Raw genomic sequence first — 127,448 nt, forward strand, 5'->3', positions numbered from 1 at the left:
AACGAATACATATTAAAACATTTGTGAGATCAGTATAGCCCCCCACATTAAATCATTGCTAAAATATGCACGTTAACGAAGGGTTAAAATGGAACAAGTCCTTTTTTATTAGTCTGATCATTCATCCAGAAATAAATCTTCATCGTTTTCATACTTTTATTATTGTTTTTAAGAATTGTGTCTCTGACATTGCATGAGTTGGCATATGACAACATGACCTTTCCGGTGAGTCATAAGAAGGTATTTTCACGCTTTAATGAGCGTTTGCATATGATCTGTAGTATATGACTGGGGTTTCTATTCCTGTGCCAAAGCTGATAATACACTACATGCATCAGTGAACTAATAATGTCAAGCTTTATTATATATCATTATATCATTTACTTGCCAGGCATTCTTGATGTTTTTAACTCAGAACGTGTTTACCTCATGTTTATACAAAGAAAGTGTTAAAATAATGAACAATCTAAATTGGACTGCTTTTCCATGAAGCAACTGTGAAAATCTGCTGATGTATTGAATGTACGGATGTAAAATGGGTTTCATGTTAATTGGGTTCTGTTCTTAGAACAGAAAGTTTCAAAGGAAGGATTTTGTGTAAGATACATGCAGTTATTGAGTCTAAATAATAACGATTGTTCCATGTTGTCCTTTTATGTATAGTGACTGGATTCTGTAATGTTTCCCACAAAACAAATCCGATGTTTTCTCTGCAGCATTATAAATCAGATTCAATGTCTCTTTTAAGTGATGGAGTGATTCTCAGACTGAGCGATATTAGTCAATGACTTTTTTTATATGTCTTCTGTTCATCTGTTAGACACTTCATCGACTGTTTGACATTTCAACAATTGCCTGAGTAAAATACAAATGTCACGGCTGTAATTCACATAGCTTGTGTGGTTGGGAGGGACTATCCAATCCCTGTTGTGGATGTTGACTTTGATGAGGATGTGTTTAGAGTTTGTGTTGTGTGACTAACGGTTCTGACACAAGAGAAAATAAACACATGTCAAGGTTAAACCTGTGCATACACACACACACACACACGGAGTGGAAAGCTGTTTACTGGTGATAATGACAATCTTTCTGCTGATCCATTTATCACAAAATTGCCAGAATGTAAAAATAAAGTGGTTTGTGCCTTGTGTGAGTGTAAACTGTTGGGAAAGAAATGGGATGTATTACTGCACGAAAGCTTTAGACTGGTGTTCAGAAGGAATCACTGTAGCTTTATGGAGAATTCAGACACTCAAGACCATTGTTTAGTTTTACATTTGATTTCTTGGTTCCGTTTCTGTTGTATTTTTAGCTTTTAGGCATTTAGCTGATGCTTTTATCTAAAGTGACATAAAAGATAGGTTTCCTGTGTCTCAGTGGTTAGATCATGACGCTAGCAACACCAAGGTCATGGGTTTGATTCCAGGGGATTACACATACTCAGATACAAATGTGTAGTATAATGCAATGTAAGTCGCTTTGGATAAAAGCATCTGCCAAATGCATAAATGTAAATGTAAGAAATAGGCGATATATCGTATTGAAGCAGTAATGCAAGAAGTGTCTATACCAAGTTACAAGTTTCAGTTCATGATGCTGAAACTATAGAAACGTTGTGATATTGTTGTTCCGTTTTGGTCTAAACGCCCCTAACCTAACCCAAAACTTTATTACCAGATACTGTACATTCATAAAAAACAGAAATGTTCATAAATATTTAAAGGAATTGTTTTAAACCTGTGTGTATTTGACAAAGTGCATAAGGTGAAGATTTCATTAAAAATATTTCAGGTGTGTCAAAAAAATCATCTCGTGTGATGTATGAGGCTATTAAAATGATCAATTACAAATGCACCACATGACTGTTTGAAGTGCTGATGAAATGTTTGTGTTTCCTTCAGATTCAAGAGTTTTGCTTTGGTCTCAAGATTCCTTTTGTGTGGCCCTCAATCCCAGAAAACCCTTGAGATCTCCAGGGCTTTAATCTCTGGAGGAAAGAGACTCGAGGTAATTTCAATCCCATCAGCCGTTACACGCACACACGCACGCACGCACGCACACACACACACACTTCCTAATATCCCATTTTTGAGTTTTTCTTTAAGTTCCTATGATTTTTGGTTATCTTTGATTGCCAGTTCTAGCTTTTACAATTTTTGATTTTGCTCACAGTTTGGGTCTGTCTGTACTTTATTAAACCGTGTTGGAAAAGGTTTTCCCATATTTCTCCATTTTGAATTGCCAATTCTTCATGTTCAGTATTTTTCAGATTGCCAGTTTTCCCAGAATTGGTTTGTATTGACTCTCAAATACTTTCAGCTGTTTTTGGGTGTATTGTGTGCTGTTAACCTGCAGAGCTTCAGATGGCTGTTATGATTCAGACAGGATTCTCTTGCCGCCCTTCAGAGAGATGGAGGCGTCAGCACCGCAGATTTATCACTCACTTATATCTGCATTTGCTTAGGTGAGGCGGCTGACAGGGGAGGAGGCCATTACTGAGAAGAAATCAGAGAAAGAAAGGATGTACGAGTTTGTTACAGGTGAGGGATATAGTCCAGCAGGACAGAAGAGACACAGATGAGATGAGTTGAGACGAGGGTCTGGTGTTCTGCAGTGTATTGTAAATGAAGAAGACAACCACTGCCCGGTTGAGTAAGAGTTTTCCTGAGGGGAAAAATTGAGTGTTGCAACAAACGTCTTCCCCGTCACCCTTACATTAGTGTCTTCCTTAGCATTCCAAGATAGTTTCTGTTAAAACACGGCAATAGAGAACCGGTGGCCATAGTGACGCTATAGAAGACTTCCTTGACTTCTCTAAAAATGACGTCTTTACGTTCTCAACTTCAATGAACATGATGTCATTCATTCTGTTCGGTTAAACTAGTGGTTCCCAAACCGTAGGGACGCCAGGTGACGGAGGGGATACTTGAACAAAGAGCTGAAATGTACTGTTTACTTAATTACAACGCACCTGATATGTATTTCTCACAACCTAAATATAAAGACGTGCGCCATCTATTGTACACTCAGCAAAATAGTAGCCATAAAAGGTCAAATTCATGACATCCATGTAAATCGACTGCATGCGGCTTGAAACGAAGCAACAAAAACTGCTTGTAAATTAAAATGGAGAAGTGGCTGCAAAGATTTAGGCCTAAAGCCACAGAAAAGAAAATTGACTCCCAGCATACTAATGCTGTGTCTGATAAAAGATAATATTTTAAGAAGTTAAATGTCTTTAAAATGCAGATTTAAAACAACTGAGACCACAATCATGACTGTAAGAGAGGGGTCACGCAGAATTATGTCAAATCCCTGGCGGAGAACGCCATTGTAAAAAGTTTTGGAACCACTGGGTTAAAGAAGCTTTATTTTTAATTCCCTTCATTTTTTAAGGTAAAAAAGAAGTCTGGTGACTTCAGTGTCAGTCAGTGGGGCGAAGCAGGAGAGTTCAATGTCTGAAGGGAGGGTAGTGTGTACCGAGGCCCGAGGTGCTGAGAATTGTTTGCTGATGGATGATATTTTTGTCCTCCGCGGTCAAAGATTAGATTAGATTAGATTCAACTTTATTGTCATTACACATATACAAGTACAGTGTAACGAAATGTAGTTTAGGTCTAACCAGAAGTGCAGTTAGCAAGTGCAGGATATACAGTTAGAATAAATACAGAATACAATACTGAGAATATAATACAGTGGGCATGGACTATAAAAATATTTTGCAGTAGGAATGTTCTATGAAAATATGACAGAAGGTATATACTATGAACAGTATATACAGATGACTATATACTATGGACATTAATGTACAGGTGGATATGAACAGATAATAATTTAGACTAAAATAGTGCAAGTGACTTAGGTATGCATAAATTATTGACAGTGGCTATTAAAGTTGCAGTGCAATAGGTGAGTTAATGCAGTTGTTGAAGTTGATGCAGTTATTAAAGTTACGGTGCAGTATATGAGTTAATGCAGTTATTAAAGTTACGGTGCAGTATATGAGTTAATGCAGTTATTAAAGTTACGGTGCAGTATATGAGTTAATGCAGTTATTAAAGTTACGGTGCAGTATATGAGTTAATGCAGTTAATAAGGTTACAGTGCAGTATATGAGTTAATGCAGTTATTAAAGTTACGGTGCAGTATATGAGTTAATGCAGTTATTAAAGTTACGGTGCAGTATATGAGTTAATGCAGTTATTAAAGTTACGGTGCAGTATATGAGTTAATGCAGTTATTAAAGTTACGGTGCAGTATATGAGTTAATGCAGTTAATAAGGTTACAGTGCAGTATATGAGTTAATGCAGTTATTAAAGTTACGGTGCAGTATATGAGTTAATGCAGTTATTAAAGTTACGGTGCAGTATATGAGTTAATGCAGTTATTAAAGTTACGGTGCAGTATATGAGTTAATGCAGTTATTAAAGTTACGGTGCAGTATATATATGAGTTAATGCAGTTATTAAAGTTACGGTGCAGTATATGAGTTAATGCAGTTATTAAAGTTACGGTGCAGTATATGAGTTAATGCAGTTATTAAAGTTACAGTGCAGTATATGAGTTAATGCAGTTATTAAAGTTACGGTGCAGTATATGAGTTAATGCAGTTATTAAAGTTACGGTGCAGTATATGAGTTAATGCAGTTAATAAGGTTACAGTGCAGTAGATGAGTTAATGCAGTTATTAAAGTTACGGTGCAGTATATGAGTTAATGCAGTTATTAAAGTTACGGTGCAGTATATGAGTTAATGCAGTTATTAAAGTTACGGTGCAGTATATGAGTTAATGCAGTTATTAAAGTTACGGTGCAGTATATGAGTTAATGCAGTTATTAAAGTTACGGTGCAGTATATGAGTTAATGCAGTTATTAAAGTTACGGTGCAGTATATGAGTTAATGCAGTTATTAAAGTTACGGTGCAGTATATGAGTTAATGCAGTTATTAAAGTTACGGTGCAGTATATGAGTTAATGCAGTTATTAAAGTTACGGTGCAGTATATGAGTTAATGCAGTTAATAAGGTTACAGTGCAGTATATGAGTTAATGCAGTTATTAAAGTTACGGTGCAGTAGATGAGTTAATGCAGTTATTAAAGTTACGGTGCAGTATATGAGTTAATGCAGTTAATAAGGTTACAGTGCAGTATATGAGTTAATGCAGTTATTAAAGTTACGGTGCAGTATATGAGTTAATGCAGTTAATAAGGTTACAGTGCAGTATATGAGTTAATGCAGTTATTAAAGTTACGGTGCAGTATATGAGTTAATGCAATTATTAAAGTTACAGTGCAGTATATGAGTTAATGCAGTTATTAAAGTTACAGTGCAGTAGATGAGTTAGTGCAGTTATTAAAGTTACGGTGCAGTATATGAGTTAATGCAGTTATTAAAGTTACGGTGCAGTAGATGAGTTAATGCAGTTAATAAGGTTACAGTGCAGTAGATGAGTTAATGCAGTTATTAAAGTTACGGTGCAGTATATGAGTTAATGCAGTTATTAAAGTTACGGTGCAGTATATGAGTTAATGCAGTTATTAAAGTTACGGTGCAGTATATGAGTTAATGCAGTTAATAAGGTTACGGTGCAGTATATGAGTTAATGCAGTTATTAAAGTTACGGTGCAGTATATGAGTTAATGCAGTTAATAAGGTTACAGTGCAGTATATGAGTTAATGCAGTTATTAAAGTTACGGTGCAGTATATGAGTTAATGCAGTTATTAAAGTTACGGTGCAGTATATGAGTTAATGCAGTTATTAAAGTTACGGTGCAGTATATGAGTTAATGCAGTTAATAAGGTTACAGTGCAGTATATGAGTTAATGCAGTTATTAAAGTTACGGTGCAGTATATGAGTTAATGCAGTTATTAAAGTTACGGTGCAGTATATGAGTTAATGCAGTTATTAAAGTTACGGTGCAGTATATGAGTTAATGCAGTTATTAAAGTTACGGTGCAGTATATGAGTTAATGCAGTTATTAAAGTTACGGTGCAGTATATGAGTTAATGCAGTTATTAAAGTTACGGTGCAGTATATGAGTAAATGCAGTTATTGAAGTTACAGTGCAGTAGATGAGTTAATGCAGTTATTAAAGTTACGGTGCAGTATATGAGTTAATGCAGTTATTAAAGTTACGGTGCAGTAGATGAGTTAATGCAGTTATTAAAGTTACGGTGCAGTATATGAGTTAATGCAGTTAATTAAAGTTACGGTGCAGTATATGAGTTAATGCAGTTATTAAAGTTACAGTGCAGTATATGAGTTAATGCAGTTATTAAAGTTAAAGTGCAGTAGATGAGTTAAAGCAGTTATTAAAGTTACAGTGCAGTAGATGAGTTAAAGCAGTTATTAAAGTTACAGTGCAGTATATGAGTTAATGCAGTTATTAAAGTTACAGTGCAGTATATGAGTTAATGCAGTTATTAAAGTTACAGTGCAGTATATGAGTTAATGCAGTTATTAAAGTTACGGTGCAGTATATGAGTTAATGCAGTTATTAAAGTTACGGTGCAGTATATGAGTTAATGCAGTTATTAAAGTTACGGTGCAGTATATGAGTTAATGCAGTTATTAAAGTTACGGTGCAGTATATGAGTTAATGCAGTTATTAAAGTTACAGTGCAGTATATGAGTTAATGCAGTTATTAAAGTTACAGTGCAGTATATGAGTTAATGCAGTTATTAAAGTTACAGTGCAGTAGATGAGTTAATGCAGTTATTAAAGTTACAGTGCAGTAGATGAGTTAATGCAGTTATTAAAGTTACAGTGCAGTATATGAGTTAATGCAGTTATTAAAGTTACAGTGCAGTATATGAGTTAATGCAGTTATTAAAGTTACAGTGCAGTATATGAGTTAATGCAGTTATTAAAGTTACGGTGCAGTATATGAGTTAATGCAGTTATTAAAGTTACGGTGCAGTATATGAGTTAATGCAGTTATTAAAGTTACGGTGCAGTATATGAGTTAATGCAGTTATTAAAGTTACGGTGCAGTATATGAGTTAATGCAGTTATTAAAGTTACGGTGCAGTATATGAGTTAATGCAGTTAATAAGGTTACAGTGCAGTATATGAGTTAATGCAGTTATTAAAGTTACGGTGCAGTAGATGAGTTAATGCAGTTATTAAAGTTACGGTGCAGTATATGAGTTAATGCAGTTATTAAAGTTACGGTGCAGTAGATGAGTTAATGCAGTTATTAAAGTTACGGTGCAGTATATGAGTTAATGCAGTTAATAAGGTTACAGTGCAGTATATGAGTTAATGCAGTTATTAAAGTTACAGTGCAGTAGATGAGTTAATGCAGTTATTAAAGTTACGGTGCAGTATATGAGTTAATGCAGTTATTAAAGTTACGGTGCAGTATATGAGTTAATGCAGTTAATAAGGTTACAGTGCAGTATATGAGTTAATGCAGTTATTAAAGTTACGGTGCAGTATATGAGTTAATGCAATTATTAAAGTTACAGTGCAGTATATGAGTTAATGCAGTTATTAAAGTTACGGTGCAGTATATGAGTTAATGCAGTTAATAAGGTTACAGTGCAGTATATGAGTTAATGCAGTTATTAAAGTTACGGTGCAGTATATGAGTTAATGCAGTTATTAAAGTTACGGTGCAGTATATGAGTTAATGCAGTTATTAAAGTTACGGTGCAGTATATGAGTTAATGCAGTTAATAAGGTTACAGTGCAGTAGATGAGTTAATGCAGTTATTAAAGTTACGGTGCAGTATATGAGTTAATGCAGTTATTAAAGTTACGGTGCAGTAGATGAGTTAATGCAGTTATTAAAGTTACGGTGCAGTATATGAGTTAATGCAGTTAATAAGGTTACAGTGCAGTATATGAGTTAATGCAGTTATTAAAGTTACAGTGCAGTAGATGAGTTAATGCAGTTATTAAAGTTACGGTGCAGTATATGAGTTAATGCAGTTATTAAAGTTACGGTGCAGTATATGAGTTAATGCAGTTAATAAGGTTACAGTGCAGTATATGAGTTAATGCAGTTATTAAAGTTACGGTGCAGTATATGAGTTAATGCAATTATTAAAGTTACAGTGCAGTATATGAGTTAATGCAGTTATTAAAGTTACAGTGCAGTATATGAGTTAATGCAGTTATTAAAGTTAAGGTGCAGTATATGAGTTAATGCAGTTATTAAAGTTAAGGTGCAGTATATGAGTTAATGCAGTTATTAAAGTTACGGTGCAGTATATGAGTTAATGCAGTTATTAAAGTTACGGTGCAGTATATGAGTTAATGCAGTTATTAAAGTTACGGTGCAGTATATGAGTTAATGCAGTTATTAAAGTTACGGTGCAGTATATGAGTTAATGCAGTTATTAAAGTTACGGTGCAGTAGATGAGTTAATACAGTTATTAAAGTTACGGTGCAGTATATGAGTTAATGCAGTTATTAAAGTTACGGTGCAGTATATGAGTTAATGCAGTTATTAAAGTTACGGTGCAGTATATGAGTTAATGCAGTTATTAAAGTTACGGTGCAGTAGATGAGTTAATGCAGTTATTAAAGTTACGGTGCAGTATATGAGTTAATGCAGTTATTAAAGTTACGGTGCAGTATATGAGTTAATGCAGTTATTAAAGTTACGGTGCAGTATATGAGTTAATGCAGTTATTAAAGTTACGGTGCAGTATATGAGTTAATGCAGTTATTAAAGTTACAGTGCAGTAGATGAGTTAATGCAGTTATTAAAGTTACGGTGCAGTATATGAGTTAATGCAGTTATTAAAGTTACGGTGCAGTATATGAGTTAATGCAGTTATTAAAGTTACGGTGCAGTATATGAGTTAATGCAGTTATTAAAGTTACGGTGCAGTATATGAGTTAATGCAGTTATTAAAGTTACGGTGCAGTATATGAGTTAATGCAGTTAATAAGGTTACAGTGCAGTAGATGAGTTAATGCAGTTATTAAAGTTACGGTGCAGTATATGAGTTAATGCAGTTATTAAAGTTACGGTGCAGTATATGAGTTAATGCAGTTATTAAAGTTACAGTGCAGTAGATGAGTTAATGCAGTTATTAAAGTTACGGTGCAGTATATGAGTTAATGCAGTTATTAAAGTTACGGTGCAGTATATGAGTTAATGCAGTTAATAAGGTTACAGTGCAGTAGATGAGTTAATGCAGTTATTAAAGTTACGGTGCAGTATATGAGTTAATGCAGTTATTAAAGTTACAGTGCAGTAGATGAGTTAATGCAGTTATTAAAGTTACGGTGCAGTATATGAGTTAATGCAGTTATTAAAGTTACGGTGCAGTATATGAGTTAATGCAGTTATTAAAGTTACGGTGCAGTATATGAGTTAATGCAGTTATTAAAGTTACGGTGCAGTATATGAGTTAATGCAGTTATTAAAGTTACGGTGCAGTATATGAGTTAATGCAGTTATTAAAGTTACGGTGCAGTATATGAGTTAATGCAGTTATTAAAGTTACAGTGCAGTAGATGAGTTAATGCAGTTATTAAAGTTACGGTGCAGTATATGAGTTAATGCAGTTATTAAAGTTACGGTGCAGTATATGAGTTAATGCAGTTAATAAGGTTACAGTGCAGTAGATGAGTTAATGCAGTTATTGAAGTTACAGTGCAGTAGATGAGTTAATGCAGTTATTAAAGTTACGGTGCAGTATATGAGTTAATGCAGTTATTAAAGTTACGGTGCAGTATATGAGTTAATGCAGTTATTAAAGTTACGGTGCAGTATATAAGTTAATGCAGTTAATAAGGTTACAGTGCAGTAGATGAGTTAATGCAGTTATTGAAGTTACAGTGCAGTAGATGACTAGATGCAGTTAATAGAATTACAGTGCAGTAGATGAGTAGATGCAGTTAATAGAGTTACAGTGCAGTTGGTTAGTTAATGCAGTTATTGAAGTTACAGTGCAGTAGATGACTAGATGCAGTTAATAGAATTACAGTGCAGTAGATAGGTTAATGCAGTTATGGAAGTGGTCCATTAGTGCAAATGAGCATTCAGTTAAATATTCCTGGTGTGCAAGTGAGCAGTATAGAGTGCAAAGATGAAGTGGGTGGGAGAGGAGAGGAGCAAAGAAGAGAGTTAAATGTCTTGAAAAGCTGCCGAGTGTGTTAGGTGCATTGCTCATATTGGAGGGAAGAGAGGATGTCACTTAAGCAGAGAGAGAGCAAAGGTTCCGTCTGAACTGAAACTGTTGGTGGTGTAGTGCATGTATGAAGGAGCATGTTGAAAGTGATGAAGAAGGGGTGAGAAATGTGAAGAGCTGTGACTTTAATGTTATCTATTGTGTAGATGAGGTCAAGCTGGTCAGAAGCAAAGGGTTTCTCCAGGTGGATGTTGAAGTCCCCAAAGACTACAAGAGGGCCGCCATCCTCCGGGAAAGATGAGAGCAGCACATCTAACTCTTCAGTGAAGTTGTAAAGGGGACCTGGGGGGCGGGATGAGTGGGAGAAGTGATATTAACAGCGTGGTATTCAAATGAATAGTTGTTGTATAGAGAAGATAGTGGGACATATTTCCAATTACTGTTGATAAGCAAACCTGTGCCTCCTCTTCAGTGTTGAGTGAGAGAAGGAGATGTTAGTGGAGAGAGCAGCAGGTGTGAGTCCTCAGGACGGATCCATGTCTCAGTAAGACCTAGAATGTGAATGTCAGACTGGCTAGCAAAAGCAGGGATGAAGTCCGTCTTGTTCACAGCTGACTTTCCAAACCCATATAAAGGTCATTGTTCTGATGAACCCAAAAGAAGAAGAAAAAACTTTCTTTTTTTCTTTCATTGTTTCTTTAATGATTGCTTCAACAGAGCTTTAACATTCTGTGCTTTAAATAACCTGAACAGATCCTCAGAGACTGAAGTCTTTATAGCTTTCTGACACGTTGTGTTCTCACTGTTTTTGCAGAAACAGAAGGTTGTGTTCTGTTGTGTGAAATCCGTGGAGCTTTATTCTGATCTCCTGCTGTTTGTCTGAATGACAACACGAATAGCTGACAAGTTCGAGTTCAACTCCAGTGATCTGTGACTTGAAGTGCGTGTATGTATGCATGTGTGTGTGTGTGTGTGTGTGTGTGTGTGTGTGTGTGCGAGCATGTGTATGCGTGCGTGTGTGTATGCGTGTTTGCGTATGCATGTGTATGTGTGAATGTCCAAAGCACTGGACATGTGACGAACATCTGAAATAATGTCATGCTAAAGTGTACAGGAGAGAAATGTATTCCTTGTCTCTTTTTATGAGAAGAAGAATAAAAAGGTGCTTTTTACTGTGAATTGTAATCGTTTGTTTCAGACGGCAGTACAGATACTTTCCTCAAAATACTGTAACTGTAAACACAATAATAACAGACACAGTAGAAAGACAAGTGGGTATATTTGCTGGAACAGTTCTAGTGCAGCAGTGCACAAAGCATGATGGGAAATGTGCTCATTTTCCACCACAATCTCCTGATTGTGTAAATCTCATGATGTGTGCTGTATGTCACTGCAGTACTGAGACATGAATTATTCAAGAGAGAGATTGAATTCATCTCTGGCATGTTCAGCATTCGTGATGCTCTGACGGGACATTACTGCAGCTCAACTACAGTACATTACGTTATTAAATTGGCAAACTTTAATGTCAGTCTGTGCTTAACATTTGCATTAATGTAGCAGCTCATGTGAACTTCAGTCCCACTTCATCTCTGTTGTGTTTTAAACTCTCATTCTTGAGTTTTCATCATTTGAGCTGGATGTCAGATATCGCTTGCTTAAAGAAGAAGTGTAAAGAAAAATCTCCTAGATAAGTGCAGAATGTTCCAGGAACTCTTTCTTCAGCGTTTTCCAGCGTGTATGATGCAGACGTCATTTTGCCTCCTTGAAAAAAGTTTCACTCCTGGAAAGTTTATTGTTTATTTGCCCGCTCATGAAGATGTGTGTTTTGTTTTTGTGCTGAAGTGTGGAAGATTGAGTGTCATATCTACTGTACTGTTCGCTGAAAACTTTGAACACATATGTAGGCTAATACTGTTATTGCAGCAGCTGAAATCTGCCCTTTCACGTGATGTCAGAATGTCAGGGCTGGGCAAAAACATGGATGAATCATTTTATTAAATGTGGTAGATTCGTTATAGATTCTCAAAAGCCTTTTTTCTTTCATATTTCTGCAAGCATTGATCATTCATTAACATGAGTTTCATTGCTTCTACTATCTACTAGATTTCACTTTTCCTTTTACAACAGGTGGATGTTACAACAGGGAGCCTTTGTTTCATGTATTGCTTAATCAACATGGCTGTGTTGTTCACATTATAGGCAGCAGTTCACATGATTGCAGTCGCTCTTTACAGCTAATTTTGTGACGTTTTGTTAAATGTTGATCAATGTATGTGACTGTTCTGTTTCAATATACCCAAATGGGTTTGAAGTTTAATATATAGATTTGTGGCTCTTCATTTCATTTTTTATTCACCATTGTCATCTGGTGTTTACTGATCGTTTTTTAGCAATATCTAGGATTTATAATAAATCTATAATAATTGACTCGAATCGGGAATGTAATCGAATGTAATCGTAACATCAGAATCGATCACAGCCCTAGTCAGGAGATGCTAAAGCTTTATCATGTCACTTTATTATCAGCACAATGTTTTGATCTCAGAGCTGCAGTCTGGAATTCGTAGGTTTCAGATTTTAAACAGTAATATTTTATTGGTTGGGGTTTCATTGCGAGAGCTGTTTTCATCGTGTTATCCAGAGGATTATAGAGCTGCCCCGTCTGCATTTTCAAGCACACATCTGTGATGTCACTGCAGTAATGGAGGTGATAGAATGGGATGGGGGTTAGGAAAGGATCGCTTTCTAAACTCATTCTACTTGAAATGCACGCTTGCACACTGAAAGCTGAAGGCAGAATCTCCAACCGTGTGAATGTGTTTGATTCTTCTGCTGCTGTCTCATCGTACAGAAGATATTAACATCTCACTGGGAAGATGGTTCATGGAAAGAGTTTGTGTTGTGTGCTTTAAATAATACACATGGTCATAAAAGACAGTTCAGCTGATTTCACCTCTGTTATGTGTCTCTTTCCAACGAAAAAGAGAAAATCACAGTGTCCATCACATATTTCATGTACATTTATGCATTTTTATCCAATGCGACTTTCATTGCATTATAGCCTACAATACATTTGTTTCTAAATATGTGCAATCCTTGGGGTGTGTGTGTTTCATAGGCAGATAACAGTCCACCCCATTACATCATGAAATATCACTGTGACCCTCATCCAAGACCACCCCACATCTGCCAAAAACATGACATGAAAAGGCTTTGACATGATTTTGTGTAGCTACAGAAGTTCCAGACACCTAGGCTTTTATTCAAAATAGGTCAATTTAAAATAATAGAGAAACAGAATTAAAAAACAAGAATTTGTTTAAAAGTGATCATTTGAGCAAATCATATACTTGTTTTAATAGGCTTACCACAACCTTTAAACACACCCGAGTCAAAGCCATGCAGTTTAGTATGAACTAGCGAAACTCTGGTAATGTTTATGTTTCGACAAACTGACATTAACACGTCAATTATATATTTTCGGCGTTTTGTAGTTTGGATTACTGGATATGATCGGTCGTTTCCTCCGGTTTGTTGTTTTTAATGTTGACACGCGTCAAGAATGCTCAAAACGAAACGTTCATGTATATAACATGAACCGTTAAGAAACTGAACTTGAGCTTGACTTCTGTCAATAGGCTTGTTTGAGATGCACATTACCTCACCTGAAAAGAAGACGAGAGTAGACGCCTTAAAACAAGGCGGACGTAACTCGGACACATTTCTAACCGGCATGCATCTTGGGCTGATCACCTGTGATCGATTCTCGAACAAGCCTAATAGCAACACTCGCCTTCTTTCATTTGATTGGCCAACTCAATCAGATTGACACTTGACACAAGAGTGCTGTTAAACAGCTGAGGTAGATCCGATCTGAGATCAGTTATCTAGCTTTTCTACAACATTGACAGCACTAAATACCTATTAGGCAATTTCTTTTCACATCAAAACTAACGAGGTCTGGACCTCGAGGACCTCGATGGTGGGTACGGCCATGTCTGTATGTGGTTTGAAAATGATTTGAAAGTGAAGCTGTGATGAATGTCAATAGACAGCAGATGTTTGTCAGATGTATTCTGGGTAATGCTGATGATGAATGAGCCGGCGAGAGGATGAGTAGGGTTCAGGTGAGAGATCCGGAGGAGCTTCAGAAGCTCACGCTGTGACGCCGGCCGCTGGTACCATCTGTTCTCTTGATATATGTGCAGTGTTAAATCAGGCAGACCCCAGCGGCTCGGACCCATCCATCACCGCACCGGCCTCCAGAGAGCAGATGGGAATTCACAAAGAATTGATTTTGATTTGAAAACACAGAGAATGTGAGACAGATTGATTTGTGTTGACATCAGACAGTTTGATAAAAGCTTGATTTACTTTATCATCTGCTGGCTGTTTGTAATCCATCTGAAACTGCTGAATGATGTTTGACACATGGGAGAGATGATTTAATCTCTTTACTGTATATGTAAAGCTCTTCTTAGAACATAGAACCATAACTTTACCTTTAATCATCTTTATCTCATACTGTATGCGTTGTGTTCATTTCATGTCAGTGTCATAAACCAACAGCAGCTGTTATTCATTTTACTTTCAGAAATAAAACATCGTAATAAAACATGAATATTGCTGGTTGGTTAAAAATGAATATGAACAATTTTTTTGTATTTTCATATTTGTTCATTTTGTTGTCACAGTCAAATAAACATTAATGATTGTCATGCTGCATAAACAACTGTATGTCACGAACACTCTGTTCTCTGTGAAGCTGAAAGTGGTTCTGTTCAGTGTGGAGATGAGAAATCTCCTGTGATTTCTGCTTTTCATTTCTTGTTTAATGTGATAAATTGAAGCGCTTTGTTCTTCCTCGAGTCTCGCTGAAAGCTTAATGGATTTTAACGCTTCTTAAAGTGAATCTCAGTCTCTGTCATGTCCTCTGTGTCTTGTGTCAGACGCTTGAACTTTCTGTCTTCATACTGAAAAATTCACACCTTCAGTGTCTGATCAGTCAGAGTTTGGTTGTGTATCAGCAGGTGTTTTCTAAGATAATGTTGATGTTCTGTACTCTCTCTCTGTAGAGCTTTTTCTGTCGTGTGTTGTTTTTGTCTATTGTCTGTTTCTTACTGAGAAGTGAAAAGAGTAGTGTTGGTTGTTTGATCTTGTTTGGAACCAAACTCTTCATTTGACCCATTTTAGGAGAGGAACTATTAGCTGTTCTGAGGAACAGCTTGGCTGAAGGTCTTTTGCCATTGAGCTGTAGAAGAGCGGTCCTTACACTTCTGCCTGAGAAGGGCAATTTGAGCAACATTAAAAACTGGAGACCTGTGTCTTTGTTATGTTGAGATTAGAAAATAAGATTTTTATATTATAAATTGATAAGGGTTAGGGGCAGTTGATTTATTAGATTTAATTAATTAATTTTGTCACATTTAAAATGTTGTCATAAAATGCTGTATTTTACGAACACAATAACTGGCAAATCTTGTCTTGCTCATAACAATTTGGTTACAGCACCACCTAGTGGTCAAACTTTATAAGCAATGAAGATCATTTCGTTTGTTTCAACTGCCTCGCCCAGTGTTTTTAAACTTAATTTTCAAATTGTGATCATCTGACATGTCCAAAATATTTCCTCGGTCTATCAATGTGGGCGTCGCCAATTTGAAATTTTACCGTAAAATGCTGTATTTTATAAACACAGCGGAAAATTTCTACGAAGCTTGATATGGTTCATCATAGGGGGTCAGCTGTGGCCTAATGGTTAGAGCGTTGGGCTTGTGATCAGAAGGTTCTAATCTCAGTGCCAGCAGGTCATGACTGAAATGCCCTTGAGCAAGACACCTTACCCCTGATTGATCTGCAGTAATGTGTCACTGTATAAAACTACTTGTAAGTCGCTTTGGATAAAAGCGTCTGCCAAATGAATAAATGTAAATGTAAATCAAGGTCATGTTCTCACAGGCCCTGTGAAGTTATAGACCGGATAGACCAGGGGGCCTACTGGTCATCTGACATGTACAAAAAATTTCCCTTTGGGCCGTTATTGGGCTTGACCCCGTAATTGCTGCTGCTTATAAATAATCGTATTAATTTTTTTAAATAAATTAAGAAATGGTTGAAGATATCAATACCTTTATACATGAATATGGATTTCTGCCACATGACATCCATTGTATGATCGTCTTGTTAAACGCCAGCACATGAGGTGTTAGAGGAGAACTTTCAGAGAAAGTATTCTGATCAAACAAACACACAGCTACAGACGTAAACTTGATGTTTTAATTAAAGTATCACATAGAAAAAATTCTTTAGCCCATTTCAGAAAGACCTTGATCGATTATAAAGATCCACAGATCATCCTGAACTTCAGGAATTTGTAATGCCAAACAGAATGTGTGTGTACGTGCATGCATGTGTGTGTGTGTGTGTGCAGTAGATATCAGACAAGTGTGTAGTACATTTAGCCACCCAATCACAGAAGTGAGTGTTTTGTCACGTATGTTCGCAGGACATGACCTCGGGTATTGCCGTTTGCTCGTGTGGTGTCGTCCGTTGAAGGTTCTGAACAGATCGTCCACACGGAACCGAGATCTTCTGCAGTTCAGCTCCGAACGACGGCGGAGCATTGCGAAGATGTTTCCTGTACTGCGCGAAGCTGCACGTCTTCAGAATTATGGCCAGTACGTTTTTACCCATCAATATCCCGGACACCCGGCTGTCTTTATAAAGAATCATATTCCCTCCGCGAATGAAGAGAGTCACGACATTGATAGTGATCAGACTGAGGATGGGGTAAAGCATCATCTTATGAGGACTGATGTTGATGCCCTGCATGCTGATCTCACTGAGAGAAACACACGGCAACACTAGCAAAAGAATATAACAGTAGAAAAACATCAATCCCTCCGCCCAGAGGGGAAGACCTTTCTTCTGTGGCTCCCACAGGTTGGCCTGAACGTCTAGAACGTCCAACAGATCCACCACCACCCAGAACAAACGGTTTCGGATCTCCTCCTTCTTCTTGAAAGCCTTCACGTAGTCCATGCGGTCGATGGCCACCAACGTGACGAAGAGCGCAGGAACGCAGATGGAGAGCAGGACGGTCAGGGCTTTCCGCGCTAAAGCGTCCAGACTCTTGCGGTCCGCCTTGTAGTTCTGGTAAATGAAATAGACCTTAATCTCCAAGACGAAAACGTAGAGGAACCAGAGGATCATGGCGTAGCCTCTCTTGGCGCTCCTGACCTCGGCTCCCACCCACACGGTCACGTAACGTAGCACGATGAAGAAACACAGGTCACCCACCGTCACCATGATGCACACACCGATCTTACGCGGCCCGTGGTTCTGCTCCACCAAATAGGTGTCCATCAGCGCCATGCTGCTCATGATGATGATGGCCGACAGACACGCGTGCGGCTTGCTGGTGGGAGGGGGAGGCACCATTCTGCCCCGGCGGGTCCTGATGGGTGCTTTCGGGGAGCTCAGACCGTTCTCCCCCCCGGCTCTGATCCCATAGTTTGGGTCCAGCGTTCACCGACTGCACTCAGATCATATCCCAATCTGCTCAGGCGTTAAACAGAGGTGCATTCACATGCGACCCCCAACAAATGAATGCTCACCGTGTGTGGAAGCTCTGAAGTTCTCCATGAGCTGAAGCTGAAATCCGTGTGAAGAGTGACGCTTTTCAGTCAAACATCTTTAAAAAACAGTCATAAGAAGCCAGAATGCATCAGTTGTAATTCCAGAAATCTAGTGTATTAACTCACTCTGTGCTCCAGCAGAAAAGTTCTTTCAGGTAAAAATCTCCTGACTGAAAAGACTGTCCGGTTAATCGTTTCACACGTGTCTGTCGCTGCTGTGTTTGTGGGTGTTTGTCATTGCTGCGTGTGTGTGAATGCAGACGCTTTCTGGTTGAGTCGGTGTCTGCAGTCAGCGATGGATTAAAGCGTCTCTCCTCTTCTGTCTGCTGCCATGTGTGAGCAAGCGAGGAATCATCTCTCTCTCTCTCTCTCTCTCTCTCTCTCTCTCTCTCTCTCTGTCTCTCTGTCTCTCTCTCTCTGTCTCTCTCTCTCTGTCTGTCTCTCTCTGTCTGTCTCCCTCTCTCTGTCTCCCTCCCTCTCTCTCTCTCTCTCTCTCTCTCTCTCTCTGTCTCTGTCTCTCTCTCTCTCTCTGTCTCCCTCCCTCCCTCTCTCTGTCTCTCTCTCTCTCTCTCTCTCTCTCTCTGTCTCTGTCTCTCTCTCTCTCTCTGTCTCCCTCCCTCTCTCTGTCTCTCTCTCTCTCTCTCTCTCTCTCTCTCTCTGTCTCTGTCTCTGTCTCTGTCTCTGTCTCTGTCTCTGTCTCTGTCTCTGTCTCTGTCTCTGTCTCTGTCTCTGTCTCTCTCTCTCTCTCTCTCTCTCTCTCTCTCTCTCTCTCTCTCTGTCTCTCTCTCTCTCTCTCTCTCTCTCTCTCTCGATTCTCTCCCCTTCCCCCCTCATGTGTGTGTGTGTGTGATCAGTGCAGCTGGCTGTGGCGGTGGTTACCGCAGAAAACAGGGAACGATTGATTTCAGCAGGTGATGCATATAAAGATGAATTTAGTCATTTTATAAATCTTTGCAAAGCATTTTATAAACATCCGTTGATTTGATGTCAGGCTTTTGATATATTCCATCCCTTATCCAAACACAAAATCCTGATTTATAAACTGTTTGTCTTCATATGGACCTAAAATACTTCCCCAAAAAGTCAAAATCTACAATTACTATCTTTGTGGGGAGATTAGGTCCTCACACATTTATGAATACCAGTACACACACACAAACGTCTTGTGTTTTTACAAGATCTTTTCTGTAAGCTGATCTTAAGTTTAAGGTCATTGGACTGGTTTTGTGACGCAGATCTGGCAACCCTGTCAACACTTTTAGCTACACATTTATTTTGTTGAAATGATTTTGGAGATTACATCACGTTAATTTCATACATTTGTTTAGTGTAAAACTGTATTTGTTTTTGACGTACAGATCAATGAGATTTATGACATCAGTTTGTGTGAGAGGGAGGCATATTTAGATTTATTTTAAACACATGTATTGTTGGTTAAAAGCCGTGTTTTTGAATATCATAGGGTCTTTGGATGCTGTCTTACAGTTGAGTGGTTTCATTCTATCTAATTATTCATTGACATTCTCTGATCGGCCATTCATTTACAGGACTTAATCTATAATATAACAAAAATAAAACCATCTGTTAAACTGCGAAATATTCAGCCGCCACTGGTGTGTCTAGCGTCTGTGAGTCTGGATGTGATTTGCGTGTGTCTGGCGGTGAGAGAGAAGGAATAAATGGCATCCGTTTGGTGAAGTGGCCTCAGAGTCAGATGGACACGTAAAGATGGCAAATTTACATCAGCAAAGGCAATTTGTACATTGAGCATAAGAGCAGAAATAGGCTCATAAATCACATGAGCTGCGGCCCTGAGTGCCATCGATTAGATCAACACAAAATGAATGAGGACATTAAAACCCCCCCATCCCTAAACATTCACATCACATGAGATATATGAGGGCCGAACCAACACACATTGAATGTTCAGATTGTGTCCGGTCACAGATGGTTCTCTGATAAAGAAAACGTGTGTGTGTGTGTGTTTTTAAGGTGATTCATATTCACTTGTGTTGGTGATGTATCTGCTGTTTACACACTTGCTGTGTTGTCTTTTCTTTTCTTTTGATTTATTAAGCAGAAGGTGGTGAGATTTCATCATTAGCAGCAACTGTAGCTTAGAGTCACGTGAACGTCATTAAACAGAGATTAATCACACACTAACAGACAAACACACACACATACAGGCATGCACACGTGCACACACACTCACACAAACGTGTTAACACACATACACACACACACAGACCACACAGACACACACGTGCATACGCACACACACACATGCATGCACACACACACACACACACTCACACACGCGCACACACTCACACACGCACTGACACACGCGCACACACACACACACACACATTGACCACACACAGATGCACACACTCTCACACAGACACACACATTGAACACACACACACAAACACATTGACCGCACGTGCACACACACACATTTTAAAGTCATTGATTTGTTCATCACAGACTTTACCTGAGACCTAAAATCTCTTTGACAATGTGATTTGGGGTTTGAGAAGTTTGAGTAACTTCTGATCTCGAGCTTCTCTCGTGAACAGACATCTTCCATCTCATTCATCTACTCTATTGTAAGTTCAGAAACATTCTTGATCATTCTTGACCTGTATGTTATATATTTGAATCCATAAAATGAAATGCTATTCAAAAACATTCAAGTGATGCGTCTCTCACTTTCTGACGGTCATGAGGTCTCGTCTCACTATAATAAAGATGAGGTCGACATCAACTCACCTGCCTGGAAATGTCCAGTAATCCTGAAGACTTTGATCAGGTGTGTTTGCTCTCTGATCTAGTGTTCATTTACAGAAGAAGAGGAATGAAGCCGTCTAGTTCACGGTATAAAACTAATGAAAATGCTTTTGTGTGTTTGGTCAGTTTAAATGACATACACTGCTGGACATGATCTCACAGTTCATCTTTATATCAACAGCAGAGTAATTTGTTAAATTTATTGTGTTTGTGTTTAATCCATCCACCCTTGAATCGCAAAATGGGGTCAGAGAAGGTCGACATCATCACACTTACCCACAATCCCCCGTGTCTCAGCTTCTTTATTCCAGCCTTGTTTTTAGCAGTGGGATGTCAGGAGTGATGTAAAATCAATTCCTGTTCACACCGGAGCGATCGATCGCCACTTTCCAATTCATTTATACTCATTACTGCAAGAAAACCAGACAGCAAGACATTCCGTACACGGCAAACACGCAGCCTTCTCACGTCCACCTCCAACACACGCACACACTCTCTGGTGTAGTAGTCCTGTATGAATAATCCATATGAGATTAAATCAATATGTGTTTGAGACTCACTTCGGTACTGTCTCGGAAAGCTGCTGTGAAACAAAACAAAACTGTGAAAATGACTAGAAAGACAATAACTAATTTGACTTGACATGACATGAAAAAAGATTCAATAAGCTCTGACTTTCTGCATTAATACATGATTTATTTAAATTTGTTTCAGCAGAATAATGATAATGTCATTCATCATCATTGAGTTTAGCGGGTTTGTTTGTAGTCGTATGTATGAAATTTAATCACACATGAGAGTCGCTTAGTTTTATTTTATTACTTGCAAATATCTGAGAAAACTGGAATAGAAATAAACTATCATTAGATTTGATATCGTGTCGCTTCAGTAAAAGAGATATCTGTCTGTAAACATCACTAATGTTCACGTCAGTGTACCGTGCATTAACAGTATTCCTCACGGATCTCTTTCTGTGTTTTCACATGACCCAGATTCACATCCCTGTGAGACTTAAACAAGAAAATAACATCCACAGTGATTTTCACCTCTGAACAAGTCACGCCTTTCAGTTTCGTATAGAAACATCCTTCCACGGGTTTTATGATAATAAAAATAAACTTAATTTTTTCCCTTCCTTGAACCGCCACCTTAACGTGGTGGAGGGGTTTGAGTACCCGAGTGACCCTAGGAGCTATGTTGTCTGGGGCTATATGCCCCTGGTAGGGTCTCCCAAGGCAAACAGGTCCTAGGCGACGGGTCAGACTAAGAGTGGTTCAAAAAAACCCTTAGGATTTTTTTATTTAAACAGGGGTAGTAACCAGCGGTAGAAAATGGATGGATTGAGTGGAAGTAACCCAGCGCCGGCAAGCAGTCCTGCAGCCACGTCGGCGCTGGTCGCAGACTCGCTTGTCTGGCTGGCGGTTCAAAGCAACGGAGGCGAGGGATCTGGGGATGGGAGACCACCTCAGTCGAGTGCGGCATATGTGTGTTTCTGTGTGTGTGTGATAGTTTGTAATCAGCAGGTGTCAGTAGAATGGGGGAGGGACGCAAGAGCATCTCACCGTACTGCTCTACCAAGGATTGATTTCCAGCAGCAGCCTTGGCCAAGGCTGATACAGGGGAGCCGAAAAAAGAAGATTGCTATTGTTTAGTCTTGGGGGCGAGTAACCTCATTCCAGTTCTATGACTACTCTCTTTGTCCATTTTGGTCTCCAACAACATAAATTTTTCTTTGACAGGCAGCTTTGGGTGGCTTTGGACAGCTGTTTCCATTTTCTGAATTCTTCGATAACCCCAGGGCAAAGCCTAATCCAATCAGCAGAAGACCTGTTATCATTGTTCCGAATAGGTAGATATCTTCAATGTCCTCCACGGAAAGAGCTTCCAGACACACGATCCGCCATCTCTCCCACGCGTCCATTGTGTAGCCAGCTGCGAACGTTCCGTCAGGGCAGTCAGGTTCCCCCGAACCAAAGCTTCTCGTTGAGAAGATTGTGTCAATTGCGTTGACAGACCAGTTGATCAGATCCATAATTTTCTGTTGAAGAGCAGTGCAGAGAGAGTCTCCGGCAGCTTCCTCATCTACAGGTTCCTGAATAAACGGACATGCCAATTTAATGTCTGTGTGAAGAAATTGTGCGCGATTAAGGAAAACGAATGAAAAATCAAACGGCGAAGGCAAGTTCAACACTGCTCGCGCTTCTAAAAGGGTTAGGTTAGAACCGACCAGGTTAGGTTCACAGAGTAGGTTACTATGGTTACTCACTCTCAGTATAAGATACCTTGATTTCTGAAACAAGCTTGACTTACCCTGCGGTCGCGGGTTTGACATACCTCGCGTTCTGAACAGAGTATCCCCTTTTCTGGGGTGAACTTACTCTGAGTTTGCACTTACCCTGCTTTCTGAAATGAGCTCCTGCTCTGTTCAATTATTTTAAGTGCTTTTAAAGATGAAGCACAAAAAAACCCATCTTGAAGTAAACAGGTGTCACACTGCCAGCTGCAGTGCCCGAATTCTCTACCAGGGGCACTTCACAAATCACAGACCAGGTCAAAAACTACATTTCCCACAATTCCTTGTGTGGACTTATTAGTTTCATTTCGATCACCTGTGGCCTGTTATTCTGGGTGAGATTTACATTTACATTTACATTTATTCATTTGGCAGACGCTTTTATCCAAAGCGACTTACAAGTAGTTTTTTTACAGTGACACATTACTGCAGCGCAATCAGGGGTAAGGTGCCTTGCTCAAGGGCACAAATTGAAATAGCGCATTGAAAATACGGCCATGAAGACACGTCAATTTCACAGAAACTCCCATGTATCGCAAAAAAGTTCTCGCGCTCGCATGAGGTGTTTTTTCAAAGAATACAATAAAGGCAGATCTCACAAAATTGCAATGGAAACACTTTTTGTCTTATTAACAAGTCACGTGGCATATAAAAAAGTCACATGACCCTTCGCTTTTGGCAGAACGTTTGGAAAGGAATTCACATGAAGTAAGATCTTATGTGACGGACCGAATGCAGGAAGATGAGTGAGTGCAGTGTGGAGATGATGTGATGTTATAAGTGATGTTTTCTTAATGTTAATTAAAACAATATCGCAGAATGACTGCATTTCCATTAAATTATGTTATGCGATTATAGTGATTATCCCGCACCTTCATCGGAGTTAACAGCTGCTGATTTTGCATCGTTCTTCGTAAAGAAAACTACTGCCATCAGCAGCCAGTTCTCTACGCCACCACCTGTCGAACCCGCCAACATCCCTGACACGTGTGTGCTCCCCACCTTTTCTCCTCTGTCTGAAGCTGATGTCTCCAAGGTCATTGGCTCCAACCACTCTACCATCTGCCCGCTGGATCCCATCCCCACCCATCTCCTCCAGGCCATCTCTCCAACGGTTGTGCCTGCTCTGACCCACATCATCAACTCTTAGCTCACCACTGGGACATTTCCCACAGCGTTCAAAGAGGCCCGCATCACACCGCTTCTAAAGTAACCCACCCTGGACCCTACACTGATAGAAAACTACAGGCCTGTCTCCCTTCTTCCCTTCATCGCCAAAGCCCTGGAGCGAGTTGTGTTCAACCAGCTCTCCTCCTTTCTCAAGCAAAACAACCTCCTGGACAGCAATCAGTCTGGGTTCAAGAACGGTCATTCCACAGAGACCGCACTGCACTCAGTCATCGAAGCCCTGAGACTGGCAAAAGCATCATCCATGTCTTCTGTGCTCATCCTGCTGGATCTGTCTGCTGCCTTTGACACTGTCAATCATCACATCCTCCTGGCTTCTCTCAGTGCTATGGGTGTCTCTGGAATGGCGTTGCAATGGTTTGAGTCCTACCTCTTGGGTAGGTCATTCAGAGTATCCTGGAGAGATGAGGTCTCCGCGTCCCAACAGCTCAACACGGGGGTGCCACAGGGCTCAGTGCTTGGATCGCTACTCTTCTCAATTTACATGACATCTCTCGGCTCGGTCATTCAGAAGCATGGCTTCTCCTATCACTGCTATGCCGACGACACACAACTCTACTTGTCATTTCAATCGGACGATCCGACGGTCGCTGCTCGCATTGCGGCATGCCTGAGTGACATCTCGCTTTGGATGAAGGATCATCACCTGCAGCTAAACCTTGCAAAAACGGAACTGCTTGTGATCCCAGCCAACCCAAAGATTCACCACAACCTTGCCATTCAACTAGGCTCATCAACCATTACACCGTCCAGCACAGCCAGAAACCTGGGAGTGGTAATCGATGATCAGCTTAACTTCACAAGTCATGTTGCCAGCACCGCCCGGTCCTGTAGATTCATCCTCTACAACATTAGGAAAATTAGACCTTTCCTATCGGAGCACTCTACGCAAGTCCTAGTCCAGGCTCTTGTCCTGTCCAAACTGGATTATTGCAATGCGCTTCTAGCTGGACTTCCTGCTTGCACAATCAAACCTCTCCAGATGATCCAGAATGCGGCGGCAAGAGTGGTCTTCAATGAACCGAAGAGAGCGCATGTAACTCCGCTCTTCATCAGGTTACACTGGCTCCCTGTTGCCGCCCGCATAAAGTTCAAAGCTATGCTCCTGGCCTACAAGACCAACACCGGATCTGCACCATCGTATCTCCACTCGCTAATGCAGATCTATGTTCCTGCCAGATCACTGCGCTCTGCAAAGGAACAACGACTAGTGGTACCATCCCAAAAAGGAAAAAAGTCACTCTCCCGTACCTTCTCTGGATCTGTTCCACATTGGTGGAACGATCTACCAGCTGCTACAAGATCAGCAGACTCGGTTGCCATCTTCAAAAAACGCCTAAAAACGCATCTCTTCCGTCAACACGTCGCTGATTGATTTTTCCTAATTCTCTTTCCTAAAAAAAAAAAAAAACACTTACTAACCTCACTATTCTTAGCTTTTTATACTGTGCTAGGCTTTAATGGACTAGTTTGATGCACTTATGTATTTTGTGGCCTATGTTGTTATAATTGCTTCCAATGTTTCCTCATCTGTAAGTCGCTTTGGATAAAAGCGTCTGCTAAATGTAAATGTAAATAGTGCATTTTTATTTATTCCGCAATAGGTAATTCTGGCCGTACTTTGTACGTTTTCTGGCAGGTTGCAAACAAACTTTAGTGTAATCCAAACCGTTGTCTGATATCGATCACAAAATAATTCAAAATTAGACCTAAACAGGTTCAGCAAAAAATCCCAACTAATAATCTCTCCCTGTTATTCATTAACATTTACTCAGTAGCTTTGAATCAAAGTCAGTGAGTGCAGCTGTGACACGTCAGAGGAGAACTGGTCCTCCCGGCTGAGTCTGGTTTCACTAGAGGTTTTTATTTTTTGGGTTCCTCGCCACAGATCCGTGTTGGATGGCTCACCGTGAGATTGCTGACATTAGATATTATATACTAGAATGATCCGGCTTTTTCTATAAACACCATGCACTGTGCTGTGTTTGACATTCTCTTTTTTTCTTATTTTCTCCTGATAAACTGCTTCGGAACAATGTACATTGTTAAAGGTGCTATATAAATAAAATTTAATTGAATAGTTTACAGTGCCCCCACCTACTTTGATGAAAGAGTGAAGACAAATGTCTTTATTTCCTTATATGCAGTATTTTCATATTACCTTACGGCTTCTAATAAATCTCCACACTGCAATCACTCGTGTTCCTCGTGAGAACATTTGTTATACATGAAAATTTCTGAAAAATGTACGTGTTTCCAACATAGATATTGTCAAATGCATTTTACAATATCTATTTAATTGTTAAATATTAATCACCAAGTAACACCAGTAATCGCTGAAGACAGCGCTATATATTATATTATATATATATATATATATTATATGTTATATGGGTACTTGTGTGTGTGTGTGTGTGTGTGTGTGTGTGTGTGTGTGTCTGTATCTCATCTTGTTCATATTAGGTTATTTTGTGTATGTTCAGCATATGTACAGCTGTTTTAATGCAATACAAACAGTAAGAAGTGCTACAAAATAACATTGACTTGACATGGCGTGTAGGTTTGATGAATTTTTTTTTTCAATGCAGAATAATGACACATCTGTTATTCATCTTCTGCAAGTGCTCTGTGGTTCATACAAAACAGTTCTTCTATTTCTGCCTGATAGAAATCATATGAAAACACAGCCAGAGAACTTAAACATGACAGGGACTAGAAGAAGAATATCTGCTGCAATGACAAACTCACATCTACATTAACAGAAACATGCTGTAAACATGAAGAAATGTCTCCTCACAGAATTCCCTCTCTCAGCAAGGAGATTTTGATGTCTGTTTTGTACATTCTGTTCTTTAGGATTGAAGTGTGTGTAGTGTAGGTGTGCTGCTGGAGGAATGAGAGCGGGATGTGATTCTGCTGAATCTGCTGTTTCTCGTGTCATTGACCCTGAAGGTGAATAAATCTTCTGCTGTATTAACACTAAAGAATGTCCTGACATCTACAATTATTAATGAACGCAGAAGGTTGCTTTAACTAGAAAGAGTTTCATTAGATTTTCATTACATTTCATGTCATTGAAGTGATGAGATAGAAGAAAATTATTTGATGAAATGAAACTGAAAAGCAGCTTAAGCAAATGACTTCATCATTCCCACAGAGGTTACAGAGAAACAAAAACCTCACAGCCGAGATCAGACAATAATTTAGAACGAACTCACAATGTTTTATTAACACAGTCGGAGAGGAGCACCTGCAGATAACTAACCCGACTGGTTTCCCATTAGCAATCTCACCAATCATCTTTTAGCTCGGGAGAAAACCCCAACAAATAGACAAGACACCTCTCCCTCATTCTCTCACAGCATCCCTCCTCCAGCACGACTCCTCACCATCAGCCACATTTACCGCATTATAACGGCTGAGAGCAACCTGAGTCCGGGCACACACTAGACCCGGGACCCTCTCCCCAGACAAGGGGTGGGCGCTCAAAGTTCTGAGGAACCATCGAGCTCTGAGCCCTCTCCCCGGGACAGCATGCCAAATACGCACAATATCTGTCCCCTATCTGTAGTTATTATACAACCGACAGCAGGGGTCTGTTGTGGCCTGGGGGTTAGAGCGTTGGGCTTGTGATCAGAAGGTTCAAATCTCAGTGCCAGCAGGTCATGACTGAAGGGCCCTTGAGCAAGGCACCTTACCCCTGATTGCTCTGCAGTAATGTGTCACTGTACTTGTAAGTCGCTTTGGATAAAAGCGTCTGCCAAATGAATAAATGTAAATGTAAATGTATATGCGAGGTGAACTGGTGAGTTCATTCATATTGTTGGAAACAGACCGATTATTAGACAGTGAGCTTCATTAGAAATCTGATATTAAGCCCTCTAATTGACCTCTGAACATCATGCATCTCATGTCTCTGTTCTGAACATTTGTTCACATTTTGACTACAAATCAATGTGTAAAGAAAATGAATAGGACCAGTGCTGGGTCAATACGGGACAGAACACTGCTGTGTTAAAATGACCCAATGCTGGTAAACCATTTGTGGAACACAAACAGCAATTTTACACAGACACAAGATCTGGTCTGATAAAACAGGCTATAAACTATAAACAATTAAATTTAAGTTTTGCTGACAAATTTGTAAAGATTGTAATGTAATACTGCCATCTGCTGTATAGAAATACAAACAGTGTTGAGTCAATAGTGCTCTAAACCCAATCATGTGAACCAGAATAAACGTGAAGGTCATTGGCAGCTTTCCATTAAACTCCTGGTATTGGTGATAGGAGTGAGCAGGTAGTTGACGCGTAAACAGTTATAGAGTCTATATAAGATGCAAATCATCTCTTTACTGGGCTTCAATGAATGAAGAGTTTTGTAACTAAGATAATTCAGTTTTTGAACATTAAAAAAAATCATGTTCTTTTATTGTGTGTTCAAATTAATATCAATGAACTACATTTGGTTTGTTTGATTTAAGCCATAATAACTCAAAAAAACAGTTAACTAACACAATAAAAACATGATCACAAAATAATAAACATATTTTTTTTTACCATTTTAAAATAGAATTGTCTCTTTTTGGACCCAAACTCTTCAAGAAAACTGTGCTTCCATTAGCTTCCTGTGGTGTCGATATGTTTGGTTCACACTCACAGAAAATCCATACCTGGACACAGCCGACGGTCCAACTTGGTCCAATAGTCCTAACAGCCTTTTTAACATCATGAAACAACTGTGTGCTTCCTATAGACACCTGTTATCTCATTCTCCCATCACCCTAATATACCGTCATTACCCTGGGAATTTACCATAGTGCCATCCAATGGACAAATATATCATTACAGCAAAAATGCCTCCAATGCCTCACTTTACTCTTGAAACATTTACACGAGTTTCAGGGATTCTAAAGAACAGACTTTCAATCTTCTAAATCTATTTCCATTCAATCAACTTCTGATGTACATCAGCACAGGTCATAACATACACACAACCGACTGACAAGAGTAGAAACATAAATGAATGAATACAACACTTTCCTTTTTAGCTGAAATCACACACTTAAATGGTAAAGATATGACTTTAACATCAATAAATGATTGATCAAATTATTGCTTTATTTTTCCGAAAATCTTCGTCTATCTTTGGATAAAAGTTTCAGCTGAATGATAAGAAAATCCTAAAATATAAGATTATATATATATTTTTTATTCTAAACCGTGAATTTCAATTGTGAAAGGTCAAAATATGCAAACAGTGTCGTTTAATACAGTTGGTTCGTCTCACACATAAACACAACAACTGAAACATCCTCGCAGTAAAGATTTGAATAATAAAACATTTCGGTTTGATTTTATGTGAAGAAACAAACATCTACAAGTATTTTTCAAATGGCTACTGTGTCCACTTTATCCCTTCTCATGACTGATACAGGTCGTTTCCACAGTTAAAGAAATGTAACATGTTTGACATATAGCATGTTTAGTCATTAAGCAGATGCTTTTATCCACAGCGTCTTACAAAGAGTTCAGGGATCAATAAGCTATATATCATACAAAGAGCAATAGTACAATAGGTGCTAATGCAAAGATACTAGTTTCAACAGACGCTAGAACACTACCTGTTGAGAGAAGAGGGTTAGTGTAAGTTTTTTTTTCATTTGTCTGTTAAGTATTCACAGAAGAGATGTGTTTTAAGTCGTTTTTTGAAGGTTGTGAGAGATGTGGTTGACCGGACCGCATTGGGAAGAATGTTCCACCAGGAAGGAGTTGTGTAGGAGAATGAATAATGGCAGTAGTCCAACCTTGAGATGACCAGGGCCTGGACAAGGAGTTGTGCCGCATGCTCAGTGAGGTAGGGTCTAACCTTTCTAATGTTGAATAAGGCATATCGGCATGATCACGTTGTCTTTGCAATGTAATCATTGAAGGACAGCTGTTCATCAAATACGACTCCAAGGTTCCTGGCTGATTCGGAGGGAGTGATAGTGGAGTAACAGAGAAACAGAGACACAGCAACAATGATTTCTTTTAAAGGCCGCTGAGCCATTTCAAATTCAACGAGTCCAAACATGAAAGAACAATGAAAAGACTAAACGTTCCCCTTCAGTAACTGTGCGTTCACACCGTTCCAAGATAATTGTGCCTTTCTAGAAGGAATCCATGCCGCTTTAAAAAACACAAGCACACTGTGAGCACAATCCGGTGGATTAATCCCGCAGTAGCCTGAGCACACCTGTGAGCCCAATCCGGCGGATTAATCCTGCAGCAGCCACAGCACACCTGTGAGCCCAATCCGGCGGATTAATCCCGCAGTAGCCTGAGCACACCTTTGAGCCCAATCCGGCGGATTAATCCCGCAGTAGCCACAGCACACCTGTGAGCCCAATCCGGCGGATTAATCCCGCAGTAGCCTGAGCACACCTTTGAGCCCAATCCGGCGGATTAATCCCGCAGTAGCCTCAGCACACCTGTGAGCCCAATCCGGCGGATTAATCCTGCAGTAGCCACAGCACACCTGTGAGCCCAATCCGGCGGATTAATCCCGCAGTAGCCTGAGCACACCTTTGAGCCCAATCCGGCGGATTAATCCCGCAGTAGCCACAGCACACCTGTGAGCCCAATCCGGCGGATTAATCCCGCAGTAGCCTGAGCACACCTTTGAGCCCAATCCGGCAGATTAATCCCGCAGTAGCCTCAGCACACCTGTGAGGCCAATCCGGCGGATTAATCCCGCAGTAGCCTGAGCACACCTTTGAGCCCAATCCGGCGGATTAATCCCGCAGTAGCCACAGCACACCTGTGAGCCCAATCCGGCGGATTAATACCGCAGTAGCCTGAGCACACCTGTGAGCCCAATCCGGCGGATTAATCCTGCAGTAGCCACAGCACACCTGTGAGCCCAATCCGGCGGATTAATCCTGCAGTAGCCACAGCACACCTGTGAGCCCAATCCGGTGGATTAATACCGCAGTAGCCTGAGCACACCTGTGAGCCCAATCCGGCGGATTAATCCTGCAGTAGCCACAGCACACCTGTGAGCCCAATCCGGTGGATTAATACCGCAGTAGCCTGAGCACACCTGTGAGCCCAATCCGGCGGATTAATCCTGCAGTAGCCACAGCACACCTTTGAGCCCAATCCGGCGGATTAATCCCGCAGTAGCCTCAGCACACCTGTGAGGCCAATCCGGCGGATTAATCCCGCAGTAGCCTGAGCACACCTTTGAGCCCAATCCGGCGGATTAATCCCGCAGTAGCCACAGCACACCTGTGAGCCCAATCCGGCGGATTAATCCTGCAGTAGCCACAGCACACCTGTGAGCCCAATCCGGTGGATTAATACCGCAGTAGCCTGAGCACACCTGTGAGCCCAATCCGGCGGATTAATCCTGCAGTAGCCTGAGCACACCTTTGAGCCCAATCCGGCGGATTAATCCCGCAGTAGCCTCAGCACACCTGTGAGGCCAATCCGGCGGATTAATCCAGCAGTAGCCTGAGCACACCTTTGAGCCCAATCCGGCGGATTAATCCCGCAGTAGCCACAGCACACCTGTGAGCCCAATCCGGCGGATTAATCCTGCAGTAGCCACAGCACACCTGTGAGCCCAATCCGGTGGATTAATACCGCAGTAGCCTGAGCACACCTGTGAGCCCAATCCGGCGGATTAATCGCGCAGTAGCCACAGCACACCTGTGAGCCCAATCCGGTGGATTAATACCGCAGTAGCCTGAGCACACCTGTGAGCCCAATCCGGCGGATTAATCCTGCAGTAGCCACAGCACACCTGTGAGCCCAATCCGGTGGATTAATACCGCAGTAGCCTGAGCACACCTGTGAGCCCAATCCGGCGGATTAATCCTGCAGTAGCCACAGCACACCTGTGAGCCCAATCCGGCGGATTAATCGCGCAGTAGCCACAGCACACCTGTGAGCCCAATCCGGCGGATTAATCGCGCAGTAGCCACAGCACACCTGTGAGCCCAATCCGGCGGATTAATCCTGCAGTAGCCACAGCACACCTGTGAGCCCAATCCGGTGGATTAATACCGCAGTAGCCTGAGCACACCTGTGAGCCCAATCCGGCGGATTAATCCTGCAGTAGCCACAGCACACCTGTGAGCCCAATCCGGTGGATTAATACCGCAGTAGCCTGAGCACACCTGTGAGCCCAATCCGGCGGATTAATCCTGCAGTAGCCACAGCACACCTGTGAGCCCAATCCGGCGGATTAATACCGCAGCAGCCTGAGCACACTGTGAGCCCAATCCGGTGGATTAATCCCGCAGTAGCCTCAGCACACTGTGAGGCCAATCCGGCGGATTAATCCCGCAGTAGCCTGAGCACACCTTTGAGCCCAATCCGGCGGATTAATCGCGCAGTAGCCACAGCACACCTGTGAGCCCAATCCGGCGGGTTAATCGCCCAGTAGCCACAGCACACCTGTGAGCCCAATCCGGCGGATTAATCGCGCAGTAGCCACAGCACACCTGTAGGTGGAGTCCAAAGAACACGGCAGAGAAGCAGCTAGGCATCATCATCCTGACAATATTCTATTAAAATATAATGAATTCATGTCTTATTCTGTATGATAAATAAAAACATATTTAGGCGTCATGGCCTTGCTTGTTATTGGCAAAGCATGCTGTGAGATTGACAGTTTTAAATGGTTACGGTAATGAGAATTAAGGTCATTTTTATGTTTAACATTGTGTTAAACTGTCAGTAAAAGCTTAGAAATTAATGCCTTTAAATATGTCATATCTTGTTTTAAATTAATATAAAGGGAATTTGTTGATACAAGCGTTATTAAGAAAATCACGTTTGACATTTTAAAACCAAGATTTTGTGCAAATCACTCATGCTGTTCATAATTCTGCTTCTACACCTAGTTTTGTGTCCTGTGCTCATTGTAAATTGCTTTGGATAAAAGTGTCTGCTAAATGAACGCATGCATACCTGCTGTCAGACTATAGCCGCATTAAAAGTTTCAAACAATCCATTTCAGATCTGAATTAAATACAGTCATGTGTACTTTGTGAGGTGACTTAGTGCTCATACTGTAGATAATATAAACCCAAATGTCTTTCCTCGTTTCAACAGGTTTGAGTGATGGTCAGTTGTTCTTGAAGACTGTGGGACAGTAACGCAGCTGTAAGATCAGTTCTTTAGCCTCTGGTCTGTCTTTAGAGTTGTCATTCAGCATTTTGTGTATGAGCTTGTGCTGTTGTATCACCCGTGAGAAGAGAGACATCACGTTAGATCATGTGACACAATGTCATCAGTCTTGACTCTTAAAAACTGAAATAAATATACTTACATCAGACGCAAATTTCTCAGAGAACTGAGGTGGAAATATCCTTATTTTTAGATCTCCCCAAATCTTAAAGTCATAAAAATATTTCTTTATTAGAGAATATAGTAATTATAAGAAAATGCTCAATAGGATAAAGAAAACGCCATGAACCAAACCTTGACCCTTTCATTGCTGGTTCTAAGTTTCCAGAGGAGTTCAAAGTAGATGATACCCAGAGCAAAAATATCCACTTTTTGATCATATATCTGAGTGTGCTGAACATTGAGAAGAGCAGAAACAGCAGAAACATCAGAAACACACGTGTTAAACTGACACGACACGTGATGAATCTACACACCTGTTCTGGACTCATGTAAGAATGGGTTCCTGTACTTCTACTTCTCTGTTGTTGCTCGTCATCATTATCAACCACCGTCACCAGACCGAAATCTCCCACCTTCACCCCCCCCTCACTGCCAAACATTATATTAGCAGGCTAAAGCAAAGAGAAGCGCATGAGTCCACATACTGTATGTGTAAGAATCATAGGAGTGTTTTGGATGTTAGGGTGGAGGTGTTTCACCTTCATGTCTCTGTGGATCAGATCTTTAGAATGAATGTACTCTACAGCCTGTAGGATCTGATGAAAGATGTGTGTGGCGTCTTTTCTTCTCTCTGTTTCTGTGTCTCTGTCATCAGAGTTTCTCTCATTGATCCACGCTTGAAGAGTTTTTCCCTCGCACAACTCCATCTGAATGTACAGGAACTTTGTTTCCGGACTGCTGCCAGAGCTAAACGACAACAACACATCAGGTCATAACTCACTTAATTTGCTCAAGTACAGTATACTATCTGTGAACCTTTTCTTTATGGAGTAAGTACATTTATCAACGTACTAGTAGTATACTTGTAAACCGAAGCACTATTTCAGCACATGTACATCTGGCAGATGTTGTTTGCTCAGCTGTCATATAGACCTCTAGAAGACGTCTGTAAGATGTATATGATTTAGAATCGATGTACACCAGCTCTTTAGGAGACATCTTACAGATGTACCTGTGCTATCTGGGATACTACTTGAGAATAAAATTGGCCCACTTTTTAGTTCCTCCAAGTACAGTTAAGTCTTTCAAACTTTCAGCACACTAGTTTAAAACTTACTTGTAAGCACATGTTTTAGTTGATGAAAGTACACTTTGAAGTAAGTACACTCTCTCAGTAAATTACTAGTTTTTTTATAATGCAAGTATAGTTGAAAGTTTTCTTTTCTTTGGGTGAACTTAACACCCTTAAGTCATATATTAATGGTAAACTTTAAGTACATTTCATTGTTCCTAGTTATACTTAAAATGTTCCGTTCCCTAAAGAGCATTTCAGGTAGATTTAAAGCCTTTCTTTCAGTATGAATCAAGTATACGTGTGTGTGACATTTAAAAGCAGTATAATAGCACACTTGTGTTTGTATGCTGTGTTGTATATGTTGTTGGGTGTTGTAAGTCTGGATAAATGAGGTTTGGTGGTGTTTTACTCTGAAGTGCTGTTGCTCTCGGAACATTCAAGGCGGTACGTCGTCTCCTCCTCCCAACATGTGTTGTAATGGACGATATTGGGATGATTCAGTTTTGATAAAGCAGAAACTTCGCGCCGAGATTTTCTGCGGAGAATGTTGTAGTGTTGCAATATGATAACATAGCGTTTACATTATAAATCCATTAGATGTATGAACAGAATAGCTGCAGATGAGTTTACATACACAAACACACAAACTACGAGATTCAGTACAGTGTGTTTTATGATTCAGTAGCCATGTGTTACATCAGTTCTCAGTTGTGTGAATGCGTTTCAGATGTCTGCCTCATGTCAGTTGTCATTTATTCTCATGGACTTACTTTGTAACCTTTACAATCTTCACAGCAAAGTATTGATTCTCCAGCTTCCTTCTTGCCTTAAAAACACGTCCAAAACCACCTTTGCCAATTGGACTTATTGAATCGAATTCTTCTAAAAACCTACAAAGAGTGGGATGCATTAGCTTCAACACATTTCCTTTCAAAGATGCTTAAACACTGATCTGGTGAGTATTTACCGTGATTTTACAGCTTGAGTTACAGTGTGATTTGATGATGGTTTTGTTTGGTTGGTTGTGTTCATGTTAGAACCATCCTGGAGAAAGGAAAACTATTTTTTAAGTTTCGAGATAGAACTGGCTTTAAAAAGTTTACTTAAAATTAAATTTCCAACAAATGATGATTTTCTTGCACATTTTATTTGCTAGCTTGATTTGACTGTTGCTGGTAATGATGTTTTGATACCCCTTTAGTCTTGGACGAGATGCTTGGCGAATTATGAAAATTGGCAGCTAATCTGAAAGGAAAATCAAACATGTTACTTTATGACATTCAATATTGATTTAAAATGTGCCGAAGAAATAAGAGACCTTATTTTCGGCTTGACATCCATTGGGCTCATAGCCTGGAACACATGTGAATGTTAAATGATGTTTATGTTGAATATAACTGAAGTAATTTGATCAAATAGATCATTGTGTGTCATCTTTTATCAACTGAAAAGACACATACTGGACTGATGGACTTTGGAGAACTGACAGGATCTCTGAACAAAACAGAGCCACTTGGGCTGGAGACTGAAGTACACATCTGTGATTCTGCAGATTTACTACTGAAGACAAACAGAGTCAAAACAGAGCAAAAGTGTCATTTACATTTAGTCTTCAACATAAGTGTCATTCATTCTTTAAATGCTTTCACTTTATGAACTCACTGTATTTGCATGGCTAATGAAGACGTGTCCTCTTCAGGGCTCTGTCAAATATAACCATATGTTTAATGTGGATGAACATACGTAACTGATCTCTACAAACATCACAGAAGATGTCATGCCTGTGTGTTCCCGTCTGAACGCTGAAGTTCTGTCCATGCCTTCTGAGCCGCGTGCTGTTTGGCTTCTCTTGAACTCTTTCCGTATCCCTCAGAAAACTCTCTCTTGTCAATAACAACCTTAAACACAAACCTGAAGAAGCAAACATCAGATTGTCTTTCTGTCTTTGTTGACTTGTTTCAAGTGTTGTCATTGTGATGTTGTGTTAAAGACTCACTCTGGGGTGTGAGCGGCTCCTCTCTTGTCAATTAATTTATAATCTATGACACGTTTATGTTTCTGGCAGTATTCATTGAGGTATGCTTTGTAGTTTATGTTGTCAGGCGTGGGGCTTCGAGAATCTTCAGCCAAACTCATATGATCCGTGTTTGCACTTAAGACAATAAGACTCTCACATGAATGACTCAAGCGGTGTGTGTCACCAACACAAAAACAAGCTGCTCATATGATGATTATTACTGTCAATCATGTCCGTCATTACCTGAGAGCGGACATCTCTGATCCAGGTGTATTACTGTAGTTCTTATCATGACCCTTCAACACAAAAACACATAACAGATCAAACACATCTATCTTCTCATCAGAGCTTTCAGAAGTGAATATCGTCTGTGTGTACCTCAGTGTTTGTGTTTAAATCCTCATAAACATATTTAGCTGCGGCCTCTTTACCTTAAGTGTGTGTTGTGTGTGTGTGTCTCTTACAGGTGTGTTGATGTGTGTGTCTCTTACAGGTGTGTTGTGTGTTGATGTGTGTGTCTCTTACAGATGTGTTGTGTGTGTGTGTGTCTCTTACAGGTGTGTTGTGTGTTGATGTGTGTGTCTCTTACAGGTGTGTTGTGTGTGTGTTTCTCTTACAGATGTGTTGTGTGTGTCTCTTACAGGTGTGTTGTTGTGTGTTGATGTGTGTCTCTTACAGGTGTGTTGTGTGTTGATGTGTGTGTCTCTTACAGATGTGTTGTGTGTGTGTGTGTCTCTTACAGGTGTGTTGTGTGTGTGTTTCTCTTACAGATGTGTTGTGTGTGTCTCTTACAGGTGTGTTGTTGTGTGTTGATGTGTGTCTCTTACAGGTGTGTTGTGTGTTGATGTGTGTGTCTCTTACAGATGTGTTGTGTGTGTGTGTGTCTCTTACAGGTGTGTTGTGTGTGTGTTTCTCTTACAGATGTGTTGTGTGTGTCTCTTACAGGTGTGTTGTGTGTGTGTTGATGTGTGTGTCTCTTACAGGTGTGTTGTGTGTTGATGTGTGTGTCTCTTACAGATGTGTTGTGTGTGTGTGTTTCTCTTACAGATGTGTTGTGTGTGTGTGTCTCTTACATGTGTGTTGTGTGTGTCTCTTACAGGTGTTGTGTGTTGATGTGTGTGTCTCTTACAGCTGTGTTGTCTGTGTGTGTGTCTCTTACAGGTGTGTTGTGTGTTGATGTGTGTGTGTCTCTTACAGGTGTGTTGTGTGTGTCTCTTACAGATGTGTTGTGTGTTGATGTGTGTGTCTCTTACAGGGGTGTCGTGGGTTGATGTGTGTGTGTGTGTGTGTGTGTGTGTCTCTTACAGGTGTGTTGTGTGTGTGTGGATGTGGTCTTGTTTTTATATCCCGGTGGGAACCTATACCTGAAGGCACACAAACTCAAGGGGACAAATGTCAACGTGGGGACCAAAACTGAGGTCCTCATGGGCAAAAAAGCATATAAATCAGGCGTATTAAATTAAAGTTCAAAGAGGTCCAGTCTGTATATAGATGATAATTTTTTTTAAATGATCCCAGTTATATATATATATATATATACACACACTCACCTAAAGGATTATTTGGAACACCATACTAATACTGTGTTTGACCCCCTTTCTCCTTCAGAACTGCCTTAATTCTACGTGGCATTGATTTAACAAGGTGCTGAAAGCATTCTGCAGAAATGTTGGCCCATATTGATAGGATGGCATCTTGCAGTTGATGGAGATTTGTGGGATGCACATCCAGGGCACGAAGCTCATGTTCCACCACATCCCAAAGATGCTCTATTGGGTTGAGATCTGGTGACTGTGGGGGCCATTTTACTACAGTGAACTCATGTCGTGTTCAAGAAAGCAATTTGAAAATGATTGGAGCTTTGTCACATGGTGCATTATCCTGTTGGAAGTAGCCATCAGAGGATGGGTACATGGTGGTCATAAAGGGATGGACATGGTCAGAAACAATGCTCTCAGTTAGGCCGTGGCTTTTAAACGATGCCCAATTGGCACTAAGGGGCCTAAAGTGTGCCAAGAAAACATCCCCCACACCATTACAACACCACCACCAGCCTGCACAGTGGTAACAAGGCATGATGGATCCATGTTCTCATTCTGTTTACGCCAAATCCTGACTCTACCATCTGAATGTCTGAAGAAATCGAGACTCATCAGACCAGGCAACATTTTTCCAGTCTTCAACTGTCCAATTTTGGTGAGCTTGTGCAAATTGTAGCCTCTTTTTCCTATTTGTAGTGGAGATGAGGGGTACCCGGTGGAGTCTTCTGCTGTTGTAGCCCATCCGCCTCAAGGTTGTGCGTGTTGTGGCTTCACAAATGCTTTGCTGCATACCTCTGATGTAACGAGTGGATATTTCAGTCAAAGTTGATCTTCTATCAGCTTGAATCAGTCGGCCCATTCTCCTCTGACCTCTAGCATCAACAAGGCATTTTCTCCCACAGGACTGCCGCATACTGGATGTTTTTCCATTTTCACACCATTCTTTGTAAACCATAGAAATGGTTGTGCGTGTAAATCCCAGTAAATGAGCAGATTGTGAAATACTCAGACCGGGCCGTCTGGCACCAACAACCATGCCACGCTTAAAACTGCTTGAATCACCTTTCTTTCCCATTCTGACATTCAGTTTGGAGTTCAGGAGATTGTCTTGACCAGGAACACACCCCTAAATCTATTGAAGCAACTGCAATGTGATTGGTTGATTAGATAATTGCATTAATGAGAAATTGAACAGGTGTTCCTAATCATCCTTTAGGTGAGTGTATGATAAGATATCATCTTTTATCAGGCCATTTATATATATTTTTATATCCACGGTATGTTTGATTGTAGGCTGTGTGGCTTTAGGGGAAAGCTGTCTTAATAGAAGTCTGATAATTCATATTTGTAAATAAAACAACCACTGACAAACATACAAACAACAAATGTAACAATTAAAATGCTCTAATCATTAACAGAAAACAAATGTACTTACTAAATGAGCCTTTCCCTGCCATTCCTACCAGAACTACTTCTATCTTAAAATATTAGAATTAGAACATTGTTCATTATAAAATGTGACGCTTGTGAAAACCCAGCACAAGTCTTTTTACTGTTTTCTACATAAAACTATCCTACAGAATATTCTGTGAAAATATAACAATATATTCAATATTGACTGAATAATGCAATTTAAAGATTGAAATCTTAGTGAAATTAATAATTGAAATGAATCTTTGATGCTTGTTATCTAGTAATTAATTATATTATGAGATGTTAGCCTGATTTTTCACAAGGTCACAAATGTCTACATGCTGACCAATAATGCTAATGCTAAATGTAGATAATACGTTATTGTGGCGAGGAAGGCGGGACGAGTGCCGTGGCCGGTGACGTGAGTGATAGTTGGAATCAGCTGTGCACGCACCGGTCCCGCATCTATCACGGAGGAGATCGGGAGCTTAAGAGGACGAGCGGCAGGACTGTTGACGAGTGAGGACCGGGCCCGGACATGTGTTAAGTTTGTGTTTATGTTCTTTGGCCGGCAGTCTACCGTGAGATGGCTACCGGTCTTTTACTTCCGTGTTTATTGTTTGTTTCATTTGATTAAAGTTTGTACAACGTTTGCCAGTTCCCGCCTCCTTCCTTCCCTTTTATGGATCATTACAGTCATGGTTCATAAAATATCACAAATCTGGTCGAAAGGTTGGAGATATATAGCAAACAGTAAACAGACTGACCAATACAAATACTTTAAAATTGCTGCATTTTGTTTACTGTTGTGTCTCCATTTACCTCCTCTGAGTTGTCAAAATAAGCAAGTGTTTGCTACTCTTCATGTCTTTGGCGAGAAAGAAGCAGTGCGCGCGGAGCGGAAAGAGTTCACAGGAAGCACGCTTGACGGCGCTAGATATAAGAGGATATAGCTGCAAAGGATCAATAGAAGGTATGGACATGTCGTCACTTTACTACGTGAGCATGCCAGAGCGTGCCCCTGTGAGGGGCAAAACACTTCGCAAAATGACAATATCAGGAAACGCAATTCCACGCAACATTTCCGGATTCCTTTGAAAGTTATCGGAAGTCGTAAGGATCGCCGTCGAGTCCATCTGCTTGTATTTTCAGCAAATAATTGCGTGTTTTAATCCCGGTTTCTTTGTTTCGCTGAATGTTTTACCACTCAGGGGAGCGTGTCCTGACGCTCAAGGGGGCGTGTCCATGTGGGAAAGTGATGTCAATGCATACCCTCAATCACATAAATGTTTATGAGAGCGCGTGTGATGTTATTCTTCATTGTGCAGACAGGCTGCTCAATTCAAACAACCGATCACAGTCAAATGTTTAAAATGGTCTCGCGGTCCGGGTGGAATGAAGCAAAGGTCTGGATCCGGCCTACGGTCTACCAATTGAGGATGAATGTTATAAATCGTACAGAAGAATATTTTTTGAAAATCTACGAAGGCAAAATGTTTTCTAGAATCTTTAGGTTCAGGGGATAAATATAAAGTTTGTATAGCAGAAAAATCATTATGCCTATGGACGGTCCCCACAGAGATAAAAAACCAAATGTGTGTGTGTGTGTGTGTGTGCGTGATCAAATAGATCATTGTGTGTCATCTTTTATCAACTGAAAAGACACATACTGGACTGATGGACTTTGGAGAACTGACAGGATCTCTGAACAAAACAGAGCCACTTGGGCTGGAGACTGAAGTACACATCTGTGATTCTGCAGATTTACTACTGAAGACAAACAGAGTCAAAACAGAGCAAAAGTGTCATTTACATTTAGTCTTCAACATAAGTGTCATTCATTCTTTAAATGCTTTCACTTTATGAACTCACTGTATTTGCATGGCTAATGAAGACGTGTCCTCTTCAGGGCTCTGTCAAATATAACCATATGTTTAATGTGGATGAACATACGTAACTGATCTCTACAAACATCACAGAAGATGTCATGCCTGTGTGTTCCCGTCTGAACGCTGAAGTTCTGTCCATGCCTTCTGAGCCGCGTGCTGTTTGGCTTCTCTTGAACTCTTTCCGTATCCCTCAGAAAACTCTCTCTTGTCAATAACAACCTTAAACACAAACCTGAAGAAGCAAACATCAGATTGTCGTTCTGTCTTTGTTGACTTGTTTCAAGTGCTGTCACTGTGATGTTGTGTTAAAGACTCACTCTGGGGTGTGAGCGGCTCCTCTCTTGTCAATTAATTTATAATCTATGACACGTTTATGTTTCTGGCAGTATTCATTGAGGTATGCTTTGTAGTTTATGTTGTCAGGCGTGGGGCTTCGAGAATCTTCAGCCAAACTCATATGATCCGTGTTTGCACTTAAGACAATAAGACTCTCACATGAATGACTCAAGCGGTGTGTGTCACCAACACAAAAACAAGCTGCTCATATGATGATTATTACTGTCAATCATGTCCGTCATTACCTGAGAGCGGACATCTCTGATCCAGGTGTATTACTGTAGTTCTTATCATGACCCTTCAACACAAAAACACATAACAGATCAAACACATCTATCTTCTCATCAGAGCTTTCAGAAGTGAATATCGTCTGTGTGTACCTCAGTGTTTGTGTCATAAACATATTTAGCTGCGGCCTCTTTACCTTAAATGTGTGTGTGTGTGTGTGTCTCTTACAGGTGTGTTGTGTGTTGATGTGTGTGTGTCTCTTACAGGTGTGTTGTTGTGTGTGTGTGTCTCTTACAGGTGTGTTGTGTGTTGATGTGTGTGTCTCTTACAGATGTGTTGTGTGTGTCTCTTACAGGTGTGTTGTGTGTGTCTCTTACAGATGTGTTGTGTGTTGGTGTGTGTGTCTCTTACAGGTGTGTTGTGTGTTGATGTGTGTGTGTCTCTTACAGGTGTGTTGTGTGTGTCTCTTACAGATGTGTTGTGTGTTGATGTGTGTGTGTCTCTTACAGGTGTGTTGTGTGTTGATGTGTGTGTGTCTCTTACAGATGTGTTGTGTGTTGATGTGTGTGTGTCTCTTACAGGTGTGTTGTGTGTGTCTCTTACAGGCGTGTTGTGTGTTGATGTGTGTGTGTCTCTTACAGGTGTGTTGTGTGTGTCTCTTACAGGCGTGTCGTGTGTTGATGTGTGTGTGTCTCTTACAGGTGTGTTGTGTGTGTGTCTTAAAGATGTGTCGTGTGTTGATGTGTGTGTGTCTCTTACAGGCGTGTCGTGTGTTGATGTGTGTGTGTCTCTTACAGGTGTGTTGTGTGTTGATGTGTGTGTGTCTCTTACAGGTGTGTTGTGTGTGTCTCTTACAGATGTGTTGTGTGTTGATGTGTGTGTGTCTCTTACAGGTGTGTTGTGTGTTGATGTGTGTGTGTCTCTTACAGATGTGTTGTGTGTTGATGTGTGTGTGTCTCTTACAGGCGTGTTGTGTGTTGATGTGTGTGTGTCTCTTACAGGTGTGTTGTGTGTGTCTCTTACAGGCGTGTCGTGTGTTGATGTGTGTGTGTCTCTTACAGGTGTGTTGTGTGTGTGTCTTAAAGATGTGTCGTGTGTTGATGTGTGTGTGTCTCTTACAGGCGTGTCGTGTGTTGATGTGATGGCAGTAAAGGCGTTTCTGGCCGCGTTGTGTTTCGCTTCTCTCTTATTTTTTCCTGTGGCTTCAGTATAGCGCGTGCCGTTCACAACTGTTGTACAAGTAAACCTAAACGAGTATTCATTCAATACATGGATTCATTACATTCTCGAGTCATGCAATAGTCTGAAGTACTTTCACCTAATAAATATCTTATCAACCGTGTTTGTGAGTGAGTGAGTGATTACATACGTTTTATCGTGACTCGGACCCTCCGTCGATCCTTCTTCGTATTGCACCTTGACTCCTGTCTTCTGTTGGTATTCATTCAGTTTGGAAACGTAACCCAATTTAAGAATCTCCATTACTCTCAAAAACCTTCTGCTGTAAGTTAAAAACTCTTAAATAAATGAATCATTTATGAATAAATGATAACTTTTATAATCAATGGTAGTTTAATATTAACGGCAAAAACAGATGTCAGCTCACGTTCACAACAGTCACGCTTTCATTTTCTTCACGTTAAGTTTCGATTTCCGCGTCCTGACGTCATCACTGAAAGACTAAACACCGAAACGACCAATCGGATTGGAAACATGTTGGTTTGTTTATTTCAAATACTATTTTGAAGGGTTTTGTTATGAACCCAAAAACTGTTATTCCTGGATTTTTTGAAGGTGATCAAAATGCTTGTTTTATAATCAACCTAATTCTTTCTCTGTGTAAATTTTATATACATAAATGTAAATTTTCTAATAAGAAAAAAACTATTTTTATAGTTTTTCTACTAGAGATAAAACTTTATTTAAAAACAATTGTTTTCTTCCAATATGAAAGCACAAAGGTTTGTAAAATTTGCACTGCTTATGCTTTTCAACCGATTTAATTTGTAATTTTTTTTATTTGTATTATTTGTGTAACTCCCTCTCCTGTATTTGTTCTTGATCTGTTTTATTATTATTCTTATTTTTTCATTAATCTAAGTGTTTCTTTGTTAAGTTTCTGTTGTAACATTGTTTTGTTATAGCAAAATGTTCAATAAAGCATTTAAAAAAACGACCAATCGGATTCTGCGCACGCTGACGCCAAACTTTTCTTATAATAAAACGTATTCATAAAATCTCCCCCACAGAATCTTTCCTTATGAAACTTTAAAACGATATTACAAATTTAGTATGAATTGCTTATAAACTGTCGTTCAGTTATGCCCATTTGTGCGATTTTGTTTTGGAAAACAAAATTGTTTTGGAGAATCAGAGAGTTTATCATACTAGCCATTGTATTTATATAATTAATTGGGTACTTTTGTTAGCAAAATTTCATGTAAACAGATGTACATTTTCTGGAAGAAACCCGTTTCATATCATTTAAAAAATAAATAGAACATATTGAAAGCAATTCGACTTACTTTGAAACAAAAGGCTCTGAAAATGTGTGATTTCTTTAATATCCTATATTGTAAACTCCCCCTAATGTTTGTTTATGTTTAGATCGTATTACTAGTGTCAATGAAACTTTCTCATAATGCACTGGGTTAACGTTAACTTATCAGACAGTATAACCTATTTAATAAACAGTCATTCATTTCTAAGCATTTGGAGCTGAGTGAGCATTACGTCGATCCAATCGTTGAATGACAGCTTCACAAACACTTAATTACATCTCAAAATATCTTTACTTATTTCAATACAACACTTGACATTTAAATAAAACATGGATATTAAACAGAGGGTTTAAAAGTAAAGTCCAGATGGATCTTGGTTAGTCATCGTGATCAGCAGCCGTGTCACCCGGACAGTTTGACTTCAGGTCATCTTCATCTGTTGAAGAACAACACTTTGCTTTAAGTTGTCAAGTATGACTAAAATCTATATGATTATAAAACTGTAAAGGTTTGCTTTTATTAGCTCTGTGTGTGTGTGTCTCATACTACCTATTATATTAAATAGACATAATGCATCCAAATGTAGATATAAACTACATATTTTGGATAGTATTAAATATTTATTCATGAAATCAATCTTATTTTTTCATTTGGGACTGAACAGAAATAAGAGAAACAGCCATTTAGTTCAAATGAATGTTATAAAAAAAAGACAGTAAAAACAACATCAGTCAGAGTTTACTATCACACATTATATGATGTACAGTTACCTGCATGAGAAGACATATGGAGTTTATGTGTATTCTCTTAACATTACCCTTACTGACCATTGTATGCTGTCCCACACCATATACAGTAAGAATGAACTCCTCGCAAATATGACGTCAGAAACTGCAGCTTGTCATAAGACTGTAAATGAAGATAACAGTGTGAAAATCTGATATTTTATTAAAGATACATCGTGTTACGGTGAAACTCACAGTTAATTCGTCCTCGTCCTCACTGTCGTCGGATGTGTCTTCCTCCTCAAGCTCTGCCTCTTCGTCTTTCAGGACTTCGGGCCAGTACCAGCTGTCCCTGGGAACAGATACACCCTAAAATCAAGAAAATCACAAACAGAAAAGTCACAGATCCGCTTGTAAATATTTAATTTGATATAAAATGTTATGGGGGCATATCGCATTCAGTATTTATGATGGAATAGAAGAGGGAAATTAATATCTGTTTTTTGATGTTTATTTCATGACCTTCTGAGCATCGAGCTGTTCACAGGCCCGTTGACTCTTGTTTAGGTCTATCAGCGTTTGACGTTCCTCTCTTTCTGTTCTTTTTCGCACTCTGTGTTATAAACAAACTGACATTCAAACCCATTCAAGACACAAAAAAAATTCAAGTTTGATGTGACATCACACCTGAAATCCTCCAAAGATCTCTTCTCCACCTGCTGTTTCATTTGCACCTTCTTTCTGTAGTTCTGCAGTTCCTCTTCAGCTTTCCTTTTCTTCAGTTCTTCCATTCCAATCCCACCTCTGTCTAGAAACCGTGTGTGTGTGTGTGTGTGTGTGTGTGTAAAACCTTAAAAGCGTCTTAATTAAGATGATAATGCAGATAAAAAAGACCAACCTGTTTTAATGTTCAGAGGAACCGGCTCTACTCGTCCAGCACCTACAGCATGAAAACAGAACAGGTATTTATCATTTAAATTAAATAAGAAATGTCACAATACCGTTATCACCACTTGTCCTTATTGAGGGAAACATCAAGACAAACACAAATGTTTCGTTATTTTGTGGCAAGAACAATTTACAGACGTCACAGAGGAGACACAAGGGTATTAAAGGTTTATGTATTTAGTGGTCAGTTTATACTTTAAATGATGAATCTTAAAGGATGCCTGAATAATACCAAAACTTTCTATGGAACAAAAAGTTTTAATTTATGACACAGAAGGCAAATTTTAAATAAAGTGGTTTGTCATGAAACACAAAGGAGGACTTCAGGAGCGAAGAGTCGAGCATCACTGGCCTTCTTTGCCGAGTCCTTGTCCTGCTTTATAACCCATCTTCTGCAGTAATGCAAATCCTTTATTGTGAGTGCTGATGGAGTTCTGCAGCGCTGCTTCTCGACTCTCCTGCTCCTGCTCCCTGAAGCTCTTCTGACGGTTCTTTATATTCTTCTCTTTTTGCAGTGATTCTTTCCTCATGGCTTCTTTCGCACGTTTCACCATCGGAACACCAGGTCGAACATCTGGACTGTTCGTGTATATAAGCATTAAAACATATAAAAACTATGAGACGTTTATAAATGGTTTTATAGATCCAGTGCCAAACTTAATCAAATGCCCGACATATAGAAAGATGTGAATATGTTGATTTGTATACGTGCGGACATTGATTGGCCTCACAGACGGTCAGATACAGTCGCGTCGTGACATAATCAACGATATCTTATATCTATAGAGAATAATACGGCAGTTGTAGATTTAGCTTTTAAATGCATCATTCATCTCAAACTAAAAGAGCAACATCATGTCATTTAAAAATGTCCAGCGAGACGAGTGTCAAACAAAACGATATCAAATGTTTTATTTGAAAATATAACGACTGTGTCACAACTCACATTTGGTTGAGAAACGCATCAGACATGTAGTCATCTTCGCCATCAGCCATTTGAGTAACGTTATGACCTAAAATGAAGAATTAAGAAAATAAATTCTACTTCTAATGTTTGTAACGTCTGAGATTGTTCCGTTCAGTAAATATATCCGGCTGGAACACGGAGCTTCAGTAAATGTGTCCGGCTGGAACACGGAGCTTCAGTAAATGTGTCCGGCTGGAACGCGGAGCTTCAGTAAATGTGTCCGGCTGGGACGCGGAGCTTCAGTAAATGTGTCCGGCTGGAACACGGAGCTTCAGTAAATGTGTCCGGCCTGAGCGTTGGGTGTTTTGGGGTAAGGGCGTAGCCTACTTTTTATTTTACCATGTATATTTGTGCAGAAATTTGTTAAATATTGAAAATTGTTTCTATGTATTGGTCATTTAAAGGCTAGTTGTATCTTGAATTGGGTAAAACTGCTTGAGTGCAGTTATGATGTCACAATTCTTACAAAAGTTCACATTGTTCATCAGGCCTCATGTATGAATGACCTGTTCACAGCTTGTTTACAACACGACGTAATACCAAATAGACACTATATCATTGTTTGAATAAATATAACTTTATTTCTAATCTATCACAAATTATTTATTTGCGTTGAAATATTCTATTCTATTTAATAAAAGTCTTTGTAAACTTTCACAACACTTTTATAATATATTATAAAACCTACTTTATCGCTCATTACCCAAAGCAGCATAATTCATCTTATTCAAACCTTCCTCATCAAATGCAGCAGAAAATAGTTTTCTTTCTTATTTGAATTTAAACAGAATAAAATGTAATTATTACAGCTGATTACACATTACACGTGTACACACAGGATTTGTTAAATCTGCAATACATGTTGCTTAAAGGTTCTGTGTGTAGTTTCAGAGGCCACTATTGGCGATGTAGGAAATTGCAACCTACAGCTCTGCCCCCTCCCCTTAGAGAAGCTACGGTTGCCGTCACAGGACAAAAGGGTTCCGTAAATTATAGCGGCCATTATCGGTGGTGTTGATAATTGCTATGTACGTCTCACAGGCGAACAATAGACCGAAGCTACGGACACAGGACAGAGATGTCGTTGTCTGAGACAGCAGAGAGTAACCGTTGCAAGTTAAGTGACGAGGTTTATTTACAAAAAAAAAACTTTATTCATAATTTACTCTAATCGTTATAGTGAATATTATTGTTACTTGTTTAGCATTGTGTCAGTAATTTATTCGCTTATTTTGCATGCCATTTTCTGGCACGGTAACTTGGTTCGTAACTTACTGCCTATTGAAACCGCGTGCTAATGCTAAAGGCGTGTAATCTAACCGCGAAAGTCTTAGCAGACGTTTTTCTCATCATCACAGAGTCAATCAGTGGACTTAACGCAGGTAGTAAGAGGGAGAGGTAGGGGTGTTGGAGAGTCAGGCAGGGTGAGGAGAGGCAGAGGCGCTAACTTCACCCGGGAGGACCGCACAAGAGAGGATGTGGAAAGAGTGGAAGCCCTCCAACAGGATGTTTATTCAGGTTTTCTGCCATTTTTTGTCTCGACTTCGTCTTGCTGCATCGTATTTTCTCTTTTTTGACGACACAGATTGACACTCTGTCGTCTCTTGTGCAGAGTATGTGTGGTCCGCCATAAGCGCAAATTTTACTTCTTACTGCAACAAAGAACCATTTATATTTCTAATAAAAACACGACAAGTAAATTTTGTTGTTGTTCTTCCTCTTCTTCTGCTAATCCTTCTATGCAGTGGCTTTGCAAGCTTCCTCCAAAAAACAGCCGAAGAAGAAGACCATAGTCGGGTGCATCCTTCGTTTTACGTAACACGCTCAGTTTGTCCGTGTAGTGTTACTATAGAAACATGGTTGTGCAATTTTATAAATTGCATGTAAGGGTGTGCCTGCGGTGTATATACATAAAATGGCTCATTGTAAGGTAATATAAACATTTCGGTTCATTTTGTAAGGTATTTCTTCACCACTCACAACATAGTTTTGTATTATATATTACATTTAGGCAAATGAATCCTTAAAAATTCTACACACTGTACCTTTAATGAATTGTATATATTGTATTCGCAGATTCATAACCACAGTCTGCAAAGAGATACAAATAAACAAGTCAGCTGACACAATAACTGGTATGGCCATTTAAAAATATATATTAATCTATATAGTCTCTCTATACATCTGACACATGCTTTATTATAACCTATAGAGGAGCAGTACGTGTAATTCATGTGGAAAACATTGCAAATATGTTTAGTCGTTTAAGAATTAATTGTGTAATAGACATGTCAGATAAAACAGATGATCATCATTCTCAATAGGTCTCATTACATGTGCACGTGTAAATACTGCTGTTATTCCAAGAAATGCCAGGAGGAAGCATTTACATTCAGCTGCTCCCATCTGAAATACATCTATATTATTCAATCCAGGATTAGTCATCTGTCAGTGTGTTGGGTATTGGTGTTTGAATTGCTTATAAACTTCACAGCCCTCTGCAGGCGTCTACAATTGCTCACTTTCTGACTGAAAAGCAGAGAACATGACCGGACCGCTGTCACAGGTAGGAAAAGCAGATTTTATATCCAGACCCTGATGGCTCAGAGATGTGTAACGGCTTCCGCTCGGCGGTGTTTTCCTCATGGGCGGATGGACCTGCTGATGCCACTGAGCTATAGAAAAGAAAAACATTCAGCTTCTCCATTTAGTGTTTGTGGTGAAATCACGCCCGAAGAAACAAATGCCTCACCGTAGATGTCTAGTCTTGCTGTGCATGATGTAATGCCGGCTTCGTTTTTGGCAGACACGGTGTACCAGCCAGCGTCCTCTTTTCTGGTCGGTTGAATCAGAAGACAAATATATCCTGTGGTGTCCTGGTGCATGCTGGGATATCAGAGAGAAACAGATGGAGACGGTTGATTCTTAAGGTCAGATTCAGTCTCTCCTCTCTTCTTGGATTAGGTTCAGACGGTTATGACCTCACCTCAGTCTCTCTTTCGAGTGAGAGATGGTGTCGTTATCTTTTTTCCAATAAATGATCGGCTGTGGCATTCCCATCACTCGGCACTCCAAACGCAGCGGCGCTCCCTCTGCCACGCCCGTGTTCTGCAGCTTCTCCACAAACTTCGGCGCTTGTTTCATCTCTTTCTCTGTATGAGAGGAGAAACAGGTTTGAGTGTTTGAGGAGGTACGTCTGTCATGATGACGATGTCAGTCGGAAGCGGATCTCACCCACGACTCTCAGCTCCAGACAGAAAGAACTCTGGCCCGCTTTATTTGCGGCGATGCAGGTGTACGTCCCGTCATCGGCTTGAGTCAGAGGATCAATAAGCAGAGAATGAACGCCGTTCTCTCTCACCAGCATCCGATGGCTGATGTCAGGATATATGGGCTTTCCATTGAGAAGCCACATGATCTCCGGATGAGGTAATCCACTCACCTGAGCAGCAGAAGAAAAGACTGAAACATTATGTGTTCGTGTCTTCATGCCGTATTTGTCAGACTCATTCATACCTTGCAGTCTAATCGACAGACACGGCCTTCGTGAGCGAACATGTCTCCAGGTGCCTGTTGAAAGTGAGGCCGGAAGAATCGCTCCTGCACCGGCTCTCCTTCCACCTCCTGGACACGCGCTCGAACTCTACGTGACATAAATGAAAGACGAGAGGTCTTCAGTTGCACAACACGCAGCAGCACGCTTTGAAAGGATTATCACATAAAACTTATTGCATGTAAGTAACATAAAGATTCTGTTCTTATTTTATAGAACAGCGTGTGACCAGAATCCAGTAAGATTTCAAGACCGGAGATAATAAAAGTCTTCTGCGTAAATGTGTGATCATTGTGAGGTCACCTCTGAGAGTGAACCACGGGCCGGTTTGACACGGGACCCGTCTGAACAATCAAGTGTCCGGAACAGCTTATCCTACCCTGATCATTTAAAGAGAGACACACATTAGTCATACGCCATCAAGGTTTGGCTGGACAATGACAGAAGAGTTCAGTAAAGTCAGTGACCTGTGGATTCGCTGCCATGACGGTATAATTTCCATCATCATCACTGCTAGCGCCTTCTATGTGTAAAGAACACGTCCCATCACCTTCTCTGATCTTCTGATAGTGTTCGTTCTTCTTCAAAATCTGCCTTCCATCCTTAAACCAGTAGACCTGTGAGAAAACGCCAAATAAAAGTGTTGAATTTGAGAAGTGAGCTGATCCTGTTTCTGCGCTTGTGATGTGATGAAATGTGCGTTCACCTTTGGTACTGGAATGCCAACAACTTTACAGGTAAATGTGACGGGAGCTCCCTCCACAGCCCGGAAGTGTTTGAGTTTCTTGTCAAAGATGGGTGCGATACATCTTCCAGAAGGAATTTCATCGTGTTGAACGTCGTCGTCTGATTCCTCCACTGGCGTTCTCTCCAATCGAAACTCAATCTCACTCAAAAGTCTCTGCTCAAAGTTTGACATCTTGTATTCCTATGAAAAAAACCCACATCATTTATACTTTCATTCTGTAAATAAAAACAGCTCTTCATGTCCTGCACGGTCTGTTGACTCGCTACTGTAACTTCATTTTAAAGCATTATAAAGAAATACACAACAAAAGTCCAAACAAATCACTGGAATGAATAAAAAGCGCTGGCTTACACGAGCACACAACGGTGATCACTGTGTCGACATATTGATATGTCTCTGTGCATGAGTGTGCACGTGATGTGAGATCGAACCAATGATGGTTGTGTTTTTCACATTGGAGTCACAGGAACACACACATGCAGAAAAGCTTCAGAGAATGAAACTGTGTCCTGTAACTTCATCTGAGTTCTGAATGAATGCAGTCACATCTATTTATACAACACAACCCTGCTTCACTGACTCACATCTCATTAAACACTATTCCTTCATTTTAAGATATCTGAGGTCCTGTGGACAAAATGGTGGAAAAATGCGTGTTGTTTCAAGCCATGGTTTGGTAACATTATGACAAAACCACTATCAACCCAAACAAAACCAACATTTTGTAGTATCTCATTTATCTTGTCATGTCTATTAAGTAGTTACAGTACTACAATGACACCGTATTAGATTAATACAGAGATGGTTTTACACGAGGACACTAATGGAAGTCAATGATGTTAAAAATGTAAACACAATAATGTACTCATTATCGTCCATGCAACTTAATGAATGACAAAGATTTGATTAATATTAGCTCATCAGCATGTCAACAGTGTTCTGTTGTTGTCTTCTGAAACTAAGGTTGAATTAAAAGTGATCCTGGTACCTCATGATAGTTAATGACAGTCGCAGAGGGAACGTTTGATCCGAGCGGCCAGCTCACCTTCTATGGAGGAGAAGGACGAGGATGTAAACACAAACATCAGTCACACATCATGACAAATGTGTGTGTTACTCTGACAACAACACAGTTCCGTGTTAATGTGATGTTTGACATCTGTTAGAACATAAAGAAGATGAATAATGGATATTTACAGAGCAGGAAAGTTAATTCTAACTATAACTCTATCAGTACAACATTTAACACAACCAGAGGTATATTAACATGAAACAGGACATGATTGTGTAGAGCGAGACCACATTACCATTGAACCTAAAGTGATTTCTATATGACGTATGGTTAAAGGCCAGGAGTCCAATAGAAGACATTTATATTTTGTATATACACAAAATATTTGAAACTTTGCACATGTTCAAACATAAAGGGACAGTTCTCCCAAATTTTTTTTATAAATGCCTTTGTTCTAATTAACGCAGAGAAAGATATTTGGAGGAATGCTTGCAACCAAACAGATCTTGGACCCCATTGACTCCCATAGTAGGAAAAATACTTTATCTTGTTTTTTGTTCTGTCCATTTCTGTTAAACACAAAGGAAAATATTTTCTGGGGGCACTTTTGACAATGGGGTCCAAGGTCTGTTTGGTTAAGCATTCTTCCAAAGATGTTTCTCTGTGTTCATCATAACATTTATTTGGAACTTGAGAGTAAATGTTATTTTTGGGAGAACTATCCCTTCAAAACATAATGAGTTTGACAGCAATATGCTAATAAGCCTTTAAAATCGGTCTTATTCTAAAAACCCTAGAAAAAATTGTGTTTGTGCTTAAACAAAAATGAGAATAAAACCGTAATCCTTAACCAGCATCTTCAGCACTTCCAACTCGGCCTCTCTTCTTATAATTAAACTGATAGATGTTTTATGAATGTGTTGGACACACACGCCGACACAGTGATGACCCCCGACTCATTTAAACAATAAAAACTGAATTATGTGTTGTTATAACATCTGTTCAAAATGTACCTGCTGTCCAAAACGTTGTGATTCATTTTTAAACCATAGCTTTTTCTCAATATCTTTCAGCAGTGTTTCCCTGCTGTCTCGAATGTCGTCCTCTGACATGGGCCGGAGACCTCTCTGATTCTTCTTCAGTACACCTTGAGGTCTATACGTGGACCAAAAACAGAACACACAGGGTCATTGGAGGACACCGAAAGAATGTTTTATACAAGTTCATTCCTATAGAATATCTACTCACCCAGGAGGAGCTCTCTTAGGCAGACCCATGGCATTGGTGGGAGGAGATGTTGGTAGCGAGGGTAGGACAGAACTGAGGAAGGCCACAGGATTTTGGATGGGACTGGGGCTGGAGCTGCTTGAGGAGGGTGAAGAAGCTTGTGGCGGTGACTGAGGTCTAAATGCAAAGACTGAGTTCACCAGGGCAGGAGGAACTAGAGGTGGTGAGGAAACATATGCCGGTGGGCTGCTGGGACATTCCAGGATCCTTGTTGGCAACTTTCTCTGGGATGGGGCAAACTGCTTGACGGTTGGCGTCAGCTCCCGTGTTGACTTTGGGAAGATCTGCGCAGCTAATTCATGAAGCATCGGAACCGGGGACTCTGTTGGAGAAGGACTCCTGAGGGAAGACAGGGTCTGGGCAGTAATGAATTCCTTTGGTCTGGTGTAGCTGAAGCTCTGGGTGGAGATGGGAATCATGGCAGGAAGAGGAGGCTGGGTGGTGGAGTTCAGCAATGGAACAGAGACTGGTGCAGGTCCAGGATTACTCAACACTTGAGGGGACGTGACCTTACTCATCTGTGCAACACTTTGAGACTTTGTATTTTGTATTAACGTGCCGGGGCGTGTAACCGGGGTGGTGTTCACCTTAGTTACAATGTTGTTTACCGCTGCTGCCTCAGGTGTTATCGGTGGATGTGTTTTAGCAACGGTCATGACTGTTTCCCTGACGGGAACAGAGTTCATCTGTGGCATAGAGGTCATGTTTATGTGAGATACGTGAGTGGGGGGGCTCACAGGGGACATATTGACCATGGTATTTGGTTGGGTGGTTAAAGCTGTGATAAACTGATTTGATTGAGGCAGAGGGAGGATGGGAGCTGCTGCTGTTAAAGGGCTGAATGGCATCTGGGCAACCGGAGTCACTGATGACATGAGCTGAGGGGCCGGCGGTGGCATCACTGTCGTTTGGGTTATGAGACTAAAGGGAACCACACTCTGTGGAAAACTATTTAACAAAGCAGAAGAGATGAGGTTTGGTTGAGGTGCTTGGGGGGTTTTGAATAAAGTGCGGTCTAATGGACTAAGAAGGGGCAAAGACACAGAAGTGGGTAAAGATGTACTCAACTGGGGTACAGGTGCAGGAGGCGGCGCTAAAGGCTGTTGAACTGGAGCAGAGTTCATGACACAAGGAGTTCTGAGCTGTGAAGACACTGAATTTGAAGAAGACTTAACCGGCATGACAAACGGTTCCTCAAAGCTTGTTCTGTCAGAATGTGGAGACTCTGGACTTGGAGGGATTTTGTCCTGCTGCTGTTCCAGAAGCACCTGGTTGTGAAGAATCTGAAGTTGCACCGGGTCTCTAGTATAAGGCACAAACAAAGATGTTACATATCATATTTTGTTTTACTCATACAATACAGTAAAGTGAGGGTACTCACAACTTTGGTTTAGCCAACACTGGCGGTGGTGCTTTGTTGGATTTCTCTTCGTCCTCTTCATCTTCTGGAAGTTTAAAGGTCACCCGGAGACCCACTCGAGAACTGGAGCGTGACTCATTGTGATTGACTAACACCCCTTCAGATCTAGTTTTTAGGCAGGAGGGTGGACTTTCTTCTTTTCTTCCATTGGGGGTCACGTCTGTGGAAGACTTAAAACAAGAGTCACCTGAATAAAAGTGTGATGAGAAAGAGTTGAGAGGTTTGTGTTTTGAGTCAGAGTTCATTGGCTCAAATTGAGGAACGCTGAGCGGGTCTAAATGAGGTAAACTCGATCTGAAGGTATCCGAGTGGAGCTGTCCAATACTGAGCGGGCTTAGGTTGGGCAGGCTATTGGTGAGGTCATGCCGAAGTGCGCCGGAGTTTAGCGAGTCTGGTGTACACGTTGCATCGTTCTGCGTGTCTGTTGAGCCTGAGTTACAATGGTTAAGAGAAACCACACCCGAGTGAAGTTTGTTGTTTAGCAGAGGAACGTCTGCTTCACACTTCAAAGATGATGTAGCTGGAACCTTCTGATGACATGATTCCATCATTAGGCTTGTTGCTTTGGAGCTCTTATTATTGCATCCTAATGATACACGCAAAAGAAAATTCATCCAACATGATCTACAGAAGATGATGTACTGTATTTTAATCCCACCCATAAACTGAAAATACCTTTCACCCTCAGCGCTGCGATACTAGAGACTGTGCCGTATTTATTACTGGCTGTGCAAGTAAATGTTCCAGAATCCTCCGGAAAGACCTCTGCGATGACCAGCGTGCATATCTCCTCTAGAGGAGATGGTGCTGGTTAGAGTCATGAAATGTTTCACATAAAAAAACACAGCAGTATTGAACTAAACCTACCAGTTTCAGCCATGGACCTGGGTTCTGGAAGGAAAAAGGGGACGCAGCAGGTTTATGGATTGTCTTAAAAGCAATTTTAGTACATAGAATTCATATTCATGCATGAATTGGTGGAGGCTGAAACACTCTCTGTTGTTACAGTGAGACTTTCAACAATGTAAAAGTGAGACATACTCTTCTGAAGGATTCTGAAGTCCGGAGAATCATCGATCAGGGTTCCCTCTCTGTACCAGTGCACTTTAGGGGAGGGAACACCGTTCACTCGGCACTCCAGCACCACCAGCTGACCCTCTTGTGCCAGAACGTCATCCTGAAGATTCTGCATCACACGACAAGCATGTATTATAGCCTTCAGGTATAAATACAATGGAACAACACAAGACTTATTCTGCATAACTGGCTGTTTGTCAGGGCATGTGTTCAGTCACTGGTTATGTGTGAGTTTGGCTGGATGTTCTGACTGAGCCCACATCTGATCCATGACATTCTGCCTACTGGATATATTGAGCCCTTTCCTCTTTCGGTGTGAATCTATGCAGATATTTTGCAGGTGTGCTTTTTCTACCTTTGTAAAAACAGGAGCTGCCATCATGGGTCTTACGTCGAAGCTTTGAAGAAAACCACTGCTGCCATTTAGGTTCTGAAGAGAAACACACACAAACTGTGAAAGAGCATGTACTGTATGTGACGAGAATGCAGGATTTAACTGACCTCGGTGTTGCTCTGTTGAGATGTTGACAGTATGTCTGATGTATCTGGAGGTGATGCTGGAGATTCAGTTGAAGTGGGCTCTATCACTGTCTGTGGCACTTCTAATGTGTCTTGCTCAGCTATTTGAGGGCTGATAAGCTCACAAGTCAGATGTTCCGTATCTTCCGGGTCAAAGGTCATCTGGGTGTGAGATGCTGAACCTGCTGGCTGTTCAAGGCTGGAGATTGTCACAGTTGGTGTCGAGTCTTGATCAGACGTGTCGGCTGTTACTGAGATTACATCGGTCTGGGGCAGAGGAGACCTTTCATGAAGCCTAAAACATCAATGTGGGTGATATGATGAGATGATGCACCAATGACAGAACATTGAGAGAGAAGCTAACGCTAATAACAGCTTTTATAAAACACATTGATTAGAGTTTTTCAAATGACAATTTAAGTGTTTGCACTCACTGGGCTTGAAGATGTTGTTCTCCTTCAGAATCTGATGATGATGCCCCTTAAAAAAATAGAAACAAACTATTGTTAGATGTTTTTTTCCCTCACGGTTAGTTGCTCTCATTCTTTTAGAGATGTTTGTCCTCACCCTCAATGTAGATTTCTGCCGAAGTCGAGTCTGTCCCGCAGATGTTGGAGGCGAAGCAGGAATATCTTCCCGTGTCTTCTTCAAAAGCTTCAGCGATGATCAGAGAGTGTCGATCTCCAATACTGATGATCTGAATATCAGGACTGTTTTCCAGCTCTTTACCCTCACAAAACCACCTGAAATACACCAGAAAGCCACAACCAGAACTTAAACAGAGATCGACAAGAGCAGATGGAAAACTTCACTTAACCCGCAAACATTTCATGACAAAAAGTGGACACAACTTCTGTTTAAATATCAGAAAATCATCACACAACAAATGTGAATAAATGTGATGCTTAGATTCATGAGAGTATTAAAAACTACTGCCACATCAATATCTCACTGTATTCAACATGACAGAAACAATTTACATTTACATCTCTTTATAAATCAATTGATCACCAAACATCATTACCAAAACATACACAGTTCTCCAGAATGAAGAAACAATAGAAATGTTCAATGCCCAACAGAAAAAAAGTACTGTTATGCTAAAATATCAATGTCTGATCGCAAGACAAATGATTCACACTAAAAACACAAATCATCCAAATATGACAACAATGGCATTTATCAGAGAATACATCCACACAACTTTACATGTCATCTCTCACCTTCTGTGATAGTATGAGATCAGGCTTGAAGAATAAAATATATCTTGTCTTTAAAGCAACAGATCCATCCGTATGCTATGACATGAGTGTTCATTCATTTCTAATGAGTAAGACTCAACTTTAGAAGTCTGAGCCGTGTGTGTGTGTGAGAGAGACATCCAGCACCTGTTTCTTCATTTAACTCACACAAACTCAAAGAAGCCATTCATTCATACACAACAACACGCATTTACCATCTTCACACCACAATAACCGTATCAATTTTAAGCATGATATCTGTAGTAAAACTGTAGTATATGTACAACATTTACACGTACTCATTTAATGAATAGATAATAAATGATAGAGTCGATCTGACAAATGAAATTCAATAGAGCAACAACATTCAGCGTCTCACGACGACATCATATAACATGAAAAAATATATTTCAGAATTTCCTGCCAATCAGTTAGGCCGAACGATGACATGTGACCTAAAGGTCTGATCTTCTGCTGAAGAACATCACCATAGATCTTCAGGTTTATTTGTCACTGTCATCAAAGCCTAAGAGTCTTCAAAGACAAACAGAAATACATTTCTCACACATTTTCCCTTCAAAATGGTTGTGTTTTTCATATTATCAGATAAGATCCCAGTTTCTCTGTGTGTGTGTGTGTGTGTGTGTGTTGATGGAGAAATGATTCAATGATTATGACATCACAGTCAGCTGACGGCACACAACACAAGGCTGAACGCAGCTGTCACGACAGGTCAAACCCTTGCTGAAAAAAGCCTCTGTTTCCTTGACCTGTCAGTGTGGGAAGTTTGCTTTGACTTGTGTTACGCTGCTTCCATTTCAATCCACATCACATTTCATACACAACTGGAACTGTGGTTACAGAAACTGTTCTTATGGCTTCATGATTCACCCTTCAGTTTTATGTGCTTTATGTTGGACTCAATCTGTCTGTTAACTCTTCCAGCACATATTACAGAAGAACGGCGCTCTTCAAAAGAAACGTCATTTGACAATAGTTTTAATTTCCCAATAAATGATTCAGTCAAAGATTCTTAAAGAAACGTTTCATTCTTTCTTGTTAATAATCTAAATCTAAAGATCTTTATCATTAGAAAGATGGTAAAGGTTCTAGATTCAAGAAAGAATATTTTACAAACCTACGACTTTACAAAGGTTAGTCAAAGTCTACAGAGAATCAGCAGAACATATTCTTCTGTCCTCCAGATGAATTCAGACACACTTGAGTTCTATATGATCCACATAATATCAGGTGGTGTTTACTCGTGGACTCACTGAAGAAGACTTGAGATGTTCATTTAAATACTTGCATTCTCACAGCATCACATTTCTAATGTGGTAAAATTAGAATGGCTGAGGTCAGACTCCATGCTCAACTTTCATCTTTGTGCTGAAAACATGATGAACTAGATTTTAATTTGCTGTCAAACACGAATGCGAGTGGTGTTTTCTTACTGGCTCCGGGGGCCCACATCTCTATAAAAACTTCATTCTACATTTATCTCGGGTTCCCTTTCAATGTCAAATCTGTGAATATTTCAGAAGTCTCTCTCTCTCTCTCTCTCTCTCTCTCTCTCTATATATATATATATAAATATAAAACACATGATTCAACTCATCAGCTTGTTAGTGTGTTAACTGGAGAAACTAAATAACATTCAGAAACTGGAGACTGAGAAACACTGGCTTTTTTCAGAATTCAGAAAATGAGAATTCTGTCATCATATATTCACTCCCATGTCATGTCAAACCTGTGTGAGTCTCTTTCTTCTTCAGAACACAACAAAAGATATTTCGAAGAATGTTGATCATCAAAAACTGAACACTGACTGAACTCCATCATATGAAAACAAAACCAGACATTTCTCAACATATCTTCTGTTGTGTTCCACCGAAGAACGACTCACACATGAGGCGGGTGAAATAAATGATGAGAGGTATCTGACCTGTCAACAGTGAATGTGTGAGTATTGTGTCAGATGTGTGAAGTGGGATTGTAATGAAGAAGATGTGAAACTGACCTCACTTCAGGTGCGGGCAGTCCTCTCACTAGACAGTCCAGCTGGACTTTACTGCCCTCTGGAACCTCTCTACTTTTGAGTTTCTGAATAAACTGTGGAGGTTCACACACGGTAGGTTCCTCTGTTCTCTCCGGCTCCATCAAAGCTGGCTTCTCACTTTCACACGGAGACTCCTGTGGCTCCACCTCCATCATACAAGCTTCCTCCACGACTCCATCCATCGGTTTGTCAAACTCCATCGGTTGTTCGTCGTGACAGAGAACTGCTCTTTCTCTCTCTTCAGCATGAGGGTACGAGAATGAAGAGACGTCGAGCTGGGCTTTGTTCTGTTGTCGACTGCGATGGCCTTTACAAGAGCGAGGCCGAATTCGTTTGGAACTGTTGGCTTTGAAGAGAGAAGAAAGCTCCTCTATGAAATCAGCCGCCTTGTTGAGGAACTCTTTCTTAGATTGAGGCTCTAAACCATACGGAGCGTTTCTCGAGGGTCTTTTGAAGTCTGGAGGAGGTTCCCTGGACGTTCTGACGTTCCTCACCGCGTCGTCTCGGACGGATGGCTGGGCCGGGGTCTCGATGGCCAGTTTGTCAGAAGGAATGCTGGATTGACGTCCGTCAGATTTGTGCTGGCGTTCGTGCGGCTCATGGCTGATGGCTTTGCAGGCCAAATCGACGCTCTTATCCAACTCCTCCTGACTCAAGAAAGCAGACAGATCCGGGAACGGAGCATCCAGTCTTCCAGCAGAATTGTGGGTTTTCTCTTTCAGAGATCCATACACCAGACGTCGAGGGGAATCTAAGCAGCTGGATTCAGCGTGTCGATGATGATCTCTGGCTTCAGACAGGTAAGTCTCTCTCAGGAGCTGCGATAGAGATGTGGGCTGATCCACCGTCTGATCCTGCATGACTCTAGACAAATAATAAACAACATTACTGTGAAATACATACAGTTACATAACAGTGTGAAGTTTAGCACCTTGCACAGAATGTACATGTATAATGTCTTGTTTTATTACACGGCTCGTTGGAATGCTTGATTCTGAATGGCAAAGACTTGCATATACGGGTTCAGAATGACTCGAGGGCGAGTAAGTGAGGACCGATCCTTTAAGGGTTTGCATAAAACAACTCTTTTCTGTTCTCTAAAGCCACACAGATTCAGATCTGAGAAAAGAAGTCAGAATGTGCTCCAGAGCTCATCACAGCATCGATCAAAATCAAATACATTTGACCTCTATAGAAGAATAAAGATAAACTCCTGTTGACATCAGTTTCACGTAACTTCAACATGACTTTAATAAACATACAGAAATCACATCTTCTTTAATATTCAGACATGTCAAAACACGTTTGTTATAGAGCCGCTTAAAACATGTGAATAAAGGGATAGTTCACCCAAAAATGAAAGTTTTGTCATTGTTTACTCACCTTCAGATTGTTCCAAACCTATTAAACTTGCAAACCTTGACTCCCAATTAAAATAAATCAGCATTTTATTTCTATCTGTGAAGGTTTGATGAGGGCGTCCCTGATGTTACTGAATCTAGAAACATAATCTGCCTGCAGATGCTTCTGACACTCAAACAACACAGACTGGGATTCTCTCTCTCTCTCTCTCTCTCTCTCTCTCTCTCTCTCAGCTGCTGCGTTCATTAATCTCCAGAACCCCCCCCCCCCACCCCAGCAGAGATAATAATAGTAAGAGCTCACTTGACATGATACAAACATATCGTTATATATCATAACTTCTGCAAGTTCAGAACCAAAGACTCCTTTATGGGAGTAATTTCCAGAAATACATGTGTGCACAGAATAAAGAAACTGTGATGACATTCCAGTCGAAAATAGAAACAGACACACAAGTGATGATGTTAAAGTGAAGCCATAAAATATTAAAGTCACGCTCACAGATCACAAGATGATTTACCTTCAGTGTGACGTCCACAATCTACTGCGCAGAACTTCACCGTCCAGTTTACAGACGTCAGAATCTGTCCTGTGCCGAGTTAACCTTGAGTTCCTGCCGGCCGAGGTGTCAGCAGCACAAGAAATAACATTTGCTGGCAGCTCATTTGGAGGGAGGCGTGTGTGTGAGAAAACTGTCAGAGGAACGGCTGATAGAACACCAGCACTCGTGCATTATGGGAGATTTCATAGTTTGTTTTTAAAATAACTCAGGTAAGCAACACAAGACAGAATTTTTGAAAAAAACTCAGTTTATTAAACTCCACGTTTAAAGGTTAATTCAAACTCATCCACGTTTGGGTTGGATCAATGTAAATCAGCATTAACATATGAACATGATTTCAGTGTTATATTAAGAACTGAAGATTTACAGTCTGAAAGTGAATCTACACGGTTAGATTTTCAAGATTTAATCCACATCAGTTATTAGCAGCGCTTTATATTACACATCATCACACCAGATCATGTGATGAATTATTTTTTATGGAAAAAACAAGCCAATAGTTACATGATTCATTTACATGCACATATCAAAATAAACTTAAAGATCTGAATGAAATAAAGAAAGGCAAAACCCAAAGGCACGTCATTCTTATGGTGTGTGTGCGTGCGTGTGTGTTAAAACAGCTTAAAACTACACTCGCCATAAAATTTCTAGAATTTCTTAATGATCAATGTCAAAAATAGCTTCATCATCATATTCATCATCATGTACTAATAAAAGATGGAGTGAAGATCTCCTTTCTGTGTGTAAAATGAATCCAGTAAAAGCAGAAAAGAGCTCCAGGTGTGTATGATGTGCTTTGTAAATACTGAGAGGTCCCACTGATCATCACAGCAGCAGTTTTCTAATGCTTTTGGCAATTCTCACAATAATAGATTTCTAGAACTGAAACTATGTGAAGTGTTTTTACAGACTGATGGTCTTTCAGAAGGTTTGATACTTGTGTCACGACTCCTCGCTCGCTCTCTTCCGTGACTGATCGCCTCTGGAAACAGACAACAGATTCAGGAGTGGTCATGTTTGAATTATTGGGTCTGTTTTTTAAACTGGTTTACAGCGGACAGCGTTACCTGCAGAAACCGTTCTGCGACAGCTCCAGCTGAAGCTTTTTGTCTTGAGCAGCATAAAACGGGAGCTGAGATTCAAGAGCGGGAGGATGAATCTGAGGAATGAATCTTGAGAACAGAGCCGGGGCGAGAGGAACCCAATCTGTGGACAAAAACACAGATTCATAGAGAACATTGCAAAACAAATGAAGCAGAATCACTAGAACCCTTCAGAAAATCTCACCCGGCCGGAGGCTGTAGAGACCTTTCACCACACTCGCCATTGTTGATGGTTTGACTTGAAATGGCATGGAATGAGCGTTTTGAAGAAGAGCTGATGAAACATAAAAAAACACTTCACTCAATATATGTGTAAAACAGATTTGCTCTGTGGTGATGAAAGGATTTGTACTGACGTAGTAACGTGTGGACGTGTTTCTCTGCCACATGATCTGAAAAGAGCTTCATGAGATCATCCCTCAGGTCTCTGTTCAGCTTGGTCTCGATGTAGAACTTGTTCTTCAACAAAACACCACAACAACTTTACTACACAACTCATTGAGAGGAATCTGAAGTTTGAAAAAACATTTTTACCATATAGATGAAAACTGGAACGATGCAGTGCAGGGCGGCGATGTACTGAGTCAGAGCAACGTTGAAGTTCTCAATGAAACACTCCGCCGGACTGGCCTTCAAGAAACATCCCAGAATATAACGTGAATGCATATGACATAATAGTGGCGGATTGTTGCGTGATCATTTGTTGAATGCGCTGACCTGCAGCATTGACGAGACTCTTTCCAGATGACACCTGATTTTCCACATCAAGTCATTGTACAGCAGTTCAGAATGCTGCTGACACACACACTTATACACGTGACTGAAAAAACAATGACAGACGTCTGACTTACTTATAACACTCACACACACACACACACACACAGACGTGCAGCAACACAGACCACACGTATACACACATGGCACGCACCTATATATCTGTTCATATGAGATGGAGATGTGCTCCAGTGGACTCTGAGTGAGCAGCTGATCCACGGCTGACTCCAGTTTGGGCCAGTACACCGTCCTGTACTCTTCTGCGCTCATCCCATTCATGACTGACACACAGATTCAACAACATCACAGTTCAATCCACTGAAGGTTTGACATGTCACGTCTGTCATCTACTAAGAGCTCATCTCTCCGTCGGTCGGTTGCTATAGAGCTTGTCAATCGACATCACGCCGTGTTGAATGCTCTGCCATGTTGGGAGGCTGGCTGCTATTGCCATCAAAGGAGAGTTTTGTTTGTTTGATTAATCATACATCTGTGGTTGGTCAGTCTTGCTGTATTAAAAACTACAATACCATTACGTGGAGTCGTTCTGGAAAAGGCACTTCAAATTTCTCCATATATCAAAACAATAATAACAGCGGAGTATGAGCCTCCCAAAATGGCGGAACTGCAACATAAAACACAAGGCTTGACGTCAGCTTCACATTATTTATACGTCACTGAATTTAAACTTATCTTTGTATACTGTACTAGGCTTTAATGGACTAGTTTTGATGCACTTATGTGTTTTGTTGCCTATGTTGTTATAATTGCTTCCAATGTTTCCTCATCTGTAAGTGGCTTTGGATAAAAGCGTCTGATAAATGACTAAATGTAAATGTAAACTGAATTTCATGACACGATGATGATGATGATGATGCAAGACCGTCATCATCTTTAACGTGTACTACAGTAACTGAAGCACGTGCAGCAGCGCGTCAATCATCTATGTCAATCATCTGAGCGATCACGTGACTGTAGTGTCTGATTGCAGCTGAACTCACGGAATCTGGAAGCTGAGCTGAGCAGCAGTGCGTCTGATTCACAAGCGTCACTGCTGCTGGAGTCCGAGTCCGAGTCCACACACACCTGCGCGCGCGCGCACACACACACACACACACACACACACACACACACACACACACACACACACACACACACACACACACCTGTGAGTCGACATACACGCATCATATACAGATATACACACATCCACAGAGATGAACAAACACACACCTGCGCAGGTGAGCACACGGCGCGAGAGTTATGGTTGTGATCATCGAGCGACTCGAAATCTTCTTCCTCCATTTCATCCATTTGACTGGAGTAGCGGAAGAAGTTTACCGTCACATCACATCTGCGGCTCGTGTTTCTCTTCAGTTTGTTTTGTTGTCACTCCGCAGTGAGACGGGACGCCGACTTCCGTAAAATGGCCGACGGGTTTCCAGTTTGAGCTTCCGTATCAAAATAAAAGTCCAACGGAACGTCCGAACACCGTGTTTAATATCACTTGCTTTAAAAAAATACTCAATTTATTACTTTTTGAAATATCCATTAAAATATCGTGAAACCTTTAAAACTAATTTCTGGTGATTTTCCATTTCAATTAGTTCCGACCAGGGGCCGTATTGTATCTTCAATATAGGACACAAGACCGTTATTAGTCTATACAGCACTTCATGTTTTATCCTACACTGCCCCCTGCTGGTTATATTCGTATTGCACTTCCTCTTTGTGATCAAAAGTAATGTGATTGGAGTCAATTTTAAAATGGTTTGTTCAAAAGAAAAAAACGGATTGAGAATTTGATTAGATCACAAAATCCAATCTAGGTTTTGATCCAGATCAAATTTGTCAGTTTGTGTTGGTCAAAGCTTTTCAGTGAGATCAGGAACCTTTGATCTGTTAAACAGGATTATACAGATCCAAGCAGAAGGGTGGATTTCAGGGAACAGAAAATGTAATAAAAACTTAAATGTACACAAACATACAACATTTATATCATGTAATATACACACACGCAGACATATTTATTTTTCTCTTGATAAATTTGCTTTTTAAAATTAAAATTAGGCTTCTTCCTATTAAACCGTTCAGTAGCTGACAGTAAAGAAAAACAGATTTTGGCAGCATAAAATAATCCCATTTTAAATATTTTTAATATTGAGCGCAAAGTCTCTTGGGTGAACACAATGCAATATATATACACACACTCACCTAAAGGATTATTTGGAACACCATACTAATACTGTGTTTGACCCCCTTTCTCCTTCAGAACTGCCTTAATTCTACGTGGCATTGATTTAACAAGGTGCTGAAAGCATTCTTTAGAAATGTTGGCCCATATTGATAGGATGGCATCTTGCAGTTGATGGAGATTTGTGGGATGCACATCCAGGGCACGAAGCTCATGTTCCACCACATCCCAAAGATGCTCTATTGGGTTGAGATCTGGTGACTGTGGGGGCCATTTTACTACAGTGAACTCATGTCGTGTTCAAGAAAGCAATTTGAAAATGATTGGAGCTTTGTCACATGGTGCATTATCCTGTTGGAAGTAGCCATCAGAGGATGGGTACATGGTGGTCATAAAGGGATGGACATGGTCAGAAACAATGCTCTCAGTTAGGCCGTGGCTTTTAAACGATGCCCAATTGGCACTAAGGGGCCTAAAGTGTGCCAAGAAAACATCCCCCACACCATTACAACACCACCACCAGCCTGCACAGTGGTAACAAGGCATGATGGATCCATGTTCTCATTCTGTTTACGCCAAATCCTGACTCTACCATCTGAATGTCTGAAGAAATCGAGACTCATCAGACCAGGCAACATTTTTCCAGTCTTCAACTGTCCAATTTTGGTGAGCTCGTGCAAATTGTAGCCTCTTTTTCCTATTTGTAGTGGAGATGAGGGGTACCCGGTGGAGTCTTCTGCTGTTGTAGCCCATCCGCCTCAAGGTTGTGCGTGTTGTGGCTTCACAAATGCTTTGCTGCATACCTCTGATGTAACGAGTGGATATTTCAGTCAAAGTTGATCTTCTATCAGCTTGAATCAGTCGGCCCATTCTCCTCTGACCTCTAGCATCAACAAGGCATTTTCTCCCACAGGACTGCCGCATACTGGATGTAAACCCTAGAAATGGTGTGTGTGTGTGTGTGTGTGTGTGTGCGTGGGTGACGCAATCCAGTTTTGCTTTGAAAAAAGGGGAAAAAGGAAGATGGATTATTTGACCCTAGATAGCAAAATATGGGATTCACACATCATTCTTATCCAGATTAAACTTTCTGAACAACCGGCCCCAGAAGATTCTTTCTTATTTCTTTGAGTAGTTCTCTCCATCAGATTCTGTCTGGTCTAAAACATGTGGTATTAATGGTACTGAACCTATACAAGTCTGATAAAAATGCTCTTTTAAAAGAAACCAGTCTGACGAATTTAAAGGCGTTTTCTTCTGGACCCTTCACATGTGGAACATGAAATCACATCTTGAGTTGTTGACAAGGTAATTAATCCAACTAAACTGAATAGGATGCCGGACCTCAATGATAATTTATATAAATTGATCATTGTGAGATTCTTTTTTTTAAGTATATACACACAATAGTGTTCCTATACAAAACCACTTGCTTTATGTAAAGAAACCAGTATGTATGTGTGTGATAACAGCTCCGAAATGTGTGGTCACACTTGATGTCCCGCCTGCATGTAGGCAAACACCGAACGTGTGAGGTGAAAATGACATTTTTCAAACATTTTCAAGGAAATTTTGAGGAAATGAAGTCAAACTGCATTATGTTGTGTTGATAATTCAAGTTGACAGTGTCATAAAGATTTAATGCCCAATCAGTGACAACAGAAAAATGCATTCCGTAGAAACCATCAAAGAGACAAAAGACACTAAGTGCTTGACAAAAAGAACAAGAGTCAAAATGCATGTCAGTCTCTGTCTTGCAAAAACAGATAACAAATGGCAACCATAAGTCCATGACTATATTACAAGGTATAAAACAGTTTGAATAGACTGAACGTAGCTGCCAACTGTTGAGAAAATGCCAGAGTTTGATGAAGATGGTGGACAGAAGCAATGACCGGCTCTGACAAAATACAAAAAAAACCAGATATGGAAAAAGCAATCTTTGGTCTGAAAATCATTCCCTTTTTATCCCAAGCGTCCACTGGCACACTGGAATGAAACATTTTGTACATCTAAAGATACAAACAGACTGGTGATAATAAAAGAAAACTGTATAAGGCAAACAAAATGAAAGGCAACATGCATTAGAAAACATAACAGGTCTGACAGGGATCAGAGCAGAAGTCCATCAGCGGTTATCGTGTTTCTGTTGTGCTGTTGTGTAGGTTTGTGTTTGTCGTGCTGTCTGTCTGAAGGCTTTTGTGTTCATTTTCTTGTACTGTCTCTTCGCTCTCGATCGGCGGTGTGATGTCCTCTTCCACGTCACTGTCTTCATTCTCACTGTCACTGCCACACGAACTGGACGTCTCATCTTCTGAACTGGAGTAAACTTCAGCACCGTGGAAAATGTAGCGGTTCGGCGTTTGAAACAAATACTGAGAGGCTGAAAACAACAACAACATTTATGAGAAGACGGAAGTAACAGATGGTGTGAACCCAGAGAAAGTAATGAAGGCTTTACCTCCGAGGCGTTTGCTGATGGGACTCTGACAGATTCGTCTCCTCCAGCGGCGTCTGGACATCTCAACCCGCTGTTGTTCCTCAGGTTCTTCTTCTTCTTCTTCAGGTCTGTCAGCACGAGGGCTTGTCGTCTTCGCAGACTGTGTATTCAAGCCTGAGTCCGTCACCTCAAACTGGAGGCTCCGAGGGCCGCTGGGTTCGGTCGTCTCCGGCGAAGGACTCGTTCTTTCGGATGTCTCCTCATTTGTTTCAGGAGACGGAGCAGTTGGACAGTCAGCGGTGACCTCAGAAGAGTCGGCAGCATCGGTCTCTTGCGTGGACGTGCTCTCGGCAGACAGCGGCTCCACTGGTATGGGTGACGGGGCGGGGGGTTTCTCTCGGATCTCGCTGAGACGGCAGGAGTTGAAGCACAGCTGCTCAAAGTCTCCACCCAGCCGATTACAGAGCTCGTTTACGATGACATCACAGTCTCCCAGCAGCTCCACATCAAAGTTCAGGTGTGGCAGCGGCTCGCGGTTTATCAACACCTGAGGCACTTCATGAGGGATTGAGCCTTTACAGAGACAGAACAACCAAAAGCTCTCATTTCAAACCTAAAATCACTCACAAGAAAAAAAAGCACCACAGCCGAGGTGTTCGGGACATGATGGTTCATGTAAAAACTGTGTATAACTTCATTGGTGTGCAGGGACATTTAAAACAGGGTGACTGCACTCCTTCTTTAAACAGAAGACAGAACATACTCGGTATGAGAGCAACCGGACGAACTTTCAGCGAGGAGCCGATCACGATGAGAAGGTCCACCTCATCTTTATCCTGCTTCATGGCTCTGTGGAAGAATTCCGGAAGGTTCTCGCCAAAGAAGACGATGTCTGGTTTCATGATGGCGTAAGGGATGTCTGACGGACACCTTGGACAGTGAGGAACCACCTGCAACCAGCAAAACACACAGTTTCCATAAGCAGCCCAGGCTTTAGCAGGCAAATCATTTGACGTTCACATTCTCCATCATACCTGCTTGAATATATCTTCTCTTACTGCCTCACAGTCCACTTTATGTTTACACACCAGACAAGACGCTGTGGCAAAAGACCCTGAAGACAAACAGAACTATGCCATTACACTTTTGTCTGGGAAATAAAACCGATCCATCACACATGATCTCAAATCCAACAGCAACACCTTGTTGACATTCAATGTAAATGTGATGGTGTGGTTTATATACCGTGACACTGAATAATCTTCTGGATTCCAGCGACTTGCTCAAGTGTATCAATATTCTGCGTGTAGTTTCTCAGTAACCTTCCCTTCTTATCCAGCATTGAGATGAACCTGTGACACGGAGACGGCTGAAACTGTCCTGGGTAAATTTCCTGAGAAACAGGAGGTGGAAAAAACTTTCATTGACATTAACTGGCAGTTATTGTTTCTCGTCTGGAAGTGCAGAAGTGTTTATCAAACCTTAGCAAATTTAAAAAACGGCCTCGGGTCTCTTCTGAAATAATCAATGTCGAACATCGCTTGCGGATCGGGAAGGTCTGGAAAATCCACAGCCAGTCGAGCGTAAATGCCATCTCGTGATCGAAAGTCAGGAATTCCACAGGAAACAGAAACCTGCGGAGAAACAAAGAAACATCTCCATTCACTGTCTGCAACACCATTATTATAGTTAAATCAAACTATTTAAACGCTTCTGTTGATTGAAATCAAATAAAAAAACTGAAAAAAGCGCAGAAAAATGATTAACTAAAAATAAACACCAAATTAAAATTGAAACAAAAAATGACCCATACTGTATATATAGCAGTATAAAAAAAAAAAAAAGAGTAAATAAATGGTAACAAAACATAAGTGCAAAAATGCACAAATCAATACTAGACAAATATCAACGTGAAATGTGAAAGAACGGCTCTGGTCTGTGTTAAGGACGAGCGTGTTGAACACTCACCCCAGCACCGGTCAGCACGAGGATCTTCTTGCTTTCGTTCAGGAGCCGGACGACGTCTTCTAAGGTGTTGATGTCTTTGCGTTTCTTTCTTTTGGGTGGTTCAGAGATGTTGATAATGATCTGCCACAGTGTCATGTCATCCAGATCTGGTGGAAGGGCGGTCTCGGGCAGCAGATCTTTCAGAATGGCCCTCGGATCGGATCCTCTCATGATGTGCTGCTGAATAAACCGATAGGAACCTAAACAAAGAACATCATAAAAATCTGTGAGCAACATAAACCAAACACACAAAGCGTCTGTCTAAACGTCTGTCTTCACTGTCACAATTGAACAAAATGTTTCTCCGTTCAGTTTATCAAGATGAGCTTCATCAAACTAATGTCTGAATCTCTTTGAAAGATTTAATGCTTGAATCCAGTCATTGGTTTTTCTTTAAAAGGAATGTTGTGGACTGGCACAGGATTCAGCCGACAGATTGAGTTCGGTCAAGTCTCACCGATCTGCGGTTGAGGGGTCCAGTCACTGGAGCTGGCGCGAGATGAGCACTCATCATCATCATCATCATCATCACCATGACGATCAGGTGATGTAAAGCCATTTGGATGGACGCCTTCATGAGACAACTCTGTGTGAAAAATAACACAAAATCTTACATTCATGTCACATCTGCTCCAGTAATACATTATTAGAACAACAGCCATCATTGAAAAGTGAGATATATTCCCTCCAAAACCACCATCAGCATTTATCCTGTCAAATGCTTTTTTACGATTAAACGGATTTAAGACTGCAGTACTGTAATGACATCATCACCACATTATAATACATGTATGCATTTTGCATACGCTAAAAATAAACTTGCATTATTATACACTGTTTCTGAGTATGTGTAATCCGGTGGGATCGAACCCTTGACCTCAGCGTCATTTACATGGAGTCATTTAGCAGACGCTTTTATCCAAAGAGACTAACAGAGAGTACAGGGAGCAATAAGCGATATGTCATGTCATAGCAAAAGCTAATCCACAGATACTCGCGTCATGATGTAACCACTGAGACACAGGACAGCCCAATACCGTGATCATATAGTGCATACATACTACACTCATGATACTACCACAGTCTGAAGAGCGCGTCTCGCTCACTATAATGTGTCTTTATGAAGAATGAAAACACGGTCAGTCTGACAGCTCGGTTAAGAGAGTAACTTAAGTCATCAGTTTACCGGAGAGCTCGAGCTCGGCTTCGGCGGTTCTCCCGGGTTCAGTGTGCTTTATTGAGGCCTGATCGCTCTCATCGATGCCCGCCGGCTCTGAGCTCGCCGACTCGGTTCCGTTGTGCTCCGGATCACCGGACGGGTTCATCCCTCTCGGTTTCTTCACCACCGGCTCGTCCGGATCAGCAGAGCGACCGGTATCGGCGGGTCCGTCCCGTTTATTTTCGCAGTCCGCCATCTTCGGCTGGGAGTGAGTAGGGGAGGAGCTTCCAGTGGGCACCTAACATGACGTCACTGCAACTGCGTGCGCCGTACGGCCATTTAAACCGAGCACGTGATAAACAGCGACACGGTAACACCGTTCTGGAAACCATTCGGATGTTAAGATCTGATAGAAAGACAACACTTCGAGATAGACTTAAATTATAAATAATACAATTATAGAAGCGTAACAGACGCAAATGATACACCACAGACATACAAGAAAGTATCATAACACTGAAAAATGACTTTACGGCAACGGGAGTGTATACACGAGACTTTACGGTAACGGGAGTGAATACACGAGACTTTACGGTACGGGAGTGTATACACGAGACTTTACGGTATGGAAGTGTATACACGAGACTTTACGGTAACGGGAGTGAATACACGAGACTTTACGGTAACGGGAGTGAATACACGAGACTTTACGGTAACGGGAGTGAATACACGAGACTTTACGGTAACGGAAGTGAATACACGAGACTTTACGGTAACGGGAGTGAATACACGAGACTTTACGGTAACGGGAGTGTAACGTTACTTGAGTGTCGGAGATTGACGCGCATATGGAGTCGATATTAAACTGCAGATCGGAGGATTCGGAGGATTATTATGGGCTGCTCGGGTGTGATGAACTCTCCACGGTAAACGCACAACTAACAAGATCGTTTATTTTTGTAGGCCTACGTATTGCTTTAAACGTCGCCCTAAAATACAATGGTTCTTAAATGTGAGAGTGGTGCCTGTGACGTGTGTAAATGATGTGATGAGTGCACAGCTGTCAGAGAATGAGTTTGATGATCAGGAGAAAGGCCTGTTGAATGTGTCACACAGCGGAAGCGAATAACAACACAACATCCTGTCACTCCTCTCTCTCTCTCTGTCTCTCTCTCTCTGTCTCTGTCTCTCTCTCTGTCACTAACTGTCTCTCTCTCTCTCTGTCTGTCTGTCTTTCACTAACTGTCTCTCTCTCATAGACGGAGCAGATTGTTAATGAGTTTAAAGTGCGAGCCCTGTCTTGTCACCCTGACAAACACCCAGAAAACCCCAGTGCAGGTATTTCCATAACATTCATTATTTCATAATAAAAACAGCATTTCTCTGTATCAGGTGTTTTTGTTTGTTTGCAGTTGAGGAGTTTCAGAAGTTACAGGAAGCTAAAGAAGTTCTGACAGATGAAAAGAAACGAAAGAATTATGATCTCTGGCTCAGAAGTCAAATTAAAATCCCATTCAGCCAGTGGCAAGCGCTCAGTGACTCTGTTAGAATGGTGAGTGAAATGATTCTTGAATAAATGAGGATTTATAATCCCAGTAAGAATGACAGTTGTGTGTCTGGCGGTTCAGTCGATGCACTGGGCTGTTCGGAGCAAGAAGGAGCCGATGCTGGAAGCTCCCAAAGACCCAGAACATCAACACACTCCATCAGAGAAACAAGAAGAGAAAACTTCTGGTCAACTGCCATCAAGTAAGATCAAAAGAATCATAAACACACACAATGAGTGAATGTTGTTGTGATTTACTGTTGTGGTGTTTTGTGCGTTTGACAGGTGATTATTGGCATCACAGGTTCCGCTGGGCAGCCGAAGCTCCTTCAGGCCTTTTAAAGAAGTTCAGGAACTATGAAATATAAAGATTCATCCGTTCTCTTGTCTTCTCTTTTCTGGCTTTTGTGTGTTTGTCTTCTGTGATTGTACATCCTCGGCGTATAGAGGTGAATATCTGATCATCAGGAAACAACATGTTTTATCTTAGAGAATGAACTTGATTTAAGCCATAATAACTATAAAGATTTAAGATAACTAACCCCACAAAAACATTTTGGAAGCAAACTCTTCATTTGTATTTACATGAGAATCGAAAGTGTATGTTTTCTTCTTTTTATGTTGATATTTGGATGTCTTGTATAAACACTTGTTTAACATGTGTGTGTTCATGTATTTTTGTATCGTGTGCTTTGCTATGAACATTCAGAGTGTTTGTGTTTGTGTGCTGACAAAATAAAATCAACTATTTTGTATCTGGAAAACTTTTTAACATTTAAAAGAAAAACTCACTCGCGCACCGCCCCCTCTGTGTGTTGGTTTAGCGGCTCTTCCTTCTGATTGGCCCATCCTCCCGTCAATCATAAACTCGAGTCGCGTCGGGGTCGTGCAGCACGCACACACACACACAAGTTGAAGATGGCGAGTAAACTTCTGCTGCGCGCGTGTCGCGTCACTTTGATGAGAAGGAAACATGTTTTACTGCAAACACCTCAGCGCGCGATGTCCGCTAAAGGTGAGAGACGCTTCGACGCTCTGATGTCGCGCCTGCAGGTGTAACGCTAACTAACAAACAAACATGTTGCGCTTTGTCTGTATTAATAAACGAGTTTAATGTCAGCGCTGTTGTGTATTCAGCAGAACACGAATGTCACCTGTTCACACTTACAGAAACTAAAGCGACACGATAGAAAGATTCTCTATATTTGAAAAAGTATCAGTAACACAAACGACAGTAATAACACTTCACAGTATGAAGAGTGATCTGAATGAAGGTCATTTGTAGTCCGGCCTCTGTTGGCATGAATCTGAGTTCGTGTGTCAGTTATTCTTGATCATTAACATCATCTGATCTCGCGGGGTTTGGCGACATCCAGCGGCCCACGAGAAATCAATCCCAGATGACGTCACTTGTGTTTCAGGTATCCCAACAGATGAGGAACAGGCTGCAGGTCTGGAGCGACGTGTCCTGCAGGCCATGAAGAAGGGCAAAGTGAGACAAACCTGTGACATTTCATTTGAGTTTCAGCTTTACAGTAAGATTTCCTGTAAATGAATCAAACTCCATCTGTTGTGTAGGATCCATACAGCATTCTCAAGCCAAAGGAATATACGGGAACCAGAGACGACCCTCATATCGTGCCCAGCATCAATAACAAGCGTCTGGTTGGCTGTCTGTGTAAGACACGAGCACTAGAGAAACAGCAGCTCATGTTCATACGCTTCACACTGAAATAACATCTACAAATGTGTCGTTTGTGAATGTTTCCACTCAAACTATATAGAAACTTATTTATTTGATATTATCTATCAAATAAACTCACTTAAAGGCCTATGAAAAGAGAGGGAGGGGGAGGGGGAAAGGTCATGGTTATTTTCCAGAAGGACTTTTGAACTTGTTTTCTTGTGTTGTGCAGGTGAGGAGGACAACACGGCCATTGTTTGGTTCTGGCTGCATGAAGGAAACCCACAGCGCTGTCCGTCCTGCGGCTCGCATTATGAACTCGTCCATCACGAGCTTCCTCACTGATCTCTCTCTCTCTCTCACACACATGCAGCAGAACTTAATCTGCTCTTCATACTGTATGAACCTCGGCGCCCATGCCAAACATGTACAGCATTCTAAAAATAAAGTTATTTCAAAGCTTCACTGACATGTGTGGATCTGCACAATTACTGTCAGTATAAGTGAATCAGTCTTCAATTATAAAAAACATGACGAAACTGGTAATGAATTGTTAAAGTTGTTGTTATTCTTTCGGTGGTAAATATCTAGACAGTCAGATGCTGTCTAAACAGAAACACACAAACATAGAGAAAAAAATTGTGTTTATTTACAATCTTCAAAGACCAGCATTTGTCACAGCAACACACACACACACACACAGGTACAGGTTAATGGAAGCAGACGCGTGTGATGAGAAGACTAACAGCAGTTATTGTGGTTTGATCAGATGGAACGCTATCGGTGGCGTTTTATTATTCATGTTTATGATAATGCTGAAACCGAGTACTACACATTTGATTTTCATCTGGACTTTAAATCAGATTTTGATACTTATTCAAATAGAAATTATACAAGAATAAATACTGAGTTTGTCTTTTTTAAATTAAGGCATCAAACACAGACGATCCTGAAGAAGATGAACATCATTGTTTCATAACAAAATAATGTGCAGAAAACAAAATGTTCATTTATTCACAAGAAAAATCTGGATCGGCAGTTGTGAGATGACAAAATGTTCAAAAACGATAAAAACGTGAGAATACTGGACCAGTATCAGTCCACCTCACTGGTTTAGCAAAAGAAACTTCAAAACAGCTCAAGAATTCTTGAAGTTTATTTATATCTGAAGTATATCTAAAATAATGAAAACATTGCATACGTGACATTTTTAATGCTACTTTAACCAAAGAAACACAAGCGTAAGCACAGGGAATATTTCCAGAAATCTTTTATCCCTTGAGTAAATAACCAAAGACTGCTATAAAAACACAGTTTATAGATGTGATGAATGCGAGCGATTGCGCTCCTCTCATTCTGAAGCGTGTGTTACCTGCGTCTCTCAGATGGAGCGCTTCATCGCTGTCAGACGAGATTAAAGCCCTGGTTGTGTTCAATAGCCTGCAGCAGTTTCTCTCTCAGTGTCTCTTTGTCAGTGTACTTGGGAAGGTCTAGCAGGTTGAAGCACGTGTGCGCTACAGGGAAATACTGCTCGCCGCCGCCAGTGGGTTGAATGACCAGCGCTAAACTCTTCATACCCAGAATGGGAATTCGGTCGCTGCCCGTCAGGAACACTGAACACAAGAGATGAGGACACTCGTAAAACAGCAGCAGGTCAACCCTTACTCACAAACTAATGATTGACTAATGGTCAATGAGTTTGAGTCCGGTCATTTTCTTTATAGTCATCACATAAACTGAGCTCACGCTCATAAATATTACATACATAGAAAGTTCTTCTTGTCCTCTAAAGGCAGCTCATGAAACACCTCCCAGAATATCTTGATGGTGGCATGATCCGCCCAGTATTCCCCCTTATACTCTGTGCTCTGAAAACCAATACAGTCACACCGTCAGACCTCATCTAACACATCTACACACACAACAGCAGCAGCACAGACATTCATAGAACAGATGTCCAACACAGGAAAACTGATCAACACAAAAAGTTGATATATTCAGAACTGTTTGAGTGATGTATTCTCAGCTTTTGTGATTTTCTGTGCATTTGTTTGTATATTAAAGTAAAACTCCTCTTTCCTGATACACTGTTGTTTGCTTTTTTGCCAAATAATTCTGTAGAATAAATACGTGAACCATGTTTTGAGTATTTTGTATGATACATATCATATGATGATGGTTAATGTAACCCGAGGGGTCATTCATTCATTCATTCAAAGCAAATATCTCTTCCAGACATCACATTTGTCCGTGACTGTATATGCTGGATGGAACAGTATTTGAATAACGCCACTGACTCTAGAAGAGCTGCTCTGTGAGATGAAGGACTGTCCTGTGATGATTCTGTGTGTGCTGTTAGCTGCTTTACGTCATTCCTCAAGTCAAGACAGCAGATGGACTGTTCTTGTTTACCTTCTCCAACTCTTTCCAGTCATAGTTAGTGTTTCCTATCACCATCGCCTGCAGTTCACTGGGCTGAAAAAGCTCCAGAACTTTCCCTCCGCACACTTTATGAAATCCAGCGTAGAACGCCGTGAACTGAGGAGCCACAGAAGTGTTGAAAATATAATCCACGTAAGCAGAGACAAACTCCTGCCTGTGAAAAACACATGAATGCAGTCAGACGTCTGTGTGCGTGTGTGCGCGTGTGTGTGCGTGTGAGATCACAGCACCTGTTGGACATGTTCACACCGATGTCCATCCCATTGGGTATCAGCTCTAATACTTCTGTAGCACCAAAGTTGTCCTCTATCACCTAGAATGAGAAAACACAGCAGAGTTGAGAGACGCTGTGTGTTCTTTTGAATAATGTTTGAATGTGAAATGCTTCTTACTGTGAAATTCAGACAGAAGGTTTCTTCTAAATCCTCTTCTGTATAATCCAGCAGCTGCTGAAGACTCCTGAAGAATTCAAGAACTTCAACATTTGACACAACAGCTCATGTCACACACACGATCATAGAAATCCTTTTGCATTTAAAAAAATATTGTTCTGTGTGATTTATAAGCTTCTTCCCTGCAGGACCACAGTGACACGAGTCGGTGTATATTCATACACGCACACATGCGCGTCAATGTCATGAGCCCTTAAAGACACTGTCTTCACTTCTGCTGTTTATAAAAGGATATATCCAGAAGATATCTGTGAATGTTAAAAATATCAATGCACACACACACCTTCCCACGTCGGGCATGAGCTCCTTCAGGTCCTCTAGCGTTGGACTTTTCTTCAGCAGTTTCTTATAGAGCGCTAGAGGAAAGTTCAGCTCCACTATGGTCAGATTATAGATGGCCAGACCACAGATCACACCGACCAGATGAAACAGATCGATGTCTTCAAACGTCTGTGTTCAAACAGAACGTGAACGAGTGAAGCTTCTCATTTACAGCTCACACATCATCATGATCATCATCATTAACAAGCGGAAGACCTTATGAGCGAACCAGATGAGTCTAGAGTCCTCGTTGTATCTGAACATGCCGTACGTTGGGTCCAAGAGCTCTTTCATCATGAGCAGAAAGAATTCTTTCCTCACACCACCAGCATCTACGGCCTCTTCACCCACAAAAATCACCTGCGCCGTCAAACACACACACACTTCAAACATTCATATACTATAAGATACAATTCTCAACCGATTCTCCTGTCATTCATCAGTGATAGTATTAACCCTTAAACTAGCATTAGAAATCAGTCACAGTCACTCCTACCTTGAGAGGTTTCTTGTAATCCACGTTTTTGGACTTCCTCAGCACCTCCATGGTGTCTCCGACCACATTCTCTCGCCGCACGATGAGAATGAGACACGGGTTGACCGACTCCACCCCTCCGCCCCCCGACAGAAAGAGAGAGGTGAAGTTCTGCCTCTGCGCCTGGTCCACAGCCATCTGACAGCACACAGTGATGTGAGTTTACTACAGTCAAACCTCATCTCACACGAGCCAGACAGAGTCTCACCTGCATCTGGATCACAGCGTCTGTCTGGAGCAGCGTCGTCTTGGCCGGAGCGTCAAAAACAAAGGGGTATTTGCACAGGGTGACCTGAGAGTCTGTGACCTGTGAGAAACACATCACACGTAACTCTTCTGCTCGTGTTGATCTTGTGTGTTTGAGTGCACGAGTAGAACTCACTCCAGAGAACATCTGCTGTTGAATCCAGGTGACGTAATCGTTCCTGATGTCAATTAACTCATCCAGCTCATGAATATAAAACTTGTCGTACCGGATTATTTGGCCAGCGCGCTCATTGACCTGTGACCAGACAAATATTACACAAAAACAAACCATGTCTTGAGTCACTGTGTGTTGTTGTTGTTGTGTGACTCACCGAGTGCAGGATCTCCAGCAGTTTGAGGGAAGTGTGCAGAAAGCAGGTGAAGATTCTCTGTTCACCGTGAGAGATTCCCAGTTTCTGCATGTGCAACAGATACACCACCACCTCCTTATAGAGCTCCACCAGCCTCTGAAAGACCACCGGCTCCAACCTGGACCACCAGTTACCTGCACAACAAACACACAACCGTCATCATGAAGGAGAGGAATCGCAGTGATGAGAACACCCATCTATGTCTAGAGTCATGTTTGAATTTTTGCTTTTGGAGCAGGATGTAGAAAATTATGACTTAGTATCATTGTCAACGAACCTTTATCACGTGACAAAAACAAGACGAGACGCAAGGTTAATGCTGATCATGTGACGATAACTATAATTAAATGTATAATGCAATATTGTTGACGAAAAAAAACGAGACTAAATGTGGTTTACACAATTTTAACTGTGCTACATTGTCGCTTCATTTTCGTTGACCGAGACGAGACGAAATGTTCTAACGCTATTTTGAGGTGAGTTAGAGTAAACGACAAACAACAAAGTGAAGTCTGACACAGAGAAAGGGACCGACGGCCTAATTATTACGTGTATGTACTTCTACATGTTTGGTTGGTTAAAGAAATAAGTTGTAAATTCAAAATCCGAGCGTCTTCCGTGTCTGGAATGGATGTATTCTTGAGTCTATAAGGTAACAATAATATAATAAGATAACCATGTTTGAAAGGGGTTTGGCTAAAAGAAGATTTTGGTTTCATCTGTACTACTAGGTACTTATACTATATTGACTGGGTTAAATAGAATGGCATTACTAAAAAACATTTTTCGTCGATTAAAACTAGACAAAATTGTTATGGATAATTCTGACTAAAATAAGAGAAATATGCTCAGACTTTAGTCGACTGAAACTTGACTATACTTAAAAACTTTATTACAAAACTTCAGACGCTATTGGATTCATAATGATAATCTTAAATCTAACTTTTGTTATTTTGCCTTGTTGTGCAGCACTGTCGAGCTTGTGCAGAGGCAGCAGTTTTTGTCAGAGGAGAACTGGAATCCCCTGGTTAGGCTTTCTCTCCCTCTGAGGTTTTGGGTTCCTCGCCACCGTTTGCAGACTGTTTTACACTGTTTGCCTGGCCGGGGGGCTGCTAGAATTTGATAGTCTTATTTAATGAACACTGCATATAGGAATTTATTGTGTGTCTGATATTTGACCTGTGTTTTGACTTGCATAACCTTAGATGTTTTGCTTATAGTCAATGTGTTTTCTTGTATAGCTGCTTTGTAACAATGAAAATTGTAAAAAGCGCTATATAAATAAAGCTGACTTTACTTGACTTAATAGAGTATGAACATGACTAAAACAAATAAACACTAAAATGACAGCTTGATACAAAGTCTGGAGTAAAACTAAAAATTAAACCAGGACGCAAAAAACAACACTGGGGGGATGTTTCTGAGTTAAAGTTAAAATTTCTTAAAAGGAGGTCTGAGACACATTTTCTACAGGCACACGTTCAGTTCACCAGATTTGTGTTGGTTCATAATGCGGTTGGTTTGGTGTCATCCAAGTTGTTACGTGCACTATCTTATACTCTTTATGTAAAATGTACAGTACACAATTGTAGTATACAGTACTTACTAGGCACACTTGCAAATAACTAAACTGTACCTTTTTCTATGACTTATATTTCTGATCCTTCTAGTCTCCTATTTATCTTCTTTTCTATTTCACGTGTTCTGTACTGTATTACTGTGCGTTTAAGACAATAGAGCTCCTGTAACCAGAACACGCTTCTTGTGTGCACACTGATTCTTATGTGATGTACCGAGCACTCGGAGCGGAGCGTCTTTCAGACTGATGACACACTTGGCGAAGGGAATGGTCAGTGTTGTGTAGTTGCTGGGGTCGTTCAGGAGAGGACATTCAGGCAGCGTGAGGTAAAGTCTCAAAGCTTCGATGTCTGGTGGAGAACCGCTCAACCTGGGCAGGAGTTTCTTCTCTAAACTAGCAGCAATCTGCCTCAGAAAACACCAAACACTGTTAACAACAGACACTTCCACGTTAAAACCCTGTCATCCTCACACGCTTACATTTTCTGTGAAACACTAAAGGATCCGTGATCTTTTTGTCTAGGACCTCATGTTGTGACTCACAGAAAAAGACTGGCGAGGAAAGGACAGAATGTTGATTGTTGTTGTTTAAAAATGATCTCGGAGAGACTCACGATCTGTGACACATGAGGGTAATGATGCTGGATGAGTCTGTGATAGAGCAGACGAGCCGTGTTTACATCCACACCCGAGCACTTGCTGTTAGTGCTGTAATGACCTGGATTACTACACAAAACACAACACATTAGACCATCATCTGATCAACAACCACACGACGAGATGGGCACAAATACAGTTGCCCGTACTTTGACGCCCATCCAGATGCACTATGACTATAACACTATAATATTTTCAGAAACAACATTCTTTATGTGGAGTTCTACCAATAAAGCCAGTCGGGCTGGAGAATAGTTGACTGAAATAAGAGTAAATAAGTGACAACGGAATGTAAAATGATTTTTTTCACCTTGTGAATTATATTTTTCTGTTATCAGCTGCGTCTGTGATTAATGGAGCGTGTGGGGTAAAAACGAAGAACAATGACCTTCATTAAAAGGTGTTTTTCCCTGTAGGATAACCAGACCCTGGCTCCAGATAGCGTTAGAAGCAGACAGCACAGTATGTTTTATAGACAGATGACAGGTGAACATCTACATCTTCTCTCAGACAAAAAGATGACTAACTGATTTTCCTGGGAGCAGTCAGGTGTGCATGCAGAATCTTTATCTAGCACTGAATGTCTGTCTGTTTCTCTAAAGCACACTAATAACTAAACATTAGTACTCATTCAATTGTTATAATAGCCCAAGTCAGTCTTTAGTTAAGCATCTTATATGTTTTAGGGAGGTATAATAATACCATGATATTGCATATGGTATTAATGGAATTTATTTAAATTATACACTTAAATATTGTCTTCTAAACATTTTCAGCAATTTCTGATCAGTGGTGCCACCCCTGCATGGTGATGAAACTATTGTACGCAAGAATAGAACAGCATATTTTAAAATACAAAATACAGTCTCTCATAGTATTTGATTACAAATTACATTTGACTTTTTTGTTTAGGAAAATACAAATGAAAAAATAAGTAATTAAATACGTATTGTAAATGCATTTAATGAAAATATTGCACACGACAGCATCGCAACGTGAATGTTGAATGTATGTGTCTTCACCTCGTGGACAGAAAGCTTCCGTTGAGACAACTGGCTGAGGAGAAGACCAGATCAATCTCACTGTAACAGACATCATCACATCATCCCTATAATGTACTGCTGCTGTTTAATTGATGGTGTAATGTGACGTGAAAACAGACACGATGTCAGTACTTTGTGATTTCTGCTGACAGTCTCCCGTGCGTGTTCCTCGTCCACTTCTGAATGAGATCATAGGTCAGAGTGCAGATCTGACCGCCGGGGCTACAAACTGTCACATCCAGCGGAGGAATGTTGTCCTGCAGTCACACAAACACAAACTTCACGTTCATGAAAGAAAAACATCCAAATACACGTGGCAATTCTGCAAGCAGACTTAAAGAGCAAGTGAAATCAATACAAATGTTTCCTTCCTTTTATGGAAAATGAGTGAGCCTTAAGGACGTAAATAAACTGATATGCTAATAACGATGACAGAATTTTTCAGACGTCAACACATCAAATAATGCTGTGCGTTCCAAAGCATTGCAGTGGGCCTTTAAGGGGATCACTACATTCGTAAATAATGATGTCTGTTGTGTTACCAAAGAACAAAAAAATTGTAGTGACTGTTTACATCTAAATCTTTCAACTAGCACGACTCTAACTGAGCCAATAGAAACATTGTGATGTGTGCAGTCACCGCAAGAATTGAACCCATCACTGTGTGTTTCTCTAAAGTTAGGAATAAATAACACGATTCAATCTGAATGTATGAAATCCCCAAAAATCTGGTCTTTTTCATTCAATAATATGGCAAACTCAAGATGAAAACTTGACAGGTCTAATGTCGCCTAATACCTCAGGTGAAGCGTAGTGAGCGAAGCTCTGATCTCCTCCAGCGTAGATTCTCTTCACACAGAAACACTCGCCAGCCTCTGAAACACCATCTACACAACACAATCTGTGTGATCGGATGCTCACTTCATATCAAACACGCTGTCATTATGAAGTCCCATCATCGTGTGTGTGAACTCACGGGTTTCCATCGGCACAGGATCTGTGTAAGCTCGCCAGCAGCCTTTCACTGGAGCAGGACTCATTCTGTTACAGGTGGAGCGGGTCCCGAGCTGTCCGTTTCCTCCCAGACCGAACGAGTCGATCTTTCCCGATGAAGGGATGAACGCCAAAGTGTGCTGCCTTACATGCAGATGAAAACACAAGTCATCTTCTATACAATGACATCCCTCACAACAAGCTCTCTGTCGGTGGAACTAAGGAATTATTGGACATTACCTTCCACAAGCTATCTGCGTCACCACATTTCCCATGAGTTCAAACACTTTCCTGGGGTTCACCTCATGGTTTGTGCTGTTGTGTCCCAGCTGACCGTAACCTCCAGCTCCAAACGTGAACACACCTCCCTCCTACACAATAACAAACACACACACACACGTGTGTAATGATATCAACACACTCAACATCACTGATACTGGTGTCACACATCCTTCCAACCATTACTATATTTAAACTTTAACATAAAAAGTGAATGAAACGTTATTTTAGAACACAAAAACTATTTTCAAAAGGATTTGTGTTGAACGTACATGTGATATATTTGACAGAATTAAAAGTTGAATTGAATCTTCTGTATGTAAATGAATCGAAATTGACTGAGGAAGGAATGATGAACAATTCAAAAAGCCTGTACATGTGGATGGAGGTGAAGTTGACCTTAGTGAGCGCTGCTGTGTGATCTTCTCCACAGCAAACATAAACCACTCGCTGAGATCTGAGAGTCTTCAGTAAAGCAGGAAAACATCGATCTGAAGAACATCTCAGCGTCAAAACCTCCAACACTGTGACACAACATACTGTACAAGCGCTTTCTTTTACCGTCGTGGTCATTGAGACCCAGCTGGCCAAACTTATTCCGTCCCCATCCGAAGACAGCGCCGGACAGAGTCAGCCCAAAGCTGTGAGCTCCCCCGGCAGATATCTGAGCGAACGGAACGCCCTGTAAAGACTGAATGACTTGTGGAGTAGAGACAGAAACGCCCTGCGTCCCGAACCCCAGCTGACCGTATTTATTCTGACCCCATGAGAATATCTGACCCCCTGCAGTGAGAGTTCACACAACAAACACACATCACTAGAGTGAAACACTTCTGAAATATAGAAGGATCATGAGGTGTCGAGTGAGAAACAAACCTCTGGCTAAAGCAAGAGAATGCCAGTAACCACAGGTCACCTGCGTAATGCTCACCTCCGATAAACTCTTGACCGTTCTGAGAACACAAAAACACAGACGGTCATAAAATATAAGCAAAGAAAATGTCAGGGTTCATTCTGTAATAAATCCATTGGATTACTTTATTCCTTATGTGTTATGTACAATATACATGTTAGTAATAGGGATGCAGATATACCGATATATTGGCCGACATACCGTCTCTAAATATTAATATGAAATTTCCTAAGACTGAAACAAACGGCAAAAAGTGGACAAATGACAGAGAAAGTTCTGGCATGATGGCGCAATCCTAAAGTTTAAACTAATCTGACAAAATAACTTTACTACACGGCGCAGCTGATTGGTTCCTTCCGTTTCTGCAGCCAATGAGCTTGCTGCTCTACGCTTCAATCTCGGCTAGTGATTGTTGTAGCAGTGCAGCGCGTATCAGAAACCCGCCTGTATAGATCTGCAACAGGTTGATCGTGTAAGCATGCCAGGTTTATTCATATATGTTATATGTGCAGCAGCAGCATGTTCCAAGTCTCAAGTACCAAACATCGTATCGTATCTGCTAAGATCAAATACATTTATATGTCATGTACACTACCACGCTAAACCCTCCGAGAGTTGTCATGACAGAACTGTGTATTATTTGAAAACATTCACTACAGAAAACAAGGTTACTATTAGTTCTATATACCAAGCCTACTTTACACTAGTTCTTTAACCTTCAAACCTTTCTGTAATATTTTTTATTTAATAAACTAATTATAGATGTTCTTCCAGAACAACCCAGAAAAGTGTCTAACAGATCTCAAGACTGAAAGCATTCAGACAGCAGTTTGACTCAAACAATATGCTTTTGTTCCTATAATTCACACATTCATAAATACTTTATCTACATCAACAATGTTTTGCTAATAACAGTAAGTGAAAGATCACGACAGAAAGACAGAACTGTACTTAAACTGTGAGCAGCGTACAGATGAAGATGTTTAACCAGAGGAAATGATTTATGATTTATCGGCTATAATATATCAGCATAAATTTGATTATCGGCCAACACGATACCGATATGGCTGATAATTGATCGTGCATCCAAATATATAGGAATCCCTGCAGATGAAGAAGAATGGTTGGAGCCATTGATGGTATACCTGGGTACACGGACACACTCTTCTGTGTTTGCCAGCCCCAGCTGACCATCTGATGCCAGACCCCACGCAAACACTTGTCCTTTATCATTCACAGCCAAAGTGTGAGACTCGCCACAACACACGGACACGATGTTCTGAGCGTCCAGAGCCACCACCTGCTCTACAGAGACACACACACATCATCATCATCTTCATCACGCTGTACTGGCTACTCTTACAGCTAGTGCTGTCACTATGATTAAATAATCGTCTCATCCTGATGGTTTCAAATAATCAGCATATTTTAGTCTAAAAATAGTATAAAAATACTGGTCAAATGTACCAACAATCACTTTAAAGCATAAACCTTCACTGAGCCCTGTTGTCTGTTTCTGTTCTTTGACAATAAAAGAGTGTGAAGAAGATGTAGAAAGAAACCCTCACAAGGAACATGACTATATTTTCAATGTAAGAGTGTGTATATGACACGTCTGGGAGTCAGTGTCACGCCGGGACTGTGTGTTGTTCTAAGGAATGTTTGACTAAATCAGATGGATCAACTTCAGCAGCAAGATACATTTTTTTATTTCAATCATTTTGAAATAACAGGAATCGATGAAACATTTGCAGGTCAAAGTGGTTCAGTGAATCACAAATCATCATTCCGTCAGGAAATGAAGCGTCACGTTGTTTGACTCTACCTGGCTTCTTGCGTGCTTTGTCATGTCCCAGCTGGCCCAGATCATTACAGCCGCATGTGTAGACGGTCCCGTCCTCCAGCAGAAAGACACTGTGACGTCTGCCACATCCCACATCTCGCACGCACTTTCCCTCAAAGAACTCGCATTTCCTGGGCTCCAGAACGATCTCCTCATCTATCCCACCAAAACCCAGCTGCCCGTACGACACGTTACCCCAACACAGCATGACCACGGGCCCGGACACACCTGTTTTCAAGAGATCATTGAAGAAAACAAGCTTCATGTTCAGAAGGCTAGTCTCACATGTTAGTCATCACAAAACTGTTTTAGGTCACTTACATTAAAAGGAAGATTGGTCTCATTTAAACCTACTAGTTAGGTTCGTTCTTACAGGGACAGCTCAACCAAAAATGGGAATTCTGTCATCATTTATTCACTCTCATGTCGTGTCAAACCAGTGCGAGTTTCTTTCTTTCTTCACAACACAACAGAAGAATGTTGATCATCAAACACTGAACTCCATTGACTTCCATTGAATGAACACAAAACCACTGAGACATTTCTCGAAATATCTTCTGTGTTTTCCACTGAAGAGAGTGTGTTTATGCAACTGCTCGCTGATTTAACAAACAGAACAACAACTGGAAGTAATGGTTGAATAATAACTAGAAGTCCGTATGTGAAGTCAGCTCTAAACTTATAGGGGTGGTTTACCGGACAAGGCTTAGTTAAATTAGTTTATACCATGGTCTGACTTTGAATACTGGATTCTGATTGGCTGGAGGGTGTGCATTAAACCCCTGTAACGCACGGTTAGCGCCTGTGAGTTTGATTACATTTGAATTAACTGAGGAAAATAACTGTCATTTTCACCGGTTTGATCTAAAGCTACACTGTAAACATCAATAACAGCTTTAACTTAGCAAATAACCGTGATATAAGCGGGATAATGCACGGCTAGCTGTCGTGTGGTTCTTGGTCTCCATGTTGTGCATTAAAACCCTTTAACGCACGGCTAGCTGTGCATTATCCCTCACACATAGGTCAATTTAATAAACATACTTTACAAAAAAAATGTATTGGTCTTGAGACAACACAAAAACACTGAAAACAGCTTACATTGACTTAAATATATCAATCAAGACACCTCTAACATTTAAGTTAGTCTGGGACTTGTCTTAAGCCTGTTCTGGAAACCGGCCCATAAAGTCTAGAAAATTCCAGTTTGTGGGAGGAGTGTGGTTCACCAAACACACAAACACACACACACACACACACACACACACAGAATGAAACACTGAAACTACTCTGTTATTAATAATAGGGATGGATGGGCATTTTTTTAATCATTTCATATTCAAATATTTGAGCTCATAATAAACGAATATTCGTTTATTTAAATTAAGTTAATTATGACACAGTATTTTACGGTTTATTTAGTGACAATTTTACATCAAACATTAAATATAACACATTAATATTATATCCTATATATATGTTTTAATAATTTGAAAAAGACATACACAGAATATTGACCGTCTCTGATATGTGTTTCTCTTGTTTATTTAGTTTGACATGTTGTTTATAAGAAAAACAAGCATACAGGTCTATTTTACTCTGTTCAACAAGGCGACAGACAGCTTGTGGTGACGTAGATTGATTCGAATACACTCGATTAGTTATTACGGATCGAATATTCGACCATTCGTGCACATCCTTAAAATAAGCATTTAGTTTGTTTATCACACACACACACACACTCTGCAGTCAAACGTATGCAGTTATGCCTGACTTCTACCAAACATCCCATAATAATCCTCACTGTCCATGATGTGTAAGTGATGAGAGCACTGACGGGTTATTGTGATGATTCTTCAGGTGACCGCGGAAATAACACAATGAGACTCAAATCTATATACAAACACAGCGCGTGCGTGCGCGTTAAACACGTGATACTTACACTATAATATTTATGCTCAATGGTGCTCGAATTTTCACATTTAATCAGAAAAAAAGACAAACTGACTGACTGACGCCCGAGCGACGAGTACACAACACACATCTGAGAGAAACTGCGCGCGCGCACACACACACACGCCTGACAGCTCTGCGTGTGTGTGTGTGTGTGTGTGTGTGTGTGTGTGTGTGTGTGTGATGTGTTACCTGTTGATAAGTGTCTCGGGTGTTTTTAGTCCTCTGCAGTAATGCTCGTGTCTCCTGTAATGTCACTATAACTCAGAAGAGCGTCAGCTGCTGCACACGCGCTTATATACACACACACAGAAACTGCTGTAATATTCTAGAGGTTTTCCTCCTCGCCGGATATGACGCCACGGGTGGACTTCCTGCGGGTCAAGTGCGGCGGAGTGTCATACCGTTCATTTTGTTGACATAACAAATGTATAAAATCAGATGCATAAAACAACATTTAACTTTAAGTGTGTTCTCAAACAGCTCCACTGATCTCTACAGATATAAGCGGTATCAACAATGTACGTTGCATGTCAAAATAAAAGTCCCAGAAAGTTCTCTTGCACATAACGTTACGTTAAATTAAGAACATATTTCAGAAACTATTGCAATGCGTAAAGACTAACTATTTACACATTTCAGGACAATGACAGCGCAACCTAAATAACATACAGTGCATTTATGGTACATTATTAGTGTGTGCGTTCATGTGGCAATTAACCCTTGACCTTTTCACCGCTATTAAAGTAATATTCATAGTTTACTCTTACACTAGTTCAACTAAAAAACTTTATTTGCCAACTCTTCTCATAGCAAGATCAGCCATTTTAAGCAGCTTTGAAATGCTGTACACACAAAACCCCATTAAAAGTCCTGTTTCTGTGTAAGAAAAGTTTAAAAAAACGTGAATGTTCATGTAAACATTTGTAGTGGCTTTTTAAATCATGAACCTATCCCATACAGCCCATTGAAAAAAACAATAAAACTAAAACTAGCTTGAAGAAAGAAAAACGCTGTACCAAAGTGCATTTATAAGGTCACAAGACAATAAGTCTACATTCAGTGAGGTAGAGTAAATGAACACTTGCTCATGTTAGTAAAAACCACAGTTCCTTCACACGTGCCACGATGTCTTCAATTATGAAACACGTCTGTAAATCATAACGGCACTATTCAGTCAACTTAAAACAAGAAATGAAACGGCACAAGGTAGAGTTCAGTGAATAATGCACAAGAGCAACATGACATCGCACATTTCTGATAAGCTGACACATCATAATCAACATTATAGTGATGTAACGCGTCTCATCTTCATTCTTAAAAATAAAACGACAGAAATCAGCAGCTTATGGTAAGAGTGTAAGACATGTAAGAGCAGTGGGCTTCCATCCGCTGTTGGATTTCCCAATGCACACACATCACAAAACAAACACACTCCCCCGGTCCGGCCCGTCACCTGTCAAAGCACGGCCCTGTGCACGGGTACAGTGCATTCACCTGATAAGCTCTAGCGGGCATATTCACTTTAGCATCCATGGATGCAGAAATGTTGTGAGGCTGCACGAGGCCATGCAGAGGGGCCGTGGACGCCTGCATTGATCCTGTATGCGTCAGATACGTTGCAGGGCCCTGAGCACACACCATCACCGGCTGACAGCTCTGCTGGATGTACTGCGTGTTTGGCCGCTGCATGTACTGATGCAAAGTCACGCTCTGACCCTGAATGGGGTACGCCACCTGCGCAGACGGAGCGCTCGACTGCTGGCAGTTGTTCGCTTCCTTAACGTCACTGTCGTGTGCGCTGGAGGAGAGAAAGAAAATCCATTGAGGAGTTGTGCGGTCTTGCCTTCAAACTGACCAAAACAACAAATGAAATGTTGAGTTTGGGTCGTTCATGTTTTGTGATTGCCTTTGTTTTTAATAAGCAGCTCAAAAATGACACGCGCTGTGACATATGTACACCATTTATTTCAAAACAGCAGGAAACTTAAGTCAAACATTAACTCTGCAGGTATTATTAGACTTTGATGGAACGATGTATGACAGAAAAGCTTCAAAGTGATGACAGTGAACTTACAGTAAGAGACGCTCCACGCAGGGCAACATCTGCTCCCAGCTGTACGCTGTCAGACACTGGAGACGGGGGGGCCAGGCGGGAGACAGACGCAAGATTACCCGAGAAGACGCCACACACGCTGCCGCTACCAGAGACGGGACAAATAGCAGGAACGCATGATCTGTCAGAGAGACAAACACAGTGTTCATGTCTGTGTAATATGAATATAACTAGAGATGTATTGTGACATGACATACTGCTGCATGATAAAATCATGATATGCATTGTAACGCTGTCAATTTTATAAGATGACGCCATTGGTTAAGCCGACAACACATTATCTGTGTCAACACATCTATAATGTTTTATCTAAGGTGTATGTTTCAGCGACAGGCCTGTTCTGGTTTTTTCAAGAAGCTTCAGATAAGTCTTTAAGGTTTGCAAGTTTTCACAGGTGTAGTATTTCCCAAAATCCAAGACCACCGTTTTAGAAACAGTGTGAGCGATCATCATGAACTGAACATGCTTGCATGAAAACACCACAACCGAGTGTTTCTCTCATTAAAAGACATTTTTGCCATCTGTGTTACAGATGAGCATGAACTGTAAAGCAGAAGTTTGACCTTGTAAAGAGACCTCCAGAAAGTAATCAGCATATTTGGACATGTACAGCATGGTCTTCTCCATACACGTCATGGGCCAGCCGTCGTGCAGGTCAGACTCATTGACGGCGATGGGCAGGTAGTATTCTATGAAGTGTGCGGCCGTAGGGAGGTACAGGTTCCACTGAAACGTCTCCAGAAGCAGAAGTTCCATGTGAAGGAGACCCTGTTTGCTCAAAACCAGATTCATGGAGCTCATGCAGCCCAGACCGTTGAGCGTCTCCAGCTTCGGGACGCGGTCTTCTCTCTCCTCGAACTTACCTGGAAAATAACAACATGAGAGTCAACACAACCACACAACGCTGGGAGGATTGTGGGTGCTTGTGTCCTCACATGTCTACGATGTTCTGCTCTATACATACGAGTGTGAGTCACACAGATCAGCTGTTAATAACACTAAAAGTGCAGCATGTCTACACACTTCTATTTCATCCAAATAAATCATCGAACCTGACTGTAATATTTCAGGTGTCTGTGTGACCTTGTTTTTACAAAACCTGAATGCACACCAACACATGTCACTGTGGGGACCAAAATTGAGGTCACCATGGACAAGAAAGCTTATTAATCGTACAGAACAATATATATTTTAAAATCTAACATTGCAAATAGTTTCCTGTGGGGTAAGCAATAAAATATACAGTTTGTACAGTATAAAAACCATTACGCCTAGGGATGGTCCCCACAGAGATAATAAACCAGACGTGTGTATAGGTATGGGCCGGTATGATAACAACTTTTTGCAAAAGTGTCAATTTCACGGTATTGCAATTACAACACTAGAATTTGTTATTTTCCAACATCTGCGAATACAAACTACAACTTTTCGACTGGACAGAAATACATTTCATTTTAAACCATCATTCATAGAACATATATGTATATTAGGTCTAAACATCTTAGTCACAATATGGACATTTTTTGTTATGAAATATCCAAAAATCACATTTACAGTGTGATATATTTCATGCAGTTGTGTACTAATATGATCCCAAATGTTCCCAAGAATGTGTAAATCCAGAGAAATTCCCATTTAAACTAAAGTCCCGTCCCTTGTGTTTGTCTCATATCAGTGACTTAATATCCGCTGCTCCTCACGACCCTCAGTTTCCTCTTGTAGAAACTACAGCAACACGTGAATGCAGAAGAGCTTATCTGTTGTTCTGTTATTATGGATCACGATTACTCTTTGGCGAGTAAAGGAAACACAAAAAACGACTTTTAAATGTAAAGACATAAAAATGTGTAGCATTACGCTACTAAATCAATCAACAAAGTCCATTCGTGTACTATCGTAGCATTACATTCCACGTCTCTAAGCAAGCTAATTCATTACGATGACATCAAATATAATTCATTCATTACCTCGTCCCTGAACATGATGGGTGATCTCCATACGCCTCTGGATGGTGAAAACTACATGTCCCTTCTCCAACATAAAGTCATTTAGCTTCACCTTTTATTGTTGTTTTGAAAGTGCACCATCTAGCGGTCCAAATGCACATATTGTGGCTTTAATTATTATTGTGTAAACTCAGCTCATACCTTAGAAACGGTATCACATGCCCATGCCTACGTGTGTGTGGGTGTCTTACAGGCCAGAAGCAAACAGGAGAGCGCCACCATGTGAAGCTGTTGTACTGATATGTCATAGCGGTCCATGAAGAGGTCCAGAAGATAAACAGCCAGGTGTCTGGCCGCCGGGCACAGCTTGAAACGATTGCTCACTATAGCGATGAGGTCTGCGAAATACCGTCTGAGACTGAGCTGTGGGGACTGGCCCTTGTAGACAGGCAACCTGAGCTCCTGAAACACATCATCATCACCATCATCATCATCCTCATTACCACCATCCTCATCACCATCACCATCATCATCCTCATCATCCTCATCACCACCATCCTCATCACCACCATCCTCATCACCACCATCCTCATCACCACCATCCTCATCACCACCATCCTCATCATCACCACCACCACCACCATCATCATCTTCCTCACCACCATCATCATCATCCTCATCCTCACCACCATCATCATCCTCACCACCATCATCATCATCCTCACCACCATCATCATCATCCTCATCCTCACCACCATCATCATCCTCACCACCATCATCATCATCCTCACCACCATCACCCACACGTCATCTCTCAGTGAAGTGAATACACACTTTGTAACGCAGAGCATGATAGATGTCCTCCGCGAGCTCGCCCTTCCACCACTGACCCTCCAGCTCCATTGATCTCCTGAAACATCATGTTTGTCCATCACATCACATCACGATGACGGAGCTCGTCTTGCTTTAACACTTTTTCAATGTGCACAACAATAATCACAACAGCTCATCAATGCGTGCGTGTAAACCCCCACAGACGGAAGGAGATCTACACGTGAAAGTGTTTGTAAAGTCCGTGTAAGAACGACTCACCGTGTCCAGAGACGACCGCATGCAGACTGACCTGACCGCACAAACTCAAGTTTACACCGCGTGTGTGAAGAACCGACGGAGCCCTCCGTCAGCCAATGAGAGGCCGCGTTACAATCACACCGACCAGTGAACCACCAATCACGACGAAGCTTTCATCAGCGTCATCGTGTTGCACATGTCTCTCCATTGTTGTTTTGGAGCTTTAAACTTTACAGAAGCAAAGCGTTTAGTTTAATTCTCGTCTTTTGACACTAGAGTCAACAGGATATATTTGTTTAGCTCTCAAACAGTGTACAAACATGTAGAAAAGGATTACACACAAGAGATGTGTGTTTTATTTGACATTTATAGAGATTACACATAGCACACAATACAGTGAACACAACTTTATACTCTAAACTCCATTCAGTCCAGATCTGTATTTAAACATTATATACAACTGAGTGATTATCCTGTCCATCTCCTACAATGTTTTCTGCACATTATTCATATTTCATCATTGAACTGCTGTAAAAACAACCAATGGATCATCATTAAAGTCCTCAAAGTTCTTTTAGTCCTTATGATCCAAACCAAACATTCTTCAGGTTTAACATCAACATCCCACAGAACAACAGATCAATCCTGCAGGTCCACATTACATCTGTGGTTAATAATGTCATGAAAAGCACCGTGTGTTGTCTCAATTAGCAAAGATTATTGTCGATTTAAGTAGGTTCTCACACAACACAGACACAACAACACAACACTGACACAACACAACACTGACACAACACAACACAACACCGACACAACACAACACGACACTGACACAACACAACACTGACACAACACAACACAACACAACACAACACTGACACAACACTGACACAACACAACACTGACACAACACAACACAACACCGACACAACACAACACGACACTGACACTGACACAACACAACACAACACAACACAACACAACACAACACTGACACAACACAACACAACACAACACAACACAACACAACACAACACTGACACAACACAACACAACACAACACAACACAACACAACACATCACAACACAACACAACACTGACACAACACAACACAACACAACACGACACAATTTATTTATATAGCGCCTTTCACAATTTGCATTGTTCCAAAGCAGCTTTACAGGGGAAAAACGAAAAACCCAAAAAAGGGTAAAACACACTACATGGTGTTTTATATAATAAATCCAATTATTCTAGTAACTAATCTAATGTCAGCATCTCCTGGTGGTTTATTTAGCATATTTGCTTTAAGTGAATGTTTGTCTGTAAAGATGTGTCTTTAATCTAGATTTAAATTGGGCGAGTGTGTCTGATCCTGGAATAATATCAGGAAGGTTATTCCAGACTTTAGGTGCTACGTATGAGAAAGCTCGACCCCCTTTGGTGGATTTAGATATTCTAGGTATTATCAAAAGAGTTTTGAGATCTTAGAGAGCGTGATGGGTTGTAGTGTGATAGAAGCTCTGTTAGGTAGGTAGGGGCTAAACCCTTTAAGGCTTTATAAGTGATTAAAAGAACTTTAAAGTCAATACGATACTTAATGTGTAGCCAGTGAAGGGTTGATAAAATCGGGGTTATGTGATGGTATTTTCTGGACCTGGTTAGAACTCTGACAGCTGCGTTCTGAACTAACTGTAGTTTGTTTATTGATGATGAAGGACGAACACTAAGTAGAGCATTACAGTAGTCAAGTCTTGACACACACACAAAACACAGACAACACTGACACAACACACACACACACACACACACACACACACACACACAACACTGACACAAGACAACATACACACACACACACACACACACACACACACACACACACACACACACACACACACACACACACACACACATACACAACACAGACAACACTGACACAACACACACACACAACACAGACAACACACACACAACACACACAACACAGACAACACTGACACAACACCTGACACAACACACACAACACACACACAACACTGACACAACACTGATACAACACTTGACACAACACACACAACATGTGTGTATCAGAGAAGAGACATTTCATTCAGAAACTCTGTAGCCGTCAGAAACACAAGTGATCAGCTGCGCGCGTGCACGGAGAGGATTAAAGTGTCATTAAGGTTCAGGTAACGCAATTGTCAGATCAGCTGCGCGCGTGCACGCACTGAAGTGTCATGGCTGCCGCGCGCGACTGAACGGGAGGAGAAGAGCTGTAAGTTTCATTCACTTTCTTCAAATGTATATTACTGTAATGCGTTTTATATATATATATATATATATATGCGTCATATAAACTCTGACTTTAACTCGGACGTGAACATGTTTCACTCGCTCAGTTTTGTGAGAAACTTGTGTGTTTGGGTGTGTTGTTAAAGTTTCTGTTCATCCGAAGCCTCTAAAACATCATAAAGACTTTACTGCACCGTGACAGCACTGCAGGTCCTCAATATACTTCTGTTATAGTTCATCTATTTCTTACACTCTTGTTTTATAACGCATGAAAATTTCCCATGATATTAAATAAAGATGGTTATAAAGTTTAACCACGATAACTACAAATACACCACAGCAGTAACTGTGTTTAACCAATATAAAACACCATTAGATTGAAGAAGTGAGATGTTAGTTTAGGAGATGAAACTGATGTTCTTCTGCAAGTCTTCAGGCAGTTACACGTCACAGTATTGTGATTATTATGTGTGTGTTTGTCCACAATAAAGCTATTAAACGGTAAAAGACACCCTTACAAAGAACTCTAGCACACTTCAGTATTTACTGTAGTATATTATAGTCATTACGACACTGTAATTAGTGGACATTAATACAGTGTTCTGTAGTATTAAGTATAATGAAGCTGTAGTACAATAGCATTCAACACCAGCATCTGTGAATACTGAACTACAGTTGGGTATTTGTGTGTTTCAGGAACATGGATTGGTTGTAGTGATAGTAGATGTTTATTAAACGTTCCCTCTTCACAGGGCTCTGAACGTTCAGTATGAATGTGGGCAGAGCCAAGAATGAGGAGAGCTGTAACTGGCATAAACGTCTGCGTCTCAGGAAAAACTCCTTCACATCCTCCTGTGAACTAAACACTGTGAAACATGGACAGACATCTACAGAAACACCAGAGACACGTCTGCAGAGGGGTCAGACGGAGAATCACTCCAGAAACAAAGACGTGTTGTGTTGTTCTGCGTGTAAAGACGACAGCACGTTCAGCCCCGCCGAATTAACACAACATATGAAGATCATCCACGCTGGTAAAGCCCCAGTGTTTCCCTGCGACACGTGCAGCTTCTCCACGCCAGTGTTCTCAACGCTTCAACATCACAGAACGATGCACAAGAACTGTTGGTTTACCTGTGAGGTCTACAGTGACGACGTCCGGCAAACGTTTCCTCAACTGTCCCAACACTGTCATGAAGAAAACACCAGTCATGTGGAGTTTAACAGTCAGGAACACAAACATTTGCTCGGCGAGTGTCGTCACAGATGGAGCAGAAGAAGCTGGTGGAGAAAGCGAGAACCAGACGACAAACCCTCCCACCACTTCCAGCTTTTACTTCCGAAACCAGAAGCGCAGTGGACGTCTCCGGAACTTCCCATATCAGCTCCAGGTTTTCTGGACAGACGTGGAGTTTTACTGGATCCTGAGAAAACTCTTCAGGAGACGCAGCAGTTTCTGGAAAAGTGGCCCGTATTCCTCAAAACCGAGTCTGATCAGATTAAACCCGTCCCGTCAGGACCGAGGGAACGACGACATCCACAGCTGATCACCACTCTGATGGAGAAGAATAATATATCTGTGCCACCCAACTGCACTACAGAAGTGCTCGGCTTCAAGATGGTGGATGGCAAAAAACATGTCATTCTCAAAGTCATTCCATCAAACAAACGAGACGCTTCGGCCCCGAGGACATCACAAGGGGTTAAATGTCAGACAGCAAATGATCAGTCGTGTCTTGAACGTGACGGCTGGAGAACTAAAAACCGGTGGAAAGACATCTCACTTCTTAAAACTCTTTACAGTCCTCACCAAGACAAATCCCAGCAAAACTTGATCACAAGCCAAAGAGATTCCGGTTGTCGTGGTGACGTGGCCTCCTCAGAAGAGAGATGTCATTCCCAGTGTGTTGCTCTAGTCTCTGAGAAAGAGTTTCAGTGTTCAGACCTGAGGGATGTGCAGACAGATTCATGTGCTTCATCTTCTCTGAAAGATTTCTGTCAGATTGAGATTAGTGATGAGTTATTCCACAGCAGTGCTGCGGCTGATGATGATGATGATGAGAGCACAAACAACACTAACCCCAGAGATGTTCAGATCCCAGTAGATGAGTGTGAATGTGAGAGCATCAGCGGCACCGCTGCACATCAGCTCTCACATTCACTGGACACTCGTCTCACATCAGCATCACATCATCACATCATTGACACTGAAGGTGAGGAAGTGTTTACTGTTATACACGTCACGTTGTATTCATGTTATCATCATTGTTTTATCCAAAATAAATACACTTCAGTCAAATTCAAGCTGACTTTTTAGTATGACATGCATACTTGTAAGTGTACTGCTTGGTTCACTTCTTAGTGTATGTTAAATGTAACACAAGTGTAGTCTGATATTTCATTAGTTCAACACCTGTAGCACATGTTCTAGTTGATGAAAGAACACTTTATAAGTCAATTGTGTGTCATTTTACATGTTTGTTTCTTCTGAGAAGTTCATATGAAAGTATTTTTAATTTGCAAAGAGATGTGCAGTGCACTTGAAAGAATGTCTTGTGTTTTGCCAGGTTTAAACCAGCGTTGTGAGCTAGTCGGCACAGCGATCTCTCAGAAGCCTGCAGTGAAAGTGTTGTTGAATCAAGAGTCCCAGAAGAGTCCAGAGGAGAGAGACGTCCGCTGGGAGGCCGTTCCTCGAGACGTGCCGAGATCTCTTAGACTGAGACCTCGCTGCTCCTCACAGTTTGTCTCAATCCCGCGGGAGGAGCAGCCCGTGGTGGTTCTCAATCATCCCGACACAGATATTCCAGAGGTGATCGGCATCATGAAAGTCATTCAGCAGCACAGAGGAGCCGTGCAGCGAGTCGTACTGTCTCGAAAGACCCTCGGCGCTCTGTCAGACCGCCAGCGTCACATGTCCCGCTGCAGAAGAGCGTGGCCGGACGGGACGGTTAAGGAACGATTCAGCCTGAAACTGAGGCTGAAGAGAGTGTGTGGAAGAAAGTTTACCGTGGTACCGACAGCGGCGGAAAGCCTCGCACCGCGGCCGATGTTCAGATGCTGGTTCTGTGGACGGCTTTTCCAGGATCAGGAGGTGTGGGTGAGTCACGGTCAGAGACATCTCACTGAGGCCACCAGAGGCTGGAATCACATCTTTAACACATAACACAGTTATCAGTTTTCAGTAGACTGTGTATTTTATGGAATACTCAAGCGTTATTTATTATGTTTAAGAAAGGTGAAAAGAGCTCAGGTAACGTCATTATTACATTATGACCGTGTTTTTCTCCCATTGGGTTCTTTCAGGTAACAGTTTGAAGTAAGACATCTGTTTGTCTTTATAATACTTGAGTTAGTTCTGCATTATGTTGGTGATGTACAGGGATGCACTCGTTGACTTGAGCTTTGACAGAAGATGCTGGATGTGTTGAGTTTGTTTCAGTATATACAGTACTGAATTAGTTTTGTATTTATTTATTCTCTCTGTAATGTGTGCTTAAGATGTTCAAAGTTTTATTTAAATAACCTGAACTCGGTTCTCAGGATGTCTTGAAGTTGGATGTTTTGATTTCAGTGGTCAGATCAGGATTTGATTCTCATTTCTTAAGCCAAAGTTTCATTGACATCAGTCTAATAATGTGAGTGATGAAGAGTTTCTGTGCACTTGAACTGTGATCGTATAGAGCGTCATCATCATCATCATCATCATCGTCATGAGAATCATGGGAAGATTTCTACCAAAGTCTCTTTATGTTTGTTCCACTAACAGCTGTGCAGAATAAATCATTATTTTCAAGAACATCTTAATTGTTTCAGATTTAATTCAGTGCGATCACATTTATCGACCTGTTCTGGTCTGTCTTATCAAGCATGTATAACATTAGCCCAGAAATCCCACAATCACCAAACCAGTTCATCCAGTTTATCTGATCTAAATATTTAGCAAATCGAACACTTCTTTGCTTGACTTTTGTAATGCTTACAACATTTTTAAACAAAACAAACAAATCATAATTTAAGATCTTGATAACAAATGATATATTTGACCTTTTGTACTGACCAGAGACCAAAGCAATAAGCCGTGTGAAGTCATTAAAGCCCCTCAGCTGTTATAAATGCTCTGTAACACATTGCTTCACACGGCTTATTGCTTTTATAAAACAATTATTCCATATGCGTAGCAAGGTTTCATAAAATAAAGTAAATTAAATGATGTTTAGGCTGTGTAATAATTCATCAGCCGTTATAAATTGGGATATTTAATAACAGGGCTCAGCCAATCAGAATCAAGGACCAGAACTGACAGTTTTATAAGCAGAATTATACACCGAGCGTACAGTGGTCACAATGAAAAGCTTCAGAAAACTAAATATCCAGAAAACTGAGCTTCAGTAGACTACAGTCGGTGTGATGACCTCTCCTCTGTAGGGCGGATGAAAGCAGATAATAAAAACTCATGATACTTTCACGTTTTTCAGGCATTCTTTGTTTATTAATATAAAAAGAAGATGATGTCAGTTTTCATCTCTACACACAGCGGTGGATGTGGTTTCTGCAGGTCTCTCAGGGTCTCACTGCATGTTTGAGTTTGGTGGAGTCTTTCGTGTTATTCTGTGAATCCACCAGAACTAAAGGATTCTTCTGATGATTCTCAATGATGTCAGAAACGCTGTTGAACCGCTGAAACACACACGAGAGATTCATTCAGCATTCACAACACCAGTAGTGGATTAACAGAAGTAATGTTCTGATGAGGGACAGATCCATTGTGCCGAGTTGATTTAAATGTTTCTATTTACTGTATTTGTTTATAATAAACTCCACAGCTCCGGGTGAGTAAATAATAACCAACCTCTGATATAAATGTTCAGTATAATAATAAATAAATGCTGTGTTTCTTCACCTCTTCTCCTTGTTTCTCTTTGCCCAACGCAAACTGTTTGGATGAAATGATGCAGCGCACAGGGATGTTGTACACGCGCCCGCTATAGAACACCACCAGTGTGTACGGCTGCTGCGCGTCCACGCCGGAACTCTTTCTGAGCAGAAACGAGCCGTCCTGAGGTACAAAACACACAAACGTTACAGTCCGACGTGAAATAAAAGGTGTATTTCATCAAGAGTGCCATCACAAACCTTAGCGGAGCGAATGAGAGCGTCCTCCGCCGTCCTGCGATCACTGCTGCTGGCGTACCAAACCTTCCCGTACACACCTGCCTCCTGACACACACAGAGAGAGAGAGAGAGATGATGTCTGTATCATCAATGTGTAGTGTAGATTTACGATGTGTTTTTACCTCTTCAGCGTCTCTCGTGGCTCTTCGCTCTCTGCCTAAAGACAGGACACCATATGAACATACAGGAAATGTGTTTGTTCTGTATTATGTCTTCTATCTGTGACACTCTTACCCTGGGTGGGAATCTGTTGGGGCAGAGGCATTCTGTACAAGAGGAGACGGAACTTTACTTCTTATCTTCACATCATCATACAGTCGTTCACATGAAATCATTTTCATCTGTTTCTTACGTGACTCTGTGGAATCCAGTTGCTGGTGGACTCATGCTGGTGTCTGCCGAGGACATTAAATGACCATTAACACACGGATCATAAACCCGTGACTGAATGACACTAAACAAACATCTATAGTTTCACTCATACTGCTTTAGAAACAATAGCAGTCCGTATATATCACGTCTTATAAGTGACGATGTAAACAAGTAAGGTTTCCTGTGTCTCAGTGGTTAGATCATGACGCTAGCGACACCAAATTACACATACTCCAAAACAAATGTATAGTATAATGCAATGTTAGTCACTTTGGATAAAAGCATCTGCCAAATGCATAAATGTAAATGAGTGTGACGGTTACCTTCTGTATCTCTTTGGGCAACGTTTGGTTTCTGCAAAAATGAATTTTGATTTGTCAATAAACACAGATTTTAAACATACTGCATATATCAATGAATTTAGTGCATACCGGCATCAAAGCAGGACTTGGTTTCTTCCTAAAACAAGAATGAATGATAAAGTGAAATCCATGTGTGTTTAGAGAGAGTTTAATGTGTGTAATGAAGTGTCTCACAGGTCTCTGGGTCGAGGTGTGGGAAAGGACGGTCTTCTGGTCTCTTCTGGCCTTTGATCAACACCTGATTACAGAAATCGAGTACACGTAACAATAACAATGAAAGTGTGTAGATGATCCGACGAGTGTTTTTCATTCATTACTCACCGTCATCTGCATCACATGTTTCATAATCATCCTCAGAGGTGGACTCCTGCTCAAACACACGCTCACATTATGTCATTTTTATGTCAATACACACATAAAGTCCTCAATAAAACAATATGCACGAACACCACCATGATGGTAATTAACATTATATATTCATTTGAAATGAATTGAGGAGATTCTCACAGGAGTCACAGTTGGTCTTCTGATTTTCATTCTGTACAAACAAACACATATTGATCTTACACTAGAATTCATGTTCAGTACACGTTTTAGACATTTATACATAAAAGAAAGTCAGTAAGAGATCAATGACATGTTGATCTGTGTAATACCTTGGACTGGCTTTAGGAGGAATCATGTGTGTGTTGACCTGTAGAGTTGTGTTACTCCTGCTAAACACACACATGAATGAACACAGACGTCATAATAAACACACCTTCATTATAATCTCACTTATGTTCTCAACAGATCTTATCTAAAAGAACATTTTGGATATATAATCTTACCTCTTGTTAAACTGACATTGCTCCTGTGATATGAAGCATTAACAGAAACATACAAACATCATTTTAAACATGCCATGAACAATGTGTCCGTAAAACAAAGGTCGGTAACACTTTACATTAAGGTATCCTTTATGAAGCATTTATAAACGTGTTCATTAATGAACTAATCATTAACTGCCAAATAGTGAGCAGGTGTAAGAAAAACAACACAACACTCTGACAGACTATATTACAAACAACAACCAGATAATAATCAATCTGCTTTACAGTGAATAAATACATTAAGCATTAATAACACGTGAGTTAATGGTTCACTATTTGGCAGGTATTTCGTTAGAATCCCTATTTTTATTCATGCGGTTATAACTGCTTCATAATGCATTTGTAAAGGACTTATTAATCATTAATGAATACGTTTATAAATACTTCATAAAGCATACCTTCATGTAAAATGTTACCCAAAGGTCATTATATTGATTTATACAGTATGAATAGAGCATGTGTATTCATAAAGTATGTGATTATTTGCCCTGAGAATATTGTGTGGTAAATGTAATGTTTATTGTATATATTCATTCTTTTTTCTTTTAATGTTGGGGAGATACACACACACGTGCGTTATTTAACATGAGATTGGCATGAAATGACATCATAATAATGTGCGTTTTTATGTAATGCATTTAGTAACTTACCTCTGCATCAGGCATTTCATAGACGTCTAAAACAAGAATTGAATGAAAAGTGTAGATGTGTGTCAATGTATTAACTAATTTGATCCAAATGGTTCAGTTTCTATTTTCAATGTTGTGAATGGAGTTTTATTCTGACCTGGACTGTGTTCACGAGCAGGAACACATGGCTTGACTCCCCTCTTAACAGGAGGTTCTGTAAAAACACAGTTCAGAAAAACATCATCAGAAATGCTTGATTTATATCCATTACAAAATAAAAGTCTTTAGCTTGTTGTACTTGTTGGTGTGTTTTCAGTGGGGTCGATGTAGTTATCATCATCATCCCGGGGTTCAATATAACTGTCCTGAACACAGATGAGGATCACAGTGAGGTGAATAATGTCACGTTAAGTCAATGTTAACAGTAAACGTCATCTGTACATTCTCATTGACCTGGTGGTGCTTGTTCTCTGTTTGCCGGTGTTTGTTTCTCGGTGGCAGATGAAAGGAAGGGACGGGTCGAGTACGACAGCTGTCTGATAAACAGAAGAATTTCATTTTACAGCTAAACTTGCAGCCCGAATGTAAACTAATGTCATCATTCAATCACAGAAAACCTTTCTTTTATGAGCACAAACTCACACTTTATTGTAGAATGAAACTATATTAAAATCAGATAAAAACACACAAGAGAAAGATCATAACAGCCGTCCATACACGCAGCGGCATAACAATAATAAACAACATCTTATACAAGAGACGGTAACGCTTTAGATTACAGCCCTCAATGTACCGCATAATTAAACAGGATTAACAGTGTAACAATAATATACCTTACAGTACATATCTGTAGATAAAGGTGAACAATATGTATATGTTTGGGGAATAAAGGGTTAAAACACACCTCTTCTGTGAATACCTGACAGACAAATGAAAAAAAAATAAAGTCCACTAACCCTCAACAGGTAGAGGTCTGGCTTTTGTTGACGTATCTTTGTATTAGCACCTGTTGTACTATTGCTCTTTTATGACATATCACTTATTGCTCCCTGAACTCTTTATAAGTCTCTTTGGATAAAAGTGTCTGCTAAATGACTGAATGTAAATGTAAAAATAAAACAAATATTTATGAGTAAGCTGCACGCCAAATAAACATTCAAATCAAACCTCTCCTGAAATACATGATTATAGTCTCAAAATATCAACATTGATTTTACACATTTAAAGTCATGAAACAAGCTCATAATAACTCAATTATAATACTTATAATAAAAAATAAATGATCTGTGACCAACAATCCTAAAATCAATCAAATAAAAATGAATCCTAAAGTCAAAACTGCCTAAAGTCTGCGTGTCATTAGCTTCATTAGTGAGGTTTTGCTCGTGCATAATTCCCCTTATTTTATGTTTGCTATAATACTTCAACAAGAACCCTGTACTCCATTAATATCCACAGTAGCTTTATTATGGGTACATTGTGACGCTAAGATTGTCATGCATGCCACAGTTATATTAAAATAGTGACCCCTTAGTTTAAAAAACTTACAGTATAAACAGTAATCCAGTACAGTATTCCCCAAACCTTACATATTGTTCCCTTTTATCTATAGATATGTACTGTAGAGGAACATTATTGTTACAAGTAGTTACTCTGTAAATTCTGTATAGTTATGCGGTACATGGCGGGCCGTAATCTAAAGCGTTACCGAAAAGACGTTTCCTGTGAAGTTCTAAAGGAGTGAAATGTGAATGAATGTAATCCTGTGTGATGACATGAGATCTTTGATGACAGACACTCACCCACATACTGTCCTCTGGGGTTTGTGATGGACTGAGAAACACTGAAGCTCTTCACAGCGTGACCTTCAGATCTCGGTGGAGGTTCATAGTTGTCTTCAGGGTCACCCTGAGGATCTTCATATGTGTCACTGTCCTGTTACACATCAACACATGTTATCAATGTTTAAGTGTGTTTCTCAGTCTGTGTGTCACTTTGCATACTTCTCTTTACGTGTCAAAAACCACATCAAACAGCTATAAATCATTCATATGAACCTACGAGTGTGAATCAAGATTTTTATCGAACAGATTTATGTTTATATGAAACCAAAGGTTATTGGTTTTAATCACACAAGTCACATGTAAAAACATTAGACACCATTTGTGGCTGAGACTAGCCTCATTGTCCGCTGGATCATACGTCTTCGCCGCCGCCATATTGATGAGGGCAAAAGCTACAAATACATATTGCTGCAGTTTTCTGGATAAAAACACAACATCGTTTTAATTTCTCAACTAATTTCAAAATTTTTCTATTTACGTGGAGTACAGAAACGTTTTGGTGCAAGTTAAAGGTGGTTATAGACATGAACATTTATTTATTGACCTACAGAACTGGTAAAACTCAGGCTTTTCAAGCACATTTAGGCTTAAATGATTTCACACTATGAATCTACCCTTAGTTACTGTTTATTAATAAAACTTTACTGTCTGTGTTTGGGTTCTGTACACACACAGTTAGAGATGTGATGAGTGATGTTCACACAAACTTACAAAATCTGAGTCAGAATACTTCTCGCTTTCTGCTGCTTCACCTGTTTAACACAATGTTGATGATGAAAATACACGCATTTAAAACACACGCACACACACACACACACACACACACACACACACACACACACACACACACACACACACACACACACACACACACACACACACACACACACACACACACACACACACACACACACACACACACACACAGTACTGAGACTCTTTGAGGTGTGATGTCAGGTAAAGCTATTGTTATTGTTTCTTTTCTTCTCGTTCAGATCATACAGTATGAACTGTGGCCGTTTTCACTGCAGGTCTCATTGATTTCAACTTGCCTTGATAGTCTCTTGTAGGGACTTTTGGTGGTCCCTTTTTCTTGATCCTGAAATGAAATAGAAAAACAGCGAGACGTTCAGTGCTGACTGAGTGTGTGTGTGAGTCTCTGTGAAGAGCGCACAGATGATTCAGACATTACAGATAAACTGTGTCACCTCTGAACTGAACAGAAACACTGAATCACGTTCACAGACACACAGTGAAACATGCATCATACCGGTCCAACGTATTTCTCCCGGTTTTGAGGATATTAGCAGCTTGTTCAGTCTGAAACCTACGAAAAGAGGAATAATAAAGTTCAAGTTAAAAACATACTATAGTAAACATGAACTATTATTATGAAATGAAATGGATTTTCTGTTTGTTAGATGTTCTGCGCTAAACTGATCTCAGCTGATTTATTCCCTGAATGGATTTCTTCAATAATCATTTCTCCTCTACAATACAATATAACCCATGAGACACTTGTTCTGTGTGTTCTTACAGTTAAAGCAGCTGTGATCTTACTGTTGTTTGTCATACGCACCACACCTAAACTCTCTCTCTCTTTCTCTGTGTGTGTTAGAGGGAAGTGAGACGTGACGGTCCACAGATGTTTCCCCGCTGCTATTTTCACCCTGCTTCTTGTTACAGACGTGACATTTGTCTTTACTTTATCTCATCAAGTGAAAGAACCCGATCATTCATCTCTCTTCCCTCACATCATCATCATCATCATCATCTATGTTCTGAAATATGCTGTTCATCTCATCTACAGCCACTCTAAACACACAAGCCACACTTAAACATCTCATCGTGTCATTTCATTAGATAACAAAAGAGCAAATGTTTTCACTTTCTGCCACTTTGTATTTGTCAGCGAGTGGATTGTGTTCATGGTGAGTTTTGAGTTGAAATGGTCAACAGGAAAGTGAAGTTTTTGTGAACAAACCGTTTTAATCGGTTGAAAAGACTGTCGTCATTCTTCTTAATGTCCTGAACAACTTTTTGGATCTGCCTGAGGAACAGACAACAGAGAACATGATCAATGTTAACAATCTAACATATAGATTTACGGTGACATTGGCGTCTGGGTTCAGACAGCGTGAAGCTGATCTCATGTGTCTGTAAGAAAGGGTTTGATGATCCAGACGTATAATTACTGTAGAACCCCACAGACATCTGTCATCGCTACACAAACACAAAACAAGTTTATTCAAGGTTTCAAATAAACGTTCATAATGACTACTTGATTTATTACTGACAGTCTTAGTCTATTCGATCTATACTCGTACTCAATCGTTTGATATACTTCACGTACACTTCAAGGTGTATTTCAAGTATGGACAGAAACACTATAGTGTATTTAAAGTGACGTACGATGATTTGCAGAATAAAGACTTTAAAGTTTACTGGGTATCGACTTCAAAGCGTACGTTCATCATCAAGTAAAACATGCACTACAAGTTTTAAAGTAGTGAACTATCAGTATACCTCCACTGGCCGTACAGCACACAAATGACAAAACACTGAGAATACTCTCCGTTTGTTTAGTCTCTTGTTAGTTATTGTGTAAGCATTTACAAAACAAACACTGGCGTAACCAAAACGAAGAGCAGACGACTTCTCAAAACTAAATCAGAATGAAGGATTGATTTATAAGATGATGAAAAGTGTTTTCTTACCGTAGTTTAACAGTAGCAGGTGCGGTGAAGCGCTCCATGACTGTGTGTGTGTGTGTGTGTGTGTTCTGAACCAGCGTTGTGTGTCAGACTGTGTGTGTAGTGTTGTGTGTCACACAGCTGTGTGTGTAGTTTTCCACAGAAGTGGTTTGTAATGAGGATTTTGAAACTGCACATGAAGGTCACAACATATCTATATTTAGACTAATGCCTCTGATTCATCTCACAATCGCTTACTTACACTTTTGAGTGTTTTCAAGTGAGGAATAATGTACAGACAGCCGGTAGTTATGGAATCATTCCTGCCAGTGTGATATCTGAACCTGTGAACCTCAACTGTTAATAATGTTACCGTATCTGTTCCCCGAATAATACTACAAAATAATAATTGATTAGTTATGCAGATAGTTGACAGTAACTTACTGTAGATTTACAGTAAATCTTAGCATGAGGCTGTTATTTTATTGTTTTTTCCCGTAAAGAAAAAGACGTGTTAGTGTTTAATGATCATTTATCTTTGAACAAACTGTTGCCAATAAATGACATAAATGTAAATCTACAGTAAGTTACTGGCAACTATCTGCATAACTACAGCAAACATGTTTACAGTTTTGGTTTTGCTCGTTTATTAAAAAGTGTCTTCAGGTTTAATCACGATCAGATTCTTTCTCTGACTTTTACCTCTTTGAACAAACTGTTGCCAGTAAATAACATAAATGTAAATTTACAGTAAGTTAGGTAATCATTATTTTACAGTGAACTCATGAAGTTCAGGATACTTAAGATTAGATCACTATGTTCAAAGGCAGTTATTGTAAATGAAATGATCACAGACAACAGGTTTGATATACTATCTGGCCTAAACCAAATGATAATTTCGGTTTGAATGGACCTAAATAACGGTGAGGACAACATCTCATTGAATTACTAGAGCGAGAGAGAATACATTTTAATGAACTTATGTTGCAACAAGAACACAGTTAGAAAACATTTACGCAGATGATCTTGACAAATATGAATCATAGAGTCGATGAGCAAATGACTCCTTCATACACTCAAAATGAGATAGAGCAATCGAAAGCTAACACCGTGTCTACACCAGATGCGACGAGACACAAAAAAAACACATTAGAAACGCATTAGAAATTGTGTCCACACTGGATGCGGCGCGATGGGAAAAACCCATTAAGAACAAGCAGGTTGTCACGTCCGCTGTAGACACGGTGTCACTGAAAAGGATTCTCAATGGAATGTAAACCAAACACAGATGATGTACATACACTGGCTGAGATACCAAAGCTACTTATGTGGAAAGTCAGTGTCAGCAGAACAACACAGTGGTACACGGCAGCATCCCTGAGTCTCCAAAGGAGAATCCCAGGGGTTTGCATACACTAGTATTGCATTTTCCTATACATTATGTTTGTAAGTCACTTTGGATAAAAGCGTCTGCCAAATGCATAAATGTAAATGGTTATGATATTAACAGGAAGGATAGAAATAGAGATGGTGGAGGGGTAGCCATGTATATTCAAAGTCATATTCCAGTAAAGAGAACACATGATCTAATTCTCCGGATGTTGAGGCTTTGTGGCTACAAGTTTAGCTACCATTTGTTAAAGCATTATTTATTGCAAACAGTTATTATTTAAGTCAATTGTGTGATATGATTGACAATGTGTGTGATACTGGAAATGAAATATATTTGATGGGTGATCTAAACATTAACTGGTTCTCTCAAGACGGTCCACTAAAGAGTAAAGTTGTGAATGTAATGCATGTAATCTTATACAAGTAATGAACCAACCAACAAGAGTTCATATGAACCGTTTTGGTGAGAAAACATTGACTTGTATAGACCACATTTTCACTAATGCTATGGAATTGTGTTCTAAGGGTGTATCTGTTCCTGTTGGGTGTAGCGATCATAATATAAATTACTTTTGGTTTCCCTTCAGGGACCTTCCTGACAATAGCTATTATAAGAGATTGTATCAGATTGTTTTTGTCCAGAATCATTTTGCACAGATATAAATAATATATGCTGAAGTGATATGCATAAGGAGGATCATCCTTTAAAAAGTTTATTTGACCCCTTGGTGGATAAATATGCACCTATGATAAAGTGTACGGTAAAGAATGTTAGGGCACCATGGATCCACGATGAGCTGAAGAACATTACGACTGAAAGAGATGTGGCAAAGAGCAAACGGAACTGGAAACATGAAGGATTGGGAAGTTTATCTAAATCAAGTTACTAATATAAGAATATGAATAAAAAAAGACTGTTTTATAATGTAAAAATAATTTAATGCTAATATGATAGTAAAAAATCGTGGCATACGCTTAATGAGTAAATGGGTAGGAAATCAAATAAAACTCCTTCTTTTATTGATACAGGTAATTCATTTTGAACTAAACCAAATGAAAACGCAAGTTATCTTAATCATTGTTTTATAAATAAAGTTGAAATATTAAGAGAAAAAATGTCATCTGTTAAAAACTCATTATCTGAAAGTTTGATTGAAAAACATATGATAAGCGATACCTGTATTTTGCACAAAAAAGGTTTGTGTAAAACAAGTGGAACAAAAACTTTTACCAGTTCTGAGCAAATACTGGAAACAATACTTTTCAAATTCAATCTTCTTTGAATGAGAATAGCTTACTCTCTGATTTTCAGCATGCACACTCAACAGGAACAGCATTAACACCGATCACAGACGATTGTTTGGCACAGATCGATGATAATAATTTAGTAGGAGCATTTTTGTTCGATTTTAGCACAGCATTTGATGTACTGGATCAATAAGGATAAGTTATTGGAAAAGTTATTGATGGACAAACTGAAATGTTATAAATGTACTTCTCATACCGTACAGTGGTTTAAATGTAACCTGTCTAATAGAGAACAATGCATATTTTATAAAGGAAGTTATTCAGATGTGAAGGATTTGCAATGTGGAGTGCCTCATGGAAGTAGTTTGGGACCATTATTATTTTCTATTTTTACCAATGACCTTCCTTTTGATTTAAAGTGTGCAAAGATAGTTATGTATGCCGATGATACAACATTATATTTATCAGCAACATCACTTGAGCAAGTGTTTACTGTTTTACAGTCAGGAATTACAATTGGTTACAAATTGGGTGTGGAATAAAAACATTACTTAGTGGTTGTCCTGCATTATCAATAAACAAACTACAGTTAGTTCAGAACGCAGCTGCCAGAGTTCTAACCAGGTCCAGAAAATACCATCACATAACCTCAATGTTATCAACCCTTCACTGGCTACACATTAAGTATCGTATTGACTTTAAAGTTCTTTTAATCACTTATAAAGCCTTAAAGGGTTTAGCCCCTACCTACCTAACAGAGCTTCTATCACACTACAACCCATCACGCTCTCTAAGATCTCAAAACGCAGGACTTTTGATAACACCTAGAATAACTAAATCCACCAAAGGGGGTCGAGCTTTCTCATACGTAGCACCTAAAGTCTGGAATAACCTTCCTGATATTATTCCAGGATCAGACACACTCGCCCAATTTAAATCTAGATTAAAGACACATCTGTTCAGCCAAACATTCACCTAATTCAAAATATGCTAAATAAATGATAATTAATATATATCTCTTTCTGCCCTCTTCCCCGCTTCGGGATGCCCATAAAGATTTAGCAAGGCCCAGATGAACTTCATATGTTCATCCCTAAATAGAGATCACGCCAGCTCCAGCTGAACATCCCGTTCCATCCTCCTGCAACAGCCTGCGCACTGACTAACCATCCCAGCTCCAGATCAGGCAATTCCATCCCCACCCAAGAGCAAAGACAGACTACGTGTCACATAAATGCTAAATTTACAATACTTAGTACTAGATGCTAAACTTCCATATCACGTTACAGCAGTTTGAAGTTATAGCAGCACTTATGACATTACTATTTTCCCTGCTTATAACATTCCTCTGTTTTCTGATATCAGTCTTAAAATAAGACAAAATTAGACCTAAACACTTTTAACAAATGATATTTCCTAAATCACAACTAATAAGTTCTCCCTGTTATTCATTAACATTTACTCAGTAACTTTGAATCAAAGTCAGTGAATGCAGCTGTGACATGTCAGAGGAGAACTGGTCCTCCTGGCTGAGTCTGGTTTCTCCAGAGGTTTTTCTCGGTTTATTTATCATCAGAGTTTGGGTTCCTCGCCACAGGGCCGTGTTGGATTGCTCACCATGTCATGATTCTGCTGCATCATGTCATGTTTCTCTTAGTGTAGTGGCAGGATCATGACAGAACCTCATGTTTAATGTGGAGAGAGGCAATTATTGTTGTCTTACATACACTCTCTCTGGTCTCGTCTTTGTTCTCATCCTCTCGTTACCCTCGTTATTGATTAATGCCCTTCACCTGTTCCCCTCTTGATTTGGTCCCTTATTTAATGCCCTTGTGTCTTCTGTCTTGTGCTGGTTCATTGTGGTTCGTGTGGTGAGTTCATGTGTCCTGTTAGTTTAGTTATTTGTAGTTCATGTTAAGTTTATTGTAGTCTTGTTTAAGTGTAGTTAGTTTTAGTCCCGTCTTGTTATTGTACCCATGTCATGTTTTGTTATGTTACCCCCACGTGGGTCTTTGTTTTATTATTTATTAAATATATGTTAACCCCTTAACCGCTGTTTGCACCTGGGTCCTCTGTCCTTGTCTCACCACTCGAGAATCATGACACACCAGGAGACTGCTGATATTATTATTTACTAGAATGATCTTTCTTGTTCTATAAACACCATGCACTGTGCTGTGTTTTTCTTATTTTCTCCTGTAAAGCTGCGTTGGAACAATGGACATTGTGAAAAGCACAAAATAAATAATTGAATTGATCAGGACGTGAAGCGGAGGGTCTTTTATCACACAAAAGGGCTTATTTGGCGATAACAGCCGGCTATTATACCGCTTATTACACACCTACTGGCCACATGAGAAAAAAACTGGACATATAATGTGAATTTGAAATATTTTATCGAAAAGCCATTTACTTTGAGTTTTAAGGCAAGAAACGATGTACATATGTCACGAACAGGCAATTTGGTTTAATGGTTTGTTAATATAATATCATATACTGTATGTTAATAAAATACATATTTATTTTTAATTTGTCAAAAAAAACCTGTAAAAATGATTTAAATCCAGGTTAACGTGTGTTATTAGTTTTAAGAAGTTGTTATCTGGGAATAACGAACCTGCAAATGTTGCGACAGGCCAATCAGAATCAAGCATTCCAACAAGCCGTGTAATAAGCCTTCATATCAAATACATTAGAGTAAAAACTTCAATGTGATTGTGTAGTCGTATAGGAAACCAGTTTTGCATCGACAACACATCACTAAACATCAGAAAGACAAACTCAAGGATCACAAACAAAAAGAGATTCCTTACGGTCTGTGAACGAGGCTGAATTTGTTCAGGTCACTGTCAGAGAGATTCTGTCAAAGCAAACAACAAGCGTAAAATAATGACTTTCATATACCATCAACGGCTGTGATTCAAAGTTTCTTGAACAGAAGTGCAATCATCACATATTCATGAAAAACCAAAACAAATCACACGAGTAAAGATATCTGACATGTCATATAGATCTAAACTACTTTACTTAAAGTACACAAATTACTTTCAATGAAATATTCTATTTATTCATGTTGATTTCAGCTAAAACAATATTTCTATGATGGTACATATTACTTGTTACTTTCTTTAGATAAATGTTTATTATTTGCTGCTGTTGTTACTAATAACTAGTGTAGGATGCTATTTACTGAATACTGCACACGGTACACTATTTTATTTGAGTGTAAATTTAGGTGTGCATTTGGCAGACGCTTTAATGCAAAGCGATTTACATTGCATTCTCCTATACATTTATACACAGGTATCTGCAATCCCCTGGGATCCTACACACAACCTTGTGTTGTTAACACAATGCTCTTACCAGATACAGGAAAGCTGTAAATGTAAAGCAGTATGCAATGATAAATATACCTTCAGAAAGCACACTGACTGATTTAAATGATAGAGTCAAGCTTTATTCTGTGTAGATACTGCGCTTAAAAACTATATAATACACATGTCACATGCATGTGTTTCAGCCATTCTCATGTCAAAACCTCGGAGACAATCCAATAAAATGATCATCACGCGTCTCTCTTACACGAGAATCTGTTCAGCTGTTGTTTAACAGATTCGGATTCTATAAATTATGTACACCATCATTACAATGAGATTCTTATAATGAATTTGACATCAGAAGAACGTTATAGAGCTTTATTCTCATGACTAACAGCAGGTGGCGCCATAACACAAACATCTGAAATCAAAACCTGCACTTCTGAGAGTTTTACGGTGACCGGGAGGGGACATGCTCGTTTCACTTAGTTTTGTCGAGGCCAAGAGATATCACCTCGTGGGAACGTGATAATACGTGAATTTGTGGGAATGTCATAACATAATTGGGCCACAACATATTAAGGAACGTGATATTATGTTATGGCCACGAGATCAGCTTGTTGAGGTAATGACACTATACAAGATATAGCATGGAACTAGTCGTTTTTATTTTATCCTGTGATTGGCAAGGCTGCTGGATTATGTCCAACGCATATTTTTTACATAGTTACCCTTGATATTGTAATCGTTATTATTAATTATGATTTGTTTGTGCATTTTAGAATGAGCTCAAGCCTCCAATTCCGGCGCAGGATTTCACATAGATGCGAATTAAATGTGAAACTGTCTGTCATTATTCTAGACTTTAATTACACAATCAGCGTACCAGCCTTCTCTGTCTTCAAGTTCAAACGGGCTCATCTTGCATCAGAATCTTGGCCTCTTCATTATGACGTTCCCATGAATTAGTATCTTGTGTCCACCACAAAACTAAGTAAAACGAGCATGTCCCCTCCGGGTCACCGTAGAGTTTAACATGTCCTCTCCGACTCATTTATACAGATAAACTTCAGGTTGTGTTTTGATCGTGTTTGTGACTAAAAGAGGGAACTGAAATGAAATGTACTGCAGACTTTATATAAATTCTCCTGTGTGCCGGACATCAGAATGCTGTGACACAACGTGAGTCTCATACAAAGTTCAGGTAAGATTTCCAAGGTTAAAATGAACAAAATATTTTGTTTTGTAAGTAATAAAACAAAGTTCATTGGGCTTTTATGTGTTTTCTAAACATGAAAGTGCCCTCTCAGAAGGTCAGGTTTTAAATCTGATATAAGTAAATCACATTATAGATGATGTAAAACTGAAGAAAAAACTCCTTCATGTCACTTTCAATACATCTTAAACCTGCTCAACGATCCATTTATACAAAAATAAAGTGTCTTGTACATTTTACAGAATTGTCCAATTTAACTGTGTGTTGGATTTGTATCTGCCAGCACGCTTTGTGAGGGTCGTCTGAATTCGGAGCAGAGTCATTTTTCAGTTCTGTTTTGTGGTTATTGAAGTTGTTGAGAAGAGACATATGCACTGAATTAAATTCATTGAACAAACTCTTCTGACTCATTAACTCATTTTTATATTGAGTACGGAAGTCCCAGCGTGCGGTCTCATACACACATCAGTCATTAGTAAAAGTTTAAGGAAGTCAAATGTGTGTTTCTCACTTCCTCACATGTACAGAGTTTAAAGTGATTTTTAACTCAGATGTGAATAAATCATGATTCTGTTGGTAAGGATATCAATGAAAAACAGCAAACGCTCAATAGTTTTTGAGTTAAACATGAATTTAAACAAGAAAACAAGAAGCCTAAAATAAAAATGAGAGCCTACCAGAAAGCAACGGCCATCAATCCTAAATCTCTTCACGGTGTCTGCGCAGTCTCTCATGTTGTTCTGTGGACACCATTTATGTCATGTGATATTCATATCTTACACAAACACGTGAACTTATTGCAAGAAACTACATTCAAGTTATGAACAGGACACATGACAGATTTGATTGTGAAAAGCACTTGTGTTGATTATAAAGTGACTCACCTGACTCAGGTAAGCCGCCACCTGCCCCGGGCTCCACGTCTCACATTGATCTCTGCTTGGTAAACTCATGCTGGTCAAACTCCCCACTGACACACAGAAAAGATACTATCCTTTCAGTATGATGTAAGATTCATGCAGCACGACAAGTTCCTCTTGCTTTCAGTAATGTTCACTGACACCCTCTTTCTCTCTCTCTCTCTTTTAGGCAGAGCTGATGTGACAGATTATTTAATGCAAAGCCACAAGTGTCTTATTTAGATTGCCTTGTGAAATTTGGGCCAAACATAACACGCATATAAAGGAACTAAACTAAAGCATGTGCGCACCCATTGCCAACCAAACACAGACATTTCACTTACCGCTCCATCTCCATTTACATTACAATGAGTCATTTAGCAGACGCTTTTATCCAAAGCGACTTACAAAGAGTTCAGGGAGCATTAAGCGATATGTCATAAAAGAGCAATAATTCAAGACGATGCTGGTTTGCTGAATGCAGGGTTCTTGATGGGGTGTAGGAGTGTAGTAGGGTGTGAAAGTATGCCGGTGCAGATCCAGTGATAGTCTGTATGCAAGCATCAGTGACTTGAATCTGATCCGGGCTTCAACCGGTAGCCAGTGGAGAGAGATGAAAAGGGGTGTCACATGAGGCCTTTTGGGCTGTTGGAAGATGAGGCAGCTGCTGCGTTTTGAACCAGCTGAAGTGGTTTGATAGCCTTTGCATGAAGACCAGCAATGAGAGAATTGCAGTAGTCCAACCTTGAGATGACCAGGACCTGGACAAGGAGTTGTGCCGCATTTTAGATTAGATTAGATTCAACTTTATTGTCATTACACATATACAAGTACAGTGTAATGAAATGTAGTTTAGGTCTAACCAGAAGTGCAGTTAGCAAGTGCAGGATATACAGTTAGAATAAATACAGAATACAATAGTGAGAATATAATACAGTGGGTATGGACTATAAAAATATTTTGCAGTAGGAATGTTCTATGAAAATATGACAGTAGGTATATACTATGAACAATATATACAGATGGCTATATACTATGAACATTAATGTACAGGTGGATAAGAACAGATAATAATTTAGACTAAAATAGTGCAAGTGACTTAGGTATGCATAAATTATTAAAGTTGCAGTGCAATAGGTGAGTTAATGCAGTTGTTGAAGTTGCAGTTATTAAAGTTACGGTGCAGTATATGAGTTAATGCAGTTAATAGGTTGCAGTCCAGAAGATGAGTTAATGCAGTTAATAAGCAGTTAATGCAGCATGCTCAGTGAGATAGGGTCTAATCTTTCTAATGTTGAATAAGGCATATCGGCATGATCCCGTTTTTTTCACAATGTGATCATTGAAGGACAGCTGTTCATCAAATATGACTTTGAGGTTCCTGGCTGATTTGGAAGGAGTGATTGTCCATCTATCAGTTTTAAACCATCTCCAAATCCCACAATGCAGTTAACAAACAAACACACCTCAACTTCTCTCACTATCTTGACACAGCGCAGCCAATCTTGATGGTAAGTGGGTTGTTGGGTTGACACGTGGGAAGGCTCTTTCTTTCGCCTTGCGAAATGTCCAATGGATTTTTGACAAGTTGACTAGCTCGTTTATGGATGAAACATTGTTGCACGGGCACTTAAAGCCACAATATGTAGATTTGTACCGCTAGATGGTGCACTTTGAGACAACAACAAAAGGTTAAGCTAAATGATGTTATGTAGGAGAGTGGAATTATGGGACATGTGGTTTTCACCATCCAGAGGCGTATGGAGATCGCCCATCATGTTCACGGACGAGGTAATGAATACATTTTTCTTTATGTCATTGTAATGAATTCGCTCGCTAGAAATGTGGAATGTAATGCTGCGTTAGCCCGCGAATGGACCTAAATTTATTTAGGAGCGCAATGTTACACAGTCATACAGTCGTCGTTTAAAAAGTAAACTACATTTACGCTTGTTTGGGTTTCCTTTACTCGCGCCCCAGATGCTGTATAAGCACTTCTGCCTTTGCGTGTTGCTGTAGTTTCTACAAGCGGAAACTGAGGGTCGTGCGAAGCAGCGGATATTAAGTCACTGATATGAGTCAAACACAAGGGACCATGTTTCCTTTGGTCCACTTCAATGGGTTTGGTTCTTTTAAAGAGGATTCAAGTTCTGTCTTCCGCGTGGACACTTTAAAGCAGAGGTTCAGCTTTAACCCCAGGACAGTATATTCACTTTTGATTAAGGTGCTGCTCACATCAAGCATTTCAATGACATCTCAGAGGTCAGTCAGTGTGTCTGTTTATTAACTATTTACAGGAGACTATTTGAGGACCGAGTTTCTCAGAAGGCAATGAGTAATACACAGAGTTTTAGTCCACCCAAAGCATGTGGTTTTCAACTGGAATGCTTTTAATAACGGTCTTCATTTCCTTCAAAAGACCACGCTTACGACACCAGCTAAGGTGTGTGTGACTGTATATCAGATAGAGAGAAATCATCTTTGGATGGATGTTATGAAATTCTCTCTGGTTGTCAGAACACACGGATGTCATTGCTGTCAATCATCATCATGTATACAGCTGTGTATGTTGTCTTTAGAAGCACAGTTGTGACATCACAGGTCGTGTGGATGAACATCATCTTTATGAACGCTGAAGTGTATGTACACACAGAAATGGAACATGAAGATAAAAGTTGCTGTGAAACTTCATCGATGACTAAAGCATCAGGAGGGGATTTCTAATCTTCTGCCTATAAATGACAAATTACAGCATTCCACCCCTTGATTATCTCTCATTGTGCTCTATTCAGATGAATAAACATCATCTCTGCAGCTAAATATATTTGGCTTAAGACTGTGTTTGAGCTTTCTAAACTGAAAATAACATCTTAAAATATATCTGCCATTGTTTTGTCTCAAGATGCAAACCAGAAAGTGTTTTTATCAATAAATTAGGCTGCGCAAATGATGAGAATTGTATATTAATATTATATATATAATATATTAATAAATATTATATGAATAAAGCTTCTATTAGATAAGAGTGAATAAAGCTTCTATTAGATAAGAGTAAATAAAGCTTCTAGTAGATAAGAGTGAATAAAGCTTCTAGTAGATAAGAGTGAATAAAGCTTCTAGTAGATAAGAGTGAATAAAGCTTCTAGTAGATAAGAGTGAATAAAGCTTCTAGTAGATAAGAGTGAATAAAGCTTCTAGTAGATAAGAGTGAATAAAGCTTCTATTAGATAAGAGTGAATAAAGCTTCTAGTAGATAAGAGTGAATAAAGCTTCTAGTAGATAAGAGTGAATAAAGCTTCTATTAGATAAGAGTGAATAAAGCTTCTATTAGATAAGAGTGAATAAAGCTTCTAGTAGATAAGAGTGAATAAAGCTTCTAGTAGATAAGAGTGAATAAAGCTTCTATTAGATAAGAGTGAATATTAGATAAGAGCGAATAAAGCTTCTAGTAGATAAGAGTGAATAAAGCTTCTATTAGATAAGAGTGAATAAAGCTTCTAGTAGATAAGAGTGAATATTAGATAAGAGTGAATATTAGATAAGAGTGAATAAAGCTTCTAGTAGATAAGAGTGAATATTAGATAAGAGTGAATAAAGCTTCTAGTAGATAAGAGTGAATATTAGATAAGAGCGAATAAAGCTTCTAGTAGATAAGAGTGAATATTAGATAAGAGTATTAGAATACTCTTAGAATATTAGATAAGAGTGAATATTAGATAAGAGTGAATATTAGATAAGAGTGAATATTAGATAAGAGTGAATAAAGCTTCTAGTAGATAAGAGTGAATATTAGATAAGAGCGAATAAAGCTTCTAGTAGATAAGAGTGAATATTAGATAAGAGTGAATATAAGATAAGAGTGAATATTAGATAAGAGTAAATAAAGCTTCTAGTAGATAAGAGTGAATATTAGATAAGAGTGAATATTAGATAAGAGCGAATAAAGCTTCTAGTAGATAAGAGTGAATAAAGCTTCTATTAGATAAGAGTGAATAAAGCTTCTAGTAGATAAGAGTGAATATTAGATAAGAGTAAATAAAGCTTCTAGTAGATAAGAGTGAATATTAGATAAGAGTGAATATTAGATAAGAGCGAATAAAGCTTCTAGTAGATAAGAGTGAATAAAGCTTCTATTAGATAAGAGTGAATAAAGCTTCTAGTAGATAAGAGTGAATATTAGATAAGAGTGAATATTAGATAAGAGCGAATAAAGCTTCTAGTAGATAAGAGTGAATATTAGATAAGAGTGAATATTAGATAAGAGTGAATATTAGATAAGAGTGAATATTAGATAAGAGTGAATAAAGCTTCTAGTAGATAAGAGTGAATATTAGATAAGAGTGAATAAAGCTTCTAGTAGATAAGAGTGAATATTAGATAAGAGTATTAGAATACTCTTAGAATATTAGATAAGAGTGAATATTAGATAAGAGTGAATATTAGATAAGAGTGAATAAAGCTTCTAGTAGATAAGAGTGAATATTAGATAAGAGTGAATAAAGCTTCTAGTAGATAAGAGTGAATATTAGATAAGAGCGAATAAAGCTTCTAGTAGATAAGAGTGAATATTAGATAAGAGTGAATATAAGATAAGAGTGAATATTAGATAAGAGTAAATAAAGCTTCTAGTAGATAAGAGTGAATATTAGATAAGAGCGAATAAAGCTTCTAGTAGATAAGAGTGAATAAAGCTTCTATTAGATAAGAGTGAATAAAGCTTCTAGTAGATAAGAGTGAATATTAGATAAGAGTGAATATTAGATAAGAGCGAATAAAGCTTCTAGTAGATAAGAGTGAATATTAGATAAGAGTGAATATTAGATAAGAGTGAATATTAGATAAGAGTGAATAAAGCTTCTAGTAGATAAGAGTGAATATTAGATAAGAGTGAATATTAGATAAGAGTGAATATTAGATAAGAGTGAATAAAGCTTCATCTGAGGGATACTGACACCGTGTGGCTCTGCTTTCCCTCACGACAAGAACCGCCCACTGACACTTGCACCATTGACTGACATGTGAGCTGACCAATCATCGAAAAGAAGCTGTAGGGCCTACACGATCCAGCCAATGAGATCAGATATTTCGACTACACACGTGATCAGAAGCTGAATTAAAATGAACATTTGAATATAGTTTAAGAGAAAAGAAGGAAAAACTCTCTTCAAACCTTATTGCCTTATATATTAACATTTGACATTCAGATAAACATTTAAACAAAATAACATGTACAGTGTATGACATAAAACACAAACCTGAAGGCGCTTGTCATTATTTGATCGCGATCTTGCTTTAATATCGTGTTTATTTCACCGATGTTTATAAATGACTGGACGGCGGGAATCAGCGACATGCTCGAGCCGCCATGTTTGTTTTCTCAACCGACGGAGGGCATCATGAAGTAAAATCAGATGTTTTTCTGCGCACCGGGGGTAAGTGACGCTTTTAGTTTATATGTATGTTAGGAAACCGAAATCAGGCTTTTCCGTCAAGTCGTTTATTCTGTCAGAACGACATGTGTAACTGCATTACGTCACAGGGGAGGTGCTGTTTCGTCATCAGTGGCAGTCATTGACATTTATTCATTTGGCAGACGCTTTTATCCAAAGAGACTTTATTTACAGTGTCACATTACTGCAGAGCAATCAGGGGTAAGGTGTCTTACTCAAGGGCCCTTCAGTCATGACCTGCTGGCACTGAGATTAGAACCTTCTGAGCACAAGGCCACAGCTGACCCCTGATGTCAGTTTGATGGTGGTACGCGACACGACAGAAGGGTAAAGTGTGTTGTGTATCTGCTTTCCTGTAATACGTCATCTTTATTATTATATGTGATCGTCACGTGCAGGTGTTGCTGATGATCATTATTGTCACCCGTCTCTCTTACACGAGAGTCTGTTCAGCTGTTGTTTAAAATATAAATCATGTACATCATCATTTAAACGTGTTCATGTTCTTATAGTGAATATGACATCACAAGAGCTTTCTTCTCATGACTAACATCATTTATACAGATGAGCTTCAGGTTGTGTTTGTGTTTATTTGGGTGTTTTCTTGTTTAAATGTGAACAGAAGAGTGTTGCTATACAGATGCTTGAAGTGTTTTTAATGTCTAAGTAATTTATTGTTATTTGTCTGTTTTATGGTAATAATTCCAGGTCAGAATCACTTTGAGAAGTAATGGCACCATATTTATTGTGTTGTTATTTTATGTCTAACAGGTTTAGTTTTCAACTTAACATTTATCATATTCTTTATTTCCTTTCAACAGTTTGTCTCCACATTACATTACATTTCACTTAACTTCCAAAAACCATGAAGGTGTTCATTTATTGAGGCAGTCACAGTGTCATCAGAGAGAGATTAAAGGACACAAATGCCAACTAACTTCTCTTTTACACCCTTAAAACAAGAAACATCACCTGTATCTGCCTAAAAACACAGTTCAGCTTTTTGACAGGGAATCAAATATGGAACATTTGTCCCGGGCAGATTCTTGGCAGAGTGAATTATTGATGCTGAGCTTCTCCGGGACGTGCCGGTCATATTGCTGCATATTAATAAAGCCGGCAGAGTTCCCATAAGCGAGAACCCCGGAGTCCTTCATCTATACTCCATCCAAAACTGAAAATAGTCAAAGACATCTGACGATTAAAATATCAAAAGCACAAGCTGAAGATCAGGCCTGACCCCGTGTCCACGCCACACATCTGAAACTTCAGCTAAAGAGATTCCTGTCATCCATGTCCTTGTGCACATTACTGTGATGATGTATTTCCTGTTGAAAAAGGAAGTCGGGGGAATACAGTATTGAAATTATGATTCACAAATACAAATATGAATCGTGAATTAAAAAACCTGTCTGAACTAATTTACATATTCATTGTCAAGTAATAAAAGTTCAATAACCGACCGTTCAAACCAACATTAAAAATAAGGCATTTTGATGTAACATTGACTACTGCATTATTTCACTGAATATCTTAATAAATGTGATTTAGACACGAAAAAAATGCGTCTTGTTGAATTTACTTCACTGGAAGTTTTTAACTACAATTAATGGTTGAACTAATAATATGAAACTGATTCTCTACTGTACCCTAAGTGCTCATTTTTCACAGCATGTTTTCTTTCTGGACCAGATCCAAAACCGTACTTAGATGAAGAATTGAGAGGAAGTGACTTTTTTTGACAACTTTACAAAGTCTACAGCGTGACACCAGTTAACCCCCGACACACGCACGCACGCACACACACACACACACGCACGCACGCACGCATGCACGCACACACACACACACACACACCATTAATTGTCTTCTGGTCCAGTTAAAGAAATCATTCCTGTGAGTCGTCTAGAAATCAATCTGTTTAAAGGAAAAGAATGATTATAGTAAAGAGAAATACGCAGGGAAGGCTTTAGATTACGGCCAACAATGTACCAAACAGGATTAACAGTGTAACTACTCTTAACAATAATATACTTTACAGTACACATCTGTAGATAAAGGTGAACAATATGTAAGGGAAAAGGAAATCAGGATATTCAAAGACAAAGCGAACAAAACTGTTGGATCTCTGTAATGTTGACCTGTCAGATCCAAAACAACAAGCAAATGATCATCAGTCTCGGCCTAAACAGCACAACCCCAAACTGCTGTGATATATTCTTTCACTTTGTTCATGATGATGGATTCACATTCATGTTAATGAGCAATAGCAAACTATTACGCCACTTTAATTTGAACTGTAGTTTCTAAGTATTTTAACAATTTCAAACTATGAACAGAAATAATGAAGTAATAACAACAAGTCCACAACAGACAGACATTAAAGCACATTAAAGGCAATACATGAAGCATTTCATCATGTAAAACTCACACAGTTTGTGCAGCATATTCCAAAAATGAAAATCCCACATTTGAAATCTAGTCACTTCGAACAGAAAGTGCACAGAGTGTCATCCGTGTTTGTAGCAGATGGAGCTTCTCTTTAAACATGAGCTGATGTAACATGAGCGGTGTATCACAGAGATAATATTAAACTAAATAAACCAACAAAGCACACTCACACAAACAACACACTGTGTGTGTGTGTGTGTGTGTGCGTGTGTGTGTGCATGTGTGTGTGTGTGCATGTGTGTGTGTGTGTGCGTGCGTGTAGAGATGTGAAGGGCCTTCATTGACCAGTTGATCTTCACATATGGTAGTTTGCGTCCATTCAGCAGCTAATGAAGGGTTTCTTTATAGCGGGAGGCTCATTATCTCACTCGTGTCGGCCAGATGGCGAAGGACTAGAAACACAACTGTGTGCTGAACTACACATATCAAATCTGCTGCTCAGAATATAATATCATAAAATCCACGTGATGTCCCTGCTGAACTGAGATCAGTGTTATAAACACATCAAATACACCAACACAAATCACATGACTTCATTGTGAAGAACAACATGCACATACATATATGAAGAGAGAAAACATTCATTTCTTGAATATAATATTCAATGACAATGATATAAGATCAAATGTGAAATAAAAACATGGATTGTGTGAGCTTCCAGTGCAGTCTGATTTAGTGATATTGTGATGTCGCTTATGAAGTACACGACAGACTGTTTACATGGCATGAAAAAACACTGCAGAATATTGTACGAAACACTATTTATGATCTTAAAACACTGTAAACACAACACAGTCTTTGTTTGTTTTCATTCCACAGACGCTTGTCCCAACGTCAAAGACAGAAATTTCATGTTACAGAAGTTGGGATAAAACTGTCGCTTTATAGATGTTCAACGATGAGCTTCCACAGACGTGAAGGTGAGAGAATATTTGAATGGAATATTTTACAAGCTGTTTTGGTCAATATCAGATAACTTGATCGAAATGTTATTTTATCAGATTTAACATAAAGCAGAAGAATAAGCAGCCACATTATTTAATTGTTTTCCTCTTTTGTGTTTGTTGTTTATGTAAAGCTGCTTTAAATCAATGGTACATTACTGCTCTGCCATTGTTCTCCAGGACATATTCACACATGCTGTCTTTATACAGTAGCTACTAATGATGTTCTCACATGCTGTAGATGATGTTGTTCTGTTTTCTCTAGTTCTGGAAGTGTCAGCTCAAAAACACCTGTTGTAAGACTCGTACAGCAGCTCTTTGCCAAACCATGAACAAACACCAGCACACCAACTGCCAGTTCTCTCTTTCAAAGAAAAACAAGACACATCATCATCATCATCACCACCATCTATGTTATCAGCTGCCAGACACGAGCGGAGAACAGTGACACCGGCAGATTTACAGGCATCAGAGATGTTTGAGAGTCGAAAGCGACGCCGACCTGAAGTGACCTCAGGATCTCAAGGTCATGAAGAGGTGAAGTTCAGAGATGTGACCCTGTACCTGGTGGAGAGGAGGATGGGAAAGAGCAGGAGGACTTTTCTCTCCAGCCTGGCCAGATCCAAAGGATTCCGTGTAGATGACAGTCTCAGGTATGTCACGCCACATCACCTGAAGGCTTTCACGTCTATCATGTTTTAGAAAATAAACACTTCATGCAGCTCAGAATGTCTCTCAGCGTCTGTTCAACATAAAACATGCAATGCTTGTTCAAATTCATGTTTATAGAAGCCTGTGAGCTGGAAAGCAACAAGAAATATTTTTCAGTGTATAATAAGTTATATTTCTGTGAGTGTTTGATTTACAGACAGAAAGTTCAAGAGAAAGCATCGTGAATGAACAGTCATTCGTTTAAAGAAAAGATGAGAGCGAACAACTTCACAAACGCAGAAACAACATGAAACGTTGTGTGATGGGATTGTGATTGAAGAGAAGCGGTCCAGGGCCGTTCCCGTGCCAGTTTGTGCAGGTGGAGGGCACCGCTGGGAGTTGTTTGGGGTAGTTGGGCATAACAGCAGGCAGCAGTTTGTCGTAGCGTAGCGTGCTGTACCCAGCTGAGGGATGGCAGCTTTCCCAGAAATACAGCTTGAGCTTCAGCACGCCAACTGCAGGAAACACATCACGATGAGCAGAAAACTGACATTTTATAAGCCAGCCTGGATTTGATATCAGTGTGAGACTGATAATACAATGTCCCACATTATATCCCCCCGGTATTATCGAAGAAAGAAAACAAACATCTCACACAACACCAGTAGAGAGAGAGAGAGAGAGAGATCATACAGCAGTTAAATGATGACATGTGCTTCTGTTATATTTATCACCCACATCACATCAAACTCTGAAATCTAACCAGCAGGTGTTTAAGTCACGTGAGACGCTGGTTAACACTTCAGTCAAAAATCACACACCTGTATGTGAGTCTCATGTGGAACACGACAGAAGATATGTTGAGAAATGTCTCAGTGGTTTTTGTGTTCATACAACGGAAGTCAATGGAGTTCAGTGTTATTTGATTATTTACATTCTTTAAAATATCTTCTGTTGTGTTCTGATGAAGAAAGAAACTCACACAGGTTTGACATGATGATATACAGATATACAGCGTGGATAAATGATGACAGAATTGTCAGTTTACGCGCGAGTGATCCCTTTAACATTAGAGAATCAAAGTGCAGAGAGGATGTTATGGCTCATTGATTTCTCTTTCGTAGCTCAGGAGACTTTTACTTTTAATTACACGGTTGCTCTCAAATGTTTCTCCTTATTTAAAAACTCAATTGGATTAATTATTGATGTAGAGTAACAGTAGTTCTTAAGTTAATGTGATGAAAAATGTTCATGTTTATTATGTTCATTAATAAGTTCAGTGAGAGAAGGAGATGTTAGTGGAGAGAGCAGCAGGTGTGAGTCCTCAGGACGGATCCATGTCTCAGTAAGACCTAGAATGTGAATGAAGTCCGTCTTGTTCACAGCTGACTGGCAGTCCCAGAGACCCACAGAGAGAGACAGAGGTGTAGAAGAGGAGGTGTGTGAGAGTGAGCTTGTCTTGGGTGAGAACACTGTCTGCGGCGGAGTACAGGAATAAACTGGAAACACATGATGTCAGAATACAAGGGAAGAGAAAGGGCCACCACAGAGGCAGCCATTAAGTTTGTGTTGAGATTAGCGCGAACACAATAGATCTGAACATGACTTCTCCATTTGCAATACTATCATTTCTAGCCGAGCAGTTAACGCCATCTTAATGTGACTTCAGTAACACAATACTCAACACAACAGCTCAGCACTCAGTCAAGATGACATAAACAAGCTGAAATCATCTTAACTAACAACAGGCAACAGTTAAAGAGGATAAAGAGTAGATTTATGCACTACTGCAGTCTTCTGCCGACTGATCACTTTTCATTTAAAGATTGTTGTTAATCACCTGCACTATAGAAGTCAACTGTTCTGTAGCAACATTACTGAATATACCTTCAGTTGTGTTCTGCAGACGAAAGAAACTCACACAGGTTTGATACTTACTGTGTGTGTGTGTGATTACAGTCATATCCCAACATTCATTCCAGCTAATGGTGTTCTCAATGCCCACATGATTTGATTTCTGACTGTATAATATAATCAGAGGGAAAGAAAAACAACGTGTGTGTGTGTACAAGAGACATAAATCAATTCTAAAGTAGATGTGATACAGGATATCCGTTTTTTACCCCACTCCATTGTC

The 127,448-nt window shown here is 40.0% G+C and overlaps 13 protein-coding genes across 32 annotated transcripts in view; 4 read left to right on the forward strand and 9 right to left on the reverse strand.

Moving 5' to 3' along the window:
- Nucleotides 1–16,591: 16,591 nt before the first annotated feature.
- Nucleotides 16,592–17,542, reverse strand: LOC306903867 (transmembrane protein 121; the record flags this gene model as incomplete). The annotated part of the gene is made up of 1 exon (XM_079473407.1): nt 16,592–17,542. One exon carries the CDS (start codon nt 17,540–17,542, stop codon nt 16,592–16,594), a length of 951 nt encoding a protein of 316 aa, XP_079329533.1.
- Nucleotides 17,543–29,205: 11,663 nt separating this feature from the next.
- eif2ak2 (eukaryotic translation initiation factor 2-alpha kinase 2) lies at nt 29,206–43,508 on the reverse strand. 5 transcript variants are annotated; one of them, XR_013787557.1, is made up of 23 exons: nt 43,223–43,501; nt 42,973–43,099; nt 41,871–41,923; nt 41,607–41,762; nt 41,392–41,521; nt 41,273–41,313; nt 41,071–41,170; nt 36,690–36,742; nt 36,426–36,581; nt 36,211–36,340; nt 36,092–36,132; nt 35,890–35,989; nt 35,748–35,782; nt 35,623–35,674; nt 35,397–35,473; nt 35,200–35,319; nt 34,839–34,964; nt 33,894–34,101; nt 33,669–33,806; nt 33,487–33,585; nt 33,335–33,397; nt 32,458–33,238; nt 29,206–31,566 (listed from the first exon to the last, which is right to left on the reverse strand). XR_013787557.1 is itself a non-coding variant. In XM_079472780.1 (22 exons), the coding sequence occupies exons 1-22, from the start codon at nt 43,333–43,335 to the stop codon at nt 33,131–33,133; spliced, it is 2,223 nt and encodes a 740-aa protein (XP_079328906.1). In that variant the 5' UTR covers nt 43,336–43,508; the 3' UTR covers nt 29,678–33,130. The 5 variants fall into 5 exon arrangements, 4 of the variants coding, with proteins under 4 accessions (XP_079328906.1, XP_079328905.1, XP_079328907.1 ...); XM_079472780.1 differs by having other exon boundaries at nt 29,678–33,238; nt 35,890–35,986; nt 43,223–43,508; XM_079472779.1 differs by having other exon boundaries at nt 29,678–33,238.
- Nucleotides 43,509–44,020: 512 nt separating this feature from the next.
- On the reverse strand, nt 44,021–47,244 carry gpatch11 (G patch domain containing 11). 2 transcript variants are annotated; one of them, XM_079472829.1, is made up of 8 exons: nt 46,974–47,244; nt 46,380–46,606; nt 45,978–46,019; nt 45,767–45,887; nt 45,602–45,692; nt 45,335–45,448; nt 45,182–45,263; nt 44,021–44,790 (listed from the first exon to the last, which is right to left on the reverse strand). In XM_079472829.1, the coding sequence occupies exons 1-8, from the start codon at nt 47,021–47,023 to the stop codon at nt 44,732–44,734; spliced, it is 786 nt and encodes a 261-aa protein (XP_079328955.1). In that variant the 5' UTR covers nt 47,024–47,244; the 3' UTR covers nt 44,021–44,731. The 2 variants fall into 2 exon arrangements, with proteins under 2 accessions (XP_079328955.1, XP_079328956.1); XM_079472830.1 differs by having other exon boundaries at nt 44,204–44,790; nt 46,380–46,807; nt 46,974–47,142.
- Nucleotides 47,245–47,558: 314 nt separating this feature from the next.
- mypn (myopalladin) lies at nt 47,559–60,770 on the reverse strand (the record flags this gene model as incomplete). Its single annotated transcript, XM_079473408.1, has 19 exons — nt 47,559–49,669; nt 49,747–49,880; nt 49,981–50,146; nt 50,229–50,436; nt 50,511–50,637; nt 50,851–50,927; nt 51,015–51,164; nt 51,254–51,475; nt 53,321–53,462; nt 53,556–54,896; nt 54,976–55,600; nt 55,690–55,806; nt 55,882–55,905; nt 56,056–56,200; nt 56,447–56,521; nt 56,593–56,905; nt 57,045–57,090; nt 57,178–57,353; nt 59,872–60,770. The coding sequence occupies 19 exons, from the start codon at nt 60,768–60,770 to the stop codon at nt 49,503–49,505; spliced, it is 5,154 nt and encodes a 1,717-aa protein (XP_079329534.1). The 3' UTR covers nt 47,559–49,502.
- Nucleotides 60,771–62,060: 1,290 nt separating this feature from the next.
- Nucleotides 62,061–65,417, reverse strand: cacul1 (CDK2 associated cullin domain 1). 6 transcript variants are annotated; one of them, XM_079472644.1, is made up of 9 exons: nt 64,948–65,417; nt 64,716–64,800; nt 63,869–63,995; nt 63,658–63,760; nt 63,475–63,570; nt 63,297–63,399; nt 63,125–63,214; nt 62,905–63,043; nt 62,061–62,819 (listed from the first exon to the last, which is right to left on the reverse strand). In XM_079472644.1, exons 1-9 carry the CDS (start codon nt 65,026–65,028, stop codon nt 62,780–62,782), a joined length of 864 nt encoding a protein of 287 aa, XP_079328770.1. In that variant the 5' UTR covers nt 65,029–65,417; the 3' UTR covers nt 62,061–62,779. The 6 variants fall into 6 exon arrangements, with proteins under 6 accessions (XP_079328770.1, XP_079328768.1, XP_079328771.1 ...); XM_079472645.1 differs by having other exon boundaries at nt 62,069–62,819; nt 63,658–63,691; nt 64,948–65,160; XM_079472642.1 differs by having other exon boundaries at nt 62,068–62,819; nt 64,716–65,130.
- A 1,833-nt stretch (nt 65,418–67,250) lies between these two features.
- sirt1 (sirtuin 1) lies at nt 67,251–71,828 on the reverse strand. The gene is made up of 9 exons (XM_079472946.1): nt 71,542–71,828; nt 70,813–70,941; nt 70,317–70,555; nt 69,830–69,982; nt 69,594–69,741; nt 69,383–69,462; nt 69,112–69,298; nt 68,370–68,921; nt 67,251–68,291 (listed from the first exon to the last, which is right to left on the reverse strand). The coding sequence occupies exons 1-9, from the start codon at nt 71,768–71,770 to the stop codon at nt 68,044–68,046; spliced, it is 1,965 nt and encodes a 654-aa protein (XP_079329072.1). The 5' UTR covers nt 71,771–71,828; the 3' UTR covers nt 67,251–68,043.
- Nucleotides 71,768–73,974, forward strand: dnajc12 (DnaJ (Hsp40) homolog, subfamily C, member 12). The gene is made up of 5 exons (XM_079472950.1): nt 71,768–72,440; nt 72,774–72,852; nt 72,927–73,066; nt 73,143–73,263; nt 73,346–73,974. Exons 1-5 carry the CDS (start codon nt 72,363–72,365, stop codon nt 73,426–73,428), a joined length of 501 nt encoding a protein of 166 aa, XP_079329076.1. The 5' UTR covers nt 71,768–72,362; the 3' UTR covers nt 73,429–73,974.
- On the forward strand, nt 73,943–75,209 carry cox5b2 (cytochrome c oxidase subunit 5B2). The gene is made up of 4 exons (XM_079472951.1): nt 73,943–74,075; nt 74,482–74,552; nt 74,639–74,738; nt 74,977–75,209. Exons 1-4 carry the CDS (start codon nt 73,979–73,981, stop codon nt 75,087–75,089), a joined length of 381 nt encoding a protein of 126 aa, XP_079329077.1. The 5' UTR covers nt 73,943–73,978; the 3' UTR covers nt 75,090–75,209.
- On the reverse strand, nt 74,151–88,725 carry herc4 (HECT and RLD domain containing E3 ubiquitin protein ligase 4). Of its 3 annotated transcripts, XM_079472942.1 has the most exons (25): nt 88,563–88,725; nt 86,400–86,645; nt 85,720–85,879; nt 84,538–84,614; nt 84,223–84,444; nt 84,061–84,152; nt 83,623–83,753; nt 83,366–83,526; nt 83,188–83,276; nt 82,522–82,646; nt 82,369–82,428; nt 81,304–81,415; nt 80,905–81,094; nt 79,073–79,245; nt 78,877–78,996; nt 78,703–78,801; nt 78,456–78,632; nt 78,176–78,319; nt 77,922–78,088; nt 77,579–77,645; nt 77,417–77,499; nt 77,157–77,340; nt 76,510–76,612; nt 76,117–76,357; nt 74,151–74,528 (listed from the first exon to the last, which is right to left on the reverse strand). In XM_079472942.1, the coding sequence occupies exons 2-24, from the start codon at nt 86,623–86,625 to the stop codon at nt 76,149–76,151; spliced, it is 3,171 nt and encodes a 1,056-aa protein (XP_079329068.1). In that variant the 5' UTR covers nt 86,626–86,645; nt 88,563–88,725; the 3' UTR covers nt 74,151–74,528; nt 76,117–76,148. The 3 variants fall into 3 exon arrangements, with proteins under 3 accessions (XP_079329068.1, XP_079329069.1, XP_079329067.1); XM_079472943.1 differs by lacking the exon at nt 74,151–74,528 and having other exon boundaries at nt 75,372–76,357; nt 85,720–85,874; XM_079472941.1 differs by lacking the exon at nt 74,151–74,528 and having other exon boundaries at nt 75,372–76,357.
- On the reverse strand, nt 88,563–93,701 carry ccnj (cyclin J). 3 transcript variants are annotated; one of them, XM_079472947.1, is made up of 6 exons: nt 93,525–93,701; nt 93,267–93,342; nt 92,684–92,894; nt 91,050–91,349; nt 90,448–90,607; nt 88,563–90,171 (listed from the first exon to the last, which is right to left on the reverse strand). In XM_079472947.1, exons 2-6 carry the CDS (start codon nt 93,333–93,335, stop codon nt 89,823–89,825), a joined length of 1,089 nt encoding a protein of 362 aa, XP_079329073.1. In that variant the 5' UTR covers nt 93,336–93,342; nt 93,525–93,701; the 3' UTR covers nt 88,563–89,822. The 3 variants fall into 3 exon arrangements, with proteins under 3 accessions (XP_079329073.1, XP_079329075.1, XP_079329074.1); XM_079472949.1 differs by having other exon boundaries at nt 88,820–90,171; nt 92,454–92,894; nt 93,525–93,611; XM_079472948.1 differs by having other exon boundaries at nt 88,820–90,171; nt 91,116–91,349; nt 93,525–93,608.
- A 2,009-nt stretch (nt 93,702–95,710) lies between these two features.
- znf518a (zinc finger protein 518A) lies at nt 95,711–99,600 on the forward strand. 2 transcript variants are annotated; one of them, XM_079472603.1, is made up of 3 exons: nt 95,711–95,782; nt 96,496–98,012; nt 98,367–99,600. In XM_079472603.1, exons 2-3 carry the CDS (start codon nt 96,569–96,571, stop codon nt 98,960–98,962), a joined length of 2,040 nt encoding a protein of 679 aa, XP_079328729.1. In that variant the 5' UTR covers nt 95,711–95,782; nt 96,496–96,568; the 3' UTR covers nt 98,963–99,600. The 2 variants fall into 2 exon arrangements, with proteins under 2 accessions (XP_079328729.1, XP_079328730.1); XM_079472604.1 differs by having other exon boundaries at nt 95,712–95,782; nt 96,552–98,012; nt 98,367–99,590.
- Nucleotides 99,601–100,262: 662 nt separating this feature from the next.
- On the reverse strand, nt 100,263–115,974 carry blnk (B cell linker). 5 transcript variants are annotated; one of them, XM_079472742.1, is made up of 25 exons: nt 115,801–115,974; nt 115,594–115,656; nt 113,197–113,243; nt 107,035–107,100; nt 106,321–106,377; nt 106,103–106,149; nt 105,762–105,802; nt 105,009–105,141; nt 103,660–103,742; nt 103,505–103,571; nt 103,364–103,420; nt 103,228–103,253; nt 102,536–102,558; nt 102,362–102,421; nt 102,213–102,243; nt 102,027–102,072; nt 101,880–101,943; nt 101,775–101,802; nt 101,667–101,697; nt 101,324–101,366; nt 101,206–101,237; nt 101,094–101,128; nt 100,933–101,016; nt 100,700–100,855; nt 100,263–100,476 (listed from the first exon to the last, which is right to left on the reverse strand). In XM_079472742.1, exons 1-25 carry the CDS (start codon nt 115,867–115,869, stop codon nt 100,360–100,362), a joined length of 1,506 nt encoding a protein of 501 aa, XP_079328868.1. In that variant the 5' UTR covers nt 115,870–115,974; the 3' UTR covers nt 100,263–100,359. The 5 variants fall into 5 exon arrangements, with proteins under 5 accessions (XP_079328868.1, XP_079328871.1, XP_079328869.1 ...); XM_079472743.1 differs by having other exon boundaries at nt 100,273–100,476; nt 102,362–102,418; XM_079472746.1 differs by having other exon boundaries at nt 100,273–100,476; nt 106,259–106,377; nt 115,801–115,939.
- A 9,160-nt stretch (nt 115,975–125,134) lies between these two features.
- dntt (deoxynucleotidyltransferase, terminal) overlaps nt 125,135–127,448 on the forward strand; it is a gene marked incomplete at both ends in the record, with an annotated part of 3,059 nt that continues 745 nt past the window's right edge. The window contains 2 exons of the mRNA XM_079473409.1: nt 125,135–125,313; nt 126,587–126,656. Of these exons, the coding sequence (XP_079329535.1) occupies nt 125,135–125,313; nt 126,587–126,656 (249 nt within the window). The remainder of the gene's footprint in view (nt 125,314–126,586; nt 126,657–127,448) is intronic.

This window comes from Barbatula barbatula, assembly GCF_947034865.1.
Source record: "Barbatula barbatula genome assembly, chromosome: 14".
Taxonomy (NCBI): Eukaryota; Metazoa; Chordata; class Actinopteri; order Cypriniformes; family Nemacheilidae; genus Barbatula; species Barbatula barbatula.

Excerpts from the sequence above, each read along its gene's own strand:
- eif2ak2 (XM_079472779.1), bottom strand. The coding sequence starts at position 43,335 with ATGGAGATTCTTAAATTGGGTTACGTTTCCAAACTGAATGAATACCAA. Across the intron at positions 41,924-42,972 it reads CATCAACACACGACACGCCT|GGTCATGATAAGAACTACAG; the intron begins GTAAGAGACACA and ends TTTGTGTTGAAG. Across the intron at positions 33,239-33,334 it reads CTGAGAAATTTGCGTCTGAT|CACAAGCTCATACACAAAAT; the intron begins GTAAGTATATTT and ends GTGATACAACAG.
- herc4 (XM_079472942.1), bottom strand. The coding sequence starts at position 86,625 with ATGCTGTGTTGGGGTAACGTGTCGTACGGGCAGCTGGGTTTTGGTGGG. Across the intron at positions 79,246-80,904 it reads CGCTCCGCTCCGAGTGCTCG|GTAACTGGTGGTCCAGGTTG; the intron begins GTACATCACATA and ends TTTGTTGTGCAG. Across the intron at positions 77,341-77,416 it reads GGTGTGAACATGTCCAACAG|GCAGGAGTTTGTCTCTGCTT; the intron begins GTGCTGTGATCT and ends TGTTTTTCACAG.
- sirt1 (XM_079472946.1), bottom strand. The coding sequence starts at position 71,770 with ATGGCGGACTGCGAAAATAAACGGGACGGACCCGCCGATACCGGTCGC. Across the intron at positions 69,742-69,829 it reads CGTTTTTTAAATTTGCTAAG|GAAATTTACCCAGGACAGTT; the intron begins GTTTGATAAACA and ends CCTGTTTCTCAG. Across the intron at positions 68,292-68,369 it reads CATCAGCAAACGCCTCGGAG|CCTCTCAGTATTTGTTTCAA; the intron begins GTAAAGCCTTCA and ends TGTTGTTTTCAG.
- cox5b2 (XM_079472951.1), top strand. The coding sequence starts at position 73,979 with ATGGCGAGTAAACTTCTGCTGCGCGCGTGTCGCGTCACTTTGATGAGA. Across the intron at positions 74,553-74,638 it reads AGGCCATGAAGAAGGGCAAA|GATCCATACAGCATTCTCAA; the intron begins GTGAGACAAACC and ends TCTGTTGTGTAG. Across the intron at positions 74,739-74,976 it reads GCGTCTGGTTGGCTGTCTGT|GTGAGGAGGACAACACGGCC; the intron begins GTAAGACACGAG and ends TGTGTTGTGCAG.
- blnk (XM_079472742.1), bottom strand. The coding sequence starts at position 115,869 with ATGAGTTTACCAAGCAGAGATCAATGTGAGACGTGGAGCCCGGGGCAG. Across the intron at positions 101,944-102,026 it reads AACATGTGATGCAGATGACG|GTGTTGATCAAAGGCCAGAA; the intron begins GTGAGTAATGAA and ends TTCTGTAATCAG. Across the intron at positions 100,856-100,932 it reads CTCTCATTCGCTCCGCTAAG|GACGGCTCGTTTCTGCTCAG; the intron begins GTTTGTGATGGC and ends TTTGTACCTCAG.
- dnajc12 (XM_079472950.1), top strand. The coding sequence starts at position 72,363 with ATGGAGTCGATATTAAACTGCAGATCGGAGGATTCGGAGGATTATTAT. Across the intron at positions 73,067-73,142 it reads TCAGTGACTCTGTTAGAATG|TCGATGCACTGGGCTGTTCG; the intron begins GTGAGTGAAATG and ends CTGGCGGTTCAG. Across the intron at positions 73,264-73,345 it reads TTCTGGTCAACTGCCATCAA|GTGATTATTGGCATCACAGG; the intron begins GTAAGATCAAAA and ends TGCGTTTGACAG.
- znf518a (XM_079472603.1), top strand. The coding sequence starts at position 96,569 with ATGAATGTGGGCAGAGCCAAGAATGAGGAGAGCTGTAACTGGCATAAA. Across the intron at positions 98,013-98,366 it reads TCACATCATTGACACTGAAG|GTTTAAACCAGCGTTGTGAG; the intron begins GTGAGGAAGTGT and ends GTGTTTTGCCAG.
- gpatch11 (XM_079472829.1), bottom strand. The coding sequence starts at position 47,023 with ATGGCTGATGGCGAAGATGACTACATGTCTGATGCGTTTCTCAACCAA. Across the intron at positions 45,693-45,766 it reads AGATCTTTGGAGGATTTCAG|AGTGCGAAAAAGAACAGAAA; the intron begins GTGTGATGTCAC and ends TTTATAACACAG. Across the intron at positions 44,791-45,181 it reads GTGTGGGACAGCATACAATG|ATGAAGATGACCTGAAGTCA; the intron begins GTCAGTAAGGGT and ends GTTCTTCAACAG.
- ccnj (XM_079472947.1), bottom strand. The coding sequence starts at position 93,335 with ATGGAGCTGGAGGGTCAGTGGTGGAAGGGCGAGCTCGCGGAGGACATC. Across the intron at positions 91,350-92,683 it reads CTCCTGTTTGCTTCTGGCCT|GTAAGTTCGAGGAGAGAGAA; the intron begins GTAAGACACCCA and ends GTTATTTTCCAG. Across the intron at positions 90,608-91,049 it reads TCTGGAGGTCTCTTTACAAG|ATCATGCGTTCCTGCTATTT; the intron begins GTCAAACTTCTG and ends TCTCTCTGACAG.
- cacul1 (XM_079472641.1), bottom strand. The coding sequence starts at position 65,028 with ATGGATGAAATGGAGGAAGAAGATTTCGAGTCGCTCGATGATCACAAC. Across the intron at positions 63,996-64,715 it reads CAGCTCAGCTTCCAGATTCC|TCATGAATGGGATGAGCGCA; the intron begins GTGAGTTCAGCT and ends TCTGTGTGTCAG. Across the intron at positions 63,215-63,296 it reads ACACGTCCACACGTTACTAC|CTCTTCTTCAAAACGCTCAT; the intron begins GTCAGTACAAAT and ends ATGTTTCATCAG.